Source organism: Pteronotus mesoamericanus, unplaced genomic scaffold (assembly GCF_021234165.1).
Source record: "Pteronotus mesoamericanus isolate MK-2021 breed Mesoamerican mustached bat unplaced genomic scaffold, CSHL_Meso_final contig_20, whole genome shotgun sequence".
Lineage (NCBI taxonomy): Eukaryota > Metazoa > Chordata > Mammalia > Chiroptera > Mormoopidae > Pteronotus > Pteronotus mesoamericanus.
Window position 1 is genome coordinate 3,887,737 of NW_026555085.1, and position 141,272 is coordinate 4,029,008.

At 49.6% G+C, this 141,272-nt stretch overlaps 3 protein-coding genes, 2 long non-coding RNA genes, 1 other non-coding gene and 1 pseudogene across 6 annotated transcripts; 2 read left to right on the top strand and 5 right to left on the bottom strand.

Annotated features, from left to right (window-relative positions):
• Positions 1-4,193: 4,193 nt before the first annotated feature.
• On the bottom strand, positions 4,194-25,148 carry IP6K3 (inositol hexakisphosphate kinase 3). Its single transcript, XM_054569228.1, has 6 exons — positions 24,951-25,148; positions 15,371-15,695; positions 9,290-9,503; positions 7,963-8,138; positions 6,669-6,844; positions 4,194-4,783 (listed from the first exon to the last, which is right to left on the bottom strand). The coding sequence occupies exons 2-6, from the start codon at positions 15,639-15,641 to the stop codon at positions 4,322-4,324; spliced, it is 1,299 nt and encodes a 432-aa protein (XP_054425203.1). The 5' UTR covers positions 15,642-15,695; positions 24,951-25,148; the 3' UTR covers positions 4,194-4,321.
• Positions 25,149-33,209: 8,061 nt separating this feature from the next.
• Positions 33,210-37,161, top strand: LOC129066994 (uncharacterized). The gene is made up of 3 exons (XR_008528748.1): positions 33,210-33,245; positions 33,334-33,431; positions 36,950-37,161. It is a non-coding gene; the product is annotated as an uncharacterized LOC129066994 (long non-coding RNA).
• A 10,649-nt stretch (positions 37,162-47,810) lies between these two features.
• LEMD2 (LEM domain nuclear envelope protein 2) lies at positions 47,811-67,659 on the bottom strand. Its single transcript, XM_054569229.1, has 9 exons — positions 66,967-67,659; positions 65,063-65,103; positions 61,841-61,916; positions 58,766-58,842; positions 57,766-57,845; positions 56,028-56,173; positions 54,936-55,037; positions 54,757-54,859; positions 47,811-49,375 (listed from the first exon to the last, which is right to left on the bottom strand). The coding sequence occupies exons 1-9, from the start codon at positions 67,640-67,642 to the stop codon at positions 49,225-49,227; spliced, it is 1,452 nt and encodes a 483-aa protein (XP_054425204.1). The 5' UTR covers positions 67,643-67,659; the 3' UTR covers positions 47,811-49,224.
• Positions 67,660-73,245: 5,586 nt separating this feature from the next.
• Positions 73,246-79,389, bottom strand: MLN (motilin). Its single transcript, XM_054570203.1, has 4 exons — positions 79,273-79,389; positions 77,450-77,566; positions 74,081-74,221; positions 73,246-73,299 (listed from the first exon to the last, which is right to left on the bottom strand). Exons 1-4 carry the CDS (start codon positions 79,387-79,389, stop codon positions 73,246-73,248), a joined length of 429 nt encoding a protein of 142 aa, XP_054426178.1.
• A 24,571-nt stretch (positions 79,390-103,960) lies between these two features.
• Positions 103,961-104,065, bottom strand: LOC129067982 (U6 spliceosomal RNA). Its single transcript, XR_008528806.1, has one exon. It is a non-coding gene; the product is annotated as a U6 spliceosomal RNA (small nuclear RNA).
• An 11,552-nt stretch (positions 104,066-115,617) lies between these two features.
• LOC129067390 (uncharacterized) lies at positions 115,618-117,965 on the bottom strand. The gene is made up of 3 exons (XR_008528760.1): positions 117,860-117,965; positions 117,323-117,346; positions 115,618-117,043 (listed from the first exon to the last, which is right to left on the bottom strand). It is a non-coding gene; the product is annotated as an uncharacterized LOC129067390 (long non-coding RNA).
• Positions 117,966-135,769: 17,804 nt separating this feature from the next.
• On the top strand, positions 135,770-136,626 carry LOC129066995 (glyceraldehyde-3-phosphate dehydrogenase-like; annotated as a pseudogene).
• The last annotated feature ends 4,646 nt before the right edge of the window (positions 136,627-141,272 follow it).

Below are 141,272 nucleotides of genomic sequence, written 5' to 3' on the forward strand. Positions count from 1 at the left end.
GCAGGTCAGCCTACCTGGCTGGTGCTCAACTTGGTATTGTCTCTCCCTTCCTCTCCTCTAACTCTTGGTACTGATCCCTTCATTTTAGTTTTTCCCTCATCTTGTGTTTTATGTTTTATTGTTTTTGTTTGTTTTGTTTTTTTTTGCCACAAGGGGCAAACATTTAAATCAAAAGTCAGAAGTTTAGATCATTTTGAAGAGCTGCAGATGAGTGGTCTTGCCTTGCCATTTGTTTTATTGGTCTGCTTCCTGCCCTTTCTGGCTTGGTCTAAATTTAAGACTCCATGCAGCTGAGAAGAGTGATGGGGCTGCCATGGTGCTGTCCAGAGGCCCAGGGCTTCCCAATGACATTGCATTATGGAGAAGCTATAATAACATTCTGTTCTTCAGCTTCCTCTTCTGTTGCACAGGGAACACCAGAGGGACAGAAGTGGAGTTGAGTGACTGTTTCCCAGGCTGCAGGCTGCCCTTATCCCCCTGCTCCCCAGTGGGGAGGTCAGGAGCAGGTTGCTCTTCCACATCACCTGTCTTAAGGACCTAATTACAGTTCCTATGGGATAAGGAAACTGAGGTAGAGGAGATGCTAAGTTGATCCACCAGCACTCTGGGCACACTTGATGTATGAGGACATGACAAACGGAAGGATCTGGGTCAGAACCTGCAGCTCTGGCCACTGTCAGGCCCCTGCCGTCCCCTCATGTGCCCATTTGTTCTTTCTGTCTTTATTTCTCCCTTCTTAAGTTAGGTATCACTTTAACATGAGGGTTATGGATATAGAGGTTATAGTAGAAGCTAGGTTCTCATCAAACCCACTTCCTCTTCCAAGGTGCACAAATAACCTACATCTCAGCCCTTTGGCTTCCATGTAAGGCCATATGACTGGTTCTTGCCCTTCGAATGTGGGTGTGCCTTCTCCATGCTGTCTAACTTTTAGGCCTTGTAGTTGAAGATGGTGGTGTCACAAAATGGAAGGAGCTTGGGTCCCCGAATGACTGTGTGGAGCAGAGGTTCTCTGCCAGCCACATTGGATTGCAATGCTGAGCTACTGATATTTGGGGACTGTTTGTTACGACAGTTAGCCTATCCTAATACCTGTGCAATTTTCAGTTCAGAAAGAAGAGAGAGCTCTCCAGTCTGGGTAAGGGCAGCCAGCCAGGGGGCTTTTAATGGTGTTCCAGGCAAGAGGGAGCTGTAGAGATGGAAGGCTCTGAGCTTCTTTCTGTTCTCATGTTCTGGGATTTCTCCATTTCCATCTTACTGACTCTTGGTGCTCTGTATATCAACCTCCTGTGGCCAACACAGACCACATCCCTGAACGGAATGTTGGATTCCCATCCCATTCTTCTAGATTCTTTTCCTGGACCATTTGCCTTTCTCTATCACTTTTTAGACTTGAATCCCTTTCAAGGCACAGCTCAAAAACCACCTCTATGATCACTCCATGTGTCAGTGAGCCATCATATGAGGGTCTTTACTCTCTTACTGAGTCATAAGGTGCATAAGGGAGAACTTTTTTTAAAAAAAGATTTCATTTATTTTTAGACATAGGGGAAGGGAGGGAGAAAGAGAGGGAGGAAAACATCAATGTGAGGAAGAAATCGATTGGTTGTCTTTTGCATGGTCCCTGACCTGGGACTGAACCCACAACCTACGCATGTGCCCCGACTGGGAATCAAATCAGTGACCTTTCATTTCACAGGATGATGCCCAACCAACTGAGCCATATGGGCCAGCCAGGGTAAGCAAAATTTCTTGATCTTTACACATACTTGTTTCCTACACAGGCCCTAGCTGTACATACCAGGCACTCAGAAAATATTTGTTAGATGAATGAAAGGGAAGAACAGATTAATGAAATCATAAATGAATGAGCTACTTAGCTAGATTTTTAAGTGTCTCCACCCATTGGGTCCACTCCATTTTTCTAGTCTTCATTTCTATTACCCCCAACCAGAAAAACCCCATTCTGAATGGGTTGGTCTGTCCACAGACTCATGAATATACCGGACTTTTCCTTCCTTTCACTCCCCACCCTCACCAGTCCCCCAGCCCCTTCCCTACCACTGTCACCATTCAGGATCCAGATGAAATCTAACCTCCTCCAACAGTTTCTGTGACAACTGTGTTCTAGCAAAATGTCTTGAACTTTACATTTTAGGATTGTTCATCTGCACCACACAGATCCATCCTCTGTCCACTGGGTACTGGCTCATGTACTTTGTTGTCCGTTCATGTGTGTGACTCTTGATTCTTCAAATAGAATCCAAGAGCTGGATCTTTCACAGTGCTGAGCAAAGAGATTAGCAGGGAATAGCTGTTCAGTACAAGGATACTTGCTGATGGCTGGATATCTGGGATCTCTCATCCCTTTTGTCATTTTTAAGTAAACTCAGATTGGAGGACAAATACATGCACACTCATTGTTTCTTCTTTCTATACCTTTCCTTTCTTCTCCCTCTGCCCAGATCTGCAGTAATTGGGTGGGCTGCTAATGGTGGAGGAATCAGAAGCTAAGCCAGGAAGCTTTAGACTTGGTTGATGTGGGACCAGGTTCTCAAGCAAGAAAGTGGCTTAGGCCCTGGCACGTGTGCCTCAGCGGATTGGGCACCAGCCTGAGAGCTGAGAGGTTGCCAGTTCAGTTTCTAGTCAGGGCACTTTCCTGGGTTGTGGGCCAGGTCCCCAGTTGGGGGTATGTGAGAGGCAACCTAATCTCTCATACATTGATGTTTCTCTCCCTCTCTTTCTCCCTCCTTCCCCCTGTCTCTGAAAGTAAACTAAAAAAAAGAAAGAAAGAAGGTGGCTCAGAAGAAGCAGTGTTTAGGGCCCCATTTTGTTATTAGCAAATATTTATTTTTCAGTTGACTCCCTTTTGCCACCCACCAGGCTTAGCTCTCCCACCATGGGCACAGAACATGCAAATTAATTGTGTCATTACCTTGGCCAAACATTATTAGGGATGTTAACTTGCTTTGAAATCCATATAATGTGTTACAAAATTAAACAAAAGATTTTTGTTATCCAGATAACTCTTTCCAATAGTGTGGATTTTGGAAAGTTGATGGTTTAGCCATGAGAATCCAGAAATTGTATAAGGTTCAAATGAAAGGAATACTAACTTTTCAGGTCTGGTGCCTGCCTTGTAGATACATGCAAATATTTTATTAACCACCATTTCCCACTGGGTTCACTGAAGGATTACAGGAAATCAGTGAACTGTTCTTGGTGTATACTCTAGTCACCCATAGATTGGGGCTACCATACAGTGTGATGTTCAGAATACATAAACAGAAAGCTTGATAAAGCACACCAAATAATCACTGTTGACCTCAGCAACTTTATTAACAAATTTATTTCCCTAATTGAGTAACACATCTCAGTGCTTAACTCAAGGGCATTGTAATAGGTTTCCGCACTGTAGAGGAAGGAATTAATTAGAACCATTTGCTCTTTGTTCCATACTTAGTCTTGCCTACTGGTCTTGTAAACATTGCACCTGGTTTCCTCAGTCCTCCAGGCTCTTCACTTCTGACCCTCCCCCGCATAAATACATAGAAAGCTGTGAGTGTAGTTTTAACATCAGTGGCTCCTCCTCGTGCACATTCCACCTCTATTGAAAACTGCATTTCATGGTTAGATTCAGAGTCATTTTGAGGTCAGGTTCTGGCAGAATCATTTCTTCCAATAGGTACTTGGAAGCCTGTAAAGAGACCTTTCTCTCCACAAGCAAAAATTGAGAACGTGGGGTGTTGGTTTGCGAGTGTTGTGTCTGGGATTGTGCTTGTCCACTCAGAACCTTGGTACAAAGCTGGTGAGATGGGTAGGTCTGTCCCACTTCATCCTGTCCCACCATAGTGCCTCTTAGGAAGGTAAGAGGCATTCATTACCTCTGTCTTCCCTGCCCTGGGAGTGAGCAGCTTTCTTTGACTTTTCAAGTAAGGTTTTTGTTTTACAGCTTGCAAGGACTGCAGCATGACAGCAAGAAAGCATTTTTAAATGCAAACACTGCAGGGTCTCTCTGAAATGCCGCCTCTATAACTCATGTGCCCCTGCAATCTACTTCAGGGTGCTGTCCTTTCACACTGAACTGTCCAGTCTATGGTGACCAGCGTTAGCACAAGATACTAGGTATGTGAATTACCTCCAGAGCTGATTTCTTTAGCAGCTCTTAATATAGCCTGCCATGTATAGTATAGTGATGGCTTTTGGATGTAGATATGATTATTACAAAGACATCTAAGGGGTGTCTAGACTATTCTATCGGTGGGTCCCTTTTAAGATCTGTACTGCAGAAAAATCTGGATGGGCCCAACAAGTATTATTCTCACTCCTGGATATCCTGCAAGATCTGGATGAGGTTTTCTAGGCCAAAAATATAGCCAGGATCTGGTCCATCATAGGTGGTGTGCTCATTCCAGGAGCCCTTGTATGTCGTGTGAGCAAAGTCGATCATCCGGATGTCAACTTTGGGGAAACCCAGAGGAGAGCTGCCGTGAGCAGTCTGAGGAGCCTCCTGAGGATGCAGGCCACGTGGGGCTCTTTGCAGCGGCTCCTGCCCATCGTATATGATGAGGAGAGAGCTGGAGTAGAAGCGGTATGAACTCTGGCTCCTGATGACCAAGAGGAGGGCCTGGAGCTGGCACTGGATGGGCCCCAGCAGCTCTGTCCGAAGGCGGGTTCCATCATGCAGGAACTGGTAGAGGGCTTGTCTGAACCCCTCAACTGAGAGTTTTCTCCCATAGTACTTGTCTTTGCAGAGAAAGTGCTTCTTATCAATTTGATAAACCTTAGGTTAAGGAGAAGAAAGAGAAAATGCAAAGAATTACAAACAAAAAATCTCACCTGCTGCAATTGCAGAGTCATAAGAACATATATAAACAGTTCAAGAGGATGCAGGCAAGAAGGGCTGAAACAAACAGATGATGTGCTTTCACCATGCACTGTTTAGTTCTGCATCTAATATGCTTTCTGTACCAGCCTCTAATAGGAGTCCGAGGTCCAAAGAACCTTCACCCTACAGAGGTGACCCTCCACCCATGTGGGAAAGGGCTGGATCTCCTTTCTTGTGAATATCTAATGTCAACCTCCAAACCGTGATTTAAACCCTGGCTTCTGGTCCCTCTGCAAATATTAGCAAACTCAAGGTGGAAAACTTTAGTAGGAATGTGAAATCACAGCCGATGGCCTTAGAAAGCCAATTAGATTCAATTTTTCCCGACAAAGTTTTATAAAGTCCTCCTTCTGCAGATTCTAAGGAAACAATAACGACCCTTGGGATACAGTGGGGTGAATTTTTTGAGGATAAAAGACAGGCTGGATCAGCTGTGGACAGAGGTTTGGGGCAGCCTGTGCAGCTGAGGGGGGTACTGGATAGAGGAGGGTGGTTCACAGCAGCTCTGTGGACCTCACCTTGGCACCAGGTCCTCTCCCCTCCCCTCCCATCCTCTCCCCTATCATGTCTTGGCCACCAGAGGGAGCAGATACTGATGGGGGGATAGTGCAGCACCCCCATTTCTTTCAGATGGCACAGGCAGCAGCAGAGACTCAACTGAGGTCAGCAGCTGGCATGGCCAGAGAATGACTTGGCATGGCTCTGCCTGGCACACCTGGGAAGGGCTGCCAGCACCTGGCCAGGACAGTTTCTTGGGCCTTTTCTGCCTTCAGGTTACATGACATATTTACAGAAAACCAGTGTTGAAAAAAGTCAGATACGATAGACTTGGTGTTGCCTTTGGAGAGTTGGAGATCAGCTGCTAAATTAGCCGTCATAAATACATGACAGGCATCGCTTTCTAAATAAATCAATTTCAGAAGGTTTGAGGTCCAGAGAGAGATTCCATTTACACCACAAATCATCATACTCCATCCTCTTGAGGACTGCATTCCAAGCCTTTCAAGGGACATCTGTGCAACAAATTTATAGGCACAACTTGCAGCTTCAAGGGGTGGCAGTTTCAATTAAGGAAAGCTATAACATTTACCATCAAATTGGTGTCTGGTTTTACTTTGAGTAGCTAGGCTATGCGAAAGTTTATTTCCTCCTGCTCTGCAGCCTCTGCCAAGAGCCACATCAGAGCAGCAAAAATGAAGCGAGGAGTGTGGGCAATAAAAATTAACTATTCATTTGCCTGGGCCTAGCAGGTTATAACCTTCCTACTTTGTTAACCAGAACAGGTAGCAAGAAGCAGAAAAGGTAAGGTAAGAAGAGAGAATTGCTAATAAAAATTCAGAGACAAACTGCCTTACAACATCTGAGAAGGAGTTGTTCAGCTTTATCACTCAGAGAAAGAGGGATTGACAGGGCGCACGGGGAAGCTCTTCCTGAGTTCTTTGCCTGGCCCGTGCTCACACACTGCATCAGAGCTCTGCTCTCAATATGGGCAGGTCATGTGGCTACTGTGGAAAGTTTCAATTGCCAAAGACCTGAGACCAATTTAAAAAATGGTGGGGTTTTGATACTACTGTCTTGAAAGGTGCTCTTTAAAAGACCCAGCGTGTCATAGACCAGGATGTGCATTTCCTTGGGAGAAGAGGGGCCCCCGGTTCCTCCTCTGATGCTCCCCCTACGTGAGACGCTCCGCAGGGGGCGGTGGTGTCTGGATAGGAGGCATCCTGCCCCACAGTGGACATGCCGAGATGCCCTGCCCTGCGGTGGGCCCTCCGCCACCCACCTGCATGCCGCAGATGCGCACACCCAGGCAGGCCGAGGTGCTCTGTGCACACTTTGTCATGTGGCGGGCCTTCTTCTCCTCAGATGCATCGTCCCCGTGCTGCCTGGTCCCCATCTTCAGGTCCAAGACACAGGGGTGCTTGTACTGTGACACAACATTTTCCAGCAAGAGGAACCCTGGTCGCTCTAAGTTAAGGAAGAGCCCGAGGAGATTAGGCTGCAGCCTCACAGGTGGCAGGCAGCGCCCCTTCGAAGCTGGCCTGGCCGGAGATCCCTTGCTCTGAGTGCTGTTCTTGCATTCCAGACTGGCCCGTGGTCACTAGAAAGAATTCTGCATGGTAACTTTGTAGCTGTTTTAAGTCCTGGTATTTTGAGGGACTTTATGAGTATGTAAGCTGCTTTTCCTTTTTTGCACTAAGGTTGAGATTTATTACTATTTTTTATTTTGTAAATTTTTAATTGCAGTTGTCCCCCTTTTTCCCCCATTACTCTCCCCTGCCGTACCCTCCCTCTACCCCCACATTCAGTCCTCCCCCCGCACCATCACTCCCCACCCGTGAGGTTGAAATTTAAATGCAGGACTGAAATCCCTGACAGGCCTTGTTTACATTTTATAGCAGAAAATCATAAGGCTAAAATCTGTAGTCACTAAATGGGCCAATACCTTTTGGAAGAAGTGGGTTGATGTTAGCTTTGGAGATGAGTTGCAGGAATATTAATTTCAGTGGAGTAATTACATTGCAAACGCTTCTTAAGGATTAACTTTGCAGATGTGTCTTAGTAAATACTGTGAAATCAGTCACCCTTTGCAGGAAGGAGCCCAGTGGTGATGGAAAGACATTTCAAGCCTAAATTTGCTCCCTGAAAACATGGTAGCCTAAGGAGAAGGGGGACTACCTCCCCTGGGACCCACCCATGGGCACTTCCCTAAGGGAGGAGCCACACCCCTTTCTCCCCATCGGCTCTGTGGGAAGACCCCTGTGGGGTGAATTTGGAGGCGTAGAAGGGTGGCAGTCAGTATTCCTATCTGCCTGCAGAGACCCAGCCCCGCTGGCAGAGAGCAGTGGCCCACCAGAGGCACTGCATTCAGTTTAATTCCCAGTCTGGCTCTCCCATAATCTCTGAGTTTTCTTTTGGAGAGAACTGATTTCTTCTATGTCCCAGGCTTGAGAGCTCCTGCCTCCAACTCTCCCTCACTTCCCCCTCCCTTGGCCCTCCCCACAACCCCTCTCCACCCCCCATAGGTGAACCTTCCTGCCCCGTGGATCATGTGGTGGAGAAGCTGGCAAGGATACGGTGCCGCCTGTTCTCTGGGTACTCGGTGCAGAGGCGGGTCAGGTGGGCCTGGTGGCAGTGCAGGCCCCATGGGTTAAAGCTCCTTCTCTCGGCCTGGTTCCCATTAGCATCTTCCACCAGGGAGGGTACGTGGGCGCTGAGGTGGAACTCGGACCTCAGGAGCCCCGTGGCCGGGCTGCAGGCGAGGGAAGCACAGGACAGTCAGGGGAGCTGGAGCCACAGGTCTGGGACAAGGGCCCCTTTCCTGTGGCTGACCGCATTCTCCTCGGCTGAACTCTGACACAGGCTGTCCCCGACGGCTCGCCAGGGCACTGCAGGGCCTCAGAGTGCCCTTCCTGCCCATCAGTCCCTGGCACCAGCTCTAGCCATGCTGTAGCCCTCCTGAAGGGACTCTGCACTCACATTAACTCACTAGAACATGTCACCCCCTCGGAGGACTAAGATGGTTTAAAGTCACTTGTCAGTGATGTAGATTATTATCCCACTATTGAGGCTATACACTATGGGCACAACAACCCTGCAGGGAATCAGGCTTGGGGTTTAATCTGTTACCCTTGAGACAAAATGTCATAGGGGGTGGGAATCACGCATCCTTGGTACCCCTCTCTCCTGTCCTCTGCATCTCTGGTTCCCCATCTGTGAAATGCAGACAATGGGCACCCACTTCCTGATGCTGAGCCATGAGACGCAATTATCTACTGTGCTCCTTGGGGAAGGGAGGTACTTTCACAGTATTAGCTCCCTTTTGTTTTCCCATAAATGTTAAAAAATCCCCAGGCATCCTTCTCATATGAGAAAGGTCAGCTGACATTATCAGAGGTTTTTGGAGACCTCTCCAGGGATCTTGGTGCCCCGAACCGCCTGCGCCTCCGAGACCCCACTGAGTGTTGTGTTGGCTTCTCCTCATCCCTTCGCAGCTGCTATGGAAAGATGATTTCCGAGCGACATTAGCCACACTTTTCCTTCGTGTCAACTATTCTGAGGTTTCTGCTGTGCACGTTTCCCCCCAGAGCCTTCATGGTCTCAGTGAAACAGGTATTGAATTAAACAAATATGTGCCAAATGCCTGCTCTGTATAGGGCTCTGCCATGTTCATCAGCGTCCGAGATGAATGCATCGCAGCCCTCCTTCCAGAAGAGGCATGAAGAAGATGTATTCCTTCTTCTGTTCACATTAGTTATTCTAGACAGAACCTTCATCTGAATTTCTCATTCTCTCCGCCACGGCCTTCATGGGGGAGCCATTGGCCTTGGACCCAGTGGGAGTAGTGCTGGTCCCTGCTAGGGATGAGCCCCAGCTTCTGTCATCCTGCCAAGTGGCCCTCACCTCTCCTCGAGCGAGTGTGTCAGCTGGGTGTGCTGCCACTGGGAGAGGGGACCTGCGCCGCCACTGCTGCTCGTGGTCTGCTGGAGCTTCTGCCATATCGCCGCCGCTGCTGACCCTGAGGAGACCTTGAAGGACTCCCGGTTCTCCTTCAGTGGGTTGGCAACCAAGCTGAGGTGGCCTAGGCTGTCTTTTTGGAGGTGAACTGTGATGGTGCCTGTGGAGCACATGAGGGAAGGCAAGGGGTGGAGAAACCAGGTGGAATTTACCTGAGTGGACACGTTACAATGGGTAATGTCTTCTTGAAATACAGTTTAATGACAATGGTCAACTTTTCCTTTTCCCCAACTCTTCTCTCAAGGAAGCTATGGGGACTGACCTGCTCCAGAATGAGCCCAGAGCTGTGGAGCCTGCAGAAAATAGCCTTGGGTTGATCTTGGCACAGCCTCTGCTTTATGGCGCCTCTGCCCCTTCATGCTTTAACAGAGCCAGCCTGTACATTCTGTCCTCCCAGCTCCTCTGTACACAGTCACACCTTCCCAGTCACACCATAGCTGCGCCAGTGGGACCCAAGCTTGCTGCGTCAGAACTAGTCTTCTGTAAAGGGGGCCCCCTCCCAAAGTAGCAATGAGGGAAGTGGGGGCCCATTCATTCCTCACCCTTGTGTGCCTCCTTCATTGTCCTTTTTCTCCCCTCCATTTGTCTGTATCTGACCAGCTTTTTCCAGGAACCCTCCGGCCACCTGCAGGGGCTCAGGACTCTGTCAGGCCTTCATTCCACCCTCCCCAGCTCTGGTTTTGACAATGGTGCTCACTACTTCCTTTGGTTAGATGCACAGCACATAAAGATTATTGGTAGAACGTGGCCCTTTGACATAAGAAAACTTGTGAGATTCCCCCAACTTACGGGACCTCCTCCTCCACAGTAAAAGTGAAGAGTGCGAGGAAACCCTGTGCTACGCGGGCTCCTCCTCCAGAACGGCAGCCAGACCTGGTAATCAGCACTGGCACATATGTTCACGGCTCTGTGGCTGCTCCCTTTGGGTTTCTCACTCAGGCTGGGTGAGGAAGGCAGAGTCCAGGGCTCAGCAGCCCTGTCTCCCCAGAGTCCTGGTGAAGAGGGAACGACCCTCCTGGCCATGGCACAAGAGATCACCACACAGATAGTTCTGTGAGAGCCAGGTCTCCAAGTGCTTGTGGCCGCCTTCTCGCCTGGTCAATTCTACCGTCTCCTCACTTTAGCCCTTCAGGCCTGGAGGGGTGAGAGCTTTCCAGTGCTGCTGGTCCCTGGTGCCTCAAGGTCCCCAGTTGTTACCTTAATTAACCCTTATGCTAATAGGTCCTTTCAAAAGTGCTCTTCATTTGAACCTCTCCGCTGGGACCCAGACTGAGAGGATGGGTTGCATGTGATTCTGTCCTCCAAAATATTTACTTCCTCCCCTGGCCACCTGATCACCTCCTCAGCGTAAGTGGTAATTTCAGCTGAGTAAGCTCTCAAGGCAGCTGAGTTCCTGCCTGTGTCCCGCCGAGCCCTCTGGGGCTGGTCAGTGCACTCATTTTCAGCCTGCTCTGTAATTCAGCAAGTCGCTCTTCAGAGCCATCTGTGCCTAGCTCAGCGGTCTCCCCAGGCCAGTTCTGTCATCTCAGATTCCCAGTGCCCTAATTTCGTAGCCTGAGAGTGACATTCAGTTTTCTCCCGCTCCTAAAGCTCATCCCAGGCTCCTGTATCCTGTAAAGTAACAATGATACAACTATAATACTGTACCAGTACCTGACATTTATGGTTTATCTGAAGACCAAAATGCATCCCTGGACCAGGCCCATAGCAGCAGTCTGCTCATGAGAGCAGGGCTGATGGCGGGCTGGGGAGGCGACTGCGCAGTGATCACTACCTCCATGCCTTGCACACCTACTGTGCCCCAGCACGGTGTGCTTTTCATTTGTTATCGCTGTGCTGTAGCAAGCCTGACTGCTCGCCGGGGTTCAGAGAGAATAACTTGCCCAAGGTCACACAGGTGTAGCACTCTGAGAAGGCCACACCAGACCTAGATGTGGAAGAAGGAACAAGTTGTGAGATGGAGCTGAGGACTTTCTGGGGAGACTCTCTTGTCACACTGTGTTTGCCCATGTGTGGATGAGAACACACTTGCTGTGTCCCCAGTCACGTTTGGGTCATTCTGTTCTATGGAGCAGAGAGAGAACCTGTGACCCCACCATCCTGTGAGGGTCATTGGTGCAGGTGCTGGGAGCACCAGGAAGCCCACGGATGTGGGGTTTATACTGCCAGCCCCATTTCCTTGTGTGGGGGTCGCAGTGCTTATTCTAGGGAGTGGCACTGACCTGGAAACTGTGGCCAGGATCCCGAGCCCACCTTCTGTGTGTGAGAATGGGGAGAACTCGCTGGCCTCCGTGATCATGCTTGGGCTGCTCAGAGCCTCCTGGTTGCCTGGGGAGCCTAGGAAGGTATGCGGCCAAGGACAAGGCCCTTCGGCATCTTGCAAAGTTTAAGTTACCAGCCCTTTTCCCACTCATGAGGCTGTGGTGATGGCCCTGCCAATAGCCATGGTCTCAGGGAGCCTGGGCCTGAGAGACAAGGAATGTAACCTTCACCCACTTTTCCGGCCTCCAGCTCTCATCTGATCTCATTTGTTCTGAGTGTCTAAATAAACGGAGGTGAGTGGAGGTGCAAAAAACCCAAAACCAATAAAATCCAAAAGTCATTTCTATTTCTCATATTGTCAGCTGCACAGCCTGGCTCCGTGTTCCCGCTTTTTCGCTCCATATTCCTGCACATCTCTGACTGGCTCTGTCTCAGTTTATATGTCTTCTCTCCCTCCCACAGACCCCTCTGTGGCTCAGCCCAGCCCCTCTGAAGCCTGGGACCCAGCACAGAGAGGGCCTTGCAAACCAGCCTCGAGTTGCCTGCCCATGACAAAAGCAGCATGTCAGTGGAATCCAGACTGCTAGGGACTTGGACTGTTGCTTTTGTCAAGTGCCGTGTTGGCCCTGACCTGGCCTCTGGCTTGCCATGTGTGTCCATGGGGACCAGGCCTCAGAGGCACATGGGTTCCCAGAACTCGGCTGCCTGCTTACCAGCCCTCCCCAGGCACCTCGACCTGCCACCGTGCCAGCTGGGCAGACAAGTGTGTACTGCCGCGATTGACATGCCCAGAGCATCTCAGCAATTTCAGTTTGGCCAAGCAGCTTCCTCAGCCTCTGAATATTCTGTTATGTATTTATTTTTAAGCTCACGAGAGTGTTTATTTGCTGCTGTCTGTAATGTGAATCTGGCTCCTCCATTAATCCACTAGACCTAGGAGCATATCCTCACTCACCCAAAGTTGACAGGCAGACTGTGAGGCAGAGGGACACAGCCCAAGATGCTGTCTTCACCCAGGCGCCCAGCAGAAAATCCAGGGCGAGCTCCTGGCTAGGGGAGGTTTCCCCTTGGGAATGACACCCCTGCCCAGCACCCCCTGAGGCTGTCGCAGGGCCAGGTGGTGACAGGGAGAGGTGTGCACTATGGTGTGCAGTGGCCACTTCAGAAACAGCCCTGAGGCTATTCCCATCAGGGAGAAAAAGGAAGACCCCTGTGGCCGCCTTGTAGGCACTCGAGTGCTCCTGACCTGAGGTCACTAGCTCAGTGGTCCTTCCTCGTTGGCCTAGATGACCCCCTGAGCACTGGCATCCGAGGAGTCCATCTCTTCAGTATGAGTAGCTGGTGAAGCCAAAAGCCACACTTGGGAGTCAGACCTGGGAGCTTTGAGTCCCGGCTCTGCCCCCACTGGCTGTGTGCCCTGAGGCAAGTCAGGTAAGCTCTCTGTGCCTCAGCTTCCTTACCTGTGAATTGGGGATAACAGTAGTCCCAATCTTGGAGGGTTGTGGTGCCCACAAACTACTTACAGGTAGATGTGTTGGGTAGTGAGGGAACTGTAAGGGTTAACTGATGTTATTTTTCTTACCATATGACACCTGGCAGCTGCACAGCCTGAGAGCCCTTTGAGGGTCTCTTCCCCACTAAAACCTGACCTCAGGTACCTGTCCCAAGCGTCTGAGAATGAATGTCCTATTCTGGTGTCTGATATTCTAGTGTCTCTGTAGACTTGCATTTCCTTAGTGGGCCTGGATTGTGGCTAGTGAGTGGATCAGTGTTTCTGCATCATTGGAAGCTCATATTTGGAGGTCACCCCAGCCCAGGGACTCTGCCTCACCCTCACCCTCACCTTCATCAGGGCTGCAGTGTCTCACCTGGGTGGTATCTGCAGTTCTCTGGTGCAGTCGTTTGCAAGAACCATCTCCTGAGTGAAGCCCAAGGCAGGGACTGAAGCATCCCCTGTGGCCGGTGATGTGTAACTATGAGCCATGGTTCAAATTAATCTCTCACCTTAGCAGGGCTCCACGGTGGTTGGACCTGGGGATGGGCACAGCCTGAAGGGGGAAGCAGGGCAGGGGACGGGTCTGGACAGTAGACCAGTGACTGAGAGGGCCCGAGCGTGGGGCAGTCCTTCCCTGGGAGGAAAGGGCACGGGCAGACAGGGCGCAGGCGAGCAGCAGGATAGGGTCCGGAGACCGAGCACTCTCTCCCACTCTCCTGCTTTGCCTGTGCTGGCCCTGGCAGTCTGTCTCAGCTTCAGAGCTGTGTCAGAGGATCGTGAAATGCCACAGGCAGGAGGCCACTCCACACAAGGACCTGCCACCCCTTTGCCAGGTTGAGTTCAGTTTTGAAAGGACAGACATTAATTCCAGTGGGTGCTCCGACAAGATGAGCAGTAACCCACAAGCCATGGTCAATACCGCGTGGGGCCCAGGAGCCCCCAGAGGAGGCCTGTCTGGGCTGTGCTCCAGCTGTGCACCCCTGTGTCTCAGTAATGCTCAGCTCTCCTGTCTCAGCCTGTCTGGGGGGCCCCACGGGCCAGGACTGAAGAATGGGGGCCTCCTAGGGCTCAGGCCTTGGCCCCCTACCAGTGGGTCTTAATTTGGAACATGCTGAATACAGATTTCTGAGCCCTAACCCCAGGGAATCAGATTCCCAGGTCTAGGATAGGGCCCAGGAATCTGCATATATACACATACACACAAACACATACCCATACTCTCTCTCTCTCTCTCTCTCTCTCTCCAGTGATACTGGTAAAGTTGGCTGATCTCAGATCACGCTGAGAAATGCTGATGTAGACAGACTCCATCCTTCCCAGTTTTGCAATGCAATCATTGCAATGCAAGTGAGTTTTTGACTGACTGCTTTGGATGTTATCATTGCCTTCACTACAGGTACTTGGACAAGGAGGGCAGAAGCTTTGCAATCACAGCATCTAAAATCCTTTAAAGGAGGTCTTTTCTCTGAGCACCTATGCCATTGTGGGGCTTGTGGCTGGCAGAGTCCTGCCCTGAGCCCTGTGAACCACATCTACAAAAGGCTGGGTAGGAACAGAACAGCGCAGAGGCTCTGCCTGGAGGTCTTGCCTGGAGGCCTGAAATAGGTAGCCCTTCCCCACCAGCCTTCTCCCCTATGAACCCACCTTGTGCTCAGATCGGAGCACACACTGTTTCATGCTCAATTTCCCCAGGTCCACCTGGAAGGCCGCTGTTGCCTCTGGCTTTGCCCCTGGATGAGGGGGCAGGAATTCTGGTTTCCTAAACCTGCTATGTCCCAGCTCTTCTGTGTCATGTCCTAGGCCTGAGGCTCCTGCCACCCACCTGAGTCTCTAGCATAAGGTAAAGGAGGCTTCTACCTTTACCAGAGTGCATGGTTGGGTCCTGTGTTTACCAGCCTCATTCACAGGACCCAACCATGCACTCTCAAAGCACAGGCTGGAATGCCGCATCTTACCTCTTTCTTAATTCCTCAAAGCTGGGTGCCTTGAGGTAATTCGAAAGGACTCCCCAAATGCTATTATACTCCAGACCTGGGGACATGAAGAGCTCAGAGGAACTAGGACAGTGAAGGCCAGCTGGTCTGCAGGAGGGGGCATGTCTCCATGGCGACTGTCACATACACCACAGTGCTTGAGGAAGCAGTGGGTGCATGCAGACGAGCCTGGCCCAGAGTGGTGGCCCGAGTCACGGCTGCTGCCCGGACACTCACCTTTGTACCGTGGGGTGAACTGCTTCATGGCCAGTGGCAGGGATTCGTAGAACCTCTGCTCCTGGGACACGAGGGGCTTGCACACAGTGTCCTCGTCATATTTCATGACACTCAGGTGCCCCCCGACCTGGTGCAGGAAGGGCTCCAGCAGCACGCCCATCCTGGCATCCCCAGCTTCCACACCATCCTGCACAACCATGGCCCGAGGTAGAAGGAGCAGCTCCAGGACAGAGGCAGGGCTGTCAGAGGTCCTCAGCCTTCTCCTTGGCATTCGTCGTTGTCATAGCATAATTTTCTTCCTAGCTGCGGGCTCTCAGTGGGGACCCTGGAAAGCAGAGGAGGGTGGATATGATGTGAGTGAGACGCAGTGGTGGCGACATGGCACGGAAGCGCCCACAGTTCCCAGGCACCACCCACCACCCACGGGAGTTAATCAGACTGTAAACAGGCATCGATTACTACTGGAGTAATGTGTTACAAGGCACTGCTGACAGTGGTTGCCCCCAGGGAGCAGGGCTGAAAGGAAGACTTCTTCAAATACTGTTTTATACCTTTTGCATTTAAATATTCAAACATTTTTTAAAAAAATCAAACAAGACACACAAACATAGCCTTCCGGGGTGGGAGACTGTCAAATTCTCATACCATGCTGCCGGCCTTCCTTGGGGAACATTGGTTCCAGGCCCAAGAAGGGAGCAGAGTCTCTGCTGTTGGGGCACTCAGCTTCTAGCAGGGGTTGGGGGTGCAGGAATGCTTCATTTTTGTACAGCATAGCTGTGCACCATTGATTTTCATCATGGCTGTTTGACCTTGGGAAGTTACTAAACACCTTTGGCTTCAGTGTTCCCATCCGTGGAATGGGATAAGAATGCTTACCATGTGGAGTAAGGGACAGGATTGAGATAAAACCTGTGAAAAGGTTAGCCCAGGCCCCAGAGCTAAGTGCTCAATAAATGGGATTAATCATTATTATTTCTGACATTATTGCCTTGGTGGGTCATATTTCCCACCTGGGTTGTGGGGAAGGCAGGCTTTCTCACCACCACTTTGCAAATGAAGAACGCAAGGCCTGAAACGCCTTGCCTGGGGGCCGGCAGGGCCCAGGAGCAGAGATGGAAGGAAAGTGGGCTCCCTTTCTCTGGGCCTCATCCTCTGCCACCTGCTGCTCTCTTGTCCTCCCATGGGCACGCTTGCCGGACTTCAGGCAAATGCTGGGACTCTGGGCTAGAAATGCAGCTCCTAGAGATGTCCTGACTTTGTGTCAGGAGAGTGCCAAGGAGACACTTCGAGAGAGGCTCTTCTGACCATATCCATTGTGTCAGATAGAACATTCTCACAGCGGTGCTCGTCACTGCTGAGTTATTAATACTCTCCTCCCAGCTGAGGCTGTGACCAGGCTGGGCAGCGCTAGGCATGATGAACCCTCTAAATGATGTTTAGTCCAGACCGTGGGCATGGTTGTCTGGTTCTAAGCACAGCAGTGCCTGTCAGTTTGTTCAGGATCCTGGCTCAGAGAGGCTCCTGCCACCAGCACAGACCTCCAGCACCAGGAAACATTGAAATCCTCAGTCTAGCTCACCTGTTACCAGCCAGGCAGCCTCTCCCACACTGGCTACTTCTACAGGCCACAGAGTGCCCTGCCCTTCAGGAAGGGGAGGGGGTATTCCTCCTAGTTTGTGCATTTGCTTTGCCAGATGCAGCGTGCAGCTTCCAGAGCTGCCTTTGTGGCTGGAGCCTGTGTGGGGAGGGTGGCGTTGCCGAGGCCTGAGGGTGCCAGGCCTGTGCCTGAAACCACAGCCCAAGCCTTTCCTCAGCTCTGCTCCAAGGCTGCAGAGGTTAGCCCTCTTGGGAACCTGTTTTGGGAGCTGAGAAAAGAAGTTGGTGGGAGGCATCTAGATGGGGAGGGAAATCAGAAATCAGCCCAAGGATAAGTTGATGTCACTGATGCTTGGCAAACCCAGTCCTACTTGCAAATTTGGCGAAGGCCAGAAAGAAGAAAGAAAAACCAAGGTGGCTCAGCACGACTCCTCTTGCTGGGTTTGCTTATATGTCATTGTTTGCCAGCTGACCTGTCCCTGGGGAGAGGGAGGTAGAGGCTCTCCTGGTAATCAGAGGGACAGCCGTGCTGTAAAATTCATCAATAGCCAGTCCTGGAAGGAGCCTGGGCCCTGCCCCTCACACCACCTCCCTGGGCCAGGCGCAGACCGGGCGCAGCTGAGCAGGCCCAGCTCCCCAGGCGCACAGGCAATGTCCCCTCAGCACCGCGTGCTCCCGCGCTTGGCAGCCCACTGCCTTTCCCCGCACCTTCATCTCCCTAAGGAGTTCTGTGGACACGGATGTTGCCTCACAGTGGCAGCGTGAGAAGGAATCAATAATAAAGGTAACACGTGTAGCACTTGACATGTGCCGGGCAGTGTTCTAGGTGCTTTATATAGATGAACCCAGTAAAGCTTTCACACCTACTCTAGGAGGTGGTAGTGTCAGCCCATTTTACAGATGAGGAAAATAAAGCACAGAGAAGGTTAAGTAACTTGCCTGTGTGTACCCAGCTAGTGTGGGGAGAACAGGGACTTGAACATTAGCCCCAGAGTACGTTTACCTGCCACACGGCAGGGAGGCTGAGGGATCTTGTTTATCTACTTTGAGAGGAATTAGAGCCCGAAGGAGGCTGGGACTTGACCAAAGCCACCTACAAGTCACTGGCTGTGCTGGGACAGTACCCAGGTTTTCTTGTCCCCAAGCCCTGGTCTCTCCTACCCTAATGATAGTAAGTGTATGTCCTAGTGTCCTAGTGGCTCCACACCTCAGAAACCATTAGGAGAGGTCAGTCCACCTAGAGCTGGGGCATGGTATTGATCTTCTTGGGGCTTTCTGGCTGGAGGTGTCAACCAGACCTGAGAGGCACCGTCATTCCCAGAAATTCTCAGGAGCCCTGGCCGAACCTTCTCAGAGTGGAGTGAGCCAGGGTAACGCTGGGCCTCCAAGACACAAACCCTTGCCCCTAGACTTGGGATGGGTTGGTAGCAGGGGGATGACTGCCGCAGAGCCCCCTGTACTTTTCAAAAAGCTGGGGAAACTGGGGTCTTTCCCTCAAGGGTCACTGCCGGTGGTATATTAAGTGACATCTTCTCAGACTCCCCCTGCTCCTGGGCTGTGTGGCTGTGATTCCGACAGCTTGGTGGGGACGGGTGGAGGGAGGGTGCGTGGGCAGTGGTGCCAGCAGCAGAGCGCCTGCCTGAGCTGGGCAGGTGGGCTTCGCGGCTGCTCGGGGAGGTGTTCTGTGGCCTCCCGTTGGCACTGGTGCTCACCTTGGAGCCCAGAGGAAGCATAAGATTTCCCATCTGGCTTCATATGTGTAGCCTCCTGCTCTGTGGGACAAAGCTAGGGAACTCCATTCTCCCATTCCTCCCTTGGAAGTCCCACATAAATAATTCAAGTCCACAGACCTTTCTCAACCCAGACCTTCCTTTTGCCACGTGCAGGCACCTCTGTCATTGGCATGGGCCTTGGCCTCTGGGTCCGTGTCTGTTTCTTAACAGCACTAGGCAAGGCAACAGGAGCCTGGTTCTGTTCCAGGCTTTCCCACCAGCTTGCTGAGGCCCTTAGGATGCACCGAGTAAGGACCCTGAGCTTGGTTTCCCACCCACAGCCACAGCCTCGTCGTGATGTTCAGAAGACAAAACACATAGCATTCCTTTGTGGAGGCCTCTTCTCGAGCATCTCCCCCACCACGTCTGTCACTGTGTGGGTGATTCTCAAGATTGACTCAGCTTGGGTGCTGGGAAGGCAGGTGAGATGCTTGCCTGGGACAGGACCTCACACCCGCTCTGGCACTTGCTGAATACCCTGGGCTCCCTCTAGCGCTTCGAAGGGAGACACCTGCCCCTTTCTCCAGCCCATGCCTCCTCTCACAGTCCCACAGCCCAGACCCGGTGCCCACTATCCCCCTAGTGTTCCTTGGGGAGGGACAAGAGGGAGTTAGGATGAGGGAGGGAGGGAGGAAAGAAGCGAGATGCCCCCACAGAGAGTTCAGCTTAAAGCCCCCTGCCCCCAGGAAAAGTGGACAAATGGCCCCAGGTTGGTGTCCTCCTGCCCTGTCACTGGGTTATGTCCTGAGTGACATCACTCTGGGCCTTCCTCTAGGAGATTCGAGAGCTAGTTTCTCCAAGGGGGGCGGGGGAGCTGGTCATTGAGCTGGTTAAAAGAGGCCCCAGGCTGTCTGTGTCAGCAGAGCCTGCGGGGCCTGGGTGACAGCCAGCCTGCTGTGTGGTTGCAGGACACTGTGGTCTGAAAGGAGGGCCATGACCAGCAGGTCTGCAGTTATATTTGGCTGCCAGAGTGGGGACAGACAACACCACCAGGAATGCCAGACGCTGCACGTCACACTGAGGTGAGTGCGTTGTGGCTGCATGACCAGCTGGCACACTTTCCTTCCGGGGAGCCTGTGTGCATGTGACCCCTACCCACATGCTAGATCCGAGTTCATTAAAACTTACGGAACACGTTTTTTGGTTCTGTTTCAATTTTGCCACTCCCATTTTAGGAAAGATGACAGGCAAAACCACAAATCAAGCTTGTCAAGGTTTAAATTTGGACTAAATTAGCCACGGACTATATCTTATCAAAGCTTGTCAGCTCCGGGAACAAGTTGGCTGACTGTGGCCACTGTCGAGGCTGCTCACAAACGTCCTGGTTCCTGGTGTTCCTTGTGGGAACATGGCACCATTGCACTTCCCTTGCACTTTGAAGGTGTGGCCACACGATTTGCTCCGGCTGATGTGATGCAGATGGGAGCGATGGGTCACCTCCAGTGGGAGCTCTTAAGGGCAAGCAGTTCCGCATTCTCCTTCCCTGGCCGTGGTCACCCTGGAAGCACAGTTGCTCCCCAAGTGACTACATGTTGAATGTGTAGTATGACAAAGAACTAAATCTCCATCATATCAGGCCACTGAGATTTGGGGGTGGTTTGTTAGGCGGTACAGCCTAGTCTGTCACCAGCCCACAGCTAGATACCCAGTACGGGGTCCTTAAGTTGAAAGCGACCTCACTTGAGCAAGGCGCTCAGATAATTCATCACACAAAGATATCTGCACAGTAATAGCCATCACTCCTATTGAGCCTCTACTGTGGACCGTTGGCTTTAGTTCCCACCTCTGTTTCTCAAGAGAATCTTTTTCAGGTGGAGAAGAGTGAAGGGCTTTCCCGAGGTCCAGAGCTTGAACACTGGAGCTGGGATTGTCTCAGGCTCCTGCTGGGTCCGCCCCACAGCACAGTCTTCCTCTGGGTCTTGAGACCCACGTCAGGCTCTCAGGCCAGGGTCCTGTGCCTCAGCGGCCTACCCCAGGAATGGGAGACCTCCTAGAGCTTGACCGGCTGGGCGGTGAGGGCGCCACAGCCAGGGGCAGCATGCTGCAGTGGCGGCTCGCCCAGGCGCTGGGCAGCAGGTGGGTTCACAGTGCCCCAGGTGACGGGCGCGCTCACGGCCGGTGGAGACCTTACCCAGAGCCACACCACCACCAGAATCTCTGCAGACTCCAAATGTAATACCCATGGAGTACAATCATTTCTCAAGTATATGCAAACACTTTGGTGATTACCGAAATACAAATTCGTTTAAAGGCATTACTTGGCGTTCCTTTTCCTTGTAGTTTTTATCATCATCTATTTTCCCAATCAACAGATACTAAAAATATAATGAGTATTGCAGGGGGACTCATAGGGAAAAATTATGTTGAAAAATGGGTCCTAGTTGAAAAGGTTAGGAGAAATACTGCTGTCACTGAGACGGTGGTGGTATAGGGGGCTTGGAGGGGGTGTGGGGGTGAGTGGTGGCCTGGCCTGGGGGAGCTTGGGGAGGGCCTGCTTGGGGAGTGTGTGCGCAGGGAGCCATAGGCAAGAGGGAGGATGCTGCGTGGGCCTGGCCCAGGGTCATGCCCCCCCACACTGGGCTGGGGCCTTGGCATGGAGGGGACAGAGAAGGTACCTGGCCATGCTGATTGGAAGTGACTGTCTGGTTCCAGCTCGCCATAGGGAGGAGGGAGTCTCCTGAGCTCACTGGGGTGTGGGAGCCTTTGGGGCCACCTCCAGTAAGTCTGGAGGAGGGGGCATCCTGGGGCGGAGATAATTCAGAAACAACTTGTATCAAAAGAAGATGGATAGCAACGGGTGTCAGGCTGCAGACTGCACAGTCAGGGGCAGAATGTACATGGCCTGCCCTCTCACCTCTGAAGCTCTACTGTCCATTTGCAGGCCTCTTGGAGCCAGAGGTTTGGTACAAGAGGTTTGGTGCAGAGCGCAAGGAAGCATTCTTTAAATCTGTTAGAGATGAAAGAGCCAGAAAACCATTTAAAGCCACTCAGGTGGTGAGGGGGAGGATTTTGGTGTTTCTCCTGTGGTGGAGGGTTATGTATGATCTGGGGCCATCCAGGCTGGGAAAACACAAGGTTATTTTCTGGAGAAAAAAAATCACATGTTAAAACCCATTCTAAAATGATTCAAGGGCAATAGGCCTGGGTGTCCTCTATCTCTGCATGGTCCCCAGCCTGGTGGGATCTAAATATGGAAGGCAGGGGGACTTGACACATCACCTCCCCAGCTGTGGCTGAAATACGCGGCTTCAGAGTGTCCATTTCTCAGGAGGCTGGAGCTCCAGAATCACAGAGCAATGCTTCACATTCATCAGTTGCAACAACTTATTTCAAGGCTGATTTTATCCTTTGAGGGAAGATTTTTTTTCGCCCTCTTCTTTTCTCTTAACATTTAAAATCTCCCAGCGTTCCTCCAGCTTGAGGACCAAATGTGATTTTAATGCAGTGATTATTAGTTTAGAAGCCCTTCAACCACGAACAAATGTCCTCAGCAGCACCAGCAATGTTCTGAGCATACTGTCAGGGCCGGAGATGCGCAGGGCAAAGATGACTCAGGAAGCTGAGCCGCTGGAAAGACTGCTCTGGGGAAGGCAGAGGCTGGCAGGGGTTCCTCCCTCCCCGGGCCCTAATGTACCCTGACCTCATCACAGCACCCTGGGTCCTCGGGCACCCTGGGCAGGACCAGCAACCATTCCACCGGCCCCTCCAAGGCACACCTCTTGAAGCTGCAACCACGATCTTAGATATTGCCAAACCCAGACCTGCACATTTCCTAACCTAACACCTTGCCCCACACCTTTCCCTAGGGAATATGGCCAGTCACCTGTCTTGTGGAAGAGTCTTATGAGCAAGAGATAGAACATCTGGTCCATGGTTAGGATGGCAACTTTATGGCTGCAAGAAGAAACAGCTCTTTCAGGGTAAGAACAAAACAGTGGGATAGACCAGTGTGTGGGTGAGTGTGTAAATGATTGAGTGTGTGTGTGGTGTCAAGGCACTTTAGGCCACCAAGCAGAGCTGGCCAGCTGAAGAACGAGCCTCTACTGGAAGAACGGGAGCGAGCAAGCAAGGCTTTCCCCAGCAGAGGGCAGCAGCAGACACACAGCCACCTAGAGGCCAAAACGTGCAGCCAGCAAGCACCTCCTGTCCTGGTGACCAGGGGATGCAATCCTGAACCGCCCTGGGTTTGCCAGGGGTGTCCTCTGACAGCCCAGCGAAGGGTCCCTGCCTTGCAGACGACTTTTAGCTCAGAAGTTGTCGTCACGATTGATCACCTCATGTTCTCTTCTTGCCACCCCCTGCTTTTTCTAAAGGTTGTTTAGCTGGGAAGCTTCTTGCCTTGGATGAGGCACATTCTGAGAACTGGGGTGGCTGGCTTGATTCACCAGGGAGGGACCCCAAAACCAGGAACAGGGCTTGTTGGGGAGGGAGAGGAGGGGTGAGGGTGGACCATAGTCTTCAGCACCTCCACTCAACAGTTCCCTCCTGGGCCAGGTAGGCCCAGGGCTGGAGGAGGAAGAGAAACCAGCATGAGGTAAGGGGTTGCCAATGTGGCACTGGGTGTGTGGGTCACCCCACCCTCCCCACCGCTCGCTCTAGCCACTGCCCTGAACAACCCTATGCGTCAATGCGCAATGCTATAAAGTTGATTGGTGTTCCTGTGGCTGCTGGGCAACAAGGCAACAACCACCCAGATTTCTGCCTGGGCGGGATTTATTCCTGTGCTCTGCTCAGAGCAGGAAAAAGCAGGGGCAAGCTGCTGGCCACTGCGTGGGTCTGGCCTGCACTCCCAGGGTGCCCTGGAGAGGGAGACAGGAAGGGTCCCAGGGGCCACAGGCCATTTGTAGGAGTTTCTCAGACCCCTGGTAAGGAGCTGGCTCTGGGGGAGCATGGCAGGGGGAGGGGCCCCAGGAGACCTGGCTCTGCCCTACAGTCCCTGTCCTTTCCTCTCTGGGCCTCAGTTTCCCTATCCATACTGAGAGCTGTCTGACTCAGCCATGTTCTTACCCTCCTATGGGACAACTGAACCCTCAATTCAGCAAGTCAATGTGGGGAAGACTGAGTGGGGGGTGGTTGGGAGAGATCCTTCCAGATTGAAAGAGACTTAGAAGGCATACTGACCAGATGCACCTTGATTGATCCTGGTCTAAACAAAGCATTAAAAACATTTAGAGGGCAATTGGGGAAATGCGAATATGGACTGGATATAGATGTTCTCAGTCGTTAATTTTATTGTGGAATAATGACATTAGGGTTACGTAAGAACCTTCGTGGGGGTGGGGAATGCAAGGATACCTTAGCATAACTGATGAAGCAAATATGGCAAAACTCAAACAATTGCTTAAATCCAGACTCAAGATATACAGTTGTTCACTATATCAGTCCCTCTACCTTTTCCTATATAGGCTTAAAGCTTTTCATAGTAAAAGGTTAAAAACAAACTGGTAGCTCTTAAGAGCTGTAGAAGCCCAGGCCCTGTCCCCCCAGGCCTGAATCCCTGGGGAAGGGCTTGGCATGGATGTGTTTAGGTCCCCAGAGATCCTGAGGACCATGGCAGACTCAGGGTCAGGTCTCAGGTCCAGGAGAGCCCGTGGGAGAGGGGACCCAAGGACTCTGCCACTGCCCAAGGCAGGGGTCCTGGTGGCGACATGTCTCTGATGCCCGGGGCCCACTGCACCCCATTCCATGGGGGGCTCCCTGCACCCAGTTCCCAGGCGCCTGCCCACAGACGCTGATGTCATCCTAGCCCTGTGGTCCCGCCGGGTGGAAGGGTGAGGCTCCTGGGACAGGACATGCTGGGACAGGACATTCCCAGGCTCAGGGGGGTGGTGCCCACTTCTCCTGGGGCAGCTGCTGCTTCTGGGACCGTGTGGAGTACGAATCATTGGCTCCAACCCCTGCACCTGCCCCTACAGCATCCTCTGTCGTCCCAGCTCAGCCCAGCACCCCCAGCACCCTGCCTTCCTTCAGGGGCAGCAAGGAGGAGAGGGGTGGAGTTTCTCTAGTGGAGAGGGAGAGAAGCAAATGACAGAATTTCTTAGTTGCTGAACTGTTGCGACTCGCTCCCCCAGTATATACACAGACAGACACCTCCCCCGGGGAGATCCTTAAACAGCCCTGGATAGAGATGAGGCCCACCCCCTTCAGACTCCATGGCACCATCAGAGGTTCAGCAAGCCCAGCCCAGCCCTATGCCCCAGGGCACCACTCACCAGGGCCTCCTTCCTGGTGGGGTCTCGGGGAGTGTGTAGAAGGGAGGGTCCACGGGGAAGTAAGCCCCTCTCAGTGTCTACTGATTGCAGGTGTTGGGCGAAGGCCTTCCCAGAGTCCAATGTAGAGAAGGCACTGTCCACCATAGCACTGGTGGAGAGGTCTGCCCAGAGGGCCAGGCTATAGTGGCCTGGGGAGGGGAGGTCACCTGACCCTAGGGAAGAGCTGGCAGGGGCTGGCATGTCCAGCTGTCAGTTGGTATTTGCTGCTCTGGGCAGGGAGGGGAAGGAAGAGGAGGAAGAGGACTAGTGGACTGAGAGGGAAGAGTCCTATTCCGCTGCCTGGATGGATGTCAGGCCCTGGCAACCAAGGGCCATTTGCCAAAGGCCCCTGGTTATTTTTTGATCCCTTGTTCATGGGGTAAGCCTCGGGGTAGGCTCATATTCCCTTCCCCCTAGTCTCCTTGCCCTCACCCCATACCCCACCACCTCGCTGTTTATTTTCCCCAAGATGTGGCTGCCTGAGGGAAAGGCACGTCATGTAACAAGACAGTCAGCCAATCAACAAATCAGCTTGAAGACAGGCTGACCCAGGGACCTGCCAGAACAGTGCCTGCTGTCAGGGGTCTGCAGTCATGGGGGGTGGGGCGGGGTGGTGAGGGTGTTCAGCAAGTCAAATTCACTGTGTTGGTTCTGGGGGGGGGCCCTCACCTCCTTAGGAGGAGGAGGGGAGGCATCCTGGAGGAAGTGTACCCCCTTTTGGGTTTGGGGGAAGGTGAGAAGAGTGATCTAAGTAAAGGAAGAGCTCTCCAATGCCCAGGGGCAGCAACAGGGGGGCAGGGGCAGAGAGGCATAGGCCTTCGGAGCAGCCGGAGCTGCAATGAGTGGGAAGTGATGACGGAGGAGGCTGGGGGGGGTGCGGGAAGGCAGGCCTCCCAGGGCTCTGCTGGCTCTTTCTGCCAGGAAGCGCCAGGCTTACTCGGGTTTGTGTTCAGAGCTCCCTCCTTCGAGGAGAGCAGATTGGGTAGCATGGATCAAGGGCAGGCAGGCAGATGTGAGGCCCCAGGTCCTGAGCTCCAGGTGGATCTAGCCTGAGTGGGAGAGAGGGCGGTGGGGAGGAAGGGAGATACTGAGGAGTCAGCCTCGATTAAGTCTGGTGATACATGGGCAGGGACAGATGGAATAGAGGCAAAGCACAGGGGTTTGTCAAGGGACAGGTTTCAGGTCTGAGTGAGCCTGGACCAAGTGCTAGGAAGGTCTGAAGGCTGCCCTTTGGGAAACTCAAGCCAGCTGAGTCTGTGGCTGCGGTTCTCCTCAGCACTGGGTGCCCCACTTGCTTGGGGCCCAGCTGTCCCTTCCTGGGCTTCTCTGTGTGGCCCCTTGGCACTCAGCGGCTCAGCAGCAGCCTTGGGGCTCAGCCCCTTTTTGCCCCCTATTCTGGGCCAGCCTCTGACTCTGGGCTACACCCTGTGTCCTTGATTTCTCCAGGGTCCCCTTCCCCATCTGCTGGTTCTAACAAGGCCCCAGACCTGTGGTTTCAGTACCGAGCCATACTGCAATTTCCATCTCCCCCCTTTGGCATTTCCACTGTCCATGGAGAACCCACTTCATATAGAGCCTCTTCCCCTCACTGCTCATCACCGAGCAGAGGAGCCCGGGTTTTGAGTGCAGGACAAGCACCCAGGTCTCCTGACGCTCATCCCAGAGGTCCTCTCTGCCACTGTCCACTCAGCACGCCCTGCACCCGCTCCTGGCCCATCATAGCAGCAAAGGACAAGGTGCCCGGGGATGACCACAACAAATCTGGGGGCCGCCCACCTGCCACCCTGGCTCCCCTCCTATGGCAGACACCCTATCCGCTCCCCATTTCAAGTCCTCCCTAGACCCAGGCAGGGCAGAACCTGCAGGTGTCACAGGGATTCGTTGGTATCCTGAGGTCTGGTTTAAAGTGGGCTGAGGATCCCATGCATGGTCCCCCTCTCCCTCCCAGTCCAGGGCAGAGGATCGCATTTCACCTTTCACCGGGAAGGCAGAGGCCAGGCCGCCGTGGGGGCCTCCCTCACACTGCCCAGCCATGTTCTGGGCTCCGATTACCTGGCCCTGGAAAAGAAGGCATGACGTCCTTTCCCCCCCGGCCCTCCCCCACCTACCTCCCCTTTGCCACCTGGCTGGGAAAGTCGATGTTCTGGGAGCCCTAGGACCACCACTGGGCTGAGCTGTGAGGCCTTTTGGGGTGCAGAAGGGATGGGACCTCCATCTGAGCTGGGTGGCCAGGAGGGGCTGAACCTGGGTGAACCAGGGCCTCATTCAGGGAGGGTCAGTCCACATACCAGTACCTGGTTTCTGTTTTTGTTGTGTTATTGTAAAGAGCAAGATTCCATACTGACTTCTTATTCATCCATTTATTTATCAACAGTATTGAGCCCCTAATATGTGATCTGTGATGCACGGCAGTAAATAAAATACAAAGGCCTCACTGTCCCGGAGCTAGGGATCTTGTGTTTCCTGTTACGAAACAAGCCACTTTATTTCTGTTTCCTGACTGTAGCCAAGTTCCCTCCATGGTCTTTTTCCGAAACAGCTTCGTCTGCAAGATGCCTGCTGCTAAGCCTCTTTCCATAATCATGTCTTCGACCCACCTCTGCCTTATGACAACTCCCGGCCAACCCTGGGCCTGGCCCTTGTCTCTCCTCCAGGAAATCAGCCCTAACTAGCTTGGCTCTTCTGTGAGCACAGCATTTCAGACCAGCTCTTAGATACCACCACTTGGAGGCAGAATGCCTGGGGCTCCTGAGCACACACCAGCTACTTGGGGATAAGGCGTGGGCTAGTTTCCACCTGGGGCTCCCCTTTGCCCCTCCCACCCCAGCCTGACTGACCATTTAGGACCTTCCCCTTCCCTGTTGCCCTCCCTGGAAGTTCATCTGTCATTACATCCATCCTGTGGACTTCATGTTCCAAAGTGGATCCCTTTTCTCCACCTCCACAGCCACCACCCAGGCTGGCCCACCACCTCCGTCTCCTGCACATGGATGATTCCGCACAGTGTCTCCCTTCTCCTCACACCTCTGCTCCTACAATCCATTCTCCCCAGAGAGACGTTTTGAAACAACTTGAGTCACTTCACTTACCTGTTTGATACTCTTCAGCGACTCCTTATCCTTAGAATACAATCCAAAGCCCTCCCCAGGCCTGAGCCCTGCCCCTTCCTCAGCATCAGATGTCTCCTTACCTCTGTGGGCCAGCCACACCTTGCACTGGGCCTTTGCACTTTCTGTCCCTTCTCCCTGGGATGCCTTGCCCTCACCTTTCCACCTGGCTAATTTCTGTTCATCTTTCAGATGCCAGCGCAAGCATCCAAGAAGCCCTCCTTGATTTCACTGACATGTCTGCCCCCAGCACCTTTCTTTAGACGCACTTATCCCAGACACAGTTGCATTATTTGCTCCTTGCATATTTCTCTTCCTCAAGGGTGATGACTCGGCTTCTTTTGCCCCACAATGGATCCCCAGCACGTAGCACAATGCCAGCCTGCAATACCTGTTTGGTGAATGAATGAATGTGCGAACTCATTCTGGCTTCTGGCTTTCCCTGCCATCATCTCCATGCTGTGGCTTTGGCAACCAAGGGTGTATGGAGTCAGAAGCCACCCACCGCTGGGGTCCTCAGATTTCCTTCCCTCTTCCAGACCCCTGGCACAGAAGATTCGGCCTGCTTGTGGCTACCCTGTGAAACTCTTCCTAGCCACTCCCCCATCCCACAACTACCCTCATAACCCAGTTTTTCCACTCTAGAGACAACAACAACCCTCCGTGTTCCAGGACATGTCATCACTCCCTTCCCTTGGTGTAAACAGCGTGGCTGCCCTGACGCTGCCAAAGGGTCGAGATTCCAGCAACAGCCCCTCCTTCCCTGGCTGGGCCCCCTCTTGCTGCACCCCAGCTGGGCAGGCAGCCCTCCCCGTCCTCCTCCTCCTTCCCTTCCCTGGCCAAGTGAAGGCCTCCAGGACGAGGGTGAAGACGGACCCGTGCACCGCCTCCTCCCCTCGGACGGCTCAAAGGGAAAGCACTGTCTCATGATACCCAACAATTCTCTTTGTCTTCCTCCTTTTCCTGCCTGTTCATTATTTCCTCTTTTTCTCTTTGGTGGTTCTTTTCTCTCTCTCTCACGTTCTCTTGTTATCTTTTCTGTTTTTGCTGATTCCCCTTGTTCTCATTCTGCTGTCTCCAGCCATGCGTGAGTGCAGTTTGAGCGTACATGTGCGCATGAGTGCGAATGCATGACTGCGAGTGCACATGTGTGCAAAAATGTGCCTGCCTGAGTGTACATGTGTGCACAAGTATGTATGCAAGTGTGAGTGTATGCGTGTGAATGAGCGCAAGTATGTGTGTAAGTGTGCAGGTGTGCACGAGTGTGAGTGTGAATGTGTGCAGGTGTGCACAAGTACACAGTGTGCATATGTATGAATGTGCATTCAAGTGTGTGTGAGTGCCTTGACGCAGGGAGCATGTTGAGCGAACAGGTGTTTCCCAATTAGTGGGCCTTTGGGAAGGGGGAGACTGGGGAGGGGAGGGCATGGGGTACTTGCCCAGAGACTTGGGCAAGGAGGGACCTCACACAAGCCCCAAGTGCCCCAAACTGACTCCCAGAACAAGGTCCAAGAAATGGGTGACACATTGATCTCACTCACCTGCATTCCCAGTTCCCCCTGAGCCATCCAGGGCCTCCCTGGATGGCAGTGCCCTGGGCCTCCGGTGGTCAGCCACCTGCTCCATCGGTGCCACCCCCCTCTAGAAGGACAGGATGGAGCGTAGGCTGATGGAGGTCGCTGTCCAGCCCCTCACAGTGAGAGGAGGCCGGCAGCCTGGCAGCGGGCAGCTCCTCCAGAACCGTGGCTGTGCCAGACTGGCCCAGCTCCCAGTTCCCGACCCCACCCAGGAACTTCTAGCCTGGATCTCAGCCAGGGTTCTGCCCCAGAGCCTGATTGGGCTCCTGTTGGGCTCCCCCTGTGGGAGGAGGGGCACCAAGCAACGGAAGCCACTCCCCACTCCTCAGCCTCCACCTGCCCTACAATCTGAGGAGAATGTGCAAGAGTGCGGGGGGGGGGGGGGGGGAGGTGCGGGGGAGAGGGACAGGTGTTAAGCCCTCTGTAAATCAGCAGGGCTCCCTTAACTAGGAAGCTGCAGGATGTCATCAACCAGCCCTGGGAGCGAAGTCAGGAGCACCTGACATGCCGGTCAGGTGCTGGTGTGAATGTGTGGGGGCGGGGGAGGCACTCAGGGAGCCACCACGGCCACAGGGCCAGCACGGCCATCATTCAGCAGGGACTCTTCACAGGCGCACATTCCCAGATTTGATCCTCACTCAAATGTGAGGTTGGAGCACTGTCCTCATATTATAGCTGAGAAACAGAGGCCCAGAGAGGCCCATGCCATGTGGCTAGTAAGTGGCAGAGCCGGTATTTGAACCTGGGCCCCGCAAGAACACATCTGCACACCAGGGGAAAGCGAAGGGTAATCCCTTCCTTCCCCCGCCAAGCCCAGGGATGAGGGATGGGTGGCAGGGTGGGGGTGGGGGTGGGGAAGGAGGTGTTGGCTGGTCCCCACACATGAAATGGACATAGGTAGGAGACTTGGCACGGGCTGGTTCTCCCAGCACTGCTAGGTTCTGAGCCCTGTCCCCCAGCTCACATCTGGCTAAAGCTCAGAGAGGATACCACCCCAACACAGCTCTCAGGAGGGTAGGCTCCTGTAGCTGTTAATCTGAGGAAGAGCCAGCGTGTGGCACTGAGACCCCAGTTACATGCCATTGGTACTGATGTGCGTGTCTCTTTCAGCGATCTGTGTGTAGCATTTCCGAGGCCTCCCCTGTGGCTGACAAAAAAGGCCATCAGAGGTTGGGCCCCGCCCTGTCTGTGACTCCCCAGAGAACACGGCCACCCCTATCTCCTCAAGAGAACAGGCAGCCACCTGTCTTTCTGGCATGAGGGTTGAGGCCTGGGAAGAGCCCTGTCCCAGAGCACCTCCCCAGGGGAGGAACCCACCGCTCCTGTCCTTAGATTTAACAGCTTTGGTCAGAACAGTGCTTTACAGAAAGAAATGAAATCCCAGAATATCCGAGTAGAGGATCCTTCGGAGGCTGCTGGCTGCAATGTTTTCATTTTACAGGAGAAGAGAGGCCAGGCCAGGCTGCAAAGAGAGGAAAGGACCTACTCAGAGCTGCCTGGCTGCCAGTGGAAGAGCCATACTTGAACCCCAGTTCCCGACTGCCAGTCTTTTTGCTGCACAGGATGGAGGGCTGGCGAAGGCCATGGACCATGGATGTGGATACACCTGGTTTGAGCCCCAGCCCTGCCATTTCCTGGTGGTGTGATTTTGGACAAGCATCTTGACCTCACTGAGCCTCAGTTTCCTCATTATAAAATGGGGATAATTTTCTAAGGGTTATTGTGACATTTCAATGATATAATACAAATAAAAACCATTTAGCACAGTGCCTGCCTGACACAGGACTTCAAAATATTGGATGTTGTTGTGATAATTATTACTGGGTAACAAGGACTCATGTGATGGGCCTCAGTCTATGGGTGGAACTGCAGTGGCTACACTTGCCAACCCTGAACTCAGGTTCCTGCCTCACATGGTTATGGTGACAGTGACCCACTGAATTTGAGCCTGGGACTATCCCACTGATGCAGGACCCTCAGGCACCACCGAGGCTCAGTGGGAACACAAGGAGGGAGAGGTAAACCTGCCTGCTGTGGGGGCGGGGCTTCGGGCTTCCCAGAGGAGGTGGCTTCCAGGGTGGGCCTTGAGGGTGCACGGGAGTCCACAGGCAGAGGAGTGAATGAAGAAGATAGCAAGGTGAATAGTATCACGACGGCACGGAGGCATAGGAGACCGTGGCATTTCTGGAAACATTCAGGTGGCTGCAGAAGGGGTGGGTGCAGAGGCAGGTGGGGAGGGGACACTTATCTCTCCTCCCTTTCAGGAATGCTCAGATTTTGACCATGAGGCCAGGAACATGGCCTCTTGCAAGAGATACACTTGCCAGCTCACACAGACTTTTTCTGTCATTTCACAGATGAGGAGCCAGAGGCCTGCAGAGGGAGCGGATCCCCAGAGACCCCCAGCGGCGCAGATGGAGCCAGCTGGGGACCCAGCTCTGCTGACTGTCAGGCTGGAGGCTGGCTTTCAGACGTGGGTGGTAGGAGCCAGGGAGAATTTCCTTGGGGAACTGCGATACACAGCCGATGGTCCTGTGCTCTCAGGGAGGTCTGGACTGGGTCCAAGAGAGGGGTGGGCAGGGATGACAGCCTGGGGGTGCTGACGCCTGTTATTTATGATTCTCTGCGAGTCCTTCAGGGCCAAAAAGGTAATTGAATAAGTGAGCGTGAGCGAATGCAGGCGATCATTTAATTGTGGCAGAAAATGAAGCTGGTTGCAGCTGGGGGCCGCCAGCCCATTACCGCTGGCCTGGCTTCCGCTGAGCTGGGCAATCGGGGCTGGAGTGGCCATCTGTCCTTGGCCCGCCCCACCCTGCCCCCTGCTGGCTGTTCCTATGCCGGCAGAGCCCGAGGAGGTTAGTGGTCGGGGAGTTTGTTCTCTGGAGCTCACTGCTCATGCCCCATTCTCTGCCCCAGAAAGGCCCTCCGGGGCTGCTCCGGACACTGAGGGTGCTGGGAGGAACCTGGAGTGCAGGGGGTGCCCGGGGCCTGGCCACGGAAGCAGGGGTTCAGGTCTCGATGGTTGGAACAGGAGACAGACAAAGCCCTTCATGTGCCAGGCACTGTTTTAGTCACTAACTGTATCAGCTCAGTGAATCTTCCAATCACTCTGTGAGGGGAGTGCTATTATTATTTCCAGGTTTCACAGACAAACTGAGGTATGGCTTCTAACTCCTTGCACTGGATTGAGAAGCCCTGGGAAGGCTGAGAGTCCGTGGTGCTTGACGGGGCCTGCAGCAGTGAGACATAGTTAGGGCCTGGCCCTGCGAGCTTCCTCACCTCTTGTCCTGTTTCAGCCTTGCTGGCCCCATCACCTGCCCATCCAGGAAAGACCTAAGTTCAGAGGTGGGAGGAGGCCCTTCAGGCCTGGCCGCCTCAGTCCCCAGAGCTCTGGCCCTGGCTCCTCTGGTGCCCTTTACAGTCCTGAGGAGGCGGATAAAATTAGGCCTGGAATGTGAGAAGCCAGTTCATCTTCCCAGGCTGGGCAGCCATTAGGGCCCCAGGGCAATGCTGGCAAGACTGACCCGCGAGGCCAGGGCAGGGGCGGGGCTGGACCTAGACCCAAACTGCAGGTGAGCTCGGGCGCGTCCCTGGGCTCCCTATATTTTGTCTGACAGCCCTTCCTATGGCCCTGGGCCTCACTTCTGTGCTGTCACACAGGATGTGAATGCTCCCTGCCACACTCACCTGGTGTCCTGCAGTGAGGAGCTGCAGAGTCAAGAGCGGCTCCCCTTTTCTGAGCACCTACTCTGCACAAGGTGTTGTGTGTTTGTAATCCCATCAAAGGCTCACAAGGAACCGATGGGGTCATTGTTCAGTCAGCTGTTCATTCCATACAAGTTCACTGAACTTCTTTGTGCCAGGCACAGATCTGGGCGGTGGGGACTGAGCAGGGAACACAAATGACAAGAATGTTACCTGGGGGATAGACAGTTAAAATAAGTAAATCAAGGAGAAGGTAGATGGTGAGTGCAAGAAAAAAAAAAAAAAACAGTGGGAACAGCTGGGGAGTGTTGGGAGTTCCCATTTTAAATAAGGAGGCTAGGGAAGGCCTCACTGAGAAGGTGTCTTCTGAGCAGAGACTTGAGGAGATGAGATGCTGGAGTGTGGACCAGGGGAAGGATGCACTGGAGAGGCAGGGCAAGTGCAAAGGCCCTGGGGCAGGAAGGAGAAGGCCTGGCAGAGGGAAGAGGGGAGAGTGGTAGGAAATGTGGTCAGACGCGTGCGTGCGTGCGTGTGTGTGTGTGTGTGTGTGTGAGAGAGACAGAGACAGAGAGAGACTAGAGAGAGATTTTTGACTTCTACTTTGGGTGGATTAGAGCCAATCCTAATCCCAGAAGGAATGTGGTCTGACTTGGTTTGAACAAGATCGCTTTTGTTACTTGTTAGGGAACAAGTGGGGAACTGACTGTTGGGGGCAGGACCAGCTACATAATTTGCAAAGCCCAGTGCAAAATGAAACAGTGGAACCCCTGTTTAAAAATTATTAAGAACTTCAAGATGGAGCTCTGGCTGATGTGGCTCCATTGGTTGGAGTGTTGTCCCATAATGGAAAGGCTGTGGGTTTGATCCCCGTTTCCAGGTGTGTACAGGAGGCAACCAATCAATGTTTCTCTTGCATCGATGTTTCCCTCTCTCCTCTCTTCTCTCCCTTCCTCTCTCTCCTAAAGGAAGCAGTGGAAAATGTCCTTGGGTGAGGATTAAAAAAAAGAAAAAAGAATTTCAAGATGGCAACAGCAGAGCATTAAACCAGGGGCATGGTCCTCCTGAGCGTGGGACCCTGTGCCACCGACCGCTCAGGCTGTGTAGCTGGGAGCTGGGCCTGGGCTCAAAGGCAGAAGCAGGTTTTACAGTTGTCAGGCTGGAGGTGACAGGGGTGCAAGACAGGGGAGGCGGAGAGAGGTGGCCAAGTTATCCCCCTTTTGCAGGTGGGGAAACTAAGGTCTTAGGGACTATATGTAACTTGCCCAAGATTATGCAGCCAGTAAGAGGCCAAGCCAAGAGGAGAACCCAGTCAAAGGCGGGTACCCTGCTCTGCTTGGCACACCGGCTCGGTCTCCAGCCCGGCAGCCCGCTGCAGGGCGCCACGGACTCCTGCTGGCTGTTTTGCCCCAGCACAGGGGCCACTGGTGCCCGGAGCTGTTGGACCTGAAAGCCACTGCAGGCCTCCCCTCCTAACCTCTCTGTCCTGGTTTTAACTGCATTGCCCTCGCCAGCTGCCAGGCCCTCTGACCACTGCCTCCTCCCTGTGCCTGGCTGAACCTGCACCCCCATAATGGCGTCAGCCATCATCTCTCATGTGGAGGACACCCCCATCCTCTCTGTGCGCCTGGCCTCCCCAAGACACAGCCCTCCTCACAGCCCACCCGCACTGGGGCGGAGCCCCCAGAGGCCCTGGACCCTCCACTTCATACTGGAACTCCACTGGCAGGTGCTGCCCCCTCCCGGCCCAGACAGCCTGTGCAGCTGCCCGCTGCCCCCGCCCATGTCCGTTCTCCCTGACTGTGCTCACCCTGGTCTCTTGGCTGCCCCGCTGCCGTCAGCATCGTCTCACTCTGAGTTCTGATGCAGGCATCTGTATTTTTGCTTTCTCTTCCCTCCAACCTGCAGCCTCCACCCACCTGGGCTGTGAGCTCTCTCATGGGAGAGGAACATGTCTCCTTGTCTTTCCTTCATCCATCTATCCACATGGCACCTGCCACTTAGTAGGCACTGAGCTGGGTCTTATGTGATTTATAAAAATGAATCAGAGATGGGCTTCCAGTTAATCCACATGGTGGAGTGAACACTGTGTCTAATCCCCCTGGGTCAAAGGTGCGTGTCCGCAGGACAGAGAAGGAGAGGAGGGGACTGCAGACAAGACACTCAGCTTTGGGAGACAGAGATGGATGCACACCGGTAACCCACTGACGCCCAGCTTCTTCTGCTTTGGGGAGGGCCTGCAGTCAGGGATTCTAGGAGAGAGGGGGAGGCGTGTGACACCGGAGGCAGCTCAGTCCTGACAGAGGGAAAGAGGGGGAAGAGGTGGCAGCCCTCCCAGCCTGGCCCCGGAGCCAGCGCTGTCCTGTTTCTGCATCTGGGCAGTCAGCAGCCAGGCCTCGGCCTGCAGGGCCAGGGGTGCTCACAGGTGCAGTCCCCTTCAGACAGAAGAAGGACGGGGTGCCCGAGGCCCAGTCTGGACAGGACGACCATCACTTTCACAAGTATTTCAGTGACAGACTCTTGCCCATGCCACTCTTATCTGTCCAGGGAGGTGAGAAGCACAGCCTAGCTAGGCAGCCACTCCAGAACAGGGAAGGAGGGAGAGTGGATGTTTGTGGCTGCCAGCTGCCCCCACAAATGTGTCAAAAGATCTAATTCCCAGGCAGCCTCAGTCAGAAAGCTCTGAAAGGGTAACCTCCACCAGAATGAGGACATAAACTAAGGAAGAAAGTGACAAGGCACGTAGCAAGCAGGGACTCCAGTGTTGGAGGGGTGACCCAGCACCGTCGGGACTGGTCAGCTCACCAGAGAGCTGTGACCAGCTCCAGAGGACATGGAAAGTCTGGTTCGAGAGTTTGGGGATAGGTTGTTGATGGTACACAGAAATCTCAGGAAACAGGCGAGCACCAAGAGGCAAACTGAGTAACTTCAAGAAGAAGAAAGTTTTATAGGAAGTAAATGTGATCCTGGGACACTGGATGACTCATCAGGAATATTTATGTGTTGGAACAGTAATGTAAACATGGGATGCCGATTTAACAAAAATTGTAATGTAAGTATAGCAGCAGGGTGGAGGAGGGGAAATAGGCGATGGGTAGTTAAATCTTAATGGGAAGTTAAATTCTAATCTGCAAAGAGTCAATAGGTAACACCTAGAATAGAAAATCATGAATTTGTAGTATGCGCACATTATGCAGAAACGGGGGAATGAGCAGAAAATGACCAAGGCTGTGAACGCAGGCCTTAGGGTGGGGTGCAGACAGCTGCTCTTTCTTCCTAAGCCATGAAATACTCTTTGGTTTTTGAAATGATCTCCATGTGTTACTTTTATAAAAATGAAACTTACCTAAAAATGAGGGGAGGATATTTTGCCACAGTTTAGAAGGAAAAAAGAAGAGGCCGGTCTGTGGGTGGATGCACAAGGCGCGCCTTGCTCAGCTGAGACACAGGGAGAAAGAACTATGTGGGTGCATCCGTGCAGGTGGGCTGGGCTGAGGACGCGGTGGGAGGTTGGAGGCAAATGTTAACGTGAGAAACCAGTCCTCAATAATGGGTTAATCTCTCCACCTCTCAGATGTTACAGGGCACTGCCGCTGCTTCCTGCAGACTCCTCATAAATATTCACAGGTAGAAGCATAGACAGTCAGTCAGAAAGCACTTCCTGGTGGGGTGCGGCTCAGGGCCACCCCTTGGAGAGGTGCTGGCAGTGGAGGCCGCGCCTTGCCTTCCCCTGGGTTACCTGGGCCCAGAGCCTCCTGTCTCCTGAATTCCATGTCATGTGCAGCACCTGGAGGGTGAGAGTGGTGGTGGTGGTGTTGGGTGCATGTTTGCATGTGTAGCTTCTCATGCACGCATGAGTGTACAGGTATGCGCCGGTTTGCATGTACATGGGGGCATGTGCATGTGTGAATGGTATCTTTGGGTGGAGGGGAATGAATCAGTCCAGTCCACTCTTGCTCTCTGCACACAGGAATGGCTTCCTCCCTGCCCCATGTCTCTAGACCTGCCTCTTGGCCAAAGCTGTGTAGCCAGAAAAGTAAATCCTGGCACCCGTCCCCATCTCCCATCCCCATCTTCACGTTTTTCTTCAACAGGGTGCTTTGCATTCTCTCTCTCTCCTTCCTTTGACAAATCTACTCCTGGGTAAGACTCTGATAGGTTTGCATTTTTAGAAAGCATAAAGTGTTACGCTAAAGGAATGAATCTTTAATGGTGGAATTTCAGGTCTCCTCCTCTTAGGAGAGGTTGTATTTGTTTAGTTCTGGTTTGGTTTCATCAAGGATGCTTCCCTGCGTCCCAGGAGCCACTCTGAAGGCCCAGGATCCCTCCTGGACACTGTGGGCCAGGTCTATCTTCCCCCGCACAGTTGCCAGAGCATTCCTTGGAGCAAGGGTGGGGTCATCAGCTTCCTTTAGCTCCAAGATGGGGCCCAGACCTGGAGGGTCCGCTCTCTGCTCCTTTCTTCAGCCTGCCCCTCCCTTCCTGCCCCGCCCTGTCCAGGCACACCCTTCCCAGAGGGAGGTGGGGGGCACTCTGGGGCCAGGAGTGAGCCGCACCCACTCCTGCAGGGCTAAGGCTGGGCAGAGGACACCTGGGCCACGTCTGAGTCTGGTTTGACAGCAGTCACACATATCAGCTCTTACCTGGACCTGGAGTCCCCACCTCAGTGCGGGGCTGCAGCTACTCTCTCTGAGTGGAGGAGTGAACCCTCGCCCACCCTCAGCCCCAGGTGGGGGCTCCAAACACCCACCTGGGTGGGGGTGCTTTGTGTCCCAGGGCAGGCGGCAGAGGACATCCAGTGCTGTGCTCCCCACCCCACCGCACCCCTTCTCCCCCAGAGCAGCCCTATTTCAGGCCCCACGATATTCAGTCCAGGAAGGAGAAGAGGGAGAAGTATCTTTGGAGGGAGAGTTCCCCGTTTGGCCGTGCCAGTTGCGATGCGAGTCTGGGGGCACAGCTGGGTCCCTGGCCCTTCCTGGATCCAGTCTCCTTATCCTCAGCCATCTCTGGCCACCTGAGGGCTTGTACCTTTGTCTCCTGGGATGCTGGCACTGCTGACTGGCCTCCCCTGTCTGCCCAGGGTCCCATCAGGCCTACCGTGTGTTCAGTGTTGGTGTTCCTCACTTGAAGCCCCGTTGCCCTCCTTTTCCCATCACCAAGCCCAGCCCGTGGATGTCAGGACCCGGGCCCGACCCTGCAGGACGTGCCTCAGCCTGGGCCAGAACCCGTTCGCTGGGAATCCTCTCTGCCCTGAAGCGAGGCAGCCTGGCCCAGAGCCGCTACTGTTTCCAGAGCTGGCGGGAGGTTTGGCTGGCTACCCTCCTTTTCTCCTGCTGTGCTGCTGACCCCTGCTGGCCATCCTCACATACCCTTGAGCCCTCGCCTCCCTGCACAGGCATCTCTCCACAGGGCCCTGGTGCTTGACTGCTTCTGGGGATAGGGGCTCACCACCTCACTCAGCAGCCTGCTCCAGGAACAGATGCTTCTGCCTCTTAGACAAGTTCTTTGAAATCAGCTGAAGTCTGAATGCTAGTTACTTCCATCTGTTTATTCATAGTCATACCCTCAGGGGTCACACATTTTCTTCATCGTTATCAATACTGTCTATATACCTGACAACATGCATTATGTTATTCAATCCTTTTAACGCCTGTGAGGTTGACACCAGTGTCATTCCCGTTGTATAGATGGGAAACCAGAGGTCCAAAGGAAGAGTGTGTCATACAGGCAGGAAGTCTCAGAACCTGGGATTCAAATCCAGAGCCACTTTGGGGGGATCTTGGAGACCCAGATCTGTCCTTAGCTCTTGCTGATGCATGTTTTTATTTATTTAGTTTTTTAAAATCTTCGCCTGAGGAGATTTTTTTTTTCATTGCTTTTAGAGAGAGAGAGTAAGAGAGAGAAAGAGAGAAACATCAATATGAAAGAGAAACACTGATTGGTAACCTTCTCATATGCACCCGGCTAGGGATAGAATCTGCAACCCTGGTATGTGCCTTGAACAGGAACCGAACCTGCAGCCCTTTGGTCCACAGGATGACACTCCAACTAACTAAGCCACGCCAGCCAAGGCATTGCTGGGACATGTTTAAGGGGAGAGGCTGCCCAGGAGTACCCTGGACATTCCCAGGTGGACCATAAGCTGGGGCTGGGCTTGGGTGCCTGAAAGTTCCCTGCCCAAAGAGCAGCCTAACTGTAAGGGCTTGACTTCAGTGCTCTGACTCCCCAGCCCCGAGTTATCCTCCTCTACCTGTGTGGCGCACCTTTATTGATGCAGCACAGATCCCCCTCTCATTGCTGCTCATAGCACTGACCATCTTCCCTTGACCCCCAAGCCCACGCTGGAGCTCTGCCCCTGGACCTTTCCCCACACTCAGGCCTGGGGCCCCAAGTGCGGCATTTCACTCCCTCCCTGCTGTAAGCCACTGATCCTCCCCTGTCTCTCCAGCTGTGGAGACAGGGCACAAGTAAATAAATACAATGAAATAAAACGATTGTCACTGTTAAGTTTCATCTCATTTGATCCACCCTATCACTCCAGCCTGTCAACTTCTCCTTAGATCCCAGCTCTGTCATCTGGCATACTTGCCATCGTCCCCCACGGCTGTGTGGCATCTGCAAATTTGATAAAGTACATGGAGTGTGTTTGTCTCAGAGGAAGCCCCTCCTGCACTGGGTTGCTGGAGCACAGACGTGTGCAGGCACGTGCACACACGCGCACACGTGTGCACTCCCTCTCTCTGTGCAAGGCTCATCAGCCTTGTCCAGCTACCTGCAAGATCCCGATGGTGATCCTGGGACTCTGCTCCACAGAGGGACTGGGGCCCAGCAGCTACTGGTTTTGTACATGTGACCCTGTGGGGGATGGGACACTAAAGGGGCATCCATACTCACTTCCACTGGCTGCTGTTTAAACAGCCTTCGACCTGGCCGTGTCCTGTTGTCCTCTTTTACCTGGCCTGGGGCACAGCAGCCAGCTAGCCTGGGCCTGGGCCCTCCTGGCCAGCCAGGTGGCCTCCTTCCACTCTAAACATGTCAAACACGTCCTCCTTGGTGTGGTCTGGCTTCAGGGGGTGGGCCCAGTACAACCACGTGGGGTGAGGACTCCTGGTTCTTGTGCCTGCCGCTTGCCGCTTCTCCAATCCTTCTTGTCAGGGGACCCCAGAGCTTGCCTTTGCAGTAATTGCATGGCTGGGAAAGATCCGGATCCTCATTACAGAGCCCACCAGGCATCACCTTAGCAGAACAAAAAGATTCCAGGGTCTGGGCAGACCTTCCAGGGACTTCTAGTCCATTCCCTGCCACCAGGACTGGTGTTGGTGTGTGGAAGACTCGGACATGTTCCTGCACCTGCCCCACTGCGATGCAGTGGAGCTGCTCAGTCTGGCCGCAGGGGAAGGGGCAAAATATGGCTACCTCTGTCAGTGAGTCAATGCCAACAACAAATACCTCGGGATTCCTGGTGGCCTATAGCAGCATAGGTGGATTTCTTGCTCACACTACTGCATTGTGAATCAGCTCGGGGCGCTGGTCCCAGTCATTGTTGCTCTGGGACCCAGGCTGAGGCAGCAGCAGAGGAAGAGGCGGGTGTCCTTCCAGCTCCTAGGTTTTCTGCCTCTCAGTACCACTCATCACTCCCATTCACATTTCATTGGCTAAAGCCAGTCAGTCCTGTGGTCATGCCTAGTTTGAAAGGAGTAGGGAAGTCTAATCTTTTCTTGTGCCAGGAATTTTGGAAAGTGGCCTCAGTGACCACTCTGCATATGGGCTGTCCCTGTCCCTCAGGCCACCAAGTTCCCACCACACCACTCAAACGTTTGTTTGTCTCCAAGTCTAGTATGGAATGTTCTTCCACTTCCCGCTCTGGGGGCGGTGCTCAGGGTTTGGACTTTATCTCTCACCTGTTTTCCCTGCCGTGCTTGGCCTTCGTCGCCCCGTCTCAGCACTCAACCCCTCCTTTGAGAGGTGCTCCCCCGTCCTCCCACCTTCAGGACAGGGAGACCTGGGTTCAGTCCTGACCACCCTGCCCTATCCCCAGTGACTGGCCTGCAGGTGGGCCTCCTTCCCCCGTCTCCTGTTGGGAAACGCCCTGTCTGGTTTCAGGAACTGTAACCTCGCTGACAGGCGGGAGGGCCCGAAGGCTGGAAATAATCAGGGAGGCCTTGGAGAAACAGGCTCCTGAGGAGACATAGCCTGTCCCCCCTGGCAGGGGTATGGCTCCTGTCTCTGCTTTGCCATGTGAGGATCGGTAATCCATGCCGGGTAAGTTATCTCGTGCTGAGATGACGACCTAAGACAGATACAGATCGGGCATCGGCAGCAGACAGGAAATTGGGGGACACGGAGAAAAGGCAAAAAGGCCTGTGCCCCTCAGCTCGGCTTGGACATGGCCAGGGACTCATTCTATCTGAAAGAAGTCTCCTTGTCTCTTGGCGGCTTCCTCCCCGTGCCTGGCTCAGGCTCGAAACAATACCTGAGTCAGTTCTAAACCAGATCTGGCGGTTCCCAGGGAAATCAGGCCTGAAAGAAAATTCTTTAAAGTGTGCTTTGTTCTTCCCTCAGAAGCTCTAGCCAGCTCATGCTGGGAAGGAAGTTTACATTATTCACAGACCCTAACCCTATACCGTTAGGCACTCTTATGTTTACTACGTTCTCATGTTTAGTCGTCTCTCTTGTTTACTAGTCTCCTCTCGGACCCATGTAAATTGGTGTGTTCCTGCCGTTTGTTTTCTTCAAAACAGCCAGGTGAACAGTAATGTTTACCCATTCTCTGTGAACATTAACATACAGATGTAATGAGATAACCTGTGCATTCCTGTCCCCTAGCCCCACTGATAACCCTTCCAATAAAAGCCTTTGAACAAAGGGACTCTGGGCCTCCCCACTAGAGGGATGTGCCACGTTCCCTCTCCTGGCAAACAGAGAAGGGTTTGTGACGACTCGTCCGTGACACCCCCTGGACGGGCTCCGCAGGATTCAGAGCCCTGCTCCCATCTCCGCTGGCCCGGGACAGTAACCCTCAGATCCGGGAGCCCCGTGCTCCCTCCCCCCACGGCAGCTGCCATGGGACCTGGGACGAGTGGTGCTCCCCGCAGCGGCGCACCTGTCTTGCCACAGTACAGCAGGTAGCACCCCGAACAGGGACGGTTCCCTACATGTCGCGCCCCGTCAAAGCCCCGCGCTACGTCCCCCTGCCTTGGATGTCCTCCGCCCCAGGGCAGCAGTGCGCAGGAGCTCCCCCTGCCCTGGCTGGGGCTGCTCTGGGACCTACTTGCCCCTGCCTCTCAGCTTTTGACTTACAGGACCCAATGCAGTCGCCTGGTGCTGAAGTTTGTCTGAGCTGCATTTCTGTCACTTTCGGCGGAGGAGTGCTGAGTAACACACACTCCTGGGGATCTCACCCATACTTGTGTCAGTCATCCATTACAAATACCAGGCCACCCCGAAACTTGGTGGCTTTGTGTGATAAGATTTCATAGAACTACACACACTATGAGGTGCGCGTAAAATTAGTAAAACCTAAATAAGGTAATATTACATCAGGGTCCATTTCCTGGTTTTGACAACATGCCATGAGAATGTGGAATATCTGCTGGGGGAGAGCTGGATGAAGGGAACATGAGAAATCTCTACTGTTTTGTCATCTTCTGTGAGTTGTAAACTATTTCAAATTAAAACATTATTATAACAATAAAAGCTTAATGACTTAACACAACACCATGTGCCATGTTCCTCATGATTCTGCCATTTGGGCAGGGCGAGGTGAGGACAGCTTATCCGTTCACGTGGAGCCGGTAGGAGCGGCCACGCTCTTGCCTGTTGGGCGCCAGCTGGCGGCTGGCGGGCCTCCTCCCCACAAGGTCTCTCTAGCAGGGCAACTGTTTCTTCTTTCCACGGTGGCTCTGGGCCCAAAAGGGTGGAGTGGAAGTGACATGGCTTCCAAGACCTTGGGCCAGAACTCACCGGTATCCCTTTGGCTACATTCCATTGGTCAGAGCAGTCCCAGGGCCGAGCCAGACTCAAGGGAGAGGAAATAGACGGCACTCATTTGATGATAGGAGGGGCAGACAGTGTGTGGCATCTAACTCATGGCCATCACCAACAGTGTCAGAGGGTTCTGAATCTGTCTCCCAGGGTCCAATCCAACCTCCACACTCAGGATGTGGGGAAGGAGGCTCGAAGGGGGAAGAAGGTTGGCCACACAGAGGACAGCCCTCACATGGATTTGGGGCAGAGCTGGAGTCCCAGCCTGGGACTCGTCCAGCTCATGCACAGGAGACCCGTCCCATGGCAGGGTCCACCTCTCCAGCCTGGCTGCTGCATGGGGTTCTGTTTTGCACGCACTGGTTTTTGCAATCAGAAAGTTCAGCGGCCCTTCCAGTGTGCTTAAATTAGTCCCTGCAAAAACCAAATCACTTCATTTGCAGAGAAGGGCTTAATTGCAAGGGGAACTAGGCAAAGGGAATTCTGTTGCTTGTTTTCATTGAAGAAAATTACTGTACTTTCCTGTCTCCTCACTAAACAGAAGCTGCTTAGAAATTGGACTCTAATCCCCAGTCACACCTCTCTACTCTTTTTCTCCAAGCCTGTATAGCTCTTCCTGTTCCTGAGACACTGCTCCAAACTCTTGCTCATCCACCCGCCTGGCCTCCCCAGTGCTGGCCCAGAGCTGGGCAGGGCTTCCCTGGTTTGCTGGAGTCTCACCACACCCCTGTGAGGTCAAAAGGATCACCCCAGCCATGGACTGGTCCACACTGTTAGCAGGAAAAAACACCTATCCCTTTCTTATGTAATCTTCTCTAAGCCCTAACTCACCTTACCTGTGCTGTACAGAAGCCACATTGCAGACAAAGAACCTTACACAATGCCGGGGGCTTGTCTGGTTTGGTGCCTGGCAGAGGGGAAGGGACCTGCTATCATATGGTGCTGTGGGCTGGCACGTTCGCCAGTGTTCCACATGAGGAAAACTGGCAAATGCACACCTCAGTCTGGGAAGGCTGCTTCCCTCTATGCTTCTCTGCCTGTGAACCCTTCCCTATCTCAGACAGTCCAGCCTGATTCCCTCTGTGTCCAGAGCTTCCCTGGGCAGGGGGAGGTGGACCCTTCAGAGGGACAGGGAGCAGGCTTGTAACCTGCAGGGGGAGGTACAAGTAGGGAGGTGAAATACGTAGCACATCTGGTGTTAGGAGAAAAATAAAGAAGGGCTGGGCCCTAGAGGCTGTGTGGGGTTGGGTGCAGATTCAACTCCAACAGGCATGTGGTCTGAAGGAGAAGGGGGAGGTGGGGGAACAGCAGAGTGGGTGGAACAGCAAGTGCAAAGGCTAAGAGGCAGGAGCAGGCCTGGTGAGTGTGAGAGCAGAAAGGCATGGCCCGAACAGAGTTGGGGAAGACCAGAAGGGCAAGCAAGAGAAGCCTCCCAGAGCCTCTTCCTCTGGATCAAAGCCACAGCAGATCTGAGCATGGCTTCCCTTCTGTTCTTTGGAGAAGGGAAGAGAGCAGGGCCAAGAACACAGACTCTGGAGCTTGGCTGTCTGGGTTCAAACCCTGGTTTCACCACCTACCTGACCTCCCTATGCCTCCGTTTCCCCCATAAAGAGGATAAAAACACACCTACTGTGTTGAGTGGTTGTGAAGGTTCAGTGAGCTATAGCTTACTATGAATGTGTCATAATGCTGTCACATGTTGCCTAATTTTTTCATTTCTTTCTTAATAACTTCCCCTGATGTGGGAATAAAGTGACTAGCTTGAGGTCCCAGCCAGGAAAGGGCAGGGTTCTGAACACCACGCTGCCCAGTGCAGCAGCACCCCTGGAAAACCTGGCCACACCAGGTGGTGATGTCCCCCACCCAATCCCTCTTTTCCCTGGTGCACTGTGGGACCCTCAGGCCAGATTCTCTCCTTGCCTTTAGAGCTTTCTCTGGGGACAGAGTGGAGAGCTGGCCTGGCTGCCCAGCCAGGCTGTTTTGGAAGAGCTGGGCTGACTCATGGCACCACAGCTCCCTGCCCCTTCCCTCTGGGGGAGGCTGACAGGATAATGGATTTGAGTCCACACCCCCGCCTCAACAAAGGGATTTTTTGAGGCTCAAAGTCAATGGTGTATTAATTAAGGGGAACAGCTGCTGCTGCAGTTCTTATAAGTCAGTGACAAATGGCTGTGTTTACATTTTTCCTGAGCTAAGACTCTGGAAGGTGGCTTGGAGCTCCTGGGTGGACGTCCAGAGCCAAGGTTTGTAGGTACCACCTTTGTCCCTGTCACCTCCAAGCTTCTTTATCGGTGCCCATGGAGTCTACAGGCTGTTAGTCACTGAGGAAAGATAGGTATGTGGCCCAGCAAGTGCTTGAAAGGTATCAGGCGGAAGAATGGAAATCTCTCAATGAGGCTCCCACTCAGAGATGCCCTAGGACCCTGACTGGGCAGCTCCCAGCACCCTGCACCGTCCCCATGGCCTTTCAAAGCTGAATGAATGGCTGCAGCGCCAGCCTGAGCCTTTGAGCACTTTGAGGAGGCACCTGAGATCTTTGTGCCCAGTGCTCTGTGGATCAAAGAGGGCCCAGCTGGCGGCAGGGGGCGGGGTAGTGGCTTTTGTTATTTTGTTTATTTTGGTCTCACTCCTGCTCTCCAAACAGCTTCACAGAAAGAGAGTCCTGCATTAGCTTCCTTCCCAGTTTTAGACAAAACACAGCTCAGGGAAAAATCTTTCGCTGAAAAACAGAAAAGGGGAAGATAGGCTCATTTTCTTGTGAGTTGTGTTTCTGGGTCCTTTGATTATCAATTTACCCACCAAGTTTCCAGCTGATGGGAGGACAGGACTGAGGAGGAGTCTTCAGGTCCCTGTTCAGGTGCCAGTTGAGGCAGAGGCCAGACTCGGTCCGGCAGAGGCCACTCTGGGTCATCACAGACGGGGAGATAAAATAAGCCATTGCAGACACTTTTCTCTTGGTCTGCCAGGGGAAGAGACAGCACTTCCCTCTAGTGGAGAAGGCCCTGAGCCCCTTTGCTCGATGGCTTTTATTGAGAACCATATGCATAGGGGTATGGGTGCAAAGTTCATCAATCAATGTCCAAAGGCTATGTTTGCAGAAAACAAGTAGAGATCATAGATAAGAATTGAAGGAACACTAGCGATTTGCCTCAGGTCAGGGTCTGTGAATAATGTAGATTTCCTTCCCAGCATGAGCTGGTTTTCATAGCTTTTGAGGGAAGAACAAAGCATGCTTCAAGGAACTTATTTCTAGGCTTGATTTCCCCTCCAGGAACTGCCCCATCCAGTCTAGGGAGGTACCTGCCTTTAGTATTGTTTCAAGCCTGAGCCAGGCAGCAGGAGTCCGGGGTGGGGGGAAGCTGCCAAGAGATAAGGAGGCTTCTTTCAGATAGAATGAGGACTCCGGCCATCAAAGCCAGGGTGTGAGGGTCTTTTTCCTCTTCTCCATGTCCCCCAAGCCCTTCCCATGAAGGCCCCTGTGGCTGTGCCTGTCTTAGGTTGCCCCTGCCATCGAGGGGTCTTACCCGTCATTGACTAACCAGCCATCCTGCGGGGCCAAGCAGGATGATGTGAGGGACGCAGGGGCTGTGCCCCTGCCAGGGGGACAGGTTTTGTTTCCTCAGTGGCCTATTTTTCCAAGGCCTCCTTGCTCAGCTCCAGCCTTGGGACCCTCTCGCCTGTGGCCAGGCTACAGTCCCTGAAACCTGGTGGGACTGTTCCCAACACAGGACAAAGCTCATGTGCTAGTCACCACCCACAGTTGGGACTGGTGCGGCTGGGAGCTCAGAGGCTGCTTTTTCCCCATGCTCCCTGAGAGGGCTAGGCCCATCTGGGTCACGGCGCCAACCCCTGGTGCCTGCAGCTTTCACCTCACACCTGCTGGGCCCCAGGGTAGGGGTGGTGCTGGTGGAGCGCAGTCGGCCCCTCAAGCACACTAGGCAAACCTCTGACCTGCATCTGTGGTCCCCAGGCTGCACTGGTGTTCTCCCCAGTGGTGAGCCTCCTGGGGAGACACCTCTGCTGCCAGCATCAACCTCCTGCCTCCTGAGGGGACACATGAGCTGCCGAGGAGCCCCACCCAGCCTCACACTGCTTGTCTGGTCTGAGACCCTGGGGCCTCAGAGGGTGGAAATGGGCCCAAGGGAAGAAGCTCTATCAAATCCCACTCTTTGCCACCCACTGGGACCAAACAGGCAGCTGACCAATTTGCCCTGCAGGGGTTGTCACTGTGTCCTGTGAAAACTGAGGCTCTTCGAAGATCTGTGGTTTGCCCAAGGACCCATGAGTGCGAGGCTGAGGCCAGAGGCAGGGAGGCCCAGGGCTCCTGCTCAGCCCAGGCCAGTGCCTCTTCCAGGCAACTCTCCTGGGGCCAGTGTTAATGACTACACATTGCCATTCCTCATATGTTGCTTTGGGGGGACAGGGAAAGAACCACAAAGAGGCACACCCACTTTTCATAAATTGTTTATTTATCCAAGTTTCAACCCTGATATTGAAGCCTGTTGGTTTCTTATTCTGGCTGAAGTCTGATTATGAGACCATTTCTTTGTCACAGGGCCAATGCTCAGATTCCAGCCCCACCGATCATCCAGACATCAGACAAAATGAGAGTATTGCTCAAATGAGGAAGACTGAGCTTTATTAAGAAAACAAAAAATACCAATAAGACCAGAAAGGGGTGGTTAGTGCCTTCTGGAAGCAGCTGTTGCAGCTCCCTGCTTGCCCCTCTCGCCTGCCTGCTGCAGACGTGAACATATGGGGATGAGGCTCAGTTGGAGAGGCTCCCGCACTTAATGAGGCCCTGCACCGGCCTACTTCTGGAGACCACCCCTGACCAGGAGCTGCTAAGCTGGTGGCTGGGAAGGTCTGAGGTGGCGCAGCCCAGCTCTCTTGTGGCCAGCAGGGGGCAGTGGTGCAGCCACCACGCCTCTGGCAAGCACAGAAACTGGTGTGCTGAAGGTTCTGGTTAACCAGCCCCTGGCAGGCTGTGGTCACTGTAAACAAAGGTGCTCTTGCCACACTGGAAGTGCAAGGCGCCCGACACCCTGGAATTGGCACTGTTGGTCTCATGCAGTGTCCTGGCTGCAGGTCTGGTCTAAAACCTTGTCTTCTGGTGAGAAGCACCACTGAAGGGGTCCACCGTGGGAGGCTTCCTCGGCCGGGCCATGGAAACGGTGGCCGGTGGCAGCCCCAACACTCTGCTCTCAGGCCTTATGACTACTCCGGGTTCCTCCCAGGAGGCCACCCAGCAGCTCGCACCTCCTGATATGAGGGCCTGCATGCCAGGGTCGTCCATTTCTAGATAATTCTCCTGTAGTACTTGTTCTAAATTCTAGCACCATCCCCCTTCAGGAAAAGAAGCCCCATCCAGCTGGAGGACAGGCTTTCTCCCTTCACCCAGGAGCTCCCAGGTAACAACCCCCAAAGGCACATGGATGAGCTGCTCCCTGACCCCTGCTGCTCTAGCCCACCGTCCCGACCCAGCTCCCTGCCCAGTGTCCACACCCAGCTCCACACTTGCTCTGCAGGATCTCATGGCAGCTGCTTTTATCTTTTCTGCTCATGAAAAACATACCCATCTCCACTTCTCTGCCAGCAGAACAGTACAGAGAGGATGGGGCCGATGCAGAGGACAAGCTACCCACCTGCCTCTGGCCTCTCTCCTCCAACCTCCAAGGATGCTCACGCTTTCCTACTAAGCTAATCTCTGAAGAGTCTTAGAGAGAGAGACCTTTGGAACAAGGGTCAGGAGGAGGTGAAAGTCAAGGCAAGTGTGAATTCAGCACCAGCAGGTCTGGTGGCCCTCTTGAGCCCCTGAGGGGACTGGCAGGGACAGGCTGACTGGGAACCGGCCTGGGCTGAAGTTTATCGTTCAGAGTCAGAGAAGGAAGAGGGCTTAGTCCATCTCCACACCAGCATATCTTCTCCAGCCACCCGGTGGGACTCCGTCTGGATCCGGGATTCGTTGGAGGCCAGGAACTCCACAGCGCGGTCCCAGACCTTCTTCATGCGCCTCCTGCAGAGAGAGGGAGGGCCCGGGTCAGCAGGCGTGTGGCTCAGCATCTCTGACTGCTCTGCCCAGGGAGGCCAGCTGGTCTGTGGGTAACGCCCTTTGTATAAAGGGGGCCAAAGCTCCAAAATCCCATGCAGAATTTATCTATCGAAGGAATAGCTGTTAGGTACCAATAGGGCTCCTGCAGAGGGAAATTTCTGGGGCCTTACACGAATGATTCCTCAACTTTTTCTGCTCCAAATAAAGTTAAGGGGAGCTTAAAGGGGCCAGAAATGTCTGGAGCAGCCCCGGGTGTCCAAGCGGGAAGGATCACTGGGCCTGTTATTGCAGCAGCCTGGACAGGCAGACCAGAACCAGTTCTGCCTGCATTGTAATGCCTCATGTGGGCTAATTAAAGAGTGGCTGCTGGGCTGCTAAGTCCACAAACTCCTCAGCACTTCAGGGGATAGGGATGAGCTAAGCATCCAGCCAGGAAGGTCCAGAAGCTGGAGCCACTCCTGGAGCCGCTCCTGGAACAAGAGCCATCAGGTAGAGCCCCTCCCGGCTGACTGGCCGGCTGGCCAAGGCCAGTAGCCAGAAGTCCTGCGTCCCCTTGGAAAGCCCCCTATTTCCTTTCCCTGCTCCAGACCAGATGGGAAGGCACCAGGGCAGGTGGGTAGGGTGCTTGGACATCTATTGCTTGCCCTGTCTTTCGTCAGCACCGCAGCCCACTTCCCCACGAACCCTTGCATGGGTGGTGAGTGTGTGCGTGCAAGGGACAGCAGGAAGGCTCAACCTAGGGGAGGACAAAGGAGGGACAAGCTCCTAAGGTGGCCTGTGAGTCAGGAGGCAGGGGGCAGGGGGGGGTCTTGCTTCCCCGGGGGCAGGTCCTGCCACTGACCAAACCCCACAGCTGTTCAGCAGCCCGCACTTGGCTGGTCTGGCTAAGGCCACACGCCTGGGGACTGAGCCCATCACACTGGGCCCTGAGAGGTAACAGCCAGCACTGCGTGGGGGTCACCCTTCCCAGGCTGCCTATTAACAGGTAATGAACAGGCAGCCCAGCAGCGTCTCTCTTCAGCTCCCTGCTTTCTCACCCCACTCTCTTCCCCTCTCCCCCGGCTTTCAGGAGCAGACCCTCACCCACAGGGCACATCTGAGTGTGCCGTGCAGGGCTGGCAGCAGTTCACATGTCTACGAGTCCAGAGCTTCGCTGAACAGACTGGGCAGCTTGGAGAGAAATCAAGAAGCTGAGAGTGGCAGGGCCTGAGCCTCCAGGTCACACACCCTGCAGGGCGGCTGCCTGCGGTCTCTGTGCTGGGACAAGCTGCAATGCCACTTCCTGCTCTCATTTAAGTGAATGTGTGTTGCATATAATTAAAGCCCAAGGAAAAACGGCTGCCCTTTGATGAGCGCTCAAACGCTAGGCAATGACCTAGTGAGCTATGAGGTTGCCTCCTGACACCCTGCTCCTCTCCTGAGGACCTGTCACTACCTAATAGTACACATCCTCAGGCCTTTTTCCCTGTGTCTTCCTCCTTAGGACCAATGCTCCAGCAGGATTTGTCTACTCCCCACTGTCTCCCCATGACCCGGGACAGTGGGGCAGGCAGCAGGTGCCAATAAACACCGCCGGGTGAATGAGTGAATGCCAACCTTTCTTCATCAGAGGCCTCTGCAAAGAAGGCCTCTGTTATATGGATGAGGAAACTGGCTCAGAGAGGTCATTACCTTTGGTTCCAGGCTGACTACTCACAGGAATTAGGTAGGAATCTGGATTACCAACTGGCCCCTCTAAGACCTCCCCCAAGTGGCAGCCTCATGCTGGGGACAGTCTATGCTAAGGTTCCTGTCCACACCTTCCCAGGGGATGAGGTGGTCATGACAGGTATTAAACATCTACATATTTAAAAGGGGCCCTTCAGCCCTGGCTGGTGTGGCTCAAGCTGAGCGCTGGCCTGTGAACCAAAGGGTCGCTGGTTTGATTCCCAGTCAGGGTGCATGACTGGGTTGTGGGCCAGGCCCCTGGTGGAGGGTGCACAAGAGACAACCACACACTGATGTCTCTCTCCCTCTCTTTTTCTCCCTTTTCCTCACCCTAAAAATAAGTAAATAAAATCTTAAAAAAAAAAAAAAACTTTAAAAAAAAGAGGGGGCGATATACACTTTGCCTCCTCACACAACCAAAAGAAGGACAACAACCAATTTAAAAACAAAAAAAACCCCAGAACTGCCAGAAAATCTAACTGTATAGAAGTCTGACAACCAAGGAGTTAAAGAAGAAACATTCATCCAGACCGGTAGGAGGGGTGGAGATGGGCAGCCGGGCTGGAGAGGTCGTGCAGCAAGGCAGCGGCTGGAGGACCCAGTGGTTCCACATTTGTGTGCAGATAAACAGGGAGGAACAGCAGGGGAGCAAGACAGACCGCGCAACCCAGGGTTCCAGTGTGCGAAAAGCAAGCCTTAAAACCTCCGGCTGTAAAAACCTGTGGTGGATGCCGAAGTGGGAGAAACTCCCAGCCTCACAGGAGAGTTCGTTGGAGAGACTCACAGGGTCCTAGAGCGTACACAAACCCACCCACCTAGGAATCAGCACTAGAAGGGCCCAATTTGCTTGTGGGTAGAGGGGGAAGTGACTGAAAGCTGGCTGAGAACCAAGCAAGAGGGAGTGTTCCCTCTTGGACCCCTCCCTCACACAATGTCATGACACAGGGACCTGGGTTGCCTGCCCTGGTGAATGCCTAAGGCTCCGCCCCTTCCAACAAACAGACGCGCTGAGACAAAGAAATATGGCCCAAATGAAAGAATAGATCAAAGCCCCAGAAATAGAACTAAGCAACGAAGAGATAGTTAATCTATTGGACGCACAATTCAAAACACTGGTAATCAGGATGCTCACAGAAATGGTTGAGTATGGTCACAAAATGGAGGAAAAAGTAAAGGCTATGCAAAATGAAATAAAGAAAAATATACGTGGAACATACAGTAAAAATATACAATAAAGGGAAGGAAACCAGGACTCAAATCAATGATTTGGAGCAGAAGGGAGAGATAAACATTCAACCAGAACAGAATAAAGAAACAAGAGTTCAAAAAAATGAGAACTTCTGGGACAACTTTAAATGTTCCAACATCTGAATCATAGGGGCGCCAGAAGGAGAAAAGGAAGACCAAGAAATTGAACTTGAAAAAATAATGAAGAAGAACTTCCCCAATCTGGCCAAAGAAATAGACTTCTAGGAGAGCCAAAGAAGTCCCAAAGAAGTTGGACCCAAGGAAGCACACACCAAGGCACATCATAATTACATTACCCAAGATTAAAGACAAGGAGAGAATCTTAAAAGCAGCAAGTGAAAACGGGACAGTTACCTCCAAAGGAGTTCCCATGAGACTATCACCTGATTTCTCCAAAGAAACCTTACAGGCAAGAAGGGGCTGGCAAGAAGTATTCCAAGTCATGAAAGGCAAGGACCTACATCCAAGATTACTCTATCCAGAAATGCTATCATTTAGAATAGAAGGGCAGATAAAGTACTTCCCAGACAAGGCCAAGCTAAAGGAGTTCATCATCACCAACCCCTTATTATGTTAAATGTTAAAGGGGCTTATGTAAGAAAAAGATCAAAAACTATGAACAGTAAGATGACAACAAACTCACAACTATCAACAACTGACCCTAACAAAGACATAAATTAACTAAGCAAACTAGAACAGGAACAGAATCACAGAAATGGAGATCAGAGGGGAGAGGGAGGGGGGAGAATTGGGTAAAAGGTACAGGGAATAAGAAGCATAATTGGTTAAGTACAAAATAGACAAGGGGATGTTAAGAATAGTGTAGAAAACGGAGAAGCGAAAGAACTTACATGTACGACCCATGGCCATGAACTAAGGGGAGGGGAATGTTGGTGGGAGGGGCAGTGCAGGGTAGAGGAGAATAAAGGGGAGGGAAAAAAATGGGACAACTCTAATAGTATAACAAAAAAAAAATTTTTTTTTTAAAAAGGGGGGGCCCTTTAATGTTCTACTCTTCCAATTCCTCTTGGGTTGTGCAGAAAGGGGTGACCTGCACCACAGAGCCCAGCAAAGGGAACACAGAAATGCCAGCAGCTGTGGGCCTCTGATCAAGTTTCTTAACCTTCATGTGCCTAATTTCGTCATCTGTAAAATGGGATACTCACTGCTCTGGCCTGCCAGGGCCATGGTGAGAGCCGAGTGAGGGAGCCCCACTGCGGAGGGCTCAGAGCAGTGCCTGGCTCACAGCGAGCGCTCGGCAAGTGTGAACCGCAGCATTATACAGGAGATGACGGCCCCCAGCCAGCCCGAGACCACAGCGAAACCTGTGGTTGATGGACTGTAAGGAGAGCAACACTGTGCTGGACTCTGCTGGCTGCCTCCTGGGACTTGGTCACTCACCCCTGGTTTTCTCGGGGGCCCATCCAGCATCTGCAGCCCATGTGGAAGGTGGCCCTGGCGCCAAGCATGACAAAACTGCCATCCCATCCCCTGCAGCATGTGCCCTGGAGGCTGGCTCCATTTGCTGTCAACTGTGGGTATGCACATGTGTATGGAAACTGGACTATCATATTTCAGGTAATGGGTGTTTCTGACTGTGGATCATAGTTAAAAATGTTTGAAAAGCAGCCCTGGCAGGTGTGGTTCAGTGGGTTGTAGCGTCGTCCTATAACCAAAAGGTCGCTGGTTAGAGTCCTTGTCAGGGCACATGCCCATGTTGTGGGCTTGATCCCCGACTGGGGCATGTGCAGGAAACAGCCAATTGGCGTTTCTCACATCAGTGTTTCTCTCCCTCTCTCCCCCTTCTTTCTCTTTCAAATAAGAATAAAACAAACCATAAAAGAAATTCTCAAAAAAAAAGTTTGAAAAATAGTCTCCTCCTCCTTGCCAGTGATGGATTTAAGAATAGATACCTAACCAATTCTGGTCAGCAAAGCCTCAAGGAGTGGTCACTGGCGGCTTCTGGGAAGATTTTCTCTTGCTCGTAAGAACAGGAAGCCCACCTCCCCCTGCTGACAGGCGCCATCTCACAACCATGAGGAACTCCACCAGCCGACAATATCCATGGAGGGGAGGATCACGAGAATCAGAGAAATGGAACCAGAGACGTGACTGTTCTGTGCCTGGAGCCCACATGATTCTGGACTTCCCCTCACCGAAACCCATCAGGTCCTTCCCTGCCTGTGCCCCTTGGGGAAAAGCGTGGCTCCACTACTTTCTGCCCAAAGCACCCCAACCAGTATCAACACAAACAGGGCCGGAGCGGGACCAGCTCCTATACGTGTCTGTGCATTCTGGAGGATCTGCAAGAGGCGTGGATGGTGCCCCCACCTGTGATCCTGGGGGTCGGCTGACACAAGGCACTCAGCGGCGTCAGACCTAGGACTCACCGGCTCTGTGGAGGGATGAGTGTGTCACGCACATGCAGAATGCCCACATATGGGTAGCGCTCCATGTCCTGCTCCCAGTCCACGTAGTGGTCCTGGACTACATCTGCAGGACAGAGGGCACAGTTTAGAGCAAGGACCTTCTGGCAGAGGCCAGCAGCCCTTTCCCAGGGGTCACACACCTATAATCTTCTTCACCATCTCATACATGGCCTGCTCCTCCTCTTCCAACTTGCGCCACCGATATTTCAGGAAGATCAGGAGTCCCCACAAAAAGGCCAAGCCTGTGTAGGAACAGAGCACCATTAAAGGATCACATCACTTTCGACTGTTCAGATGCTCACTGGGTGGCACAATGGGCCAGTCACTGTGCTGGAGGCTGTGGGCAGGCTACAAATGTGTTCTGAGTACCTACTGTGTGCTGGGCCCAGGGGTAGGACACAGGAAACAAAGGATGCAGAAATGCAAAAGCAGGACAGGCTACTAAGTGGTCATCTTCCTCCCTGCGAGCTGTCACCACAGAGGCCCCTCCAGCCATCCAGAACTCGGCTCCTCCCCACCTCGTTCCGGGGCTTTTATCTTCTCCCTTGTGAAGCTGAACCTGGGGTTTCATGCATACATACATGCTGGGCCCTTTGTATTCCAAGATGCTGCTGAGGATAATGATGTCTGTGCCTGATGGCGTGGGAGAAGGAGCTGTGTGCATCCCCAGGTGCCTGTGATTTGTCACTCAGCTATCTTGGCAGAGCCAGCGGGTTCTGTGACTCGGCCTTTCGCCTTCAGAGGCTCCCCAGGGTCTCTGCTCAAAGGCAGCCCTGTTGTTGGGAGATAAGACCTGAACTCTGCTTTTTGGCTCAGCACCCTGGGTCCTTCCTGCTTTTACCAAGTGTCTGTAGCTTCCCAGATGTTTACAAGGTTCAGGAAGTAAAATTAGGCCGAGCTCCTGCTGCATCTCTTCCTCGCAGCGGCCTGCACTTCGGGGTCCTGGAAGGGACAACACCCACTTCCAGCCCGGGCCAGGCTCCCTCTCAGGGATGCAGACAGCCCACTTCCCTGAGTCAAGGGCGTTTTCTAGTTAACCTCATGTTCCTGGCACCAATTTCTACAGGTAGGACAACCCAAGGCAGAAGCTGGCTTGTTCATGTCCTCTGTTTTATCAGACAGACCTCAGGTTCACTAGGCAAAAAATAAACACTCAAGGGCTGGGTTTCTGTAACTCATCACTCATGCCCAGGAGTGACATGAGCTGGGAGGCGCTGTGTGCAAGGACTTACACCAGAAGAAGATGAGCACGTGGGTGACGGCGGTGAGCAGGGCACGGCTCAGGCGGCAGCCCACACCCATGCGGGGACGGGCAGATTCCAAGCAGACCACTTTGTCCACAGCTGTCACCGACTCAGATGGGTCTTCCCCTTTCAAACTGAAACAGGACGGGGGTTGTAAACATGTCTAAAAGCTCTGAAGAGCTGTAGTCTAAACCCCACTTTAAGTAGGAGGAGGAGAAGGAAGGAGGGGCTGCAAGGCCTCTCCCTGCTTATAAAATATACTTGGTATCCTGGTTGCACACTTCCCAGAAATTTCCCACGTTGGCTACTTAGAAAGAATAAAGCTTTAAAGAAGCAGCAGGCTTGAACCCCTACTGCTAAAGCGATGTCCCCCTTGTTGGGTCTTTGACAGCCCCTCTCAGCATGTGAAAGATTAAACTATAAATTGGATTCCCACCTCCCAGCATAGAGAAATGGAAATGTTTACCGTGTCACTGGCTTTGCACTGCACGGTAAGAACTGAAAGACAGAGTCTGGGAGAGTGTGCTTTTCCTCAGTCATGAGGAGGCACATAAGCCATTTAAGGGAATTGATCAGGAGTTGCTGCAAGGCACAGGGCATGAAAACTTGGATTTTTGAGGCCAGGCCCCAGCACAGCGCCCACCCCCCCGCCCCGTTCCTGGCCCCCAGCGAGGTGGTGTTAGGACCCACGGGCTGCTGACACGCGCACCTTCCAGCTTGGTGACAAGCTCAGGCTAGGCACAGCACACTGGAATGGCTCGTGCCTGAAGTGTCCCAGTTTCTCATGACCCACTTTTAACCCTGGTCGTCTGAGCCAGCTCAGCCACCCTCCAGGCTGCCCTGCCCAGCATGAAAAGGGGAGTGTCACTGTTCTCCTGTGCTAGCAGCTGCGTATAGTCCTCCATCTTTTCTAACACAGGAAAATCGTTCAGCCACTCAGGGAAGCTTCTTTTTTTTTGCCAATGAATTTTAAGTGTGCCATGCATCCAGTTTCAAGTTTTAGGCTGAGATGCTCTAGGGCTTCACTGGATGCGTAGCTGATGGAATTAGTAATTTGGGTGGATTAGAGAGATAAAAAACAAAATCCCAGAGTGTGTTTTAGTATCAGGTGCTGTAACCTGAACACAGCCTCTAACAAACTCTGACAAATGGGAGCAGGGTGATGAGGCAGATGCTTTTCCAGCAGGGAACTTTCAGTTTCCAGCCATCAGCTGGTGTCCCCCACTCCCGTTCTATGGGGCCTTTCAGGAAGGCAAAAGGGCTCACTATCTCTGCTAACGATGCTCACCATAGAAAAATGAGGTGGAACTGCCCAGTCAGAATAAAATCCAGTATTTCCTTTTGCAATTTCCATAGAGTGAAACCAACATACATAATCATTTCATCTACAAATGAAAACCATCACCCGAGGAATGGACATGTAGAAAAATGTCTACTCCAGAAAACTATGCGGAGCTAGCGAACTGAAAAGGCACAGACTGAGTCACTTGAAGTGGTTTAGCTGGAGCACCAGGCTACCATCCTGACACCTGCATTGTGTGTCTCGTCCTGAAACTGCTCCTTACCCTGCTTCCCAATGCCTCTTCCTCCACGGCCTGCTTTGAGCCCAGTCCACAACCGCTCAGCTGCTTTTAGACCCCAGACACCTCTCTAGGAGCCAGGGAGTCAGCTGACGGGCGAGGACAGTGGCCACAGGCACCCCTCATGATGCCGTGCTCATACTCACCAGATACCCACGTCCTTATTACTGCTCAGTATCCAAGCCAGGGCAGCTTCAAACTTGGCGGAGGAGCTGCCAGTCACATTCTGTGGAATCGGATAGGAGAAGATTAGTTCTGTGTCTGAGTGAAGCAGCTACAGCAGCATTAATCTGCTGCTGGGTTAAGGAAGCCCTCTCCTGCGTCCTCTGCACACCCCAAAGCAATCCTCTGCTCAACGCAGGGCCATCTGGTAGGGAGGAAATCAGGGGGTGATAAGAACCAAGGAAGAGCCTTTAACTTGAGGAGGTGGTGAGGAAGCACATGCAGGGAAACAACGCAGGTCTGAGGCAGCCGAAACAATAGATTTTCTCAAGGACTGAAAGGCCAGTGAGGTAGTGGCCCATCTTGGGTAAAATGAAAACAAGTGTAGGGGTTGAGGGGCCTGGCCACCAGTCCCCAGTGTTTGGCCTTGTGCAAGTCCCTGCCTCTCTGTGGACCTCAGTTTCTTCACCTGTGAAATGACACTTGGACTAGATGACTAAGGTTCCTGCCAGCTCCACATACCCATGATTCTGTCATCCTGAGGCCACGTGGAAAATCAAATGGACTCTGAGCAATCTACGCAGTACTCATAAGAGGAAAGGACGAATGGACAGATGACATGCGTATCCTTAAAGCCGCTGAGAAGGGGAGAAAAGCAAACTGAAGGAGGAATAAGTGACATGACTATGTTAGAAGCGGCAGCCTGCTGTGGCTCGCACTGCTGGTCAGTAGTGAGCAGCACACACACAGCAGGGACACGGCACACTTACTCCAGGTCACAGCTCAACTTGGGCCCAGTCATCCCCCACTGCTGCCTTAACTTAAGGTGGCCTAGCACTCAACTAAGTTAAAAAAGGGAGGAGCAAAATCCCCCCAAAAGCAAACACAAAACGAAAAGGAGAGAAGAAACAAACACAAAGTCTGAAAACCAACACCAAAGCACCAGGACCTCCCGGGGATGTGTGAGCACCACAGCCTACTTACTGCTATATATTCCTGGGCTTCCATTACAGGGATACATTTACTTTTCAGCTTCTCTGGATTTCCACATTCAAAATTACCTAGGAGGGAAAAAACACACACTCAAACACAAAAAATAGGTGAAAAAAAAATTACTCTGAATCAGACTAAAAAAATGTTGCAAGAATCAAGCCATCAGTTCTGAGAGGGAGCACGTGGCCTGGGACTCTGGCTTCTGCGGCATCTTCACTCTGCAGCAGGATCAAAAGCCACTTAGCCTGGGTCGATTCCAGATCATTAAAACCTGACCTGCAAAGCAGTGCAGCAATTTGCATTAAATGACTAAAAAGCTGCCCGATACCAAGGTCTGTTTGCAATTGATCCCTAAAAGGATCAGACAGATAGCTTTGGAAGGTACCGGAATGGCACTATAAATAAACACAGCCCGGGAAAAGAAAGGCAGGGAGGCTGTAGGCACCGCAGGGATTCTGACACATGGTATAGGCAGGTGACCTGGCACACCAGGCCCATTGTTTTGAGGGGGCCTGGAATGGATGTCCAAAATGCCCCGTGGAGGAAGGGACGGTCTGTGGGTTGGACAGAGGAGCCTCTGCAGCGCTCCAAAGCTCCCTTCTAAGTGGGCTGGGTGGCTGGCTCCCACCGAGGGTGGAGCTGGGAGCCTCCCCCTAGTCCTGCCATTCTTTCAGGTCTAGGCCAAAGGCCACCTCCTCTAAAAAGCCCCCAGCCTGTAGGGACCCCGTGTTTGGCCAGATTGCTAGGAACTCGGGGGCCTGCCACAGCCCTTGGCTTTTGGCTGCTCACTGCGGTTTGCCCACCATGAGCCGCTTCACCACTAGACCCCTGGAGTGGGGACAATGCAGGGCTGGGCTCGTAAAGATCCTTAACCCTCACATGTGGTCTGATTGCCCTTCATATGGCACAGTCTCTGCGAGTCTGTGTGCTGGTGAGGGAGAGGCTGCAGGCAATCTTAAAAATCTTGAGAATAAACTGAAGCCTGTCGTTCCTACTTCAAAGTTGATCTTGACCTTCTGTGTCCCAACACCAAGCTGGTTTCTCCCATCCTCTTGCCCCTACCCAGGTGGCTGTCTGGACCACGGCCATGGCCTCCTGACTGGCTTCCTCCTCTCCCCATTCTCATCCACGGTTTAAAACTTTAAAATAATTCTGCTAAAATGCCACTACTCCACTTAAATGCTGCCACATTTGCCTTCTGGCACCTGGCTCTCGGCATGTCACTGGCCCTCACTGCCTCCAAGATTAAGCCTTGGTGGCCAGACATCCATGGGGTCCAAATGACCCTTTCCAACGCCATCCTGTTTCTCCTTCCCCCATGAAGCCAACTGGTTCCATCACTGACCCCACATGTACAAATTTCCTGCCTCTTTGGTCCCACCTTTCCCCCTACATATACAAAACCAATCCTACCTGGGCTTCAGAGCCACCCCCGTAACACTTTCCTAATCATTCTAGCTAAAAGGCATTGTGCCTCTGGAAAATTCTGGCCTCTCAGTCCTCATCCAATGGCATATCACCCAGTGGTCAGGGAGGCAGGCGGCCTGCAGCAGAAGCCTGGGCTGAGCCATCTTGTATCCTGCAAAGGTCAGCACAGTGCCCTGCCGATAGCTGATCTCTAACAGGAGGCGGTGGGGAGGAAGGATTGCCTAGGAGAGAGCCCACACTCCCTGACAGCGCGTCTCAGTGAGATGCACAGGACAGCAGGACCCAGGACCCTTGATAGCATAAATGAGGGCCACATCTGGAGGGTGGGATGGAGAAGAAGTGACTATTAGGAGTCACAGTCTAAGAGCAGAGCTTCTCAACTTTATCCCCTGGGGTCTTATTAAAATGCAGACTTTGATTCAGTAGGTTTGGGATGGGACCTGAGATGCTGCACTTCCAAAAAGCTCCAGGTGGTGCCGATGTTGCTGGTGCTTGGACCACAGTCAAGTCACAAATGTTCAAGCCAGAATTTACATCCCAGGCACCAGGTCATAGGGAAATGCCCATGACAACTGTGATGCTATGAGCCCAAACTCCTGTCGCTCCTCTAAGGAGCTCACAGATGCCTCCCTGACCACCTCCAGTCTCCCGCCAGTCAGGAGGGAGGAGGTAGCAGAGCTGAGGCCCACTAGGTTGGTCCTGAGGACTGAGGGCCCAGTAGAAGTCCACCCAACCTTGACTTCCCAGCAACGACCTCAGGCAGGTGTTGGCCTGTAGTTAAGAGGTGCCTCCCAAATATCCCATAAGGCTGAACAGCTCCATCTGGTTCTCGTGCCAAGTATATTTAACATGGGCACAGCCCTGGGAATTCATCTGTCATTAGCAAGTGGTTTTGGAGAGCCTTCCTAGATACTAGGTGTGAAAAAGACACAATAATGCAGTTGCTATCTCTGGCCGCAAGGACCTGGTTTACCAAACAAAATAGTAGGGGAGCCTTCTGGATGGAGTTTTCAGGCGGTCTTTCCTGGGGTGCTGAGAAAGTCCTCCTCTAATGGATAGCACTTGACTTTCATTTATAAAGAAAAGACAGGCCCAAGATCACTCAGTAATAGGAGACAGAGGCCGTGAGACTATGAGGGACTTGTCCAAGGTCCTGCAGCCAGCTGGGGTGACCAGGACCAGCTGTGACACCAGGGCCTCGGCAGGCTGGATGGGCCTGAATGTGCACAGCCTACCACGCAGGGCCCTGCCACATACCCAGGCCTCTCCACCGGTCCCGGCCAGCCATCTAGTGCAGGCAGGTCCTCCAGGTGGGAGGACTCAGACTCGGAGACCTGGGGCCTGGCCCCCTCCAGTGCAACATGGACCCCAGAGCATGAGGTGGGGCTTATCCAGAGAAGGGCACACAGCTGCTGAAAGGCTTGTGCATGTTCCAGGACCCCAGGGACCCTTCAGTGGGACGTGAGAACCAAATGCGTTTTGTCCAAATGTAAGATTTAAACATATGCCTTCATGGGGAACAGGGAAGTGGAGACTTGGTTTATGAGTGTGTCTTCTGGGAGACAGCCACAGAATGCCTCAGCCGCCCACTGGCCACTGATCTGCTCATGAGGATCTAGGGGCTCGAGACCTACTCACCAGCTTGGGTGGCCAGGAAGTTGTAGAGTTCATGCAGCAGCTCCAGCAAGGCCGCCTTTTGCTTGGCCTGACAGAACTGAGAGGGCACAGGATAAGTGGTCAGCAAAGATGGTGGGCAAGGCGGGAGTCTGTCTGTCTGTCTGTCTTTACCTCGTCAACTATACTATCAAGTACTAAGCGGCAAGGAATACCTCATGATCTTAAAAAATAAAAACCAAATCTGCAAAATGGTGGGCCCAAGGACAGGGTCGATAAGTATAGGGTTAACTGACTGGAAAGGAACTTTGTAAAAACAGAAGCAGAGTGAAGGCAGATACAGTAACTAAACACATGCAGTAACTAAAGGTCTGCCATCCTGGAGGCTCCCCGGCCTCTGCCCCACGGTTTCCACAGGAATAACTGCCATGAGGTGGGGCCGTGGAACAAAGGCGAGGTGGTTGTGAGAAATGAAGCCGTCCTGGGAAAGCACAGGCACACTCAGGGGCTGCTGGGCCTTTTCTCCCCGTCGGCCACTCCTCCATTTTTGGAGACTCATGTGTCTAAAATCTGCCCATGGATTGTTTGCCATGTGAAGTATCTGCTGCAAATGGTTGATTTTAGACTGGATTCCGCTAAAAACGTAAAATGTCTAGAAATCTTGAAATTGTAGAAGAAAAGTCATCTGTGTAAGAAAACAGGAGAGGAATATATGCATACCTAGTCCTTTAGCTCCTGTGACAGAATTGAGGCCACCTAGCCACACTTACTGGATTTACAACATTAAAAAGGTTGCTCTTCCTTGAGAGTGGACGAAGTGCCAGGTGCTATGCTCAGTGGTTTATACATGAGTGCGCACTGAATCGTCACCATAATCCTTACTGTACCCCAATTTCTCAGATGGGGAGACCAAGGTTTAGAGGCCTTGTAAGCCACCAGCGTCCCCCAGCTCATGAGTGTCAGAGTCATGCCAGCTGAGCCCACCGCCCACATTTCAGGCCTCCGCTGGGTGTCACTGGGCAAAACCCTGACTGGAAGCCAGAGGCTAGTTTCTGGGCCTCGCTCTGCAACTACAGAAAGAACTTGGTCTCTAACACTCTCAGAGGCCAAGATTTGTCCCCTGATGTCGCCTAAAGATCCAAAAGCCTTCACAAGGTACAAAATGATGTAACCAAGATTTATACATATGACCATAAATGTTCAGAAACAATTCATGTGTCTTCTAGTAGCATTAGGTACCCAAACTATTTTAAAAAATGTTCAAGATATGGGAAATGCTGATAAGCGCTGAATGTAACTTAATATACATTGAGAACCCAATTCTATAAACATAAATACGGAGATAGATGGGACGGAAATACCCCCAAAACATTAATAGTAATTATCTCTAGGTGGCAATTTTTCTTTGTCACATTTTTCAAATTTTCTACACTAAACATCTATTATGGTCACAACCAGAAAAAAGGCAGCAATAACTAACACTGTTCCAACTCCCCAACATTTAGGCAAAGCAGGACTGATACCACATAAAGAAAACAGGACAGAAGGTACCAGACAACAAGATAGCCTGATTAAGACAACACTCCTACTCCCAGCCTGTCTCTCAGTGTTTTCATTTTCAGTAGCATAAAGGCAGAAAGAAAAACACAAAGTGTCAAGTCAGCTGAGAAGGGAAAGAAACTCAAATGCCCCCCTGGGTTCTGGGTGAGCCGGACCACACAAGAAATGAGACTTTTACCAAAAGCCTCATTAAAGCCCAGAAGTGTCTCCCAACCAGCCTGTTCCTGGGTCCTCCCCTCCATGAAGGACATGGGTACCTCATGAAATCTCAGCTCCACAGAGCCTATTATGATGGCCCAGACCCTGGCTTTCCCTGCTCTGGTGTTACAGGTATCCGGTCTGCTCACTGAGCACACCTTCAGCAAGGACCTGATTGTCTGCACTCACTCAAGCATGTCTGGCTTAGAGGAGGGCCAGGGAACAAATGAGTCATTCAGCCGTGGGCCTGACACATTTACAGAAGTGAAGGACCAAGAACAGAAACCAGGGAGTTGTTTTCTAATTAAAAGACAAATAAAATCGGTTATCACCAGAGAAGTCTTAACACAAAGTTGTTTTTTTCCTGTTTTGGTTTTCAATCTTCAAAATCTAGTTTTCCCTCTAGCTGCCACTTGTGTTTCTGGGCTGCTTTCTCTAATCATCAATTGTACTTTTATGATGAAAGAAAGCTGAAACTTATTATGAATATGATTCTATAAAACAATCGGAAAGCAAAGACATTTGGTGGGTGAATGCAATAAATGAATGTAATTAAACACCCCCAAATATGACACAGCACAAACCAAAGAGAAATAATAGAGCGTACCCAGGATACTCAGCATCCTGGGTACTGAACCAGGATGCCCCTTCATAAACAGGGGTAAGACAGTCCATACAAGGGCGTGGAGATGACCGGGTGCCGCCTCTTTCCCAGGCCCTGGGCTACAAGAGATGTGAACTGAGGGCCTGGGAGGCCTTGCATTGCACACTTAATGATGAGACTACTAAGTAATGCCCTTTGGCGGCAGAAGGCCTCCTGAGAGGATTTATGACCTGAAAATTTATTGCCTCGCATATTCCCCAGACTACCACCTGTACCAGCACCCAGCTCCTCACTAATGCTCCTTTCATAAGTGGGTGGGACTGCTCACTGTTCCCAAGTATTATTTGTAGGGAACATTGAAGCTTCATAAAACAAATCTATAGAGACGGCTAACTCCACTTCAGAAGTGTTTGAAACACCCCCCGCCCCCACCATGTTTCAAATCAGAACAGCATTTTCAGAGCCACAAAAGTACTACTGGAGAGGAGAATGTGGAATTGAGAACATGGCCTCCTGTTGCTTAAAAACTGCCAGCCCCTCCTCCCAAAGCCTGGGCGCACAGAGGCCGTTCAACCACAACTTACTGCACCACCCCGATCCCCTAGGCCTAGATGGACCTTAGGTAGAAGATCAATGTCCGCAGAGCTACGACTGCTGGGTAACAAGCCCAGGGATCGATTTGGGGAGCTCAATTCTCTGTTTCAACTACTCCTTCACTGCTACAACTGAGTACCACACAAACATCACAGAACGGATGTGATTCTGGTACATTACAGGAAGCACGCGTGAAAGGATTCTATTATGATCTTTTTCTGGGGAAGTTTCCCTCCTGATGGAGGCAAACATACTCACAAGGAATAAAAACGAAAGAAACTCAAACTCACCTCATCTGTTTTTTTCTCACAGTCCACTGGCAATAATTTCACTGAGACCAAGAAAAGAAACACAGAGGAAATTAAAAGTGTTGGTTGAGGAGAGTACAAACAGGGACTACTCTCAAAATTCAGAGGAAGTAAAACATTACCAACATAAATGTGGGGATTAGAAAGATGTCATCTAGATGAGACAACTTTTAAATTATAGACAATAGCCCTGGCTGGTGTGGCTCACTGGATGGAACGCTGGCCTGCAAACCAAAGGGTCAAAAGCCCACCCCCCTTCCCAACCCCTGTAGGGGAGCGTGTGGGGCGCATGAGAGGCAACCACACACTGATGTTTCTCTTTCTCCATCCCCTTCCCTCTCTAAAAATAAATAAGTAGAATCTTAAAATAAAATAAAATAAAATAAAATACAGACAATGGAAGGCTTTTCCAAGCCTGGACTAGGAATTAGGATGGCTGGGTCCTTATCCCAGATGAAAATGATTAGCCACATGCCTTGGGCAACTCAACCACTCAACCTCTGTTTCTCATCTGTAAAACAGGATCAATAAAGCCTTCCGTGCCTAACTCAGGGAGTTAACCTCAAACAAGACAACATACGTGACAGTTTCATAAATTGTAGACAATGTCATGTTGAACAGGGAGGGGAATTCCAGGTAAATCCCAGGATACCTCCAAGAACTGCTGTCTTAAAGCATCAGACGTCCATATGACAGAATGCTGACATCACCAGTGTAGTTACAGTACCATGACACGCCCAGGTCTGCTTTTCTCTAGTGGGTGAATAAACTGCTCTCATAGTCAAGAATTATTTGAGTGTGTGCTCAAGTCTGGGATTCCTCATGCCCACAGACTTGTTCATACACCCAAACATCCATCTGCTGCAACAGCTAAGACATAATTTAGCTTTTCCCTGCACTTTGGCTGTCCTTGCTAGGCGTGGAAAGATGTGGACTTGGCTTAAGTCTGGGAACAGGATTAATCACATTCTTGCTTTGCAAAGAATATTCTTCTAATATTCTTTCATGGTGCGCTACAGTGTCACTTTATACTTTAATTTATAAAGCCATGGTCTCAATATTGTGTCCTGTTAGACTAGAGCTCAGGATTACCAGAGAGGCAAATTCAGGAATTTCCACTATTCAGGAAACACACTGTATTGTGCAGACCTCTTACTGGCATGTCTAACCATGTCACTAAGTGTGGAGGGAAGCATGGCTGGGAATGTCCTTGAATCAGAGGACCCTCTCTTAACGCATTCCATGAGGGTGCTGCAAACAATGATAAATGCTTCCTTTTATATCACTTTTAGAGCCTTTAGAAGGTTCTTCCACACCTGTCTCACAGGCCGGGTTAGTATAATCTCCCTTTGACAATGAGGGCCCTGTGGGCCAAAGAAGTGAGCACATAGCCGTTTTGATGCTGCAAAGCTGGGACCCCAACCAGATCCCATCTGTGGGCAGTAACACCTCGGTGCCTTCAAATGGGCACTAATGTGTGATTGAGCAAGAGATCAAAAGGGAAGAAAGAACTAAAAGGGAATGGGGGTGGACATGTCTGTTAGAGGCGGGATGCAGCTTTTTCTGGGAAAACCGGAGTCTGGGGTAAAAGTAACTAAAACTGATGATTGCTTCCGTCACGTGGTTGAAGAGTAGATTACTAGGGAGGGCTAAAGCAGAAAATGGGAACCGGAGAAAGTGAAGCCAGAAATTATTGCAGAGGCAGGAATCCCCGCCGGCCTTCTCTACCACAGCCGGAGGAAAAGAAGTCAGCGTCTGGAGGTAGGAAGACAACAAGAGGCACCTGACCAAGCGCGGGAATGTGCAGCCTGGCGTAGAGAGGACAAGTGGGCGTGCTGGTGGACACACGCGCGCCCGGCCCACCCCTGCGCCGGCCCTGGACGTACTGTGGTCCTCCGCCTCCTGCGGCGCCGAGGGCTTGCCCATCTTCACCCAGAGGATGCCCAGGAAGACGAACAGCAGCCCCAGGCTGGCCCAGAGCAGCAGCCGGGACAGGCAGCGCTCCAACCACCGCCCCACCTCGGGCGGAGCCTGCGCCGCGCCCGCTGGGCCCGCTCGCGTCGCTCGCAGGCCCGGACGCTGGTCGGGGCCAAGGAGGGCGGAAGGCAGCCGCGCCGGGGTCGGGGACGCGGCCCAACAGCGACGGGCCCCAAGACCCGGCGCGGCCCTGTGGAGTGGCCGGGCGTCCTCGTCCTCCTCCGAGCTGCCCCGGACCGAGGGGCGGCGCCGGAACGGCACAGGACGGGTGGGGTAGGCGAGGTTGCGGCTCTCGGACCAGGAAGCCGCGGAGGCCCCGAGATCGCCATAGGCCCCAGCGGCCGCGCAGGCCGAGCTCGAGGCTGGCGGGGAGGGCCAGGGCTCTGCCCGCAGGGAGGCCGCGGCAGGGCGGGCGCGCAGCCGGGCCTCCTCCCGCAGTCGCTCCTCGTTCCGCGTCCGGGCCTCCTCCCGCAGGCAGCGCAGCTTTTTGCGGTAGACGTCCCGGGTTGTATCGGTGATGGGTCCTGGCTGGAAGCCCAGGGCCTGTAACTCCCGCCGCAGCTCCGGGTCTGACAGGCCGGCCATGGCCAGGACGCCGCCCCCGGCGCGCACCGCACCCGGAACTGCTCTCGTCGGCGGCCGCGGCGGAGCGGGCGGGGCCCTGCGCCATGATAGGAAGGTCTTCCATGATAGCCATATTGAGAAGGTCGAGCCTGACCCGGTGGGCCAGCCATGATGAGGAGGTCATGCACAGCCTTTACGGCCGCCATGTTGGGGGCGCTAGGCGTTTTGTTTTTATTCCTTTTCCATTTTCCTTCCTTGCTCAGTTGCTTTTCCTCGCCTGTAAGACCAAGTGGTGTTTATGTCTGACTCCCCCGACCCTTGCATAGTCCCTGGCACGTGGTAGGCACTCAATTAAAGTCATGTTGATGTAATGGATAAATCATTTAAGGGTGAAAGGCAAGCCATTGCCTAAGTGGAGAGATGGGATTCTTTGCCTCTCTCTGCTTGGGAACCCATATTGATTCCTTCCTCACTCGGGAAGAGCCTTGCTTGGGTCATAGGGAAGACCCCCAGGTAGACTCGGAGACCCATCTAACCTCAGGTTGTGGCCTCAGGCCTGTTTTCTAACCGCAGGAGAACAGGTCTCCCGGGAGCTGGAGCAGAACCCACATTGCACCCTGGTGGTGGCAGAAGAACAGAAATATCCTTGGGCTCTAGTGGGCAGTTAGGGTTTCCTAAGAATGCTGTGCTGGATTGGTGGGATTCTCACAGGGAGAGATGGATGGGGCATGGATTTAGGTTGGGGGTCTGGAATCTCAACTCCACCGCGCTTAGATGTGTGATCACCTCCAGTTAACACTGCTAGCCTGTTGGTTAGTAAACCTTTTGGCTTTTGGGAGGATAAGAAGAGGTTATTTGTATAAGATGCTTAGGACAGTGCCTGGCATGTGTTCCTCAGTGTTTATACTTAACCCATATCTGTAGCAGCATTTGCTGTGCAAACCTCCCACAGGGCAGCTGTTTGATTACATGACAACTTTTAGTGAGAAAGCCCAAGGGAAGCCTGGCGAGTGGTGGCAAATGGAAATAGAGCCACTGTTCCTGGTCTTCCTTCTGCCTCCCTCTCCCTCTCCCTCCTTGTATTCCTTCTACATCCCTCATCAAATGCCTTTCCCAAACATTCATGGCAGACTTCCTGGGTTCCATTTCGTTTCTGCCCCTTCCCCTGTGCTCCCCTAAAGCCCCATTGCCCACCCCCAGCTTGCCCCCTCCTGTCCCCACCCTGGTCCTATCTGTGGGCAAGGCCCCTCTGCGTGTGGTTTGCATTCCTGCCACTTTCTCTACTGCAGTGATATTCAAAACTGACCACAATTGCTACGAAAATTACAGCCTTGGCTTGGTTGTGCTTCCATCATTCGCCTCCCCATCTCCCTGACTTAGCTGCTCCCATGTGGTGCGATTTCTTTCACCAAGTGTTGTTTTCCTTTTCTCTGCCTGTGTTTGCACAGAACGCCATGAATTTGATATAGTGATTGCCTAACACATATACCACATAATAGTATTTTATTTCTTTCCAAAGCACCGTTTGCATGACAAATGAGTTGGTCACATTTGTGCAACTGCTCACAGCTGTGTCATTCAATATATAAAGAATGAGCCTTTTGGCATCGGCACTGGCCCTGTGTATTCTAAGAGGGCTTGAAACTGATGCTTAAACAAAGTTAGTCACAGGATACTGCAGAGTTCCTGTCTATTTCATCACAGTAGGTCTCAGGGTGATTTAAAAATACATACAGAACTGGAGCTACCCCAGCGGTGGTACCCAGTGTGGGCTTCATTGGTTTGTCAGCCTTCCTTGTGTTTAGAGACACTGCTGCTGCTACACATACCTGGGGCAAAATGATGCTCCCCACCCCTCCTTGTGTCTTCCCTCTGGCCTGGAACCAATGTGTGCCCAGCAGTGCCCCCCACCCACCATGGTCCACCCTTCTGCCTCCATGGTGGCTTCTGGCAGTGCCAGGCCTCGTCTGCTGAGTGCAGCAGGCCTTCGGTGTGGCCGTGTGCCACCACTTAGAGCATGTTAGTCCATCAGTACTTCCTCCCCACCCCCAGCGAGAAAAAACCTCACCATCTTATTGAAAAAGTCAATTAGTAAAAACCTCACAATCCTTCCTCCCAGGTCTCTGCCTTTCCTCTTCTGAACCCTCTGCTCCAGCCCTGTCCCTCCTTGGATTACCAGCCTCACTGGGTCCTCCATCAACTTTTCCCGCTTCATTGAAGTCAGCTTGCTGCTCTTCATGTTCCTCCACACAACCGTCCCCACATTTCCTTCGCTGAGCCTCATGTCCCCCGACCAGGGCAGGGCCTCAGTGCTTCCTTGCCACCCCCGCCCCGTGAGGGGCTGCCCGAGAGCCCTGTGGGCTTTCTCTGAGACTGCATTTCTGTGTCTTCACTGTGGTTCCTCACCTGGACCTGTCCCTATTTTAAAGAAAAGGGCAATATTACAAGGTCAGCATCTGCCCTCTGTGCCCTCCTTTCTCATCGTTTTGTTGTGTGTGTGTGTGTGTGTGTGTGTGTGTGTGTGTGTTTAAGGTGAAAAGCTCAGGCTGCAGTCAGTCTTCCTGATTTATTAAAGGCAAAAGAGGAAAAACAAGCTCTAGTGTCTATATCTACTTAGTAACCACATCCACGCATTTAGTGGCGGTGAGGGGCTGCTTGGAGGACACTGGATTCCCAGAGGGCTGCCACACTGCCGTCCTGCTGACCTTCCATCTCAGCAGAGCCTTGTCATAATAACAGCCATGAATCTTTCAGTGGGTTCTGTTCTCCTGCAAAGTCCTGCGCACATTTATCAGGTCCTTAGAGATGCTCAGGAACCATAGACTTGTCCTTGTTCTACCTCGTTGCCAGCCTCGTGTGTCCCTCAGCTATTTTGGGCTTCCTTCAGACTGCATCATGGTGGCGTCACACTGCGGGGTGGGGATGGTGGCACTGAGAGAGTGTGGTTGAAAAGGGGACGATGTGGGTGCTATTTGGGGCTCCAGTCTGGACTGGAATGGCCCAGCACTGGCCAACATCTTGTTGCCTCGTCTCAGTGCCACGTGGAAGAGAAGGACCCTTTCCATCTCTCTAGGTCAGTGAAGGAGCAAAATGAGTCACAGAGAAGTGCCGGAATGGGTTTAATGGGCAATTTTGTCATCTGCTTTTCAGATGACAATGAAACAAGATTCTCACTCTTTTGGCCACTCTCTCACACTTTAATATCTGTAGGTGAGGGTTCCTTAAGAGGTGTGGAATATGTCCCCCGATGTCAAAAATGAATTGTGTGTGAAGAAAATGTAACACTTCCAAACAGTTTCTTTTGGACTTTGTCCATGATTAGATTATACTAAATTACAGAGTACAGATACCAGACAATTACTCTTGGCTTTTAACTGTTCAATTTCACTGCAAATTCATGCAGCTCAGTAATTATAAAATCACACCAATGTGGTTACAGAGAAAATACCTTATCATCACCATCTTGTGCACCTAGGTTCGGGTTGCCCTGTAATTACCTGTGGTCCTGTTACGTGTACAGTGCATTCCACACAAAGACAGAGTAATCTGTAACTGTCCACTATTGCCAGGTATCTGCAGAAAGTCTTGCAGATTTTGCTGGATAAACCTCAGCCAGATGTGAGGAAGAGCCCCATCGTCCTCACCTGCTGATTCCTCTGGGCCCCATCCCCATCTGATCCAGGCTGGGTCCTGGTCCAGGGATTCTAGAGCTTTCACCAAGAGTGTGTCTCCTTACTTCTATTTTGTGAAAACATGGTATTTTCTCTTGGCTCAGCTCACAGAATCCTCCCCAACATTCTCCAAATTTTAATTTCTTCCCCCAATTTTAATTTCTTCCTGGGCTGTGCAGGTCCTGTAAGCAATCCAGTCTGCTGTCCTAGAAACTGGAGGAACATGTTGGAGGAAAAGAATTATTTGAGCCGATTGTGAGAACAGTGGCAGGAGGAGGAAAACGAGAGAAGAAAGGAACCGACACATCTAAATAGGGCCCTGAGTACAGTGCGCACAGATGCCAGCGGTGGCAGGGACCCGTTGCAGCTCATTACTCAGTAGCACATCAGAGGCCACTGGTTGAGAGTCTCGGACAGCCGGCTGCAGCGCCGAGCTTTGAACAGGGCTGTTCTGCAGAACAGGCAATGCCCTCACACTTCCCGGAGCTGTGCTTGCTGATCCAATTCCAGTTAAGAAGAGATGCAGACTACATGGAGCGAAATCTCCTAACAGTCTCAGTGCCCTCCCTGGCGCCTATTCCAAGGCTGCCCTACAGCCCCAGGATCCTGAAGAACATTCCTCAGAGGTCGCAGGGGCCCCTGTCCCTGATACAGGCACCCTGCTGGTGATGGGGGAGGTGGTCTCACTGTAGGGGCAAGTCTGAGCAACTGGTAAGGAAACATGAAATCTGCGTTTTCCACATAGGACAAGACAGTGAGCATTTTGTTTTCCTGCTCCTTGGAGTGCATGACATAGTTCAGTGACTGGCATGGAACTCGGAAGTGCCAGGAGCCTTGGATTCAGTTCCTCCCTGTTGCAGGCTTTACAGGTTCCCGGGTCTTTTCCTCCTTTCTCTCCCATGTGCCCTGCTGCGGCCTCAGCTCCATTTGTTACCTGGCATTTTGACAGCATTTCAGCAGCATTTCTTCAGACCCTGCAGCTGCGCTTGGGTTTCGTTGTAGTGCATAGGAGCACATTGGAAACTGAATGTGCAACAAGCAGGGGTTTGGGTGTTCCTTGGGGGCACTCGGAGCACCCAGGGGAGTGTCCTTTTTAAAGGTTGAGGTTTTCTTGTTTCAGTAACTTCTCTCTGGCTAAGCCCCTGCACTGAATCAAGTGGATAGATATACGGAACAGGCACTGTGTCTAACTCCTGGTAACCAATGGTTTCTGTATGGCCCTAGCTTATAAATAAATGAACATTCATTAATGTAAAATTAAATTAGAATGAAATGCCCCATCCAGTTTTGATTAGAAGGCAGAAATAAGTGCGTTGGCTGTGTGATTTAGCTGCGGATGCTGGAGCATGTAGTCACAAGGTGATAACAATAATAGTAATTTGCTCTTTGCTGGTGCCTCCATGCCCTCCTCTCGAGGTGGATATCACCACCTTGCTTTCGCAAAGGTCCATTGAGTTTAAAGACTAGCAGGAAGTTCTCAGCAAGGGGTTGATTCAAACTCTCTGACCCATTAGACCTCAAGCTTGTTGGTAATAAGAAATGCACGAGGATTCAGGAGACCAGACTCCAGCCCTTGCTCAGCCACAGACTCAGTGTGGGCAAAAGAATGCCATCTCTCTGGGCCTCAGTTTCCTGACCTCTCACAGGAGGGCCAATGCAAATCTTCCAATTCTGTGGCCTAAATTAACATTGGAACCTAGAACTTAGAAAAGGTGCATGTTTGGCTAATGTATGTACCATTTATGGCCAAAGTCTCTCTGAACTTTATTTTTCCCATTATGGCATGATCTGAGTTTGACCTTTGGAAATTAAGATGTTAAATAACAGAGTCATTTCTGTATATTTCACGTTTTATTTGCTGGAGGGGGATTTGCTTGGGAGAAGGTGATTTTCTTCCAGCCCCACTGCGGGGGCCATGCAGCCTTCCAGGGCCTCCCTCTTGGGGCCAGGCCCTCAGTTTTGGCCACTGGCCACCTTCTCCCAGGAGTGGAGCAGGCTGTCCTCTGACTGTTGGAAAAAAGCAAAGGAGGTTTGCAGCTCAGTAGTGTCAGCAGGCTTGATTATCAGCTTATGAACCACTTTCTAAACCTGTCTGCAAGCCCCAGGGAGGAGGGGCACCAAGGAGGGGCAAGTTTTGCCAGGCTTCTGGAAGCTTTACCTCTAGTTTTCTCTGTAGCCTGGGGCAAGTCATTTAACCTCCACATTTCTCCACCTTGGACACGTCCTCCCTGCCTTTCTCCTCTCCTGGGGACTGTGAGAAGTAATTAGTGGCTGTTTGTCAGTCTAGCTTTGCACAAGTAACTCAGGCAGACCTTGAAGTGGGCAAGGCCAAGTGGGGCTCAGGATTTCCATGTGCAGAGTGATGAAAAAAAAAAAAAAATGCAGGCTTTGGCCATATTGCATTTTTTTTCTTTAGAGAAATTACAGCGGTGTTTGGGGGAGGGAATGAACATATTTGGAGCAGGGGAGTGTTGGTGGGTTGTCGTTTGTTGTAGCCATCTGCCAGAAGGGTGTTTGGGACAGGCCTAAGCCATCCAGGCAGGGCCTGGAGATGCCCCTGGCTGGGAGCTGGGCTCCTCAGGCCCCAGCAGGCATCCGAGCCTTCCCTGTTCCACGATTAGGCTGGGTGACCGGAGAGGAGGGCACGCGTGCGGGAGAAAACAGCTTCATGTTCTCAGGTGCAGAGCAGACAAACAAATCGCCATCCCCAAACTCCGACTCAGACTGCTGGCTGCTGGAATACTAATTCGAGGTGGGCAGAGGCTGGGCCCTGTGCAGAGATGCCCACCTGCAAAACCACCCCCCCCCTCCACCCCGTCCAGCCCTGGGTGGACAGCAGCACCTTGCTCAGCAGCCCGTTCACGGCGGCCCGGTACTTTTCCAGCTGCCTGGAGTCCATCCTCATTGCAATTTCCATGGGAGCAGTCAGCTGTGAAATAAGGCAGAGTTAACAAGAAGGGAGAGGCAGGGGGGAGTGCCATTAACCCCTGGGTGTCCTACAGGAGCCACACTACCCTGCTGGTCCTACCCTGCCCAATCCTCTGGGCCCCTTGGGCCAGTTGGGAATTCTGGCACCCCCTCTGCATCCCACCCCCCACCCCCGCCCAGTTCCAACCATGGGGCTGAATCGTGGAAGTCACTGAGACCTCCTGGCAGGATGATTAACAAACCGCCTCTGGTGGGGAAGCTGGGCCAGGAGGAATGGGGTTGTCAGGAACCCCCCTGGCTTTTCACGTGGGCAGGACACTCGCCTCCCCTGTCTCCAGAAGGCTAAACCATCATGTGCCAGGTGTCATTCTAAGTGCCTTAGTGTATTACTATTAAGCTCAATAATTCTATGATGTAGAGACTATTAGTGCCCCCATTTTGCAGATGGGGAAACTAAGTACAAAGAGGTTGAATAACTTGCTTGAGGCCACACAGGGACTAAATAGTGAGGAAGGAAACAGTACATCAAAGGGACTTGTCTCCAGCATCAATGCCAATGACCACCAAGCTACACTTGCTCTAGCACTGTGGGGACACAAGTGAGACCCTAGAGGACCTGCCTGGAGGCTTGCCACCAAGAGAGGTTGTGGTAGAGCCGGGGGTACTGACTGACCTTGCTGTCCTTCAGAGCTTCCTGGCTCAATGATCTTGCTGGCAAACCAGCTCCCCATCTCTCCCCAGGCTCCCTGGGGCTGGGAAATGGGCTCCAGATATCTGAGGGGCAACCTTAGGTGCACCTCAGTGGGGCTCTGGACCCCAGCCCAGACTATACCATTCTCTTGCCATGGTTATCCCTTCCTTTGGGCCTCATCTTCCTCACTGTGAAATGAGGAGGCTGGACTGGGTGATCCGTAAGGGTCTTCTGGGCCTGCATATCACAGTTCTAGGCAGGTGGATAGGGGATGAGAGGTGCCTCACCCCAGAAGCCTCCCAAGATGTTACATTGGACGTAGCATGTATCATGGGAACCTCAGTCAGTGCCTTAACGGCCTCTGCTGCATGTAGGAGGGCGGTTTCCAGCCAGCTTCCCCTTTCCCAGCTGAATGTCTCACCCCCAGTTCTCTCCTCAAGAGCCTAAGGAGCTCCCCGCCCACTGCAGCGACAGCACCAAGATCGCTTTCTGGGCCACACGTCTGACCTCACTGTTGGTGGACAGCGTGCTGGGGCAACCCAAGGCGAGGAAAGGTCACTGGCCAGTGTCCAGGGGGTGGCGGGAGGCGTGGAGTCCTGCTGAGCTCTACCCTGACCACTGTGTGACCTTGGCAAGGGCCTCACTCTATCGAGAAATCAGTCTCCTCCCCGCCCAGGCGCCTCTACAGGGAAGCACCTCACGCTCAGTCCTGGGGCCGCTCCCTTCTCCATTGACCCACACCCGCTTAACGAGCTCACCCTGTCCTGAGTTGAAATCCCATCTAATCACTGATGACCCTCGCGTTACGTCTCCGCCCCAACCCTTCCTCAAGTGCTGACTTGTATATATCTACCTGCCCGTGCACTGTCTCCACCCAGATGCCTGACAGGCATCTCACAGTTCACAGGTCCGGTGCGACCTCCTGATCCTCCTCTTGTCAACCTGCAGCCAACCACAGGCTTCACTGTCTCAGGTGTTCCGGCCAAAATCCTTGAAGTCAGTTTTCTTTTTTCTTTTTCCACATCCTATATATTTCTTTTTTCCAGCAAATCCTGTGGGCTTCTAACTCCAAAGTATTTCCAGAATCTGACCATTTTGTTCTGCCTCCACCATGACCACCTGGGCTGAACCACTCTCTCTTGGATACTGCTGCAGCCTCTCCTGTAGTCTCCATAATTCTGCCTTCCCCTTCAAAGCCTGTTCTCAACACAGAAGCTGGGAAGACTCTTTTAAAATGTAAACCAGATCATGTTCCTCCTCTGCCCAAAGCCCCGAAAGGCTCCAGTCAGCATAATGAAAGCCAAGTCTGGAGAATGGCCTAAAAAGTCCACATTCTGGACTCACATCAACTCTCCCCAGACTCCCTCTCTTCCAGCCACTCTGGCCTCCCCGTTGTTCCCAGAATGCACCAGGCCCACTCCTGCCTCAGGGCCTTTGCCCTGCTCTTCCTTCTGCCTGGAATGCTCTTCCCCAGACATTCTTCTGATTCCCTCCCTCATTCTCTTCAGGTCTTTGCACTGATACTATCTAATCATGAAGCCTGCTCTGATCACCCCATTTAAAATCGCAAGCAGTCCCTCCTGCTTTCCCTGCCTTATTTTCCTCCACAGCACATATCACTACCCACCATACTACAAAGTTTGTTTATTATCCTGTTTGCACATCTGTTCCTGGTCCCTCACTGAGCAGAGGCTGGGGACCAGTGTGAGCACCAGGAGGGCAGCCCATTTGTCAGTTTTGTTCACCGCTCTATCTCCAGGGCCTAGAACCAGGCCACACACATAGCAGGGCTCGGGAGTGTTCATCGTCTGGGTACGTGCCTGTGCAATTAGAGGGGTACTGGACACACTTGAGGCTCTCTCCAGCTCAGACGATCCACACATCGTAATGTGTTGCTGAAAGGTCCTGGGTCCTGGGCCTTGACACTGTAGCTGCCTCCTGGGCTCCTCGCTAGGGGGAGGCACTGCATCCTGATTATCTCTCTCCCGACTAAGGACTGCACCTGCATCCTGACGAGTTTCCTGCCTTCCCTCATGCTGCCCAGATCTTTCTATGCCAGACCTGGTGAATTCCCTGCTTGGAATCCCCAGTGGCCTCTGGCCCACCAGACTCTGCTCTGCTGATCTATTGCCCTCTCTCAGGGCACCCTGGCCTCAAGGACCTCAAACCCACCAGGTGCTTCCTGAGCAGGGCCATTACACTCACGGTTCCTTCTTCTGGGGTGTACTTGCTCTAACTCTTTGCAAGGAGGCGTTCCTTCTCATATTCAGGTTTCCAATGCAATGTCCCCTCCCTCCAAGGGGCCTTCCCTGATGCCCCCCCATCCAAAGCAGTGACCCCAAATCTCACCCTATCACTCTCTATAATACTTCCTTGTTGGTGTCTAAAACGGCTTATTGTCTCATAGCTGGTGTCTGTTTCTCCCTTCTAGGATGGAGTCCATTGCCCGAATGGCTCACTGCTGTGCCCTAGCACATTCTGTGGCTGGCCAGGGGAACCCACCCCAGGTTCCTCTGCATTGTCCACTTGTCTGCTCACCTTGATAACTTGGTCTTCCTTTTCCTCTGTGGGCTCTGTGAGATCCAGGGGACCCATCTCTTCAGACCTCTGCTGCTCACTCAGGGATTTCTTCTGCCCTTTGTTCCGCTCCTTTTCCTGGGGGCAGAGCATAAAATCACACAAAACCCACCCGCCTCCCAGATGGCCCTTGTCTGTTTCTGCCCAGGGTGCCAAGTGGCATGGGCTCCCCTCAGGCCACAAAACCTCCCTCTCCCCTGGCGCCTCTTGCATGAGGCGTCACAGACACCCAGGGGCCTGGAGTTGCCCCCTAGCAGGTCAGCCTGAAGAGGAATTTGTTCCTTTGAAGTTCATACATTACACCCAGATTGTTACTGTTAATTAAATTAAAATGTTGAAAATAATGGCTGCCCTTCATGCATATTAAGTATGAAAATGTGTTTTTCTTAGCAGAGAGCCTATAAAAAAAGGTGATGAGACAGCCTAGCCTGTGAGGACACCATGGAGTGGCCCAGAAACTGGAGTCCCTGGGAGGTGATTTATAGGAGGCAAGACTGGGAGATGAATAATGGAGGGAGTTTGCAGCTCCTTCATAAAAATCCCGAAGGCAATTACAGGGAGCAAAATCACACTTCAGATGAATGCAAAGTGTCCTTTGGTTGCCATTTTGCTCGTTTGTGTTCCACTGAATTTGACTCCGTCTGTCCAGCCCCCAGTCTTGCCAGGTCTCAGAGCACTCAGATCAGATGCACTCCTGTGCTTTGGTTTCTCTAAGGACACTCTTGGGATTCAGCTCTGGGCCTGCCCTGAGACGTGGCAATCCTAGACAGTAGGTTGTCTTTTCTGGAGAGGGAGCAGGGTGGAGCAAGGTGTGTTCAAGGCCCCCCATCTGTTTCTCTGTCTGTCCCGGAAGAAGGGGATCTGGGTCCAGTCTTGCCTCTGCAAGGGACGCCTGTCCCGGACAGAGGGTGTATGTACAGAAGCCAGACCACGGGGCCACACAACTTCCCAGAGAACTGACTCAGGTGTTCGTCCCTGTGGGAGCCTCCATCTGCGAGTGGTGGAACGTGAAAGTTCCATTTCTTCGTCTCCTTGGGGCGAAAGAGAAGCCAGTGTTGGCAGACACTCAGAAACCCTGCGTCTAAAGTACAAGTCACAGGGAGGCAGGCCCAGCAGTCCAGTTGTCCCGAGGCCCTGCCGCCGGGTTCACGAGGCCTGCCTTGTTCCCTCCTGGCCTCTAAACAGAAGGAGTCTTCGCCACTGCTACCCGGAAGCTGCCTCCACCGGTCCTCCTCCTGTTCTCCCAAGGCTCGGGTGTCAGTGTTTCCCTGTAGGCTTCGGAACAGGCACCAGCCCACAGCAACTTCTCCCTCCTCTGAACTCAGCACTTACCAACAGCATTACTTGTTGGGCAATTAATCATCCCCTGCCTTGTGACATCTCCCCTTTGTCTTCTATTTTTAGAGAATTTTTTATGCGTTTGTGTCTTGGCTCCTGAGCCTTCTTAGGTTTTCTTGTATATCTGGCCTCTCACTCAGTGTATTGACTTGTCAATTGAAAATTCCCTTGGAAGGATGAGCAGGAGTGGGAAAAGATATCACTCCACTGACACGTGTGAGTGGCACTGGTAGAGGAGGGGAGGAGGCCAGGGAGACGGCTGGAGTCTGGAGTTATCTTTGGAGCCAGGTCCTTCATGCTGTCCTCAGTGTCACTGGCATAGTTGATTAAATGTAGGTTTACTGAAGAGACATTTGTGCCTTAGAAAAACTAACACCTCTTCAGTGCTGAGCAGGGCTGTGAGTCACTGGCCCATGCTGGGGAGCAGGGCAGAGGAGATTTCTTACCTGCATCCTCTGGACCTCACTGTAGGTGAAGATGGGTACGAAGGCTTCTGTCTGGGAGGCCAGCAGAGCAGCGACATGAACTACCAGCAGGGCAGCCACGGCCTTGCAGGACACCATCCTGAAGCTGGACAATGGGGAGCGTCTGTCACGGAATTCTGGGCAGTGCTGGACTGCGGCACTGCAGGCCAAGCCCTCGGCTCTGCTCCATGCCCTGCCTGTGGCTGTGTGATCTTGAGCAAGCTGCTTAGCCTCTCTGGATATGGGCTGGGTACGGGGCTTTACCAGACAAGCTCGGAGCCCCCTCCCTGCAGCAGAGCCTTGAGAGCTGACCAGTGGGGTCGCCTGGCCCCCTGCCACACGCCAGGAAGAATCATCCTACTTGTGGTCCCTTCTCTTTGTTATAGGTGAGGTCTGCTGAGGACAGCTAGGCTCCTGAGGTGGGAGGGACCTTGGTCTCAGAGAAAAAACTCCTCGATTATTAACAGAACTATGTCCCAAGACCCAGAGAACCCACCCGGCTCTCTCAGCCAATTAGGATGTTGAAAGGGATGCACCTAAGCCCAGATGACCCTGACTCTACTTGGAAGCACCAGGCCAAGACCCCAGGTATAGAGGGAAAAGGACTGAGATCCTCTGCCATGTGGCGGCAGAGCCAGATGGAGCAGTGTGCAGGAGCTGGGAGTGGGGTCCCTACCCAGCCCTCTGGGGCCAGCGCTGGCTCTGGAACAAGTCTCTCCCTGTTCCTGTGAAATCTAACTGCCTGTTCACTGCCATGCAGAAACAATAGGGGTACCACTTCTCCCTGAAAACCCCCACCCCACGCCTCAGCATGCCATGAGTGCCGGAGAGGTGTGTGGGGGCCCTCCTGCATCTCAGGAAGTGGCCCTGTCCGGGTGGGCTGCGCAGACCTGGCAGGGAGCAGGTGGGCGTGGTGGCTGCAGGACCGCACAGGCTGGAGGAAGGGTCAGCCGGCTGCACTTTGAGTAGGGTCAGGAGGGTCCTATGGGGAGGAGGGCATGGTCTGCTGGGTGCCAGCCTCAGTTGATTCCTTACATGGGGGCAAGGAGTCCCCTTCCTAGCCCCCTTGCACACAGTCCTCATGTCTGTCTGGGGGCAGGTGTGATCTGGGGAGGGAAGGAGACCTAGGAAAGTGGAGGGACTCATTCAAAGGCAGTGGGGGACTAGAAGCCAAACTTCTGAGGCCTGGTGCTTTTCCCAGCCCCTCACCGCCTGTTACCTTTGGTTACAGAAGGCAGAGAAGGGCGCAGACCTGCTGAATATACCTCAGACACCGATGTTCCTATGCTGGGTGGACTGCTGAGGCAAGGGCCAGGCCTCCAGGGCAAGGGGAGATGAGGCAGCCTCTGCTGCAGGAGGCGTGGGGTTATTACAGGGTTTCAGATAATGAGCTTCCCGGGGTCCACAGGGGCCTCCCACAGGATTCTGTTTAGTAGGAGCGTCCCGCCTGAGCTGGCCTTCAGGCTGTGCAGCAGGCCCCATACTCTCTCCCTTGGGACAGAATCTTCCAAGGCTGGTGTCCTGCCTCTCTGCCAGGACCAGGCTCCTCAGTGACCTAGAGCCACCTATACTCAGCAGGGCACTCCCGGTGCCTTCCTGTTACCCTGTTGCCCTGTCCCGCTTTCTTCCCTCCTTTTGATAAAACTCTATGAGCAAGAACACCAGTGTTCAGACAGCCAAAGCCTCCCATGCCAGCTGCATACAAATTCCAGGAGGGTGGGAAGGACCACTGCCCACCGAAGACCGCCTCTCTCGGAGGACCTTGAGAGGACGGTAGACATAATGGGGGTGAGAAGCTCTGAATCACGGTTCCTCCCTTCTGTTCCTGTCCTTTCACTATGTGGTCTCTGGGTCCCTGTCCCTCCCAGAGGACACAGATATGTCACATTTATGACGTCCCTTTTCCTTCATGGAGATGCTATAGATCCCTTTTCATTCTGGTGTTGGCATTTAATTCACTCCATAAGAATTAATAAAAACTTGAAATAAAAAAAGGCAAAATCCGTGTCACCTACATTCATTTGTGTTCTGCAAGCAACAGAGTGGGAGGAGCTTTTCACAGTGCGGTGCGTGCCGGCTTTTCATTCCATCACCCAGGCTGGGCTCTGCCTTCAGATGCTCAGCTCTGGACCAGGGGGTACCTGTCTCCTCCCTGCCCCTCCATAGTAGTGCCAGGCTTGTAGTCCCTAGGGACCAGCCTTTCCCCTTAACTTTCCAGAGCAGAGCCTCCATGCCATGTGGGGCCCTATGTTCCTGCTGAGTTTCTAGCTTGGGCTTCTGGCTGGCAGTCGATGGCACCACTGACCCCAAACAGCCTCTCTGTTGCCGGGAATTGCATTTGCCTGCTCCCCCTCTGGCCTCCATGCCTCAGGGCAGCCCTGCTGCTGCTTACTGCGTGCACCTTTAGCCTGCTACCCAAAATCAGCTTGGGGCACTCAGTCGGAAACCCAGCTGAGCATTTGAAGGTGGCAGAGGGACGTGGGAGCTGGTCGGCTCTGCGATGTTGTACCCTGGGGCTCATGCTCATCACCTGCCCCACCCGCTTTCCTCCATGGCTACTCACAGTGCGAGCGTGGTCTGCGTGGGCCTGGCAGAGTCCCTCTGCTTGTCCTTTGGTGTCTGGCTGGTCTGACCGGCCCTTATATACCTCCAGTTCTCCCCTTTGGAGCCCATTAACCTTTGGTCACACCTTTGGGGGCTCTGGGTGGGGAGCCTGGATTCTTGGAGCTCATGGAAACCACGGCAGGGCCTGCAATGCGGTGGACTGCGGGCTTTTCTGGAAAGCCTCTTCCTCAAGCCACAGCTGGGGTTTGGTGGAGGCCAGCCCCCGCTGCACGGCACTCTCCTGCCCACTCAGAATGCCAAGCTGCTGCCCAGAGGGTCCCTTTAACAAAAGCCCTTTCTTTTTTGTTACTTAAATATATGATGTTGTTGAGCATCTCCAGGCCAACTCTGGTGAGCACATCCGCTGTCGACCTGTCAGAGTGCCATGTTAGGGGGATAACTCGTCTGCAGTTTTCCCCCTGAAGCCTCTCATAAAAGAAAGGGCACAGTGGTGCACGGCAGCATTTCAATAGATTAATGAAAAGAAAACAGCAGTCCAGACACAGGGCTGTGGAGCACCAGAGGCCCCGTGGGAGCCCAGGAAATGTGTAAGGTGTGCAGGACAGAAGGTTTATATGACTGTAGCCTAAGTGGAGAGACAGGACTCCCATCCAGGAAATGTGTTGTGGTAATTGTGTAATTCTAATGGTAAATTTAAAGATTCAAAGAGGGAAGAGGTGAATGTGTTCTGGAGTCAGTCCGGCTTACTGCTGCTGGCTGTGCTGTTTCCACAGGGCTTCTGGGAACGCTTGATGTGTGTGATCTAATTAAACCTCAGCAACCTCATGAGAGGTGCTCTTATTTCCTCCCATTTTACAGGTAAGTAAACTGTGGCACAATTAAATCACTCCTCTGTGACCCCACTACAAGGTATCTTCATACAAAGGTCAAGGCCAGATGTGGTCAGGTATGGCAGAAGGAGGGAGTGGGTCACCCACAGGTGTAGAGGTTGGCACAGGGCGCAGGTGCCACCAGAGGTCCCCTGTGTGGGTTCGGAGAGAGTCAGTCTGGGGCCTGTGTGTGTGTGTTGGGGGGGCGGCGGCACTTAGAAACCAAGGGAGGGACTGCCATGTGATGAGGGAGGTGGGAATCTGGGGTCCTCATGGTGCCTTGAAGAGGGTGATATGATGGAAATGTCATGCTGGTGTGGATGTTGGAGCAGGGAGAGGCGGGGCTGGGAAACTAAGGGAGGCAGCTGGGACAGATGGGTGTGAAGTCCCGAGGGTCTGGGCAGGCAGCGGTCACGTCCCCAGGTGCACCCCATTGACCATTACTGACCTCCAGAGAGGCTGCCCAAACATCCAGATGGGGACTGCTTCTTGTCCAGGAACTTGTCCCCCTGTTAGCCCTTCAGTTCTGCTCTGGCTTTTCCCCTTGGAAAGGGACAAAGATTTGTAGTGCTTCAAACCTGACCCGATGACCTCTAAATTCCTGGCTCATCAAGGCTCCCTGGCCACAGGCTCTCTGTATTCCACGCCCGACTTGAGGTTAGAACTCCTCCAGCATGCCGGAGTGCATTTATCTCAGAGGAATCAGAGCTTGAAATGCCAGAGCTTGGAACTGCGTTGCCATCTCTTAACCTTGGCCTGATTGGAGTCTGAATGTACCACCCATTTCAAGAACGGCTTTCAGATGAGGTCACAGACCTTAGTGGGGTCAAAGCAGCATGAAGCTGGTGAAGGAGCCGCTGCTTCCCAGGCCTGGGGAGGCTCCACCTGCACCAGGGACCCCTGTGTCAGGACACGAGGGCCACATCCAGCCCACCACCCATCTTTATAGAGCCTGGCAGCTGTGAGTAGTTTTTTAAATAATTTTAAAAATCAAAAGAATAATAATATTTAGTGATGTGAATTTAGATGAAATTCAAATTTCTGTGACCATAAATAAGGTTTTATTAGAACATTCTCATTCATTTGCGCATGGTCTACAGCTGCTTTTGGGCAACAACAGCAGAACTGAAGAGTTGTGACAGAGACATGGAGATTCGCAAAGCTGAAAATATTTATTATTTGGACCTTATAGAAAACGCTTGCTGACTCCTGACCCTGACAGTGTCTGGGATGTGGATAGTGCTCAAGATATAATAAATGACAGCCTGACATGACACATACCAGCTTTTAAAAATCTCATAACGATCCTATGAGCTTGGTGTGGCTATGATCCCATTTTACAGGTGGGAAAACTAAGGTGAAAGGACTGGTGTAAGATCACAGAGCTCTTAACACGTCAGGGCCATTATTCGAACTCAGGAGTCTGGCTTCAGGATCCACTGTGCTTTTTTTGCCTCTCAGTGTTTGCTGTGTGAGCACATGGATGTGTATAGCCCTCAACATGGCCTGGTACAAATTCTCCAAACCTGCCCTTCTTTCCCTGAGCCATCTCCTGGCAAGGTATCTGAGCATACCCAGTCTGCGCTGACCAGCTGGGACAAACACTGGTATTCTTGTGTGTTCGTAGGCTTGGAGAGTCCAGACCTGGACTCAGGAGGATTGCAGATGGCGGGCCAGACCATCCACCAAGCAGCGGGGGCCATTTTGAGATGGGTGTCTTGCCTCAGCTGGGCCAGTCTGGGCTCTGGTCCAGAGACACCTTCAAGACAGCCTGTCTGAGAAACAATTAGGAGACAAGTCTGCTATGAGAGATGGGAGAAGGGAAGTGCTGAAAACAGTAAATAGTGGGGGTCACTTTTGTGGGCATGAATAACTTTTGTGGGCATTATTCTGGATCTTTCCTGTGATTCGGCACTTCTGATTGGCACTTGGCAGTATTGCGGTGTGGCATCTGCAGTTTGGTGTGGAAGGCAGGCAAGTCAGCGTTCACAGTGGGCTACTCCTTGTAATGCAGAGGGGACTGCACCTTGTAGGGCTCACGGTGTGCTGCGCGGTCACAGGCGGTAGCAGCAGGGACAAAGGGACCTCTCCTCGTGCACCTCTTGGCTGCAGATCTTGTAGGTCAGACCTTTTGGAATGGTCTCACCAGGAACACGTCCTTTCTCCCCTCTCTGTCAGGAGCCCTGGCCCTCCATGTGTATTTTCCACAGTCACGGTCTGTGCTTCAGAAGTGGAGAGATGGGCAGGCAGCAAGCCTAATCATGACTACTTCTTCTTTGCCATGTACACCATCTCTCCCTACAAATGCTCAATTAGTGGCTATTTTTCCTGCTACAAATTGAATAAAAATTAAAGGAAGGCATACTCTGATGTTCTTCACTCTCCCAATGGGAACTGCCATGCATGTGCAGCAGCCGAGGCAGAGGGAGCATGAAATCTAACCCAAGTTGGGGAAAGGAAGTTCACGAAACTCAGAGGGAATGACTCAAACCACACATGGGTACTTGATACCTCTTTCCCCACAATGAGCAGAGGTGTTAAAGAGCAATTTAGCTCTCCTCTCCCTGTGACCTTGAAAACATTACTTGCTCGGTACTGCCATGACATCTTCATTAATGGTCCAGAACAGGGAGGCAATGGCATGGTAATTAAATTTGCAGATGATACTAAACCGGGAGATGTAGCAAACACTAGGCAGGACAGAGACCTAATGCAATGTCAGGAGCTTCGAACTACAAGCTGCAAATGGCCAGGTGAGCTGTTAGACAGATGTCATCAAGGCCCCTAGGCCCCTAGTGTGTCAGGGAGGGGCAAGCAAAGAAGGAAAGCTGGAACTGGGGGCTCCTGGGGGGAGGCACAGGGTCTCACACACTGCTCTGTTTCCCGATGGTTCCCTCAAAGGGACAGGATGGCTGTAGAGGAAGACAGAGTTGAGAGATGAGTCAGGGAGTGTTGGGAGTGCCAAAGCTCAAGGTGTACCATTGAAAACTGTAAGGTTTCAAAAGGCCAGCTTGCCCAGCAGGCTGGTAGGAATTAAATGCGTGTTGCTGGCCTGAAGCAAAGGCCAAAGAGAGGGTAAGAACCCAGGTTCTCAGGTGCACGAGTCGGGGAGGGGCAGACAGCTGTTGCTTGGCTTAGATTTAAGGTCCTCGATGTCCCTCACAGAGCTAGAGGCCTGCCACTGGTCTCATGAGCAAAAATACTAGGTGATGGTGATGGAATTTAAAACTAGGGCAAGCAAAGCCCTGAGAGATGTGTTTTAGGCTGTAACTGTGTCCTGGCCCAAAGGACACAGGCTTTGGTGACCTATGGGGTATTTGTATTCTTTTCCTTCTGTGGCTCAGGGTCATTTTTCAGAGCTCCCAAATGACTTGTTGAGAAGTGACACACAGCAGATACTGCCACACCCCTAGATCCCCTGGCATAGAAATCGGGCAAGTGGAAAGAAAACACGCAAACACAGAGTCCACCCAGAACTAATTTCCAATTAGTTGAGCGTATTGTTTGTGTGTTAACATCTGCTACTCTAATTGGCATTCCTGCATCTCCAATTTCCCGTCAAGTCCAGTCAATGCTCACCAACAACCTGGACCCAAAACAATCCGATAAAATGCTTTCCTTTTTGGTTCAGCCTTATGGACTATTGACAGCGTGTGCAGAACTTGGGGACTTGGCTGAGTTTTACAATAGCATTCCTGCCAACTTCCTGGTCAATACTTCCCTGGGTAGTTAATATACTCCTAGAAATGTCCCAGTCACCAACTTGCTTCTGGGTTGCCTTTCTATTTATGGGTGTTTATCACAAAAGCTGCCACTATAAAACTTGCAGAAGGAGTCACATAACTTTTTTTCCAGGAAAAGGATGTGGGTGCTAAGAGCTGGGTCTGTGGCTGTACTTCCATAGAATTTGTTCTTATTGCTCCTTCTGTGATACGGGGTCTCCTTTTAATTGAATTTTAAAGATATGTATTTATATTTTTATGGAGATGATAGATGTGTGTGAAAAGAAAACAGATGGCTTTGGAAGTGACAAATTAATTGTACAGAAAGGCTGGGCCCTCATAAGCCAAAAGCTCTCCTTTCCCTTCACCTCTTTCAGGGCAGGCAGCTCCCGGTTCCCTGATCCACGGAGGCAGGGGCAGCTGACACCTTTTCATAAATGATTAAAGAAGCCTGTGGTTGAGAAAAGTTTGTTCCTTCATCTTAAGAAGCAGAGAAGTCTTGGTCAAGGTTTTACGCTGTGCAGATGGGAGCCAAAGTGGTTTCAGATGTCAGCCCAATCCTGGGTAGATCCAGGTGAAGGGGGCCAGCTGTTCAAAGCCTTTCTCTTCCATTGTATCAGTGAATCTTAGCCATTGACTTCTCCACATCTGCTGGGCTGATGGTTTTTGGATTTGAGGGGTGGGGGCTATAGCTGCTAATGGGAACGGTGAGCCACGTGCAGTCTCTGCTGTTGATGATGGTGGCAGTCACCCAGGCCTCCTTCCCACCAGCCCTCTCTGGGGGTAAGTGGCAGGAAAAGAAAGACGATTCTGTTTCCTCTGTGGCCCAGGGCTAGGGCTGGCTGGCCAGGTGGGGTTTGGGCAGGCTTGGGGGCTGCGGCAGAGGAGGAGTTCACCTAAGAATCAACGGGGCTCTGTCTGCTGCTCAGGCCAGGTGCTCAGAGGCCATTCCCACCTGCAGCCCCTCATCAGTGTCTGTCTGAGCAGAGACCTGGTCTGCCACTGCAGTGAGTATGCTCCTCAGGTCCCTGAACACTGAGGCCTCTTGTGTACACCAAATGGCCAGGTCCTACAACCTCAGCCGGGATAGTAGGGTGAGCCAGAGGCACAAGCTTGTGTTCACGCTGGGTGATTCAGACAAGGGCAAGTTATCTGGAGAGAGCAGCCCAAGCAGTGGCAAGCCTTGGCGACTCTCACCTACACCTAAAGCAAGCCGAGGGCTCTGCACAGCTGTGCGGAGGGGGCGTTTAGCGCTCCCCCTCCCCCTCCAGGGAGCACCCACCCCTCTTTCTTTTTCCACTCCTTAGACTAATATTTTTCTTAAAAGAGCAACCAAGTTATTGGAAAACTTCAGCCAAAAATCACTGCAGGACTTTTAGAGAACACCCCAGGTGTCAGGCAAGAGCCAATCACAGAGATAATTCACTTAATCGTTATTCACCCACGGCTCGTCTCATGCATGTTTGACTGTCAGAACTGAAGTCCACCCCAAAGAAAAGCTTTCCTCAGAGAAGATTTGCAGTTGTTCTTTGTAAAAAGGAGTAAGAAAAAGAGAGAGAATTTATTTAAAATAGGCAGGTGTGCACTCCCAAGGGATAGGAGGCATAAGTTGCAAAAACAGCTCCAATCAAACATGAACCCTCTTGGTGAAGGATTTCACTAAGGAGAATGGAAAATGAAAGGGAACTGAGTATCCCCTCTCCAAGTCACACCCAGGCAGTCGCTTGTGACAGGAAGATTACCTGCAGGAGGGCTTTATTTGATGTGAAAAGGGTTAACATCACTTCAATAGATTAGAAAGTATCTGGGTCTGTTAGAAGCAAGAAGCAAATTCAGAGCTTTTACAGGAAGGAATGTGCATAAGCTCTTTTTAGACACTGGAAACAAAATGGGGAAATGGCCAGGCATCCTTTGTGTTTAACACACAATTTCCTAAGTATCCTGAGTTTTATGACTCTCCTTTAAAGGTGGCTGAGCCAGGTTGTGGGGTGGCAATGGGGGCAAGGGTAGGACTATGTTAAAAGCTTCAGCCAAAGAACTGGTCAATGAGTAGTCGACGATCACCTACCCAGTGTTGCTCTGTGCCAGGCACTGTGTGTGGGGGGCGGTCCCTGGTGATATAGCACAGCTCCTGCCTGCGGGAGCGCATGCCCTAGTGGAGGACACAGTGCTGCGTACTGTGAGACAACAGCAGCTCTGGAGCACTCCAGAGGAGAGGGCTTCCTTAGGCCAGAGTCATCAGGAGGGCTTGGGGTTGTGGGGGTGAGCCGACTTTGGCTCTGTGGTGGGAAGTCACGCAAAGCCTCAGAACCCTTCCTTCTCATGCCACTAATTCTCCCTTTCTGCTTCTTTCTATTTCCTTCTTGCACTGCCCCTTTGCTCTGAGCAACCCACCCCGCCACCTCCACCCTCTCCAGAGACTAAAAACACATTCCAGGCCAGCCATGTTACTGAATTTGAAGTGATACTATGGCTTTTAAATTCTTGCTTTATTGCCTTCCCATGCAGGGCACTGAGAATGGTTGATAACCAGGCAACTGGGCCTGGTGGTGATATATCTAACCCAATGTCCCTTCAGGCTGCAGTGAAAGGGCATCAGAGCCTCAGGGGTGGGGGTTTTCAGGCCTAACACCACCTCCTTCCCATTTTCTCCCTGCAGTTGTGGTGGCTGCTTGGGACCGGGGTCACTGTCCATGGTGCTGACGGCCCCAGACTGCCCCAGTAAACCAGGCTCTGCTTTGGAACTTGGAGGGCTGAATAAGTTAAACAATTTGACTTGGACGTATTTCCCTTTCCATTAAGGGCAGCCAAACTCCCCCTGCTGTGTCTCTGGAATGACTACCCCTCATTCAGGAGTACGCCGCGGTGAGGGGGTTGAGCGGCCCTTCCCGGAGCTCCGGGAATGAGATATGGGAGGATGCTGGGCTGGCTCCCAGGCTTTCCTGCTGTGGGTGGGGCCCACTGTTAACTATCATGGGAGAGGAGCCCTGAAACGAAGAGCCAGCCAGCAGTCATGCCCAGCCCTCCTTCCCTCAGCCTCTGGCCTTGACAGGCCCACATGGGAGGGGAGAGTCCAATTGGTCCCATCATCATTTTGCCTTAAACTCATGATGACAGTCTCTGGACTGAGCCAAGGAGGAGGCTCTACTTTGTCCTGAAAGATGCATGGCTGCTTAGTGAGGCCAGGCTCCCGCAGACCCAGATGGGCAGATGCCACATATGGATGAGATGGCTTGTTAGGAGATTAAACAGCCTGGGTGTGCTGGTAACTGCTCTGGGTGGGCAGCAGGCCTTTCCTTCCAACTCACAAGCTTTGGACCAAGGGCCTGTGTGAGCCCTTTAGGTCTAAGTCCAGCTCAATTTCCAGGGAGGGGTACCTGTCTTCCGCACCCACTCCTCAGTGCTCCATCTCACTGGCTGCCTCTCTGGGTTTCTGGACTCCAAACATTCTTTGTTGTCCCCCCTCACCTTGTCTCACAGCCTAGTTTCAAGTAGCTACATCTGCTAGGTCCCTCTCCATTGATGCCAGAAACTCTCTCTTTCCTTTGCCCTGAGAACTTAATCCACTTGGAGCCATCTCATGTTGAATAGACCCAGGGTCATAGTTAGTGACCAGGGGACTGAGTGTTGATGTCCTGGAAACAGGAACACAGTCCACCTTCTCAAGGGCTAAACTCTCTCTGGGACAGAGGAGGACAGGAGTGAGGAAGGATAGTAGGAAGCTAGGAACATTCCTTGGCAAGTAGAATGGGGAAAGTGAGACAGGCAGCTGAACACAGCAGCTGAGCAATTCACAGCCAGATACAGAAGGTCACCTCCCTCGAGATAACATCTACCCTCCGGTGTACTTCAGCTCCAGGCCAAGAAAAGCAGCAAAACCAGGTGGGAGACACCAGGACCAGCTGCAATGACTAATGACCCCCTGCCCTGGGTCTGATCAGTCAGTGGAGACCACACCTTGAAAGGGCACACCTGGAAAACTGCTGAATAGTCTGCTTAAAAACCCTCCCCTGAGACCTCCCCTAAGATTTCTGCCTGCAAGAGAGAATGATAAAAACCCTCAAGACAAAAGATCCAGCTTGAGCTCTCCCTCTGGGGAGCACACCTGCGTCTTCCCCTCCCCCCATTTTTTCCCCCATAGGCACACATCTCCTAAACTCTAAGGGACCCTATGAGGCTTGCAACCAGGGGAGCAATGAGCAGTGACAGTTCCTGAACCTGTCCCCAGGGCCCCATTTTCTCTGACTTCCCAGTGAGCCAAACCAGCCCTGCTGAGGCTCTCCTGTTGCTTCTTCTCTCCTAAGCCCTTCCTTGTTTCACTGTCCTCAGCTTTAATAAACGTACTCTCAAAGTCACCTGTACTTGTGCTGTGAAATCTTTCTTGCTTAAAGTCAAGAACCCACACACTACCACCTGGCCGTAGGCAGATCCGCTCAGGGCCACGTTCCCATCCAGCAACAAGAACGGTGATTTCTAGAGAGCCTGGGAGTCCACAATCTCCTTCTGAGGCCACCTCAACAAAGGTAAGTTTTTGTCCAACACCACCAATCAATTCTGCAACACCAGCTGGATGCCCTACAACTTACCTCAATTTTGACACTATCTACCTGGGTATAACATCGAATCCCATGGGTTAAGGGCTCAGTCCTTCAAGACTCCCCTCCCCTTCCCCAACTTCAGGTGCCAACCACAAGTGCAGGTGCTTCTGTCTGGCTGTCCATAAATCGGAGGTTCCCACAACCCCTTCCTAAGGTTTGATTAGTTCGCTAGAGTGGCTCACAGAACTCAGAGAGGCATCCACATATATTTACCAGTTTATTATAAGAAATATTATAAGGGATACAGAGGAACAGCCAGATGAAGAAGTATATAAGGTGGGGTCTGGAAGTGTTGAGATCTCAGGGGCCTCAGTTTCCAAGGAGTTGGGGTACACCACCCTCCTTATACGTGGATGTGTTCACCAACCCAGAAGCTCTCTGAACGCTGCTTGTTTGTTGGTTTGTTTTTTAAATGGAGGCTTTATTACATACATATGATTGATTAAATCATTTGCCATCAGCAATTGAGCTCAATTTCTGGCCATTCTCCCCTTCCTGGGAGGCAGGGGGAACTGAAAGTTTTAACCCTGGAGTCATGTGTTTAGTTCCCCTGGCAACCAGCCCCCATCTACAGGTGCTTTCCAAAAGCCACCTCATTAACATAAACTCAGCTGTGGTAGAAAGGAGCTTGTTATGAAAACAAGACATTCCTTTCACAGTTATGGCTCTGGAGTTGTTTCAGGAACCAAGGACAAAATACCAAATATTATAACAAAAGATGCCTTCCGCCCTTAGGACCTCTGTGCCAGAAAAGGGGAAGGCCAAGTGTTCGTAAACTTCACTATGACAGCACCCCTGGGGAGCACTCCTAAACGACAGGTGAGGGTGGGGGCAGCTGGGGGCAGAGAGCCTCCCCAACCCATACTGTCTAAGCTGGAGGGGGTGACAAGGAGGGCCCCGGGGCCAGGCAGAGCCATGGGTGGGGGTGCTCAGGAGCCTCCAGAGGGAGATGCTGACTTCAAGCCTGAGCCGGGCACTGCCCGCGTCCCCCTTGCCATCACCACACTGTCGCTGTCAGAGTGCGATGTGACAGGCTCCACCTGGCATTCCCACTTTCACCCTTGGCATTTCAATTTGCTGATTTAACATTTTCCCAGAACGCAGGGTTGGTTTTTCCCCCCACTTGATTTCCTAGGGTTTGTCTCTTCATTGTTTTTTTCTTCATAAAAGAATAAAGCCAAAGACAAACACCTGTCTTTTATGCTTTCAGCTGAAATTTTGCAGCTGGTGGCAATGAAGGGGGAGAAGAGGTACATTTGGGTGAAGGGACATGAAGGAACAGGAGCCTGGTGCTTGCTGAGGATGGTGAGCCCTGCCTCTGGGAGAAGCACCCCTTGAAGATGCTGGGCCTGGAGGAGGGTGCTCCCTTGTGGAAAGCAGCCCAGGGCCCAGGGCTGCCCAGAAAACACCCAGGCTCTGCTGGCCCTGAAGGCTGGATTAGAGTCACTTACCACAGCTGACTGGAGCATGGCCTGGGCACCTACTAGACCTGGGACCAGGTCTCTCTCCTTCAGCAGAGAAAGTGGAGCAAGTAAAAAAGACTGTGGGTTGCCAGGTTAAAGGACAGAGAATATAGGGACAGGAGAAAGCTTGGCCATGTTCTAGAAACTGACAGGTCAGCAGTGGAGTGAACCCACAGGTGGGGTGGGATGGGCTGTGCTCAGATGAGCTGGGGATGAGGAGGAGGAGGCAGGAGCTGTATCACACAGCACCTGAGGGCAACCCATGCAAATTTATCATGCTTTGGCTTTCCAGTATCCACCCTTTTCTCTTTTGGAGCAGAGAGTGGGAAGCCAGAGGGGCCAGATTCTCTCTCATTTGGCCAGGGTATGGCACTTCACCTGGCTTGGCCAACTGCTTCCCCCTGCCCAGGCCTTTGAGTCCCAAGAGGCCAAAGTCAGGCTCCCTCTGGTTTCTCGTGGGGGATGTAGAGCTTACAGCCTTGGTGTATTCTATTCTGGCTGTTCCTGACAAAGTATGCTTCTTGCCTGTTTTCCAAGACTAAAGGCTCCTGATATCAGGGCTCTGATGGGGCCCCGATATTCTCCAGCAGAGCCTTTTTTCCTTAAGCTAGCCAGAAGTGGGGGGTGTGACGTAGGAATGAGCTCATCCTAATTGACCTGGGCAGGGGTCTGGATCCAAATGGGATGCCATCGAGGGGTCTCAGGCAGGAGAGGACATGATCTGAGTTTTGTTTGTAAAGATCACGCTGGGTATTGTGTGGAGAGTGGATTGTGGTGAGTCAAGTGAAGAAGCAGGGAGGCTGTAGGCCAGGTGAGAGAAGATGGGGGCAATGAAAACCAAGGATTCAAGATACATGTTGGGAAATGGATTTGGTGATACAGTGAATATATGGAAACAAAGAATCAAGGGTGGTGCTTAGGTTTCTGGCTAGAGTACTGTGTAGATATTCACTGAGCTGGAGAAGACTGAGGAAGGAAGGGACCCGTGTTGAACATTTTAAGTGTGAGCTCCCGTGACAGTGGGGGTCAAAGCAGGAAAAGAGAACTTCGGCCAGGGAGTTCAAGCGAGGGAATGCGATGTGCAGAGGCAGTTGCAGAGGTGCTGGAAGAGGTAAACGACCTTGAGATGGGGCAACAACCCCAAGAGTGCCGATGGCAGGAGTGTGGCCCATCCTATGATGAAGTTTCAATGAAAAGATGTGCCTGTACCAGCCCAGGATCTGTGGCTACTGGGCAGGGGCTAGGGTGTCAAGAAGGAACTGGAACTGTGGAGGGGGCAAACTGGGGAAGCTGCAGATAAGCAGCCACTGTCAGAGACCCCACAAATCAGAGAGAGAGAATTACTGTGGCTTCTGCTCCTTTCCCTCCCACCAGTCTCCAGCCAGTGGCGTCCATTGGCTGAGCCTGACAGGAGCCAGCAGGCAAGGAACCTGGGACATGTAGTTTTCTGGGGGCAGCCACTGTGACAGGGAGCAGAGCAGAGGAGGGCAGGCAACTCAGGCAGGAGTCAGCAGAGATGTCTCCGGGAAGTCGCTGTGACAGTTCAGCCTCCTGCCAGGAATATTTGTATTTTTAGCATGCCCTCTTCAAAGGAATAAATCTCTAAATTGGACATTCAGGCCTCAAAGACAGGTGAGCTAGGGGGGTCATGAGGGTCTCTTCTAGTTTCCCAGCAGAGATCCTGGACATGACCTTTTATTCCATCTTGGAAGTCAGCACTGGCCTTGTTCATGTTCTAAGCCATCCCACTCCACAGTCACCTTCAGCCTCCGTCTCCAACATCCCTCTGCCTTTTTCTTGGAAACAGCAGACATGTCCGAAACCTGCCTCCCTGATAAAGAGGAGGGAAATGTGATTAGGAGAGCCGTGAAGCGGTGATGACAGCAGCTGATGAGTGTGGAAAAGGGATCTTAATATTTGCTCGGCATGGGGGTGAATGTAAAAAGTCAATCAGAGCCCTGGTAGAGGGCGCACGCATGTGTCAGGATTGCCCCGGCCCTCAGTGCAAGCTAGGAACCCCATCCCGCTGCAAGATGGAGGAGCCTCTGATTGAGGGGAAGGAGAAGGCGATCAAAGAGAACTTGGCCCAGAGGAGAGGTCTGGTTCCCGTGAGGACCAGGGAGGGCCGAGGCTGGAGAGCTGCATTCTTGTTCCAGCCAAAGAGCGGGGACTTTGGGAAAGCTTGGGCAATCCCACCTCTCAGGCCTCAGATTTTCCTTCTGTAGTAACCAGATGCCTCCTTCTTCTCCAGTTTCCGGGGACTGGGCTTCCTTCCACACTCAGAGCCCCTTCTCTGCAGGAAGCCCACTCTTGCCCAGGTTCCCCTCCAAAGTAGTTCTGGGGATCCCTGAGGAATTCTTGCGCAGGCCCCAAATCCATGGTGGTGGCTCCATCAGCTTCTCAGACCTCATAAGGGCTGTTTCTGAGCTCTGTCTGCCACCTCGTTTCTGTAGGCATTTTGAGGCCAGTTTCTTCCTTCTCAAACCCCTTCCTTCCAAGCTGGGAGACAGGTCTAATGCTCATAATTCACAAATCCTGGCTGAGACTTGGCTCAGGAGTTAAGCAAGCTTACCTGGGGCTTAGTCAGTGGTAAAGTAAAATGGATTAGCAGGCGTCCTGGTCCAAGGGTCTGAAGGCCTGTGCTTCCATGAGCACCTCCCCAACCCTCCTCCCTCGGGACAGCTCTCTCCTTAGCTTGGACCTCATGCCATGGCCTGCTCATACTCTCAATGACAGTGCCTTTGGCCATGGCGCTGTGACCCACAGCCCAGGGTCCCCAATCTCTGCTGGGCAGAGAGAGGGGTGGGGGGCACACACTGCTTTCAAAATCATATGCTTCTCATCAGATCCATCCTCCCTAGTCAATAAGAGGAGTTTGGCTGTACTTTCATACCCCTCCTCCCACAAAAAAACCTTACTAAATTATTTTTCCCAGAACAAAAGAGCTCTCTTTCCACAACGTGGATCAGGGAATTACTGACAGCTTTGATATAGAAGTTTGTTCCCACTTCTGGTCATTAAGGTTGCAGAAATACTGGGGATCAGCTTGGTTAGAGCCCCTTTTCATGTGAATAATGGGGATCATAAGATCTGCCTTGCTGGGCATTTCAGTATTAAGTAGATAATGGATTAAAAAGTATGGTGTATATTGTAGGTTCTCAGTAAATGCTGAGGCATTTTCCCCATCTTAGTTAGTTACTTCAATTGTAACAAAGAGTTGGGGAAAAGAAGGCCATACTGAGGTGTGTCTGTTGCGGGGGCGGGTTAGACACCTCTTCCAACTCTCTGAATACAGAGACAGGTTGGAGGGAGGCTTTCCCAGGTGATGAAATGGGGCCACAGGAGGGGCCAGGCTAAGCATGGTGGGTGTGAGGCCAGGTGTCTGCTCAGCATGGTCTCTAGCTCAGAGAGCTGGGTTCATGTCCAGGCTGTCTCCCTCCCTGCCTGGCTGTGTGCTCTTTGGGCAAGGTGAGGCCTCCCTGCATCTCACTTTCATCACTGGATAGTTGGGCTTGTTCATCTCGTCAGACCCTGCTCCACTCCAGGTTGACCTGAGACTTAATGACATATAGGCATGAAAATATTTTTCCAACTTGTGTCATCTTTGCCAAGGACAGGTCCGAGTATCTGATCCAGGTCTGAGTTGGCAACAGCTGGAAGTGGGACAGAGCCAGGCCTTGTGGGGTTGTGTGAATTGAAGGGTCGTAGGGCCCAGTGTGTGTGTGGAGGGTTTGCAGAAACTGCCGCAGTCATGCCTACAGATGCATGACGTTGTCCTTGTCACTGCATCCCTGCTGACCTTACTAGGGGTGCAGTGACCTTGCCTTCCCTCTCTGCTCCCCAAGGGCTTAGCTCTGCACCCAGCACACGGGGATACTTAAGTTTGTAAAATAAATGGATTTGTGGGTAAGAAACTCTTGTTTAAAAATCAAGAAAATGGTCAAAGGGTGGAAAGAATCGTTTTTTTTTAAAGATTTTATTTATTTATTTATTTTTAGAGAAAGGGGAAGGGAGGGAGAAAGAGAGGGAGAGAAACATCAATGTCAGAGAAAAGCATTGATCGGGCCACACACATGCATCTCATCCAGGGACCAAACCTGCAGCCCAGGCACACGCCCTGACCGGGAATTGAACTGGTGATGCTTCGCTTCAAGACACAATGTGCAACCAACTGCATCACACCAGTCAGAGCTGGAAAGAATTCCTAAGGGTGGGAGGGAGAAGGACTACCTCAGGGTAGAAGATGGCCTGCTGTGAGCAGTTATTTGAGCGCCTACAATCCAGGATATGGAGATAGACAGGCATGGTCCTTGTTCTTCAGGACCTCATGGCAAATGATCTACAGTAAAGGGTAGGCCAGGCAAAGTCCACAGGACAGAGAGGTCAAAGGTCCTGGGCCTTCTTTGGTAGGTGGCCTCCAGGAGGGCTCCCTGGAGGAGATGCATTTAAATAGAGTACAGAGTATGGTGCTTAGGAGCAGCTTCTCTCAGGTTGTGATGGAGTTGGGGAGAGGTTAGGTGGGCAAGACCCTTCAGGAGAGTGGCTGGGAATTGGAGCCCGCCTGTTCACAGCCGCTCTCCTGAACAGTGTCTGGATGTGGATCCTCTCCTGGTGGGTCTGCTCCTGCTGGGAGTGGGGAGTGCCCACTGCTTTCCACCGCGCTCCAAGCTTTGAGCCTTAGATCTACAGCTGTGCTCCAGCACAGGGGGGCAGCTCAGTGCAGCTGAACAAACGTTCATGGAGCGCCCACTGTGGAGCCCACAGGTGGTGGCTCCAACCCGATTCTCTCCTGGGGAATGGGGGAGGGAGGAGGATTTTGACACTGGTTTTCAGCCTGTGATTGCTCCCCACATGCTGCATTGGACAAGGACAGGGCTGGTGAACTAGAGGTGCAGTTAAAACCACAGGAGAGGCAGACAAGAGGACCAAAGGTCTGTTGCCTTTTCAAATAGAAGGATCCACATTTGGCATAAAAAGTTCCAACAGCTTTGAACACTGAGGGAATATGAAAGAATTATCATGAAATGTAAGAGTGGTATTTTGGTTTTGTTTAAAAATGAAGTGTCCTTATCTTTTAGAAATATATAGTGAAATATTGATGGCTGAAATGATACGATGCCTGAGGGTTGACACTGAGAGATGGAGATGTGGTGCTTCATTAGACTATTCTCTGTATTTTTGAAATTTTCTATAAAAAATTTCTTTTTAAAGCATAAAAACCAGCACCACTCTGTTGGAGAATAACAACTTTCAACTGCACTTTTAGTAAAATAGAAAATTCACATTGATGAAAATCCACTATAGACTCAGGGATGCTTTGGATGACTCTGTTTTATAACTCACAACAGCATCTGTAGACACGTGGAAAATGACAGTGCAAGCATGTGGGACAGTGTGGTCACTCCTGGGCTGCGTCTGGCTGGTGTGGGGCGCTGTGGGAAGCCTGGCATAGCTTGAAAGATGCCTGGGACTGGGTGTGTGACAGCTCTTGACGACTGACCTGATGTTTCCCAGGAGGGGACAGGTACCCAGAGGACTCAGAGGCCTCCCTGGAGAGGTGCAGAAGGAGCATTGGGCCAGCCCCTGTGCAGGACCTGCCACATCTGGTTACTGTTTGTGGTGTCCCATGGGAAATGGTCTCTTTTGCACCTTGTGACCTCATTCCACCTGCTGCATCATGGTAGGCAGGCAATGCGATTCTCCCTGGCTCCATTCCCCTGCTGGGGGGTGGGGAGGGAAGGCTGGGGGCTCTGGGCCCTAGTGGGGTTGAAATTTGGGGTCGTGTGCTGACGCTAAGATTCCCAGACTCCTTTTCTCCTCTGTTGCCACTGTTCGCGAGGCTGGGTGTAAGGAGGTCATGTGGGAGTGCTGCTGAGGGCGGGAAGGGGCTCTTCTCCCAACCACCCTTTGGAGTTCTCCCTGTCCTCCATTCAGGGCCTGCCGGGACTAGGCCTGTCTGTTCTCAAGGGCAGTACTGATATTCCCTGAGAACTTCCCCAGGGGTGTTTAAAAAGAGGACACTGGGGGAGGAGGAAGGGGAGACAAGAGGGAGGGGAAGGCGTGCAAAGGTGGTGGGGGTTGGGGGTGGGGCCGGTGAGAGAAAGGCAGATAGAGGTAAGGCTGGTCTAGAACAGTGTGGTACAGAGGGAGGCAGAAGACAAAGGAGCTGGCAGTGCTCCCTGCTGCCACCCAGGCCTAATATGGTCACAGAGTGGGATTAATCCTGATCTGGGGGGACTCCAGTGGTGGGGGCATCACTCCTTGCTTCTGAGGCAGCACACCTCTGTCCCCCTGAGGGATGTCTTCGTGGGTTGACCCAAAGGTCTGGGCAGCTGGTACCTGTCACTGCTATCACTTCATTGAGATTCTTGCCTCTGAGGAGAGGTCTCTGGGCACAAGGCCTGGCACCGGCAGGGCCTGTTTTCACTCTCTTTCCCCCTTACCCACTAGCTTGGTGGTCAGGGAAGCATGGGCCTGAGGTTCCTGAGGTCACAGCAGATCAGCCTCCTGAGTCCCCACTCCCAGGCCCAGCCTGTGGCTGGATGGGGAGTTTCTGGGTGGACCTGTAGCAGCCTGAGTCAGCACCCCAGGGACAGTCCTCGGTGTCCCACACAGGCTGGGAGATTTCACCCCATGGAGGTCTGGCCAGCCCTGACCACCCCCTCAGAGGAAAGAGGCCTGGATTCGTGCCCTGCAGGGCCACTGACTGACTGACTGACCTCAGGCCGGGTGCGCTTTCTCTCTCTCTCTCTCTCTCTCTCCATTTTCTCCCCTGCTGGCAGGCCACACTCCAGCCAAAGCTGTTCTCAGAGACCCCAAGCAGAGGAGCCAAAGGGGCAGGGAAGTCGGAGCTCCGTCCGAGGTGCAGGGCTCCTGCACTAAGGGGGTTGGAGAGGGAGACATGGCCTTTCAGGACCTGCCAGGTCCTGCTCCTGGTCCTGGGTCCTTGCCGTGCCTTTCCCTCTGTCCATTCAAATCCAACTCCTCCAAGGAAGTCCTCTCTGATTGCACGAGCCCTTTCTGCCTTCCTTTTCAATGAATACTGGCTCTGACTTACCCACCTCCTTGCCCCAGTCCTGTGCTACAGGAGCTTGGGAGGTATCAGGACTGAGCCCTTAATTATGCATATTTTGCAACGGAACCCTCTAAAGCAGGTTTCCAGGAGAATCTCACCCCCCACACATTTGGATTAACCGCCTGGATGTTGACCAGTCAGCTTTGGCCAGGGAAACAGGGCAGGGTCACATGATAAGTTGGTGGCACAGCCTGTGGCCAAGCCAGGAACCTCTGAGCATATCCCCCGCTCCTTCTCCTTTTTCCTTCCTGAGGCCAGGCGTCAACAAGGGGCGCTCTCCCTGTCCACTCCCCCACTGTCTCGCATCCCAGGACCCATCGCCCCTCTCTGGGAGGTCTGCCCCGCCTCCTCTTGGGGCTCCAGCCTCTCTTCTCTGCCTGGTCTCACCCAGTGCACCTGCAGGGCTACCAAGATGCCCTCCTGAAACACACAGCAGAGGGTCTCATCTTCTCCTGCAGAACTTGGAGGGCTCTCTGTGAAGTCACAGACACTTAGCTCCACAGGCAGGGACATACACCACCTGCGTTTTCCGGCCCGCTTCCAGTGCCTTCCATCCCCCTTATCCCAGAGGCCTCCTGGTGCTCCAGGCTCTTTTGTCCCAGTTCCTTAAAATGCAGGCGCTACATTTCTTCAGGCTTTGCTCACGCTGTTCCTGCTGGCTGGGGTCCTTCAAGGCAGAACAGAAATGCCACCTTCTCTCTGGCAGGTTGCCCCTACTCCTCAGGTGGAATTGATTGCCACCCTGTGCTCCCATTGGACCTGTAAACACCTTGATGTGGTCCCTCCTTCTTTTCATTAGTGTTATTTCATCTGCCTCGTTCCCCATCATGGCTCAGTGTCCAGACCATGGGGACTGGGTCTTATTCATTTAAGATTTACCCTGCACACAGTAGGCATGTAATACATACTTGTTAGGTTGAATAGATAATTGTCATTCACACCATGCATGAATTGCTTGTCTTCCTTTAACATTTTAAAAATTGTTACAAAAATGATTCTTATGTGCTCTTAAACATTCATAACCATTCTGAAGTAGATAAATAAAAAGCAAACATCCCTACACTTCTCTCCCTCCCAACCTAGTTCCCCAGCGTGAGCCTATGAAAAGCGGAGAATTTTGCCGCTTTTGTCCAGTGGGAGCCAAGATGCGGCAGGCGCTGCCTGCCCACCCTGGCCGCTGTGCCGGAGGGCATGGGCTGCCCCAGGCCTCCATTCACTCAAAGCCCAGCCCCCGTCCTCCGAGCTTGGCAGGGGCTGCTAGCACAGAACCTTTGCTAATTATACCCTGTGCAAGTGTGAGACCTCACTGCCCTGGCACCTTGTAGAGGCCTGTGATGCCAACCTCTCCTCTGGGCAGTGAAGTAACGTCATTCCTTTGTTTCCTCTGGGCATCTTTGGCTGCGCCCCCCCCCGCCCCCCCCCCGCCAATTCCAGCCTTACCTAACAAAGAACTCTTTCTGGCAAAAATGCAAAGAGAAAGTTTTTATTTGTGGGGTGGGCTACAGGAAGGCACAGATATCTATTTCTCTTTTCTTTAAGGAGGACTTCAAGCTGTCGTTTCATGAGCCCACGGACAACTCTGGTCCTCTGCATGCCCTTGAGTGGGCGGGGAAAGCCAGTACAATAAGTAGGCCAGCTGGTCCAGAAAGGGGTTGGGACTAGGCCTGTGCCTCAGTTTCCATACTTACACTTGTGTTATGGAACTGGGATGGGATAGTCTGGGCCTTGTGTATTCTGGATCTTGCATCAGAAGGGACTGGCTTGACAATAAGGTGACCAATGGTGGGTAAGGGATTACAGGCAAGTCTGGCCTCAGGCCCTGGGCTGAAATGTGGCCCAGAGAGCAGGAGGCTGCGGGCAGCCCAGCTTGATCTGAAGGCAGCTATGCTGTCACTTCACCGTCCTAATGGGCTTTATGCTCCCAGTGGTGACTTTTTTTTGCTACAATTACTTAAAAAAACAGCAAGACACCTCCCTGGTCATTTTTCTACTTCCTCCTAAATGAAAAGGCAAATGTTTCCCAGAAGGGGTGCATTTCTCCCTAGTGCCTGGGCGCCTGGGATGGGGTGAGAGACCCTGCCCCTCTCAGACCCACTTTCCTCTGCCCACTACTCTGGTCCCCTCCCCGCAGTCCCTCCCAGCCCCACGCCCCTCCTCATTCTGGCTTTCTCAGTGCCATCTCCCAGCTATGGCTTCTGCTCAGTTCATTTGCCACACTGCCCAGCAGTCCTCCAGCCTCCTCGGCCCCAGCCTGCCCCTGCACCTGCGTCTGGGATGGCTTCCTCTGGGCTCTGCTGCTGGACAAAACCTCCCCTGGTTGCTGAGGTTCAGATCTTACAGTCATCCCCCTGCCACTTCCTCCACCAGGAGCCTGCTCAGGTGGGTATTTGGAAGTTCACCAAGGCTGTGGGGACCAGAGAGCATGAGTGCCTGTGTGCAGGGTGAGGCTGGACCAGGGGTCTGACCCTACGGAGCCCTACTCCGAGGTCTCCTGGCCGCTGTGGTCAGACAGGCCCAGGGGTGCTGCTCCTCCATGCTGAGCTCGGCAGCCCCTCCCCACACTTGCCTCTCCCAGCTCCAGTGAGCACTTTCTTTCTTAATTCCCAGGTGGTTTATATCTGCACCAGCCCCAATGCCTCTCCCACCCAGGGCTGATCCTCTCACCTGGAGACAGTGCCAGGCCCAGTTAACACTTTCCAGGCCTCACTTGGGACTGCAGCCCCAGCCTCTCCCCAGCATCTCTGACATCCTTCCTGCTCACCGCTCCTTCCCCCCAGTTCTACTGACAAGTAATTGACATGCATCACTGGTAAGTTAAGGCATACAGCATGATGGTTTGATTTACATGTATTGTGGAATGATTACCACAATGGGTTCAGCTGACATCCATCTTCTCATCTAGTTACAATGAAAATAAAGGAAAGAAAAAGAATTCATTCCTTGTGATGAGAAAGCAAAGGACTTACTCTCCTAACGACTTTGTTCTTTATCCTACAGCAGGGTTAGCCATACTCATCATGTTGCACATTACATCCCTAGTATGTTTTACCTTATACCTGGAAGTTTGTACTTTTTGACCACTTTCCTCTTATTCCCCTTCCTCCCATCCTCTGCCTCTGGTCACCACAAGTCTGATCTTTTTTCCATTTATTTATTTATTTGTTTATTTGTTTATTTATTTATTTATTTATGATTCCACATTTAAGTGAGATCTTACAGTATTTGCCTTTCTCTGACTTATTTCATTTACTTCACACGGTCCATGTTGTTGCAAACAATAGGATTTTCTCATATTTCATGGCTGAATAATATCAGCTACTTTTTTGAAGTATATTTTATTGATTATGCTATTACAGTTGTCCCATTTTTTTCTCTCCTTTATTCTCCCCTGCCCTGCACGCGCCCCCCAGCATTCCCCCTCTTAGTTCATGTCCATGGGTCATACATATAAGTTCTTCAACTTCTCCATTTCCTGCACTATTCTTAACATCCCTCTATCTATTCTGTACCTACCACTTACGCTTCTTATTCCCTGTACCTTTCCCTCCAATCTCTCCCTCCCCCACCCCGCTGATAACCCTCATCTGATCTCCATTTTTGTGATTCTGTTCCTGTTCTAATTGTTTCCTTTTTTTTTTTAAGGTTCAGTTGTTGATAGTTGTGAGTTTGTTGTCATTTTGACCTTTTCTTAGATATTTTCTTCTTTAACATTTCATATAGTAAGGGTTTGGTGGTGATGAACTCCTTTAACTTTATCTTATCTAGAAAGCACTTTATCTGCCCTTCCATTCTAAATGATAGCTTTTTGCTGGATAGAGTAATCTTGGATGTAGGTCCTTGCCTTTCATGACTTGGAATACTTTTTTCCAGCCCCCTCTTGCCTGTAAGGTTTCTTTGGGGAAATCAGCTTATAGTCTTATGGGAACTCCTTTGTAGGTTACTGTCTCCTTTTCACTTGCTGCTTTTAAGATTCTCTCCTTATCTTTAATCTTGGGTAATTTAATTATGATGTGTCTTGATATGTTGCTCCTTGCGTCCAACTTCTTTGGGACTCTCTGAGCTTCCTGAACTTCTATATCCATTCTCTTCAACAGACTGGGGAAGTTTTCCTTCATTATTTTTTTCAAATAAGTTTTCCATTTCTTGCTTTTCTTTTCCCCTTCTGGCACCCCTATAATTCAGATGTTGGAATGTTTAAAGTTGTTCCAGAGGCTCCTAAGTCTTTCCTAAATTTTTTGAATTCTTTTTTCTTCATTCTGTTCTGGTTGATTGTTTATTTCTTCCTTTTGTTCCATATCGTTGATCTGAGTCCTGGTTTCCTTCCCTTCACTGTTGGTTCCCATATATTTTTCTTTATTTCACTTTGTATAGCCTTCACAAACATATGGAAAGCTTCATGAATTTGTGTGTCAGCCTTTGGCAGGGCCCATGCTAATCTTCTTGGTATCATTTCAATTAGTATATGTGCTGTTAAAGTGAGCACAGCTATTTTTAATATTTAGGCTTCAGAGGGAAGGTTGTGGCTACGGCAGATGAGGTCTGCAGGGCACTGGAAGCAGAGTCTCTGGTTCTGTTTCATCTGCCTGTTGGAGACTTTGGGGGGCCTTGATTCTCTGAAGTTGAGTCTCAGAAACTTGCTGCAGGAGGTGCTGAAATGTTGTCCTGCTCAAGTGCCCTGCATTCCCTAGCCTCCAGTGGAGAGGGGACATCACTCCTCAGGTAGATGCAAAGAACTGACCTCATCCAACCTAACATACCATTCATGTAAGAGTAACTATCATTTTAGATACCATGAAGGGGAAAAATGCTGCTGATTAAATCAGGATAAACCATCAATTTTTACACGTATCCCAATTTTAGGGACATTGCAATATGAAAACCTATGTGCACCTTTGATGAAATACAGTTAGAGTCTAGGTGGGGCAGCCCCCTCCTCTCCAAGCCAGTGGCTCTCTAGCTCACACCTTCCCTGGGAATAAAGAAGTGAAGGTTTGCATGGACCCACAGGCTATCCACACTCATGCCAGGGCTGTATGTATGAGGAGAGGAAATGGCAGTGCTATCACCAGTGGGGGAAGTGGAGAAGGGGATTCTGTCAGTAGGACATGGAAAGCAACTGCCACCCACAGAGCCTGCAGATCACAAAGTCTCAAGCCCATACCACTGCCTCATCAGCCAGAGCAGAAGGGACTGCCTCAGCCTCTGTCCCGCTGATCTAAGTCATGGAGGACTAGCAAGCAGGAGGGGACTATCCCAACTCCTACCTGATTATTCAGCTGCCCTGTGTTCAGTGATAGACTCAGCCAAGGAACCCAGGGAGAGGGAGTGCTGGAGGGAGCCTCATCCTCTGCTTCCTGAGAAGGAAACAGAAGCCTGACACATGGAGCTGCCAACAGCAGGACAGGAAGATTAGATGATGTGGGAGGAACAGACAAGGAAGTAGGGCCCAGAAAAACCCAAGAGAGGAGCATTAAACTACAGCTGGAGGGATCAAGTGAGACCTGCGATGGGAAGGGATCTGGGCACCTTATCCTGCATAGACGGTAGTGGACACCACATGCTGCCCAGCAGCAGGGAGTGCTTGCTGTTGACCCCTCCAAGGTGAGCCCCTGTTCCTTGTAAGTACTCTTGGCTGAAAGAAACCTCCTCTCTCAAGGTTACCCCATTTTGGGGGGCAGCCTGCACCCAGTAATTGGTAAATGCACAGCATAAAAGGCAGTCCCCATTACTGCATGTGGGACTGCCTGCAGAGCCATCCCCACTCCACAGCCCCCAGGCAGTGGCTGAGGCCTTTACCCAGCTCCTCACTCTACCCAGTCCTGCCTCCTTCACACTCCCATGGGTGCAGTTCCCAAGAAAAATGCACACAAATCTCTGTCTCTGAGTCTGTTTCACCAGAACCTGACATGACACAGACCACTTGGGGTAAGTAACAGAGGGGCAGTTAGCGGCTATCTAGGGAACAGAGAGTTTTGCTCTGAAGTTGGCAGGTGGCCTAGACAACCCCTGGAGACTCCTCAGCCTGTGAGTCCTCTAGGCATGAAAGAGCTCTTGGGGGCTCTCCTGGGAGTGTCCCCCAGCTCCCTGCACACACACAGAGTAGGAGGAGGCAGCAGACACATGGACCATGGCAGGGTCAGGGGATGCAGATGGAGCCCAGGCAATGAGGCTTAGGGACATTTGATAGGGGGGCCCTGAGTGTAGCTAGGGGCAGTACAGGCCCCCTCCCTACGTGCAGAGGAAAGTATATTTGAACTACATACAAGGCTGGGCTGGCCACTGTGTAGGTCTATATATGGTTGCATGTATATGTACATGAATGCATGTGTCCATATCTGTGTGTGTACATGGAGGTATGAGAAGGCTTATACCTGGCATATAGCATGTGGTTATGAGTGTGCATGGCTGAGAATGTGCATGTAGGTGTGTGTGTGCCAACAGGCTTGTATGGTTACCAGTGTGCCTGTGTGTGGGTATAGACAACTCACGGAGACCACTCACCCTGTGTCATCTCTCTTCCCAGCTCCAGCTCTGCCTCAGATCCCCTGCCTAGACTGTGTTAAAACCAGCTCCTTCTCCTTTCATCTCAGCTCCTCCAGAAAGCCTTCCTTGATGAAGCCAACACAAATTCCAAGCCATTCTTTCTTGTCATAATGTGTTCTCACCAAAATGATTTACTTGTAGGCTTGACTATCTGTGTTTGCCTTTGTTCTCATCAGACAGGGAGTTTTCTGGGGGTAGAGTTGTATCTCCATCATTAGACTGGGAGGTTTCCAAGCATGGAAAATTGCCTCTCCCATCACGCCAAGATCTCCCCAAAGATGGGACTGGGCTCCTCCTAATTCTGTCTCCCAGACTGAGCTCAATAAGCCCTGAGAGAAAGTGAGGAGTTGGGGACCATACTCCTTGCACCAGTCCCCTTCCTGGATAACCTGCATAGATGGTCCAACAGAATGAACGATGGCCCAGGTGTCAGAACACCTGGATTTCAGCCTTGACTCAGTGTGACTTGGGAAAATGTTTGCTTTGTGGGTTCCAGGTGCTTCATCTATAATGTGAGGGGTTAGATAGGTGGCCTAGGGCACCTCATGGCTCTCTCCTTTGTCTACACAGCTCTGGCAACATTAAGTCTCCAAGGTCCTGTACAACCCCTTGTCAACTCTCTGACCCTGGCCAACCTGCCCATCCCAACTTAAAGCTTGTCAGTCGACCCGGCTGCCAACGGTACCCTCCCCCTCAGCCGAGTAAGGGGAATGAAGGGGTCAGTGGGCTACATGTCCTGGGTTATTACATTGAATAAGCTGACAAAAATTACCAGAAGACAGATCATTTAATAGGAGATTAAAAACCAACAATAATGGCTGGGGTTCTGACCCAGAGTCTGTGCATTTTTAATTTAATTTCTTCTGCCACTCAAATCACAACATTTTAAAATGATCAAAGTAGCTGTGTTTGCTCAAGAGTTTTATTTTTAATAGATTTGGCCAAAGTTTTCTTATAAGATATATCTTTGGGAACACGCTTCTCATTTGAGAAGGGGAGCTGGGAGACAGTGGGGGAAGGAATGGGCGCCGAGGAAGGCCGAGAGACGCCAAGGCAAGCATCTCTCCCCAGGTCAGCAGGCCCCAGGCCTACACAGAAGCCCAGGCAGGAACTTGTCAGCTTTGCTGCCCCATCACCAGGAGTAGTCTTCTCCATAGCCTCTATCTAAAGGCCAGAATCCTCACTGTCTCCCCTGACCCTGGACCTGTCAGAGCCTGGTGGGTGCCCTGCAGAAAACTAGCACCCCTTGGCTGTAAGGGGGAGATTTCTGGCCTTATCCCCAAGTTCGTGCAATTCCGTGGAGTCCAGAGCTCCTCTTGGGCCCCCTTTGCTTGCTCTGTCTTTCCACTTTCCATGCCCACTGGGACTCTGTCCTGGGGAGGAGCCCATCACTGACCTGATTCCCACAGCACTCCTGGTCAGGCCTCAGCTCCGACAGCTGCTGGGCAGGGCGATAAGAACAGTCTTCATGGAAGAGAGGCACTTGTATCTAACATTGAAATATCAGTAAGATTTAAATATATTAGCATGCTCCGTCTCAAAAGGCAACCCCTCTGTAGGAGAGTAGACAGAGACACTTTCAGAAGAGGAACTGAATGGGACACATAAGGGATGATGACAACCAGCACCATGAACAAGAAAGTGTGTGCAAAACCACGAGAACAATTTATCTGTTGGACTGACAAAAATGAAACAGTCTGTCTTGTCAAGGATGCAGGATATGGGGACTCTCTGCTCATTCTCAGTACCATGACTTAGGAGCACGCTTCAGCAGCACTTTACAATGAGCATGCCCTGTGACCCAGCACCACACAAGGGTGTAACACCCCAGAGATAACCTCTTCTGTGTGCATGAGGAAGCACAAGAGCTGCAGCATTGTATGGGAAAAAAATATTGTCACTAATCTCAATATTTTCTAACTAAAGGAAGAATAAATAAAGTCTGGGATACTTAGAATTCATGACAGCAGTTAAGATTAATGTCACTTGTTATCAAGATGGATTAAGTGTACAAACATGTTGGTTGAAAAAAATCTAGTTGCAGCAAGTCTCATACTATTTATTAAAATGTGAAAACATGTACAAATATCAATATTATATGATACTAATGCATGTATACATAAGTAAAAATATTTAAATTGATGCGTGGGAATGATACCAAATTAAGAGTGGCTACCTTTGGAGGGGGAGGGGCTACATGAGGAAGCTGGGAGAAGTACCAAAGGATCTCAACTATATATGTAATGCTTTATTTCTTTAACATTGACCTAAAGCATATTCCCTCTATGCCCACCTTTTTTGAGAGCTTTTTATCCTAAATGGACGTTCGATTTTGTCAAATGCTTTTCCTACATATATTGATATGATTGTAAGATTTTTTATCTTTCATTTTGTTTATGTGGTGTGCCATATATTAATTAATTTGCAAATATCAAACCAACCTTGAATTCCAGGAATAAATCCCACTTGATCATAATGTATGATATTTTTAATGTATTACTAAATTTGGTTTTCTGATATTTTGTTAAGGATTTTTGCATCTATGTTCATCTGGAGTTTGGGCCTGTGATTTCCTTCTCCTTCTCCCTCTTCTACTCCTTCTTCTTTCTTCTGGAAGTGTCTTTGTCTGGTTTTGATATCAGGGTAATGCTAGCCTCATGAAATGAGTTTAGAAGCTTTCACTTCTCTTCAATTTTTTGGAATAGTTTGAGAAAATAGGGATCAATTCCTCTTTGAATGCTTTGGTAGAATTTACTTACCTATGAAGCCATCTGGTCCTGGACTTTGGTTTGTTGGGAGTCTTTGTTTTTCTGATTCAATTTAGTTTCTAGTATTCAGTCTGTGCAGATTTTCTGTTTCTTCTTGATTCACTCTTGGAAGATTATATGTTTTTAGAAATGTATTCATTTCTCTTAGGTTGTCCAATTAGTTGGAATATAATTGTTCATAATATTTTCTTATAATTTTTTTCATTTCTGTGGTGTTGCTTGTCACTTCTTTTTTATTTCTGATTTTATTTAATTGGGCTCACTCTCTCTATTTAAAGTCTGTTTAAAGTTTTATCTATTTTGTTTATCTTTTCAAACAACCAGCTCCTAATTTTATTGATCTTTTCTATTGTATTTTTACTTTCTATTTCATTTATTTCTGCTGTGAGCTTTATAATTTCCTTCCTCCTACTCACTTTGGGTTTTGTTTGTTCTACTTATTTTAGTTACTTGAGGTGTAAGGTTAGGTTGTTTATTTGAATTTTTCTTGTTTCTTTTTTAAAATTATATTTTATTGATTATGAAATTACAGTTGTCCCAATTTTTCCCCCTATCCCCCCACCCACACAGTACCCCCCACTGCCTCAGGCAATCCCCACACCATTGTTCATGTCCATGGGTCATACATGTAAGTTCTTTGGCTACTCCATTTCCTATACTGTACTTTATACCCCCATGGCTATTCTATAACTACCTATTTGTATTTCTTATTCCCCTCATCTCTTCACTCCTTCCTCCTCATCCTCCTCCATCTGGCAACCATCAAAGCACTCTCCTTATCCACAATTCTGTCTTCTTGTTTACTTAGCTTGTTTTTTAGATCCAATTGTTGATAGATATGTATTTATTGCCATTTTATTAATCACAGTTTTGATCTTCTTCTTTTTCTTAAATAAGTCCCTTTATTATTTCATATATAATGGTTTGGTGATGATAAACTCCTTTAGTTTTTTCTTATCTGGGAAGTTCTTAACTGCCCTTTAATTCTAAATATCTTTCCTGGGTAGAGCAATCTAGGCTATACATCCCTGCTTTCCATGACTTTTAGTGTTTCTTGCCAATCCCTTCTAGCCTGCAAAGTTTCTTTTGAGAAATCATCTGACAGTCTGTGGAACTCCCCTGTGGGTAACTAACTGCTTTTCTCTTGTTGCTTTTAAGATTTTCTCTTTATCTTTAGCCTTAGCATTTTAATTATGGTGTGTCTTAGAGTGAGCCTCTTTGCATCCATCTTGTTTGGGACTCTGTGCTTCCTGGACTCGCCTGTCTATTTTCTTCACCAAAGTAAGGAAAGTTTCTTTCATTTTTGTTTTCAAATAGATTTTCAATGTCTTGTTCTCCCTTTTCTCCTTCTGGCACTCTTATGATGAGAATGTTGGACCTTTTGAAGTTGCCCCATAGGCTCCGTATACATTCTTCATTTTTTGGATTCTCTTTTCTTCTTGTTGTTCTGACTGGTTATTTTTTGCTTCCTTATGTTCCATATAATTATTTTGATTCTCTTCTTCATCTACTCTACTGTTGTTTCCCTGTAAATTGTCTTTTATTTCAATTAGTGTATCCTTTGTTTCTGACTGGATCTTTCTTGTGCCATTGAGGTCCTAACTAAGTTCCCTGAGCATCCTTATAAATGGTGTTTTGAACTGTGCATTTGATAGATTGCTTATCTCCATTTCGTTTAGCTATTTTTCTGGAGTTTTGATCTATCCTTTCATTTGGGCCATGTTTCTTTGTCTCCTTGGTTTAGCAGCCTCCCTATGTTTGTTTCTATGTATTAGGTAGAGCTACTTTGACTCTATGTCTTGGTAGCATGAGCTAATATAGTAGGTGTCCTGTAGGGTCCAGTGGCACAGCCTCCCCTATCACCCAAGCTGGATATTCGAGGTGCATCCTTTGTGTGAGCTGTGTACATCCTCCTCTTGTAGTTGGGCCTTAATTACTGTTGGCAGGTCAAGGGAGGGATTTACCCAGGCCAGTCAGCTGCAAGGATTGGCTGTAACCACTGACTACCAATGTCTGTCCTCTGTGGAGGATAAACTGTGCATGGGTAGGGCGGTGCTGCTCTGACATGGTCTGTAGCTGTCCACTGGGTGCTCAGGTTCTGGGGTTTCCTGGGTTGTGGAGGCCAAGGTCAGCTCCCACTTGTGTTCTGCCTGGGGCCACTCTGCCTGAGCTATGAAGCAACCTGAGATGACTGCAACTTATACTGAGCTTGGAGATTTCCAGGTAAAGCCAAGCTGTGAATCTAGGCTGGCTACTGCTAGTGCTGTGCCTGGGGCTACTTAGCAAGATATAGGGGGCTGTGTCCTTACTGAGACCTGCTGTTTCTTGTTTGAGAGGATTTAGGAAGTTGTTCAGCATGAGGCAAGACCAGCAATTCATATGGAAAAATCACCGTTAACAGTTTGGTGGGCCTGTAAATTGGTTAAGACAGAGTCTCAAGGGATCTTCAGGGCAGGGCGGACAGTGGTAGTTAGGTTGATGGAGTCTCAGATATGGCACCCTCCTGCTGGCTATGTGGCTCTAGGTGGGAGGGTTCAGAAAAGAGACAATGGCCTCTGACCACTTTTCTATCTGGGAGATAGCTGTCCTCCAGCTCTCACCTTGATGCCAGATCCTTCACTTTCTCCCTGTATGCAACTGGTGCCTTCCAAGCTGCTACCCCAGCACTGGAGCTCATAGGGAGTGAGTCTGAGTAAATCTGAGTGTGGATTTTTTAAGAGGAACTGCTTGGGACTCCAGATGTTTCTTCTACCAACTCAATCCCCGCTGGTTTTTGCAGCCAGAAGTTATAGGGGGCTTATCTTCCTTTCACTGAAAACCTGGGCTGGGAGGCTTGGTGTGGGGCTAAGACTCCTTGCTTCCAAGATATCCCTCCTAAATTTTTATCCACCACACATGTTGTGGGACCAGCCTATTCTATATCCCACCCCTCCTACTAGTCTGGATGGATGTGGTTTCTTTAATCCTATAGTTGTCAGACTTCCATTCAACTTGATTTCTGATGGTTCTGAGTGATAGTTATTTTATATTTTGGTTGTAATTTTGATGTGGTTATGTGAGGTGATGAGCTGTGTTTGTTTATGCCACTATCTGACTGGGTTTAAGTTTTTCTGGTTTCTTGAGGTAGGCCTATATTGCTATGAATTTCCCTCTTAAAGCTGCTTTTGCTGTGCCCCAAAGATTTTGGATTTTTGTGTTTTTATTTTCATTTTCTCAAGATAATTTTTACTTACTCCTTGATTTCTTTATTAACCAAGTAATTATTTACTACCCTGTTCTTTAGCTTCCATGTGTTTGTGTTTTTCCAGTTTTTTTCTTGTAATTGATTTCTAGTTTCACACTGTTATGATTGGCAAATATGCTTGATATTATTTCAACCACTTTAAATTTACTGAGATTTGCTTTGTGTCCTAACATGTTGTCTATCATGGAAAATGGTCATGAGTACTTGAAAAGTATGTGTATTCTGCTGATTCTGGGTGCAATGTTTTGTAAATATCTGTTAAGTGCATCTATTCTAGTGCAATATCATTTAAGACCAATGTTCCCTTGTTGATTTTCTGTCTGATTATTTATTGATGTAAGAGGGGTGTTAAAGCCTCTTACTATTATTATGTTACAGTCAACTCTACCTTTATGTCCATTAATATTTGCTTTAAATATTTATGTGCTTTTATACTTGGTGCTTAGATGTTTACAAGTATTATTTCTTTTTGTTAGATTGTTCCATTTATCATTATGTAATGCCCTTCTTTGTCCCTTGTTATAGTCTTGTCTTAAAGTCTGTTTAGTCTAACTATTGCTACTGTAGTTTTTTAAATTGCCATTGCATGAAATACTTTTTCATCCCTCACTTTTTGTCTATGTGTGTCTTTTGAACTGAAGTGAATCTTTTGAAGATAGCATATGCACAGGTCTTATTTTTAAATCCATTCAGTCACCTTGTCTTTTAAAATATATTTATTTTATGCTCACCAAAGGACTTGCTTATTAATTTTAGAGAGAGGAAAGGGAGGGGAGAGAGAGACAGAGAGAAGCATTGATGTGAAAGAGTACCATTGATCGGTTGCCTCTCATATGCACTCCAAACGGAACCAAACCCATCACATAGTCATATGCCTTGACAGGAAATTGAACCCATGACCTATTGGTTTACAGGACATCACCCAATCGAGACACACTGGCCAGGGCAATTACCCTGTCTTTGGATTGGATTATTCAGTCTAATTACAGTTAAAGTAACTATTGATAGGTGTGTACTTATTGCCATTTTATTAATTGTTTTCAGGTTGCTTTTGTAGTTCTCTGTTTTGTTGTTCTTCTCTTGCTCCTTTTATTTTTTTGTACATTGATGAATTTCTTAGTGTTTTGTTTGGGTTCTTTTTCTTTATTTTTAAATTATCTATTGCAAGTTTTTGCTTTAGGGTTACCATAAGATTCATATTTAACCACCTATGTTTATAGAAATATATTTTAAGTTGATTGTAGGTTAAGTTCAAATGCATTCTAAAACTGCTACATTTTAAAAATATTTTATTTATTTTTAGAGGAAGGGGAAGGGAGGGAAAAAGAAAGAGAAACATCGATGTGCAAGAGATACATCGATCAGTTGCCTCTAGCACGCCCCCAACTGGGGACCTGGCCTGCAATGCAGGCATGTGCCCTGACTGGGAATCAACCGGCAACCTTTCAGCTCATATCTGGCACTTACTCCACTGAACCACACCAGCCAGGGCTAATACTACTACATTTTAAACACCCCCCCCCCAACATTTATGTTTTTGACATCATATTTTACATCTTCTTTTTGTGTGTGTATCCCTTTATTACTGTAGTTACACATGATTTTACTACATCTGTGTTTTAATCTTCACACTAGCTTTATATCTGGTTGATCCACTACATTTACAAATGTTTACCTGTATCAGTAAATTTTTTTTCTTTCTAATATTTTCTTATTTTTAGTTTTTGTCTTTTCTTTTCCATTAAAAAGGTTCCTTTAACATTTCTTTTAATGCTTATTTAGTTGTAATTAACTCTTTCAGCTTTGCTTGTTTGGGAAACTCTTCAATTTTGAATGCTAATTATGCTGGGTATTCTTGGTTATAGGTTTTTTCCATTCATTACATTAAATATTTTGTACCATTCCCTTCTGGTCTGATAGTATCCACTGAAAAATTAGCCGATAGTCTTATAAAGGATCCCTTGCACATAACTTGCTGCTTTTTCTCTTGCTTCCATTAAGATTCTTTAACTTTTGGCATTTTAAATGTGATGTGTCTGGGTATGGGCTTCTTTGGGCTCATCTTGTTTGGAACTCTGTGTTTTCACAATTTGAATGTTGTTTTCTTCACCAGGCTGGAGAAGTTTTCAGCCCTTATTTCTTTAAGTAGGTTTTATGTTCCTTTCTCTCTCTCTTCTCCTTCTGGGACCCCTATTATTCAAATGTTGGTATACTTGATGTTCTCCCAGAGGTCCTATAAATATTCCCATTTTTAAATTCTTTTGCTTTTTGCTGTTTTGATTTAGTGATTTTTCACTACCTTGTCTTCCAGCTTGGTGACTCATTCTTTTGCATCAACTAATCTGTTGTTGATTCCCTCTAGAACTTTTTTTTCTCATTTCAATCATTGTATTCTTCAGTTATGATTCATTCTTTTAAATATTTTTCTATGTCTTTGTTGAAGTTCTCACTCGAGTTCATCTAGTCCTCTCCCTTGCTCATTGAGCATACTTATAACCAGTGTTTAACTCTTTATCTGGTAAGTTGCTTATTTCTATTTCATTTAGTTCTTATTTCTTTTTCTGTTCCTTTATTTGGAATATATTTCTCTGTCTCATCTTGGCTGTCTCTCTGTGTTTGTTTCTACGAATTAGGTAAAACAGCAATTCCTTCCAATCTTGAAGGAGTAGACTTGTTTAGGAACTTCCTCTTTGTAGACTACATGTGCCAGGTGTCTTTAGCAGGCCAGCTGGAGCTGGCATTGGAGTGGGCCACAGGGAGACCTAAGGGTAAAGGGCACTGAGTTGTAGTTGGATTGGGTGTGGCCTGTGGAGAGTCTTAGGGACAAATCATAGGGCTGGTGTGAGACTGGGGCCTGGTGGGCACTCTGACAACAAAGGCCGGCTGGCTAAAGCACCTCAATTATGTCCTGCCCATGAGATGAAGGGAGTGGGCAAGTGTCAACAAATGACTGGCTCCTTTCACTGCCTCTGACACCAGAAAGAGTTCCTGAAGTTCCCCTGCCAGTTGGCAGATGCTCTAGGGTTTGTAAATGGATTTTCTTCCCATACAGTCAAGGTGCCCTTTAAACCACTGCTTTTTCACTTTACTCCAAGGTTGGATAAGCCCTTCAGTGATCCTGGCCTGGTGCAAATTAATGCTCTGGGGATGGGGTTCCCACGGTACCATGTCTCTGTGTCTCATACCTGTTTCTATGTGGTTTCTCTTTTGTTTCTTATGCACAAGTTGTTCCATCAGTCCTTGTTTCTTATTCAGGGGAGAATTGCTCTCTCTTTAGGTGTAAATTTAATGTGACACAGGAGGAGATGGGTTCAGGGTTTCCCTACACTGTCATCTTGGACTGGAAATTCTTGATTGTTTTACCTCTTTAGCTTGTTTCCCATCATATACTTCTTGTCAGTTTGTTTCTGTTGTTATGGTTTGTTTTTTGTTTTAATGTATCATCTTATAAAACTTCTGATTTAAAATTTTTATTACAAAAATATTTAAATGTTCTGCAAGTTAAAAATATTATTACATTAGATACTATATATATTCAGAAAAGTCCAGTTTCCTTCAACTTATTCCCACATTTTTCCCTATAGACAATCATTTAAAAAATCCTTCTATTAACAATGGAAGCAGATAGATGATAGATATAGATGATGATGACACATAGATGACAGATAGGTAGATAGATAAAATGAATGAGTTTGGCTATATATTCCTATTCTCTTCTATCTTATTAAACAAAATGTTGCATAAAATGCTCTTGTTCCTTGCTCCAAACACATTTTGGAGATTATTCCATAGCAGAGTATTCTTTTTTTCCTCCCAGTGCAGATATTTCATTGTTTGGATGTACATCAGTGGATTCATACACTCCTGTTTCTCAGCATTGTCTCTGACTGATGCTAAAATAAGGTCCATACAGGAGTTTCCAGTGACAGACACTGAGTTTATCACACAACATGGAGGGCTGTAGAAGTGCATCTTTTCCACTAGAGCTGTGCTTCGTCCTGATGCCTCTGAGACCTATTTATGGCCAAGGGTGCATCTCAAGGCAAAGAGTTTACACAGCACTGATTTTTATCTGAGAGACAGAAAATGACTGAAGTATTGAAGCCCACCATTAATCTAATAAAAGGTTACTTCAAAAAGTACCCAGGTTTATATATTATCTTCTGAAAAATCAGAGAAAAAGAGAACATGATTATAAAAACTGTGAAGGCATCACACCCTGCATTTCTTATACTTATTGTCCCCTTTGTGTATCCTATGTCATGAAGGGACTTGCATGTCTTTGAGAAACAAGATGTAGGAGACCACCATGTACTGCAGGCTTTCTCCTGACTCAGGGAAACATGACTCATCACAGAATGCAGAAAACTCATAAAAAAGCATGGAAGGAAATAAAGAAATCTTTCAGATTCCCATGTGACCAAAATTCAGACCAAAAATGAAAATTATTGTATGGTGATGAAATCCTCTCATTCTCTTGTCTTCCTACTTCTTGTACTTGAAGCTGTATGAAACAGATGATTTTTAATCCATATTTAACAAAGGAAAATTGTGGGCAGAAGGTGAATTCAGGTGCACAGGAGACAATAAGGGTTGTATACAAAGGGACCGGGGAAGGAAGGAAGGTAGAAAGGCACAGCAGGGGATACTGGGACCTCCAGGTCAAGGGTGGGGGCTAAGGAAGCCGGCAGGAAATGTGTGTTCTTGCAGGGTCACTGAACCAGGCAGGAAATGTGTGTTCTGCAGGGTCACTGAACCTGGACGTAAGCAGATCCCGAGGAAGCGCTCTCTCTGTGGAGTAAGAGCCAAGTAAGAAAACTTTCCATGCTGCAAAGAAGCCGGGACAGAAGGTTCTTTCTTCCTGCAGTATCACCAGTGTCACCATTGGCACTTCAGCTCAGGAGTCCTGCAGACAGAGGGGAGTGCTGTTTCCAGACCTAGCCAACAAGCGGCTTTTTTCCCCTCCCTCTAAGGCCTCCTGCTACGGCTCTAAACATAAGAAGAAGAAAAGTTCTCAGGTCACCCTGAGCCAAAGCTACTTTAGAGCAGGTCTCTTATTAAGTGGTGAGAAGCCTTGGTGTAAAGCTGAGGTCAGATCCAAAGTCCTCCCCATTATTTCTATCACCTCTACATTCTGTTCTAGGGAGACCGAATATGTCTCTAAAATACAATTAAGGAGTATTACCTGTTGGCTGAAGTCCAGAGTGTCCTGGAAAAAAGAAGGAAAATACAGACTTAAAAGATATGCAGATAAATCTGTTCCCAAACGCAATGTTGGGAACAGACCACCTCACATTTCTCTTAACACCACAGCCCACGAGAGTAGAGAGGAGAGCAGAAACAGAGAGCTGTGACCTGCAAAGCTTCTGTCACACAAATCCGGTGTAACTTTATTAATCGTACTGTCTGTTCCTTCATTTATTCCAGGATCATGGCTCAAATCCCTGTTCATATTAACCCTCATTTTACCTCTACAGGCCATAATTCCTTATGTTTCAACCATGGAGGCCTAAAGGCAGCCAACCAAAGAGGCTTCCATGGTTACTGACATTTCAAAGTAACCATGAACTACTTATTTCTGGGTTTCCAGGAAGTTTGAGATAGACCAAGGAAAGAAAGGCTTTGTACGGGGCCACTGATATACAGAGAACTAACTCGAGCAAAGTCATATCTCTTCTCCCATACAGTCTGTGGGAATTTCAGCTGCCAGTGGGTTCCTAACCTTTCTGATTCCTGCAGTAGATGAACAGCCCCGCCCCAAGGAAGAGCAGACTCAGAACGAAGCCCCCAACTCCAGTCAGCATCTTGCTCTGTGCATATTCAGACTGTGCCCCTGAGGGAAGAAACTAGTTTTAGTCATTTTTATCCCAAATCCAACTTCTTTGATTGAGACTCTGGGACTGGGAGCTTTGAGAGTGGGGAAGAGGCTTCCCTAGAAGAACCAGAACAATTGGCTATTTCTGGAAAAGAGACTTATAATCACACTGAGGAGACACAGGGTCCAGGCACTGAACTCATTTAAACATCACGGCCCTGACATAAGGCCACTACTTCAATATCTGATGGATGCGGAGCCTGGGACTCAATAAGGTGGAGTCCTTGTCGAGGGTGACAGGGCTAAGGGACGGCAGAGCAGACTGAGCTCTCCCCGTGTCAGGAAGGTCCCTACGTTGTGGAGGATGTACCTCTGCTCAGATCTCATTGGACAATTTAGAGCAACAGTGCAGAAGTACCAGCCCAGCCCAAGGCAGGGGACTGGTGCCCAGGACTAAGGAGGAACATGACCTGTGACATCGTGGGAAAGTTCATAATAGAGACAAACTCTCTTCTGATTGCCACAAACAATGGCCTCTCCAAGAACTATAAGTATTTATAGAAATTATCACAGGGCCAACCCCCAGTGACCAGTGCTGAAGGAGGGAACGCAAACAAATAAAAACATGGTGTGGGGAGGGGAGAACCCTGATGCTCAGGGATAAGCAAAGTCCCTATGGTGGGTGAGGCCTGTGTGAGGTCAGAACACTTCTCATTCCATTCCACGGTGAGAGGGCTCATCCGGCTTGGGTGCTGCACTTGGCAGGTGTAGACCTCTCTGCCCTGGGGAACTGTTTCCAGCATCACCAGGATCTGGAAGGTCCAGTCTCCATACCAGATCAGGCCTGTGGAGATGACCCCAGCCTCTTCTTCCTGGCCGTTCCGCAACCACCGGACTTCAATGTGGCCCAGATAGAAACCGTTCACAGAGCAGACCAGGAGGTTGTGGTGCTGCAGCCACTGGGTCTTTGCAGGATGCACAGTCACTTGTAGGCTCAGCTAGGAGAGAAAAGGTTGGGGGAACATCAGGGACACAGAGGAAGACTCCTCGGTTGGCTGCCCTTCAGCCTCAGCCTCGGGCAGGCCTCCCTCAGAGCTGGCCTTGCGGCCCAGCAGGCGTTAGCGCCATGAGCCATGGATCTATTCCTACGGCACTGGCCCACCAGATCTGAGGTGGAGGAACCTTGTGGGTTTTTTTCATATCTTGAAGCAGTTTTTCATTATAGAATTGAATTGTTTACAGATATTTGCAAGGCATATAACATATTAATGAAAAGTATGATTTCTGGAGCAGGGCTGCCTGAGGTCAAATCCAGGCTCTGCCTCTTACTGGTTGATCCTGGGAGAATTTTTCTAATGCATTCCTCTGTGCCTCAGCTGTCGCACGTACAAACAGGGATAATAATACAATACTAACTGACCTCTCAAGGATATATGAAGATCAATGGATCTAATGGTTAGAACTTAGCCATCAATATATGTTAGCTATTTATTAATCTTGTTCACTTGGAGAAAAAAATATAATTCAAAGCAGTGTGGATAAATTGGGGAACGCTGGGGAAGATAGGGATACAGGGTATGAAACCCTGGGAATGCGACATTCACATCTGAGAACATCACAGAAATGGTTCTACCTGGGAAGCAGGAAAAACAGAGGTGATTCTGTGTCTTTTTCAGAAAAGCATGAATCCTGAAGGAGAGGGGAAGGAGCAAGGAAAGTCATTCATCTAGAAATACTTACAATTACATTCAGTTGAATAATCCCTCTCCTTTTCAAAAGAAGAATTTCTATTATTGGAATTGCTATCATTTTAAAATGTTCTTTGTTTTTAAGCTGACACTTGAGCTCAGGGCAGGGTCTGGGACTCGTTAATATGTGTGCTTCCTGCCTGAGACCAAGCTCCATAAATACGATGAATAAGGGGGGAGAGAGAGAGGGAGGGTGGGGAGGGGGATGGGAAGAAGGAAGAAGAGGAAGAGGAGGAGGAGGAGGAGGAGGAGGAGGAAAAGAAACCTGGGGGGGAACATTTTTATAATACTGCAAAATGGTAGCTTTCAGACTGATAGTAAGTAATCGCTAACAACTTTGCAGTATATTTCATTACATTAAAGATGTTTAAATTCTTAACATGGAAAGTAATAAAACAGAAACAAAATACAAACCAAGGACTGAAGAAACTGCTGAGTCAAACATTAGCAAAGTGTTCACTTTACCACATAGAGAATCCATAAAATTACTGATAAAAACACCAGGCCTCCAGAGATGATAGTCAACAGGCAATTCTTAGAGCAGGAACAACAATTAACCAATAATATGTGAAAATGTTCAAGAACCTTAGAAATCAAAGAAGTACAAATTAAAAATAAAAATATAAATTTTCAACTGAATATTTGGTAATATTGAGAAAAATTTAGACTGTGAGGTAAATTATCACAAGTATAAAAAATAATGTGTAACTACTTAAATACTATTAGCATTATAAAAATAGTAACATCCATATGTTAGGTAACAAAATTATAATTGAAAAATCTGGTTTTACAATCATTTCAACTATGTAAAAATAATGTACACTAAGAAAGAAGAAAAAGCAAGAAAGACCTGAAAGAAGCCTCAGGGAGATCAGAGGTGCCTCAGAGGCCCCCGACCCCTCAAAACTTAGCCTGATCCTTCTTCTCAAGGAAATGCTTACGCAACAAACACATGACCCTGTTCCAGGGGTTCAGGGTTAAGACGGGTTTGGCCAAGACAGGTGGTGACTCCCCTCCTCACATCTCCCCGACCTTTGCCCCCTTCACCTCTGCTGCCCGCGACCTTCGCCACAACTGGACAGCACAGTCGGGGTCCCTTACACAGGCCACCATCGCACTGCGTCCCCCGACCGGGCCCTCACAGGCCCCCTCACACCTGGGTCTCTCACAGTCACACACACACACACACGCGCGCACACGTGCACACACGTGCACACGCACACGCGCGCATACCCTGCCCCCCGGTCGCGCTCACTTTGCCGATGCACCAGGAATCTATACAACACCTCGTAGTTGACTCTGCAGAACGTGTCCACCTCGGCCCGCATCCGCTCCAGGGCGTCCTTGTTCTGGTTCCAGTGCTCGGGCGTCCGGCCGCCCCAGCTCGGTCACATCACTGTCGAAGCGCGCACGTCCTCCTCCTGGTTATAGACGTATCTTGTCCAGGAACCGCACCTGCTCCGTCCCGTTGAAGAAGTGACACTCGAACTTACTCTGCTTCAAGAAATGTGCCGTGGGGACAGGAACAGGAGGTCACACTGGTTAGAGACTGACAGCGACACAGCCCAAGGCGGGCACCCTGCCTGCCAGCACCCACAGGCCCCCTCTCCTCTGGGGCCGGAGGGCAGAGGAGACCCCTCGGCTCCTCAGCCCTGGGGGGCCCACTCGACTCCCCTGCGGGGCTGCAGGACTCCCTGCGGGGCGAGGGTCTGCGCCGTCACCCCCTCCTCCAAGAGACCGCCACTCCCCCTCCACTCGCCCCACAGCACCGCCCCGTCCGCTTCCTTAAGCACCTCCGCCTCGGCCTGTGACCTCTCGGTGGGTGGGTGGGACCCCATGCCAGGCCCTGCGCCCCGGGGAACCCGGAGAAGGAAACGGGCAGCTCCCCGCCGTCGGGAGCTCCCCCGGTCAGGACCGGACCCCAGGAGCGTTCAGACAGGAGTGAGAGCTGTCGGGAGGAAAGTGCGGAGCGAAGAGAATAATGACAGGACCGGAATTACCTCAGGGAGACAAGAGGTGGCCTCTGAGTGACCCTGAACCTGTGGCAAGAAGGTTGAGTCGGTGGGAGCTGGAGGAAGACGGGCGTGAGTATAGGTTTGGGGACCGGAGGCACAGGGCAGGGAAAGGCGGCACCCCGAGCAAGAGCCGGAAAGAGGCCGCGAACTTCCTCCCGCAGCCGCAGGCGGAGGGTTCGCGGAGGAGGCCGGGGGAGAGGGCGGAGGCGGAGACGGGGCTGCGGCGGTGGGCGGACGCGTGCGGGGAGCCTGCGGGCGAGCGAGGCTGGGACTCGGTGCCGAACGGAACGGGAACCTACTGACCAGTCGGACGGAGCTTAAACCTTCCTCCCAATAGGCGCGCAACTCCCTTCTGCATTTCCAAATCTAGAAAGCTCAGAAAACCAGAAGAATAAACCGATGGTCCAACGTGAGAGGAATAAACGGAGGCTTCTGATCTCATCAATAGTGTGGAAAGTAGAATTACTGCAGAAATTTGAGACATGTTACTGAAAAAGTTTTGTGACTTGAAAAGACAAGTTGTTGAAAGTTAGTAATAGGATAGGATGACCAAGAACTCATGAAATTTTGGAAAACGTTGCATAAGGTAAAAAGTAAAAATGAAGATTTCAACTTAAATTGAGTGAATGGATTCAACAAGAAAGTGATGCATTTGTACAACTCTCTGGGGTTTTTTTTTTTGTTTGCTTAGTAATGAAACGAGCTAAAATAAAGCATGAAGAATTGAATTGGAAGATGAGTGTGTGTATGAAGTGTGAGTCTAGAGTTTTAGAAATAGCCAGTATAAAGCAGTGTTCTCAACCTCAACACTGTTGACATTTTGGACCAGATAATGCTTTGTAGTTGAGGTGGGTGGGCAATTCTGTGCATAGTAAGCTGTAAACAGCATCCCTGGCCTCTCTACCTGACAACCAAACTGGCTCCAGGTGTTGTCAAATGTTCTAGGGGTGGAAAGAGTGGGGGAAGGGGTGGTGAACCTTCACAGGGTGAGCTCCACTAATGTGAACCATCTGAAAAATCTGTGGTGAAAAAGCCACTGTTAATTATGGAGCAGCTGAGAATTACATAGAAAGTTCTAGCAATATTATATCTGTTGAAAATCTTCATCCTATATGAAATTTGTCTTTTTTAGAATCTGATCTCAGTGCAGAGTAATTTTTTAGCAATGTAAATTTGTTCAGGACCAAGGTTTACCTATATTTTTGCTTTGCCAGTCATTCACCAAGTCGTGTAATTTATTCTTCCCATCATCTTTTTCTTTTTCTTTCTTTCTTTTGATTTAATCTTTATTGTATTTTTCCATTACCATTTAATCCCTTTATACCCCACTTCTCCCACATCATCTTCTGTCTTAATTTCTCTGCCACTGGCCCACCACTTACCTACAGTAGAAAACTACAGCCTCAGCCATTTGATTCCTGCTCAATGTCCGAACTAATTCATTTTCTAACTGTCTTCTGCTCCCAATAATACCAGGAGACATCAAATGACCAGCCTTGGCCAGATGTGGAACTCTCATTTTCACAGTCAGTTCCCTTCAGAAGGGGAGAAACTAGGATGACATTGTCATATAGAGCATTTACAAAAATGAGCAGATCCCCAGACTCTGAGTAGAGAGCTTCACTTAGAAATGATGGCAGAGGGGAGGGCACGCCGGTCAGACCAGGTCTATTCACACATCCTCTAGTGCCTTCTCGACACATGAGAAAGTTGGAAAATAAAAATGTGTGAAGTTGCTCTTCACTGTAGCCTGTATGGTTAGCATTATTGGTCCTTGTTCACTGCCCAACTTGATTCCAAATATAGTGAATGAAAATACAGGGTGCCCAGTTAAATTTGGATTTCAGATAAATAATTGTCGATTCTCTGAAGTTCAGATTTAACTGGGCTTCTGGTATTTTATGTGCCAACCCTAGCCCAAATTGCTAATAAAATCTCAGAAAAAAGGAGTGTATTTAATATTTCTGTTGTCTTCCTCATGTGCCCACTATAGTATGCACATACTCTAGTATGCCCAGTATAGTATGAGCACATATGGAAGTTTTAAAATTATAAATGCAAAATGAACGTAATTTTCTCCTATACATTGGAACTAGCAGCTCTTGCATCTGCCAACTCCCAACCCTAAGACACATATGTGCACATGTGAACATCAGAGATTTCATCAGTAATTCAGACTCAACCAAGCCACTGTTCAGTGGTGGCGATTAGAAGCCCAAACTCTAGAATTACAAAATCTAAATTTGAACATTAGCTCTTCTACGTAGGTCAGATTTTAACACCCATAGGCCTTTTTCTTTATCTCTAAAATGGATTTAATGATAGTATATTCCTACTTAACAAGTTATTGTTAAGTGTGAAATTAAATAGTGAATCTTCCTAGTGCTGATCATATAAGTACTCAGTAAATACATTGCTATTTTAATTCTTCTAGCCCCTATGAATGCAAGCTCACAGGACCTTTCTATTCCTAAAGTAAATAATATCTTCATCATTTGGCAATTGCCTTTAATTAATTTTATCACTAAATATCATTTTGAACACATAAGGACAAAATTTTTTTATGTATAATAATGGGATACACATGAACATAATATGAGCATGCTGACGTAGAAGAGAAGGACTTTCTAGATACGGAGCGTTAGACTATATAATCTGGGTTCTGCAACTAACTATGTGACTCTGGGTAAGTTACTTAAACTCTTTGAATTTTAGATTCTATAGATTATTTTTAATTGCTACAGATAAGATAGGATGGTTATGAGAATTACATACTCATATTTATAGGTCTGGTACACAGTAACTGCAAAATGTTGTGATGATTCATGCTGACAGAGACCAGATTTCTTTTGTTGATGCCTCTATCCTCATCATCTAGGGTGATAACTGATCTATTCTAGGTAACTAATAAATATTGGCTTTATAATCAATAGCTTTTTGCATAACCAGTCACCACTGACTGTAAGATAAGGTTTCTTGCAGCTAACTGAACATCTCTGGTTCTCACATCCTCCCAGCTTCTTTTCAGGTCCTTTTATTCTTGTGTTTTAGGTCCAGCTGACTCCCTGATCCTAGAGTACAGTCTGTCCATGAGGCCAGCTGCTCAAAAGAGTCACCTGTAATCCACCCTTCACATCTTCAGTTCCCATTCTCTCTCGAAACAGTCCAATCTGGTTTCCATCTTGTACAATTCACTGACTGCTCATGTCTCATTCACCAAACCCAGTGCTCACTCCTCTGCATGTTCTCGCTTCCCCACCTGCTAGTGGTTCTCACCACACGTGGCCACTCCTCACTCTGGGAAAATTGGCTTCCCTTCACCTCCATGCACTGCACTCTCTTGGTTTTCCTCAACACCACTGGCACCCCTTCTCAGTCCCCTCGGCTGACGCACTGGGCCTTGGTCCTCTGGGCTCAGCCCGTCCCATCTTCTCGTCTGCTGCACACCCTCGCTCCCTCACTGTGTGACCTCCTCCACTTTCCTGGACTTTAACACAGCGCATGTGTCAATGACACCAACATATACACCTCCAGCCCTGGCCGGTCCCTGGACTCCAGGCACCTGTATTCAACTGACCTCTTGACAGATTCACGTAAATTTAAAAAAGTCATTTTGAACTTAAACAAAATATTTATTATCCCTTATCGCCCACTTCAAATTATTTCCCTCTACAGTTTTCCCTATCTTGATAAACAGCACCACCAAGTTTATTCAAATTACTTAAGACAATATCCTTACAGATAAGCTTGATTTTGTGCTCCTCCCCCATTTTGTCCATTTAGAAGGCATGCAAACAGCTACCCCAAATCTTCTCACCTTACCTTTACCACTGTCTTTGTCACTGCCACGCAGAATGAAGCCCCAAGCACGCCTTCCCTGGAGAACGCGTCCATGCTCCTAACAGCCTCCCTGACTCCACTCTAAACCCCTACAACTCAGTCTCCACATGGCGGCTAGAGGTATTTTTTTAAAAAACAAATATAAGTGGACTCTCCTTGTAACCCTCCAGTAGTTCACCTATCTCTTCAGCTAAAATTCGGATTTCCTACCACGGCCATCAGGGCCCAGTATCATTTGTATCCCCCTCCTCCCCCCTCTTCCTATGTCAGTGTCACCCCCGGCTTCCCCGCTGTGCCTCAGCCACACAGGCCTTCTTTTTGTCCCTTAAACATGGCAAACGTGTTCCCACACTTTGGCCTTTCCCTGTTCCTTCCCTGGAACGCTTGTCCCTTAGATCTTTACACAGTGGCTTCTCTCATCATTCAGGTCTCAAATGTCTCTAAATGTCACTTTCTCAGGGAGAGCTACCCAACCACCTGAACTGCAGTCAGGTAAATTTGATTTTCTCTGTCCCATAGCACTGGTGTATTATTTTCAGAGCAATTAATACTCCCGGAATTTTTTTTCTTAACTGTTATTGGGTTATTGTCTTTCTCCTCTGATGTTAGCTAAGTTCCATGACCATAGGGAACTTTCTATCATATTCAGATAGGTTCCCCTGAGTCTACAACAGAGCCCAGTGAATAACAGTTGCTCAGATAAATATTTGTGGTCTAAGTGAATGAACCCAGGTTCTGGGATTTGATCATTGTGGGGATCCTGGAAAGCAGAATACTCAAGCTTCTACACTCTTTTCTTTGGATGACTCATTATATCACTTCTACTTCCTGTGATAAATTCAGAGAATCTTCCTCTTTCTTCTCATACTAGTTGGAAGAAACATACAAGTAAGAAAAAAGTGATTTTAAGAATGAGGGAAAATATCCCTGGCTGGTGTGGCTCAGTGGATTGAGCACTGGGTTGTGAACCAAAAGCAAGAAAGAAATTATCACTACTTGTCTTAGGAACTGAGACTGCTCTTTTGTCTCTGTTCCAGTGCTGAGGGTCTGTGCGAACATCAGGGAATCTCAGGGATGGTGATGATGTAGTTCGGAAAAGAATATGGAGGGACTGGAAGTAGAGGTAACCAAACATGGCTAAGGAAGAAAAACAGAGGACAGGATGAATGCACCCGTGACATTTGGGGCCAAGACTCCAGGAGACCAATGAGTCCTCTTGACTTGATTATTGACTTTCAGCCCTGTGGGATGTAAGCAGCCTTCACACTCTCTTTGTACTCCTGCTCAGGGTGTATAATTTGAACCTATGAAACTGCTAATATCTGAATATTTTTAACTTAAAAAAGAGAATTTCATACAATTTCTACCAGTTGAATCCCTACTTGTGGGCTCAGGCCAGAGAAGGGAGGCAGTGTAGGAGGGACTGATAGTATAGAAAGGTTCAAGACAGATTTGTAATGAACACTAACCTGGCCAGGTGTTCGGAAGATGCCTTAAGTTCTTTAAGGAATCAAAGAACACCCCACAGATGCTCCTTATCTGTAGGGTCATTCCACGTACCAAGAATCTCTGCTTCAGCTCCAAAGGGGGCTTTCCACAAGAGGAGTAGAGAGCACTAACCCCAACTTGTGTGAGAGAACCTCCATTATAGGGACACAGGCCTTATAAACATTGGGGTTCAGGGAGAAAAGAAAGAATAGAGTAGGGGAGGCCCCTTACATATTACATCACAGACACAGGCATCACAGATTCTGTTGAGGACATACACAGGATTTTCAAGGAGAGACCCCTCTAATTCCTTTTGACTCCCCATAAAATTTCAGAGAAACTTTCTCTTCTTTGGGTAATTCAATGTAGTAAATGGAACCATTGGATGGGAAGAGTTTGATACCATTATTTTTAAGTCATCTCAAGACCCTGAAGGAATGGGACATGAGGCTGGAGAAGCTTTACTGGAGCAGAGTCAAGAAGAAACGACCTATATAAATGGAGCCCCGTACACAGCTCTGGTAGAGGGCGAACACTCAGGCTCCTTTTGTTGTGGAAAGAATTGGGGATCCATATGATAAAGATAGGTAGTCACTGAAGAAAATGTCATGATTTTCTAAGGGACATGGCCTGTACACAGTGACAAAGCTAACCCTTTCCTTCTCACCCCACTGTAGCTTACCCATGAGGTATGCACTTACTTGGTGCATCCCTGGCCCAAGTCAGGAGAGGGCTTAGAATCATCAGTATCACCGTCAGAGCTGCCATCCAGGAGCTTCCAGGGAAGTACAGACACACCATGCTGGAGAACAGAGAGGAGAGGGCAGGGCACAGAGAGCAGGCAAGTCTCATCCAGTGAGGACCAGGACTCTCCTTTGCCCCATCCCACATATCATCAATGAGGAAACACATTTCTGTGTTCCTGGATTCGGTAATCTTGGTGTTGAGAACCAATCAGCATAATAAATGAGTAGCATCATCAGAGACTTTGTCTGAAGGTCCTCTTCTGTAACTTAAAGTTTCCTGCATTAAAAGGATTGTTTTAATTTAGGGCTTTAAAAGTTTGGTCTAGTTGTATCTGAAGCATTTTACTGGGCCCCTATTATGAGCCAACTCTGCTGGTCAGTGATGAGCACACATGTTTGAGTCTTTTAGGAGAATGTTTTCTCTCTCACGTGAAGACAGCTATTTTGATGAATGTATGAGTGAGTGTGCTAGGAGCTGAGGGGGTGGAGGGAAGATAATTGCAAGTCAGACCTTCAATACAGTCCTAATTGCACTATAACTTAGTGTTGTAGAGTTGGGGAAATTACTTAACCTCTCACAGCTGAAATGAAGGTACTACAGTCTGACTACTTCAATTCCAGAAAATATTGTGATTCTGTGGACACCTCAAGGAGCAGTCTTGTTTGCTAACTGATGAAATTTCAGAATTGTAGCTGTTGATTAGAGAATATAACCTGTACTTCTGACAGGGAGGGATTTCTGATAAACTAAAGGAAATTGAAAGTTGGTCAATAACCTTAAGTAAAAGGTTTTTCAGGTTTGTTTCCAGATGCTGTCTCTGAGCTTAGGGGCACCTCCAGAATACACACAGAGAAAGGGGCTTAGAGGAGGCGACCTGTGTGGAATAGACGGTCTTGAAAGTACCTTTGGATAGCACTTAACCTAACAATGTAATAAGACTAACTGTCCAAAACAAAACGCCCAGGGGACGGAGAGACAAAGGACTCAAAATCAGCCTTCTGCACAACAGCTCTGTTATAGAATAACTAATATTTCATGTGAAAAGACATTCAGTTCTTTACTCCTGATCCCCATTGTGACTTTCTGGTTTTCTTGGGGACATGTTCTCTAATTTAGCCAACTCCTCTTGCTTTACTCTAAGAAAAGATATAAGACTTTGCTAATGAAATTATTAGAGATTGTTCAGAAAATGGAACATTATGGAAAAACTAGGAATTATATCCCTTGATGCAATCATATTTTAAACATACAAACATAATTCAACTTTATAAAAGTATAAGACATAATTGTAATGTAAATGTAAATCTCAGATCCTGGATGGACTTTAAAGGACCACTCTCTATCTAAATTTCTGCATTAATTCTCACTCTACCACAGCTCTAATACACAGTTCTTCATAACATGCCTTCATATTTCTAGTGACAGGATACTCAACATGCTGCAGGAAAATGACTAAAATTCAGTGGCTGAATTGGATGAAGGGGATCAAAGATAAAAACTTCCAGCTATAAAATAAATAAGTCATGAGGATACAATGTGCTGCTAAGAGGGTAGATCTTAAAAGTTCTCATTATAACAGAAAAATTTTGTAACTGTATGTGGTGATAGACATTAACTAGACTTATTGTGGTGATTACTTCACAATATACACAAATATCAAATCATTATGTTGTACACCTAAAACTAATATAATTTCATATGTCAATTATACCTCAATATAAAAGGTGAATAAAAGTTATAGAGCAATTTTGAGCGTTTTGCTCTGTACCCAGGATTATACAAGGGCCTTCTGTACATCATATTTTTGTTTAATTCTCATACCATCTCAGTGAAATAAGTATGCTTTTTATCCCTGTAGTTGGAAAGAATAAAATGGTAGAGGTTAAACAAGGACACAAGGCTAGTAGATGTTATCCTCCAGACTGAGCCAAGCAATTGCACTTCAGAGCCCATAAGCTCAGCCATTGCAGCGTTCCATCCCACATGCGATTTCGGAAGAGAATAGTGTCCTTATATTAAAAGAATTCTTACTACTTTCATTCATAGATATGCATAACAATAAGACTACTCCTTTTAATGAATGACAGCATTTTATATAAATTGAGGTAGCTACTGTGTAGCAATTCTAGTTCCTTGAAAAGATTCCCACGTCACAAATTTTACCTTTCTCTGGAAATGACAAATTTTGCATTTATCTTATGCAAAGATACCCAGGGAGTATCTTTGTAGCATTACAGAATGTCTTGAGTCTTGCCAGTTGTCACACAATGGGGCTCACCTATAGTATGCTTGAAAGTTTAAAATACGCTTGGGGAAAATAGGCATTTTCGTTACCAGCAAACCACAGGTAGCATAGAATATCTGTCTCTTGTCCAAGTATCTCAGAATGTTCTTCATAGTCTTCAGAAAACTATCACCACTAATTTGGAACTTAAAGTGTGCAAGGTTACTGGTCCCTATAGTGAAGGGGAAAATATCAATAACAAGAAATGAATAAACCGGGTCAATTCTTCCCACGATGGAAGGCATGAACCCATGAGAAGACCATAACTCTGATCGGCCATATTAGCGCTCAGCAGGGCTGCATGGGCCGCAGAAACAGCAGTGACGGCCTCCAGGGGGAGCTCTGGGTGGACCAGCCTTTACACTAAGTCAGTTGAGAGGGCTTCTTCAACTTCTGAAATTTATACTTCGACTTAATTTATCTGTGTTTTAAAATACTTTAACAGATCACTTTTTTTTTTTTTTAGAACCAGAATGTCTGCACTGAGTGGTCACAGAGGGAACACAGAGAAAATCCTCATGGGCCTGTCCATTAGTATTGTCAGTAGGAAGAGTTTCAGCGTTGTTTCTCTTTGATCTAGTTCTCACAGAACTAATTGTGCTGTGACAAAGAATCCAAATCTTTATCCAATATGAATACCAGCCAGGTTATTTTTCAGAATCCCACTTTGGTGTTCCACTAGCCACTGCCCAGTGATTCCAGGTTTGTGCCTGGAATACTGTTTCTTTTATTCAAAATCAATAATAAAATCTTTGCCAGTTATTTCTAATAGTTCTTCCTTATATTTGTAAGTTTCTACTCAGAAAAAGTGAACTTACTAATAATTATCTTTCCCAAGGGGGAGAGTGAGCTCCTCCTGTGGACTTGACATTTCTCACTCCATGGTATGCTGGCAGAAGCAACTCTTGGTCTTGTAGAGCAATTTTGAGAACATTCACTAATTATTGCAGGAATCTGCATTCTGGTCACATAGGTTACACAAGCCAGACAAAGGAGCAAAGCTTGGTGCTATTTCATGTCCATGTAGAGATGCTGAAGATGACCTGGCTGTAAAAGATAGTCTGTCAATTTCTATAGTTTTGGATTTGGAACCTGACTTTAAAGAGAAGCTTTCAGGGGCATCTGCTCAGTTTTTAAAAATAAGAACAAAGATGACAATTAATAAGAAATTATCTATGCCATGGCTACATCCTTAACCAGAGGAAAAATGCATTCTAATAACCACAGGAGGAGATAATGCTAGGACTATTAGAAATTTTGAGCTTCTCCGACTTCTCCCAAAGTGAGGAATCCTATTGCTTTCTCAATTTCTAAGCTCTGAAAAACACAGAAGTATGACAAGACTCAGTCCTATAGACAATGGGTCCTGCCACCAGGCAAGCAGTTTTTTTTTCCTTCCAGAACAGGAGTTAAGTACTAATTTTTTTTTTCTTTACCTGTCAACATTCCCTTCAGTGCTATTGCTGATCTCATTGCAATATCATTAATCTTGACCGTCGTCTCTCCGCCTATAGTTTTATAGCTGTGACTCAAGACCACCAGAAGCAAAATCTGGGTTGTGCTCCCATATGGACAATTCACTGGAGTGTTTCCCTAGATAGGCTTCTAAGGTGCCTCGAGCTACTCTCTGTGTTAGATAGTCACTACCATGATGAAGAATTAAACTGTTAAGTAAGTTGTAAAATTCTAGAGAGGTTCAAGAATGTTCAAGTAGGGCAAGCAATGTCGAGGGAAATTTGCAGTATATCGAAATCTTTGGCATACCTCTGGCAGATATCTGTTATTATATTACCCCTGAAGTCTAAATTTAAATCTTATTGGAAAAATAAAGAGATATTCTCAGACTCTACACAGTTTTCCAAACCAAGAAACGTTAGAAATTGAAACTACAATTTCAAATTTAATTTTAATTGCAATTTCAATGTCATTCAATCAGCAATGGAATCAAGAAATGTGGTACAATTCAGGCTGATCTCATGGGGAACAAACTGATAGTCCTCTCTGTATTGGACCTCCAGACTGGAAGTTTAAACCCTGGAAGTCACAAGCCTTCCAGAATGCCATCTGATATAGACTCCAAAGAGTTTAGTGAAAATGTCCTTAAAACACCAAACTTCAAATATCTTAATGACCCTGTGACCTCTGAGTAGAGAGGCATTTGAGGCAGGACTGTAAGAAGCTGGGAAAATTTCTTGGCAAGTGGAATAGGGGAACTGAGACAGAGAGCTGAACAGACTGGCCAATACAGAAGGTCACCCCCCTAGAGTAAACATCCTACACCTCCGCTGTGTTTCAGCTCCTGGCCCAGAAAACCAGCAAAACCAGGAGGGAGATGCCAGGACCAGCTGCAATGAGTAACAACCCCTTGCCTTGTGCTGACCAATCAGTGGAGACTACAACCCTGAAAGATCACACCTGGAAAACAGATGAATATCCTGCTGAAACCCTCTCCTGAGACCTCCCCTAAGCTCCCCTCTGCCTACAAGAGACAGATAAAGCCTCAAGACAAAGGTCCCGGCCTGTGCTCTCCCTCCTGGGAACACGCCTGTCCCCTTCCCCCTTTTCTTTCCCAACAGGCACACATCTCCTAAACTCTAAGGATCCCTAGAGACTTGCAACAAGGGAAGCAATGGGCAGCAGCATCTAGTCCTGGGCTAACCCCCTGAACCTTTTACCCCAAGGCCTCCTTTTCTCTGACTTCTCAGTGAGCTAAGGCAGCCCCGCCTCAGCTCATTTCTTCCCTATAACATATCAGCAGAACCAAAGCAGCCCAGCCTAGTCTCTCTGCTGTTGCTTCTTTTTTCCTAAGCCCTTCCTTGTCTGACTGTCCCCAGCTTTAATAAACATACTCTCAAAATCAGTTGAACTCATATTATGAAATCTTTCCTACATGAAGTCAAGAACGCAGACACTACCGGGCAGCCCCAGGCAGATGCACTCAAGGCCAGGTCCCCTCTCTGGTAACACACTGAGTTCTACTGGAAAGCAGGTTGCTGTAGTCAAGTCCATAAGGTGCCTTCTAGTGGTCTCTGCACAGGTTCAACAGAAAGTACACATCAGCTTGCCATGTGTCCTGATCAGAAAGTGAAAACATATCCCTGATAAATATATCATGACCCCTAACTGTGTCTGAGCATCATCTCCAGTCCCAACAAAAGATGATCTCTAAGACTGGCAGTAGGGTGGCAATGCAGGGTTTTCTAGGCTAAGAAGTCTGTGTAAAAGGAAACCTTTTATATAAGCACCTCCAGAAGCATGTCTGGATCCCGGCTCCTGTGGAAGGTCTGAAATTAAGAGTTGTTTTTAAGTATGCTCTTCAATTAAATTTCCCATCTCAAATATGCAATAAGGGAGATCCAAAAATTTATAATGTTTATGTTCTAAAACTGCCCAAAAGTAACAGGGTCACAATGTTCTGTCTGATCTTCATACTAGCACCCATGGCAAACATGAAATGAAATAGCCGTTAACCTGAAAGACAATTTTGTTGCCATTAATCATATAGCACCTTTGCCCAAATAGGAGCCAGGAGCCTGAAAAACCTGCTGTAAGATATCCTACAGCCATACACAATCACAGTTTGCTAGAAGGTGCCGATTGTCACTGTAGTAACTACAATAGCCATGAGCAGGCAATAGGTCATTGTCCCTCTAATAAAAATTGAACCTATGCCACAGCCAGCCAGCCAGGTGCTAGTGGCAGGTACCAAAGATGTTGAAGAATACTTCATGAGCACTGATGCTACTGCTTAGCTCTTCTGAAAGTAGCTTCCAGAACTGATGAAACACCAATTCACATGTTCAAGAAGCTCAAAATGTCCCAAGCAGTGTAAATAAAAAAGAAAACACCAGATATACCCCCAGTGAAACAACAGAATATGTAAGAGTCAATAGAATATTTTAAAAGCAGCCAGAGAGGTTAAAATGCAGATTATCTTCAAAATGTGAAAATGAGACTAACTGCTGACTCTTAGAAGCAATAATGGAAACCAGAAGTAGTGCCGTGCTTTCCTGGTGCCCAACAAAAATAACTTGTTTGCCTGGAGTTTTATGCTCAGTGACTAAATCTTTCAAGAATGGGGACAACATTTTTAGATGAATCAAAATCAAAATCATTCACCACAAGCAGATTTTAAAAGAAAATTCTAAAAGATGTACTTGAGGCAGAATAAAAGTAACCCCAGATAGAAAGTCTGAGATTAAATGAAAAATGAACAAAAAGCGGTAAATTCTCAGGTGCTTCTAAAACATATCAATTGATAAAACTACTAAGGCTATCCTGTGGAATTTAAAAATAATATATAATTAAATACCCCAAAATAATGATACAAATTTGAGAGAGTGTAAGGTGTTAAATCATTCTAAGATCTGTGTGTTATCCAAGAGTTGAGTAAAGATTTAGAAATCGGTTCACAAATAGACATTTTCCCTCTTCTTTGCAAGCGATACTTTGATGTCAGCTAACAAACAACTTGGTTAGATTAACTCCCTTTCCTTAAGAAAATAGATTTCTATTTCAGAATTCATGTAATGTACCAATTAACGTGACAAGCAGCACTGTAGAAACCTGAAGTTGCTTGTCTAATTGTATGGAGCTCAGTTTCACAGATGACAGGCAAGGCTTGACCCCTGTAACTGACTCTCAGCACAACAGCTGCACCAGCTTCGCTTACAGAGGAGTTGCCGTGGTGCCTGGGAAATCTCATTGTTTCTGAAAAAAAAATGCTGTCTTGTTTTGCCTTCCAAGTGCCCTTCCCTTTCCACCTGGCTTTGGAGGAGTTTTAGAAAGTCAGGTTTCTGGACTTGGCAACAGAAAATAAGAGAAACAAGCAAGAGAGTTACTGTGCCTGAAACTCCAGAGGCTGCTGGGAGCATTTAGCCAGAGAGGTAATAAAAAAGTGTGGGGGACAGAGCTCAAAAGAGTCTTGTGAGAGGATATTGGAAAAAAAACCTTTTGTACACCGTAGAATGAAAGACGATGGGGTAAAATGAGAAAGTAGAATAATTATTGCTAGATTTTTAAAATATGTTTTGTTTGTATTTTGAGAGAAGCAAGCTAAAGATTTAAATTCTTTTTGAAACTACTCCTGGCTGCAGGAAGGGGCCTATAAGAGTGCGTGTGTCCTGTCTGACAGGGTATTCTCTCCGACGACCAGCCACGCTTCCCTCTGAAAAAGCAGATTAGCAGCTGCAGGGCAGGCACTTGTGTCCTACACACACATTCCTGCGATACTTAAATTATTGCAATGAATATGTATTCTTGTACTTTTATGATTGAACCACCATTAACAGAAGTGTATAGAATTAGGGAAGAAATATTAATAAATACAATAGAACCCAGGATAATAGAATTACTATGAGCACCTTACCTTGAGTTCTAAAATTTCTGGGGACCAAGATAATTGGAAAATATGATGGATTATGAACTTTCTCTTATTTCTCAAGGAAATCATATTAATTCTTCAAGAGGCACTTTTATGATTCCAGTTAAAATTTCATGAGCCTGGGCTCTTGCTCCTCCTGTTCGACAAACAGCCATGTCTTCCTGCGCAGCACCAGCTGCAACGCTGAGACATGATAGCGAAGGCTGAAGTGAACATTTTTGACTGTTTAGGCACCTTCTCACTAGGGCTGCTTTTTACTCTAGCAAAGTGGATGTTGTCACCATCAATGACCCTGTCATTGACCTCGACTCCATGGTGTGTATGTTCCAGTATGATTCTCCTCATGGTAAGTTCAAAGGCACAGTCCAGGCTGAGCACAGGAAGCTTGTCATCAATGGAAAGTCCATCTCCATTTTCCAGGACAGAGATCCCACCAACATCAAATGGGGCGATCTGGTGCTGAATATGTCGTGGAGTCCACTCTTATCTTCACTAACCATGGAGAAGGCTGGGACTCACTTGAAGGGTGGAGCCAAGAGGGTCATCACCTCTGCCCTTTCTGAGGATGCCCCCATGTTTGTGATGGGTGTGAACCATGACAAATATGACAACTAAATGAAGTTTTTCAGCAACGCCTCCTGCACCACCAACTGTTTGGTCCCCCTGGTCAAGGTCATCAATGAATACGTTGGCATTGAGGAGGATCTCATGACCACAGTCCCTGCATCACTGCCACCCAGGAGACCATGGATGGCCCCTCTGGGAAGCTGCTCAGAACATCATCCCTGTTTCTACTGGTGCTGCCAAGGCTGTGGGCAAGATCATCCCTGAACTGAATGGGAAGCTCACTGGGATGGCCTTCTGCGTCCCTACCCTCAATGTGTCGGTTGTGGATCCGACCTGCTGCCTGGAGAAAGCTGTCAAACATAATGATATCAAGAAGGTAGTGAAGCAGGCACAGAAGGCCCACTCAAGGGCATCCTGGACTATACTGGGAACCAGGCTGTCTCCTGCAACTTTAACAGTGACACCTACTTCTCCACCTCGATACTATGGCTGGCATTGCCCTCAATGACCACTTTGTCAAGCTCATTTCCTGGTATGACAATGAATTTGGCTACAGCAACAGGGTGGTGGATGTTATAGTCCACATGGCCTCCAAGGAGTAAGATTCCCCTGGACCACCAGCCCCAGTGACAGGAAGAGAGGCCCTCAGCTGCTGGGGAGTCCTTGTCCCAAATCGATCTCCCAACACACTGAGAATCTCCTGACCTCCAAATTCCATCCTAGACCCCCCGAAGAAGGAAGGGGCTTAGGGAACCCTACCTTCTATCAATAAAGTTCACTGTACCCCCCAAAATTTCATGAGTCTATATTATAGTCACAGCAAGTAATATATAATTGTTGAAGAGCCATGCATCCATTTTCTAGAATAGAAATATTTAAAAATGGCTATGTCTTTTACTAACCTTTAATGAAAGATCAGCATGTGAAATTAAAATGTAATTCAGTGAAGATTTGACCGAGTGCTCTATTTACCCAAGCCTGAGTTAAAGACATGATTTCTTTGTATGATAATAAAATTTATTAAATATATTAAATGATTCTAAAAAATTTTTTTGAAATCAGCAAAAAGGAAATGCAACCAACACATCCTATCAGATTGGGTCTGGCCCTTAACTTCTCTGTGTTCTATTATGAGATTCAGCATTCCCCAGAGAAAGCCTGTTCTCTTGCAAACAGGGCTTTTGATGAAACCATTGCTGAATTTGATACATTAAGTGAAGAGTCATACAAAGAAGCACACTAATAATGCAATTACTGAGAGACAACTTGACACTGTGGACATCGGGTACCCAAGGAGATGAAGCTGAAGCGGGAGCAGGAGGAGAAAATTAACTGAACTTCCAACTTTTGTCTGCCTCATTCTAAAATTTACACAGTATACCATTTGTTGTCCATGCTGTCCCACAAGTAGTTTTTTGTTTATGATTTATGGCAGGTTTATGTTATTTCTATTTGAATTTCTTTATTTCCTATGTGGTTTTTATGTTTAATATTAGGGGAGTAGAGCCTGTTAGGGATTTATATTTTCATCTTGAGGTGGCCAATATGGGGATGTGGAATTTTTATACAAGTTATAAATATTTGACATAGTATTTTTTGGTACATTGTGGCTTCACAGGGGTCAGTTTTAAAATTGCTCCCATGTCTAAGCAAATAAAACTGCCTACCTATTGGTTTGTCCTGGTGGGGAATAGAAGGGGTAGTTGGTTTCAGTTACAGTTGGAGCTGTAGTGGGTACTTAGAGGGCTGCAGTAGAAATGGCTATCCCATGGACAGTACCTGCTGAACCATGTGTGCATCTGTGGAATACTCAGTCTCAATGTGCACACCATTCACTACAGCTACAGAAGTGTTCCTTTAGTTGTGACTAGTTTACTCTCGGTAAGGGCATAAATGGTTCACACTTCATTGTTTGTAAAGTTACCTGCTGTTTATTTTCATTGTTTTTGCCACACTCATTTTATTTGTATTTAAATGTTTTAGGCAACCTCAGAACAAATGTACAAGTGAAGGTGCAGTAAAATGAATTGTTTGGTATCCATTACTTCATGTATGTCAAGCACAGCGTAAAACAAAAAGAAAAACCCATGTATTTAACTCTTTTCAGGTTTTTTTGCTTTTGTGATTTTTTCAATACTTACCTAACATGCATGTGCTATAAAAATAGTTAACAGAGAAATAACTTGAGATGATGGCTAGCTTTGTTTAATGAAATTTTCATGAATCATCTAAGCATAGTTGTTAAGAACGTTTATTAAGTTCATAGAAGTGGAATAAGAGTATGAATGGACTTTCAACTACTTTTCTACAGCATTTCATGTAAATTAGCCTTTGGGTTCTGAAATTTCTCTAGAGGAAATTGTACATTTTTGGCAATTTATTCCTTATTCCCTCTAGATAGCTAATAGACTTTCACCAAGTTTAAAAACAAAGTTTATCAGAAGGTTCCAAGATGGCAGCAGAATGGCTGACAGTGCTATTCATCTGCTCCCAGACATGGGCTGGATTTTAAGTCAGAATACAGAGCAGAGAGCAAGTGAAAGCATCTGTGAGTGAGCGCCTAGGCAGGCGAGAGCATGGGGAGTGCACAGGAGTATGTGGGAACTGCCCACCTACGCGGGTGCCAGTGGCCTGAGCTTTCTAAGCAGCCCACCACCGCTGCCCATCCCAGCACTGCTGGCTGCACAGAGTTGCAGCAGCTGTAGATTAGCTCAGGACCAGCGAGCCACTGAGGCAGCAAGAGGCCTGTGAGGTGCAGGCTCCTGAATAGCACCGTGGGAGCAGGCATGCCGAAGTCTGAAGATTTCTGGAGGGAACGGGGTCCGCATGTCACCACCACCACCCTGTGTTATAGTATAGCTGCAGAGCTCTTCCCAACACCATCCAGGAAAGATTCAGAGAGAAACTTTATCTAAAACTGTTGGAGACTCTGGAAGGAGGTGGCCAGCCCTGAATGTGAGAGACTGTGTGTTTTGTGGGGAGGGGGGAGCATGTGGAGAACAGACCCTCTAGGGACCAGTGATACAGTGTGGGGACCACACAGAAACTCTCTTAAAAGGGAATCTGAAGCAAGACTTGAGGCTCCACAGAGACCCCAGCTCACACACCTGGGCATGTGGATGGGGTGCATCAGCTTTGCTAACCAAACACTCAGAGGCAAAGAACACACTGAAGGTATGAGAGGACCCAACCCAGCATGAGAAGAGGACAGCTCAGAATGGAGAATTCAGGCTGAACCTTCTGCAAGAGAGCAGCAGCATTCGGTCTGGAAAGCAGGAGCTAAATGCTGGAGATTTGCTGAAGTCAGGCAGAGACTCCCACAGACTCTATGTTCTCCCACCTATGAGAATATGGGCTCAGGAGCTCCCTGCTGCATACATTTACCCATGGGAAAGTAGAAAAAACATTGATAGGGCACTCTGCCAGACACTATGTGCCACACATCTCCTCGGGCCCTGATTTACTAAACCCAGCAGAGCAGAGAAAATAGAGACAGGTGCAACAAGGGGCTTTTCTCTCTCCTGCATAGCTGTTTAACATTCATTTCATATCTTTCAAGGTTGGGCATAATACTGCACCAGGTTTTATAATATAGCTTATTTCATAGCTGATATATTGTTCTTCCCTTCTCTTATTCCATACTACCTCCTTCCTCCTCTTTGTACTTTTGTTTTAAATTCTATTTTCTCTCTTGCTATGGCTTGTTTCTATTCTGCACTCTTACTATTGCTCCCCTCTCCAGACTCTCAAAGCCATTCATGACTGTCACAAGTCATCTCACATTCTGTTTCCTATTGTTCAAATACCCTTATTCTCTCTCCACCTTTATCAATCTTTGCTCATAGGTTGTGGAGAAGATGGTTGTTGTTACAGTTCTTCAACCTTATTTCTACATAGTGGCTATCTTTGCATTTCAAATCTCAAATTTCACTGTTTCCCTCTCCTACTTCATTTTGCTTTCCTCCTGCTCTTTTTTCATTTTACATTCTAATTTTTCCCTGTCTTAGCCAGGTTTTCATCTCACACTCTTAGTATTCCTTCTCCTTCTATCCTCTCAAAATAACTTCTCTTACCTCTACACATCTCTTAAGCTCTTCTTTCTTTCCTTTTGCCCTCTTATTCCCATCCCATCTATATAACTCTTAGCTCATTGGTTGTTGATATTTCTGTGGTGGAGCTTTTCCTGCAATTATATCCCTATTATTTTATATATATATAAATATATATTTAAATTATTTAAATGTATATAATATATATGCACACTTTAAATTTTGGTTTTAATCTACTACTGTATGCTTCCCCTCTATTACTCCATTCTGCCTTCATGCCTCCCTTTTATAGTTACAAAGTAAATTTTATTTCCTTTCCTGCTTTGCCTTGTCTCTATTTCCTAGTCTTATTATTGACCCTCCCTCTAACCTTACAAAATCTCTTTTCTTTCCATTAGTCATCTCATATTATTTTTTCCTTTCTTATAATTCTCTTACTCTCTTTAAACCTTTATTAATATTGGTTCCTTTGCTGTTGATAGTGTAATTGTGGGTAGGGGTTATTTTTGCAGGTGCGGGCCTATTTCCTGGGCTGTTTGGTTTTTGTTCTGGAAGTACCTGTACAAAAGCATAGAAGATGTGGTGGGTGGAGTGACTCTCAGTCAGTCAGCTGGGAGGAAGAACCCACCAAAGAACAATCCAAGAGCAGCCAAAACCCAGCTACAACCAGAGAGCCCACATAAATAGCATAAAGGGCATCCCAAGAACATCAAGCTCAGGTGATCAAGGAGACTGCACCACTGAGTCCCACAGGTCTCCTGTCACAGAAGATCACACCACAAAGGCCAGTAGTCAAAGAAGATCAACCTAACATGCAGAAAGAAACAAGAAGAGTAACCTAAAATGGGGAGAAAAAGAAACAACCCCCAATCGAAAGGAAAGGAAGAATACCCAGAAAGACTGCTAAACCAAAATGAGGCAACCAAACTATCAGACATCAAGTTCAAAATGAGGGTTATAAGGATGCTCAAGGAGGTCAGTGAAAACCTCAAAGAAGTCCAGAGAAGCTTCAAGGAATTTACTGAGAACTACACCATCATGAAAAAGAACATAGAAACTATGAGTAAGAGCCAGGAGAAAATGAAAAATACAAATCTGAAATGAAGAGTACAGTAGAAGGAATTAAGAGCAGGTTAGATGAAGCAGAGTATTGAATCAGCGAGCTGGAGGACAAGGTGGAAAAAAATTCCCAGACAGAG

What these genes read in the sequence shown, in the direction of transcription:
- IP6K3 (XM_054569228.1), bottom strand. Translation starts at nt 15,641, where the DNA reads ATGCCAAGGAGAAGGCTGAGGACCTCTGACAGCCCTGCCTCTGTCCTG. An exon ending in ACACACTCGCTCGAGGAGAG is followed by an intron (nt 8,139 to 9,289) that starts GTGAGGGCCACT and finishes CCTCGCCTGCAG; the next exon opens with CCCGGCCACGGGGCTCCTGA. An exon ending in CCCAGAGAACAGGCGGCACC is followed by an intron (nt 6,845 to 7,962) that starts GTATCCTTGCCA and finishes TAGAGCGACCAG; the next exon opens with GGTTCCTCTTGCTGGAAAAT.
- LEMD2 (XM_054569229.1), bottom strand. Translation starts at nt 67,642, where the DNA reads ATGGCCGGCCTGTCAGACCCGGAGCTGCGGCGGGAGTTACAGGCCCTG. An exon ending in GTGAGAAAAAAACAGATGAG is followed by an intron (nt 61,917 to 65,062) that starts GTGAGTTTGAGT and finishes GTGCCCTCTCAG; the next exon opens with TTCTGTCAGGCCAAGCAAAA. An exon ending in CTCATCCCTCCACAGAGCCG is followed by an intron (nt 49,376 to 54,756) that starts GTGAGTCCTAGG and finishes CTCTCTCTGCAG; the next exon opens with GAGGCGCATGAAGAAGGTCT.
- MLN (XM_054570203.1), bottom strand. Translation starts at nt 79,389, where the DNA reads ATGGTGTCCTGCAAGGCCGTGGCTGCCCTGCTGGTAGTTCATGTCGCT. An exon ending in AGGAAGACCAAGTTATCAAG is followed by an intron (nt 74,222 to 77,449) that starts GTGAGCAGACAA and finishes CTTATTTCACAG; the next exon opens with CTGACTGCTCCCATGGAAAT. An exon ending in GGGGGGGGGTGGTTTTGCAG is followed by an intron (nt 73,300 to 74,080) that starts GTGGGCATCTCT and finishes TTTTTCCAACAG; the next exon opens with TCAGAGGACAGCCTGCTCCA.